Source organism: Chiloscyllium plagiosum, unplaced genomic scaffold (genome assembly GCF_037043375.1).
Source record: "Chiloscyllium plagiosum isolate Xiang-an unplaced genomic scaffold, Cpla_swu_hap1 HiC_scaffold_46, whole genome shotgun sequence".
Classification (NCBI taxonomy): Eukaryota; Metazoa; Chordata; class Chondrichthyes; order Orectolobiformes; family Hemiscylliidae; genus Chiloscyllium; species Chiloscyllium plagiosum.
In genome coordinates this window covers 51269597-51413775 of record NW_028270184.1, presented here as the reverse complement: position 1 = coordinate 51413775, position 144179 = coordinate 51269597, and positions in this window count along the sequence as shown.

The window sequence follows — 144179 nt, the reverse complement described above, 5'->3', positions numbered from 1 at the left end:
CGCCTCCTGCAAGTTTTGTTGTAATGAGACAGCATCGGGAGTTCCCAGTTATCAGTCCAGGCCTGTGCTTTCTTAGGGAGCATCAGAACAACTGAGGGGAAAGCAGGCCTCCCACGAGAGAGGGTGGTAATGCTGCCTGGGATCTTTCTGTTCCCTATTCCCTCTCCAACACTGTATCTATGGCTTGTATTGAGGACCAGTGTCTTCAATCATTCTAACTCCTATAACAGTTCCTATCTCTGTCATCTCCTCCCCTCTCACCAATTATTTCACATATTTGAAACCTCCAGTCCAGATGACCATCCTTATCACTGTACCTTGCTTCAGTCTCTACAACATGCCGAGTCTCGGTAGTCTCCTCCTCCAATAACTGGAGACAGAGGGTCTGTTTCTGTGCGGCATGACTCTTCGGGCAAGGTTCCCTAAATGGAATGAGTTGGGTTTGCCTGTGTTTGGCTCATATCCCTTCAAATCTTCTCCTCTCCATGTACCTGCCCAAGTGTCTTTTCCATGTTGTAATTGTACTTGGTTTTGCCATTTCCTCTGGCAGTACATTCCGTCTATGCACCATCCTCTGTGGATAAAGTTGCCTCTCAGCTCCCTCTTTAAATCCCTGCTCTCACACCTCACGTTTATGCCTCCTGCTATGGACTCACCTACCCTTGGTGATTCACCTTACTTCGGCCCTGCATGGTTTCATAAACCTTTATAAGGTCACCCCGTGGCCTCCTCTGCCCAGGAGAAATATAGACGACAATGTTACCAATATCTACAACTGATGTACTCAATGCTCTGACTAATGAAGACAAGTGTGCCAATTTCTGCTTTCAACACCCTGTCACCCTGTGATGCCAGTCCAAGGAACAATGTAACTGCACCCCTTGGTCTCTCCCTTTTCTACAATACTGTCCAGGGCCCAACCATTAACTGTGTTAGTCCTCCCTGGTTTGTCAGAACCAAATCCAACACCTGAATTAAACTCCAACTTTCATTCCTTGGCCCACTGGCCCAGTTGATTAACATCCCCTTCGATAACTATATTCTCTGCACACTCTTCCACTAATCTTGGCATCTACAAACATACTAACAGGGACTGCTATCTTTTCACTCAGATTGTTTATGTAAATGGTGCACAATAATGGTCCCAGCACCAATCCTTACAGCACACTGCTGGTCAAAGGCCCCAGTCTGAACAACAACCCTCTCCCACTACCTTCTGTCTCTCACTGTCATCCCATTTCGTAACCAGTTGGCAAACTAATCCCTGATCCTTTGTTATCTACCGTTACTAACCAATGTATCATGCTCCACCCTGAACAAGGGTTTGCGGAAGCCAGAAACAACGTCTGTTGCTCTGCCTTCGTCTATCGTTTTGGTCACATCTTGAGCAAACTCCAGTCAAGTTTGTGGGACATGTTTTCCCATGCACAAAGCCATGCTGGCTGTCCGTAATCAGGCCTTATCTTTCCAAATGCATGTAAGGCCTACCTCTCAGAATGACCTCCAACAACTGACCCACCCTGATGTCTCGCTCATCAGTCTGTAGTTCCCTGGCTTTCTCTTGCAGCCTTTCTTAATTAATGACACAACACTATAATCATAGTCAGAGAGTCAGACCACACTGTTCGGTTAATGCTAACCATGCTCTAAAACGGTTCTCATCCCACCTGCCTGTTCCTGGATCATATCCCTTAAAACCTTTCCTATTCCTGCACTAATCCAAAAGTGTTTTAAAAATTGTAATTGTCCCCATTTTCACCCCTTCCTTGGGAAGTTCATTCCACACACAACCCATCCTCTGTGCAACAATGTGCCTCTCATGTCTGTTTTTTTTACTACGTCTCTCCTCTAAACTTATAAATGTAGTGCCTTGTCTTGAAACTCCCCTGTCCATGGGAAAAGACAACTCCCATTAACTCTATCTATCCCCCTCATGATTTTATAAACTTCTATGAGGTCATCTGTTAACATTCAGGTTTCAGTGAAAAATACCAACCTATTCAGCCTTTCTTTAGACTGAAGCCTTTCGTACCCAGCCACATCCCAGTAAATCTCCTCCCAACCATTTCCAGCTTAATAATATCCTTCCTATAACTTGTTGAACAGAACTGGACACAGTATTCCAGAAGAGGACTCACCAATGGCCTGTATAATCTCAATGCAACTTCCCAACTCCTACATCCAAAGGACTGAGCAATGAAAGCAAGTGAGGAAAGCACCTTTTTATAAACTATTCTGTCTCTCCATGTTGCAAACTTCAAAGAATTATGTATCTGAACCCTGAGGTCCCTCTGTTCTACAACACTACCGAAGGTCTTGCCATTAATTGTATAAGCTCTGCCCGTGTTTGTTTTACCAAATGCATTCCCGCGCATTTATTCAGATTGAACTCCATCGACAGTTTTTTCAGCCAATCACACATTTCATCAGGATCCCTTTGTAATCTCAGAAAACCTTCTTCACTGTCCACAATGCCACCCTCCAGTCTAAGAGCCTTTCGTACATAGCTCTCTATGGTACAAATATCTCTGTTGGAGGCCCTACAATTTCTTCACCAGCTTCCCAAAAATGTCCTGACTTCCATTTGATCAGGCCCTGGGGATTTATCTACCTTTGTGTTTTAAAACCTCAAGCACCTCCTTTTCTATAATGTGGACTCATTTCAAAACATTGAGTCATAGAGATGGACAGCACGGAAACAGGCCCTTCGGAAACTCCTGCATGACGTTTCTAGTCACATTTGCCACAATTTTGCCAATATCTCTCCAAACCTTTGCTATTCATACGCCCATCCACATGCGTTTTAAATGTTTTTCTATCTGCCTCCACTATTTGCTCTGGCAGCTTATTCCATCCACTCTGCGGGAGCCAATTGTCCTTTAGACCCCTTTGAAAAGTTTCCCTCGCCTGAGGAAATGACCTTGTCTATTGACTCTGTCGATGACCATCATGACTTTAAACACCTTTTATCGGTTAACTCCTCAGCCTCCCATGTTCAACTGCAAACAGCCCCAGCCTATTCAGGCTTTTCCCTGAAGCGCAAACCCTCCAACCCTGGAAACATCTTTAGTCATTTCTTCTGAACCCTTTCATGTTCCACAACATCCGTCCGATGGCATTGAGACCAGAATTGCACACAGTATTCCAATAGTGGTCAGGCCAAACACTGTGTAGTTCCCTGAGCGCCCCAGTCTTTATTCACAGTAAGTTCCAAAGTGAAATATTTGTTTTGGATCTTGTAGTTTCACACATAGTTGGCTTCATTGATCATTAAGAATACCGGTTTTGTCCCGAGATCTTCTTTTGCTCTTAATACACTTGTAGAGTCTCTTTGGATTCTCCTTAACTTCTCCAAAGCTATCTCGTGTCCCATTTTTACATTCCTGATTTCCGTCGTAAGTATATTTCTACAGCCCCGATGCTCCTGAAGGGATTCCCTTGAGTCAGCCAATTGTGTCTGACATGTGACCCCTTTTTCCTTGACCACTGCCTCGAAACTCAGCCAGTGTTTCCTAATTCAGTCAGCATTGAGCTGCACACTAACAGGAACACGCTCCCGCTGAACGCTCCTTTTTATCTCAGTTTTAAAATATTCCTACTTGCCAGGCTTCCCTTTATCTGCAAATAGTCTCCCCAGATCTACTTTAGAAATTCATGTCTAATACTATCTTGCTCCATTGAATAACTTGAACTTGTGGACCAGGCCTGTCCTTTTCCATCGCTATTTTCAAACTAATACAATTGTGGTAACTTTCCAAAGTGCTCCCCCACTAACACCTCAGTCCCGTTCCCTACCTTGTTTCCCAAGGGGAGGTCAGGTTTAGCCCCATTCTCCAGTTGGGCTACTTACATAATGACTGGGAGTTTTCGGAACACACTTAACAAATTCCTTCCATCCAAATGCTTAACTTATTAGCAATCCCAGTCCAGATTTGGAAAGGTTAAGATCCCCTATCATTACAACCCTATTATTCTAAGAAATATCTGAAATCTCCTGACATATTTGCTCCTTCATCTCCCATTGCCTATCGCTGTAGTACGACCGTAGAAAACTAATGACCAATTTTTATATCTCAGTTCCACTAATATCGCTTAACTGGGCGATCCTGCATGAATACTCCCTCTAGGTACTGCTGGACGTTTCCCCCAATCAAAACCACCAGCTCTCCTCCTATTTCGCCTCCTGTTCTATCCTTCCTGTAGCATCTGTCTCCGGAACATTGAGCTGCTGGTCCTGTTGCTCCCTCAGCTGTGTTTCTGTAATACCTATGGTATCCCAATCCCATGTTCCCATCCATGCTCTGAGTTCATCTGCCTTATCTGTCTGGCCCTTTGCATTGAAATAACTGCAGTTTAATCCACCACTTTTCCCTAATTGTCTTCTATGTTCTTGCCTGCCTTGTCTACTTATATTGTTCTCTTGGACATTTGTACCAGCCTCAAATTTATTTCTGGCTGTACGACTCTTTGGGATCACACAGCCGCGCCAGACGAGTTTAAATCCTCTCGAGCAGCTCCAGCAACATTCCCCACCAGGATGTGGGTCCCCCTCCTGCTCCCAGTTCAGGTGTCTTCCCCACCCTGTCTACCTGTGCTGACACCTTCACAGATCTCAGGACTTGCCCACCAAGATCCCTGTGTTCCTCAGTACTCCAGGAGGACCTACCATTCATGATGTGTATCATTCATTTATGAGACTTCCCACTGTGCATTACCTCACAGTGATCAGAAGTAAACTCTGTCTGCCATTACTCTGCTCAGTTTATCATCTGATCGATATCAGACTGCAGCCTAAGTCCATCCCTCTCACTATGGACAACAGCCTCACCTTTCATGTTATCTGCAAACCTGCTAATGATTCCTTCTGCTTTGATATCCAAGTTATTAATGTACGTAACAGCCAGCAATGGCTCCTGCACAGATCCCTGTGGTACACACGCTGGACAATGGCTTTCAATCGCAAAACCAACCCTCCACCAATTGTGGAGCCTATTTACCAACTTGCCTTTGATCCCATGGGCTCTTCCCTTTTGGACCAGCCTTCCATGTGGGACCTTGTCAAAGACCTTAATGAACTCCATATAAACCACATCATCTGCACTGCCCTCATCAATATCAGAGGTCAGTCGTCTACCAAATCCATACAGACAATCCCTAATGAAATTGCGGGAGTATCCGTTTTTGGTGAATACATTGTACAGGTGTTCTTCTTCCTCTTTTTGCAGTTCTGGTGTACTGCAGTGTGTTGTGGCCCTATTGAACAGTGTCTTGCTGCAACTTCTTTTGGGTGTTTTGGGGTGGTTGCTTTCATAGCTGAGGACTTGGTCTGTGTGTGTGGCTTTCCTGTGTCCCTTTGTGGTGAATTCTAGGAATTGGAGTTGGTTGTCCTTTTCTTCCTCTCTCGTGAATCGGATTCCTGAGAGTGTGGCGTTGATGGTCCGGTGTGTGTTCTCTATTTCTGTGTTTTAATGATTACAAAGGTGTCATCTACATACCTGACCCAGAGTTTGGGTTGAATTTGCGGTAAGACTGTTTGTTCTAACCTTTGCATTACTGCTTCTGCTATGAGTCCAGAGATGGGTGAGCCCATGGGTGTGCCGTTGATTTGGTCATATATTTGGTTGTTGAATGTGAAGTGTGTTGTGAGGTACAGGTCCGGTAATTTGAGTATGCCGCCTTTGTTGATAGGTTCCCAGTCTTGTTGTCTGTTCTGTCTGTCCAGCAGGTTGGCTATTGTGTCTCTGGATAGGGTTTTATCCATAGAGGTGAACAGTGCCGTTACATCGAATGAGACCATAGTTACTTCCTTGTCTATGTGTATATTTCTGATGATGTCCAAGAATTCCTGTGTTGACTGTATCGAGTGTCTGGATCCGCTGATCAGGTGTTTCAGTTTCTGCTGTAGTTCTTTAGCCAGTTTGTGTGATGGTGTCCCTGGTAGTGATACGATGGGTCTGAGTGGGATGTCTGGTTTGTGCACTTTAGGTAGTCCAAATCCAGGTCGCTGCTGATTTATATTCTCCCGCTTTGTACTGCTTTCAGTTTTCATTCTCTGTAGGTCAAACCTGGTTATCTGTCCGTTCTTTCTTGTAGGTTTCTCAGTGTGTTGTTTATCCTATTGGTGAGCTGCGGAGTGAGGTCAAACTCCACGCAATTTCATCCACATATGCCTCAGGGAAAGACAACGGAATGAAGACATGCCACGACCCAAAGAACTAGCCATCCTACCATTCATCAATAACATTTCCGAACTGACAGCCAGACTACTGCGACCACTAGGACTCATAACAGCACACAAACCAACAGCCACTCTCAGACAACAACACACCAGGACGAAGGACCTGACACCCAGCATGAGCAAAACCAATGTCGTGTACAAAATGCCATGCAAGGACTGCACAAAACACTACATAGGACAAACAGGAAGACAGCTCACGATCCACATCCATGAACACCAACTAGCCACGAAACGACACGACCAGCTATCCTTAGTAGCCACACACGCAGATGACAAGCAACGTAAGTTCGACTGGGACAACATTACTATTATGGGACAAGCCAAACAGACAACAGCCAGGGAATTCCTAGAGGCATGGCACTCATCCACAGTTTCAATCAATAAGCACATCGACCTGGACCCAATATACCGACCACTGCAGCGGACAGCTGGAACTGACAACCAGAAGCGGCAGATAAAATTACTATAGTTGCCAGAGGAAACATCACAGAAGCGCTTCACAGGAGGTTCCCACACACTGAGGATGTCACCTAGACAGGGGACGAAACATCAGCGACACAAATTCCCAGCTCGGCGAACAGAACCACAAAAACGAGCACCCGAGCTACAAATCTTCTCACAAACTTTGAGGCCCTTTAGACTCTACAAAGCTCCGTCATGAACAAGCCACCATCTCTCTGTTTCCTTTGCCTTCTTCAGCGTCTGCAACTCTCACTGTATCTTCCAGTAACGTTCTTTAGTTACTGCAGTTCTGCCTAACTCCCCAGATATCCTGTTTCAACCCCTACACATCCCTCAATCACTGTAACACCCTCTGCTCTGTCTAATCCTCCTCTTTCCCACTGTCTTCCAGGCACAACGGCGATCCTGTAAGAGAGTAGTGCGGAATGGGATGTTATAAATTTCAGTTGAGGCTTGTTACCGACCATTACCTGGGAGTCACAAGGGGAGAGACCCTGAGCGAGTGCAGTACAAAGCGGGAGAATATAAATCAGCAGCGAGGGTCAAGGCCGACCGGGACCTGGATTTGGATAAGAAGCAGAGCAGGAGGCTCGCAATCAGCACCGAGTCACAGAGGGAGTGACCGTGTGAGGGAGCAGGTTGGACCAGGAGCATGAGGCTGACTCACACCTGGGAGAATACAAATCAGCACTGAGGATCGAGGCCTAGTTGTACCTGGGAGTCACAGAGACAGTGACCCTGTGAGGGAGCAGACTGGAGTGAGACCAGGACGATTACACGTCCGAGGAGACACATCGCTGCGTGTGCACGTGTCCCTCCATTATTCTGTGTTTGTGTGTGTGTGTATGCGTGTGTGTCCCCTTCCCTCGCTGTGTGTGTGTAACTCTCCTCACTGTGTGTGCTTGTCCCTCCCTCGCTATGTGCGTGCGTGCCCATCCCTCACTGTGTGTGTGTTTGTGTGTGCGTATGTCTGCGTGTCTCCCTCCCTCACTGTGTGTGTGTGTGTGTGTCCCCTCGCTGTGTGTGTGTGTGTGTCCCCTCTCGCTTTCTGAGCACATGTCCCACCCTCGCTGTCTGCGTGTCTCAACCTCGCTGTGTGTGTGCATGTCCCACCCTCACTGTGTGTGTGTCCCTCTTGCTGTGAGTGTATGTGACCCTCTTGCAGTGTGTGAGGGTGTCCTCCCCTCGCTCTGTATGTGTGTGTATGCGTATCACTCACTCACTGTGTGTGTGCATGTCCCTCCCTCGCTGTGTGTGTGTCCCTCCCTCGCTGTGTGTGTGTCCCTCCCTCGTTGTGTTTGTATGTGTCCCTCCCTCGTTGTGTTTGCGCGTGTCCCTCCCTCGTTGTGTTTTTGCGTGTCCCTCCCTCGTTATGTTTGTGCGTGTCATTCCCTCGCTGTGTGTGTGTGTCCCTCCCTCGCTGTGTGTGTGTGTCCCTCTCTCGGTGTGTGTGCGTGTCCTCCCTCGCTGTGTGTGTCCCTCCCTCGCTTTGTGCGTGTCTCTCCCTCACTGTGTGTGTGTGTGTCCCTCTCTAGCTGTGTATGTGTGTCCCTCCCTCGCTATGTGCGTGTCCCTTCCTCGCTGTGTGTGCGTGTCCCTCCCTCGCTGTGTGTGTGTGTGTGTCCCTCCCTCTGTGTGTGTGTGTGTCTCCCTCCCTCGCTGTGTGTGCGTGTCCTCCCTCGCTGTGCGTGTCCCTCCATCGCTATGTGCGTATCCCTCTCTCGCTGTGTGTGTGTGTGTGTGTGTGTCCCTCCCTAGCAGTGTGTGTGTCCCTCCCTCGCTATGTGCGTGTCCCTCCCTCGCTGTGTGTGTGTGTGTGTGTGTGTCCCTCCCTCGCTGTGTGCGTGTGTCCCTCCCTCGCTGTGTGTGTCCCTCCCTCGTTGTGTCTGTGTGTGTCCCTCCCTCCTTGTGTTTAACTGTGTCCCTCCCCCACTGTGTCAGTGCATGTTTCTCACTCTTGCAGTGTGTGCGTGTCCCCCTCACTGTGTGTGTGTGTTGCTGCCTCGCTGTGTGTGTGCGTGTTTCTCCCTCGCTGTGTGTGTGTCTGTGTGTGTGTGTGTCCCTCATCCTCTGTGTGTGTGTCCCTCCCACGCTGTGTGTGTGTGTGTGTGTGTCCCTCCCACGCTGTGTGTGTCTGTGTTCCTCCCTGGCTCTGTGGGTGTCCCTCCATCGCTCTGTGGGTGTCCCTCCCTCGCTGTGTGTGCGTGTCCCCCTCACTCTATGTGTGTGTGTGTGTGTGTGTGTTCCTCCCTCGCTGTGTGTGAGCCTGTCCCTCCCTCTCTGTGTGTGTGCGAGCGTGCCCCCCTCACTGTGTGTGTGAGCGTGTACCCCACTCGCGGTGTGCGTGCGTGTCCCTCCCTCGCTGTGTGTGAGCGTGTCCCTCCCTCGCTGTGTATTTGTGTGTCCCTCCCTCGTTGTGTTTGTGTGTCCCTCCTTCGCTGTGTTTGTGTGTGTCACTCCCTCACTGTGTGTGTGTCCGTGTCCCTCCCTCACTCTGTGTGTGTGTGTGTGTGTGTGTGTGTCCTTCCCTCGCTCTGTGTGTGTGTGTATGTGTATGTGTGTCCCTCCCTCGCTGTGTGTCCCTCCCTCGCTATGTGAGTGTGTGCGTGTGTGTCCCTCCCTCGCTGTGTGTGTGCGTGTCCCTCTCTCGTTGTGTTTGTGTGTGTCCCTCCCTCGCTGTGAGTGCATGTCTCTCACTCTTGCAGTGTGTGCGTGTGCCCCTACTGTGTGTGTGTGTGTGTGTCCCTCCCTCACTGTGTGTGTGTGTGTGTGTGTGTGTCCCACTCGCTGTGTGTGTGCCCTACTCGCTGTGTGTGCGCGTGGCCCTCCCTCGCTGTGTGTGCATATGTCTCCCCCTCATTGGGTGTGCGCATGAACCTCTCTTGCTCTGTGTGTGCGTTTGTGTGTGTGTGCCCCTCCCTCATTGTTTCTGCATGTCCCTTCCTGGCTGTGTGTTCGTGTCCCTCTCTCGCTGTGTGTGTCTGTAATTTTGTGCTTGCGCATGTGCATGTCCCTCCCTCGCTGTGTGTGCATGACCCCCTCTTGCTGTGAGTATGTGTGTCCCTGTTCTAGTGTATGTGAGTATCCTTCACTCGCTGTGTGTCTGCGTGTATCCCCTTAACTGTGTATATGTGTGCGTGTTGTCCCTCCCTTGTTCTTTGTGTATATCCCCTCACTGTGTGTGCTCGTCTCCCCTTGCTGAGTGAGTGCATGACCCCCTTGCTGTGTGTGCGTGTGTCCCTCCCTCGCCGTGAATGTGCGTGTCCCCTCTCGCTGTGTGTGTTTGTGCATGCGGCTCCCTCGCTGTGTGTGCGCATGTCCCTATTTTGCTGCATGTCTCAACAAGCCTTTCGCTCGCTGTGTGTGTCCCTCACTCGCTGTGTGTGTGCGTGTGCGTGTCCCTTCCTCATTGTGTGTGAGTATGTGTCACACCGTCACAGTATGTGTTTGTGTGTCGGCCCTTCACAGCGTGTCCCTCACTCGCTGTTTGTGTGTGTATGTCACTCCCTCGCGTTTTGTGCATGTATCTCTCTCTTGCTGTGTGTGTGCATGTCTCGCCCTCGCTCCGTGTGTGTGTGCGTGTCCCTCCCTCGCTATGTGCGTGTCCCCCTTGCTGTGTGTGTGTGTCCTTCCCTCGCTGTGTCTGTGTGTGTCCCTCCCTCGCTCTGTGTGTGTATGTGCCTCTCCCTCGCTGTGTGTGTGTGTGTGTGTGTGTGTGTGTGTGTGTGTGCGGTCCCACCCTCGCTGTCTGTGACTGTGCGTGTGCCTCCCTTGCTGTGTATGTGTGTGTCCCTCCCTCGCTGTGTATGTGGCAGTTCCCCCTGTGTGTATGTGTGTCCCTCTTGCTGTGCTTGTTTGAGTGCATGTACCCCCTTGCTGTGTGCATGTGTCCCTCCCTCGCTGTGTGTGCATGTCCTTCTCGTGTGCATGTCCTTCTCTTCCTTGCTCTGTGTGTGTGTGTGCGCGCGCGTGTCCCTCCCTCGCTGTGTGCGCGTGTCTGCCTCTTGCTGTGAGTATGTGTGTCCCTGTTGTTTAGATTAGATTAGATTAGATTACAGTGTGGAAACAGGCCCTTCGGCCCAACAAGTCCACACCGACCCGCCGAAGCGAAACCCACCCATACCCCTACATTTACCCCTTACCTAACACTACAGGGAATTTAGTATGGCCAACTCACCTGACCCTGCACATCTTTGGATGGTGGGAGGAAACCGGAGCACCCGGAGGAAACCCACGCAGACACGGGGAGAACGTGCAAACTCCACACAGTCAGTCGCCTGAGGCGGGAATTGAACCCGGGTCTCTGGCGCTGCGAGGCAGCAGTGCTAACCACTGTACCACCGTGCCGCCCACGAAGTGTTGTAGTGTATGTGAGTGTCCTTCCCTCGCTCTGTGTGTGTGTGTGTGAGTATGTGTGTCCCTCCCTCGCTGTTTGTCTGCGTGTATCCCCTTAACTGTGTTTATGTGTCTGTGTCCCTCTCTCGCTTTGTGTGTGTGTGTCCCTCCCTCGCTGTGTGTGTGTGTGTGTCTGTGTGTGTGTGTCCCTCCCTTGCTTTTTGTGTATATCCCCCTCACTGTGTGTGCTCATCTCCCCTTGCTGTGTGAGTGCATGACCCCCTTGCTGTGTGTGCGTGTCCCTCCCTCGCTGTGTGTGAGCGTGTCCCTCCCTCGCTGTGTGTGTGAGTGTGTCCCTTCCTCGCTGTGTGTGAGCGTGTCCCTCCCTCGCTGTGTGTGAGCGTGTCCCTCCCTCGCTGTGTGTGAGCGTGTCCCTCCCTCGCTGTGTGTGAGCGTGTCCCTCCCTCACAGTGTGTGAGCGTGTCCCTCCCTCGCTCTGTGTGTGAGCGTGTGTGTGTGTCCCTCCTTCGCTTTGTGTGTGTGTGTGTGTGTGCGCGCGCGCACGCACGCGTGTGTGGTCCCACCCTCGCTGTCTGTATGTGTGCGTGTCACTCCCTCACTGTGTATGTGTGAGTTTCCCCCCTTGCTCTGTATGTGCATGTCCCTCCCTCACTGTGTGTTTGTTTGTGTGTGCGTATATCTGCGTGTCTCCCTCCCTCACTCTGTGTGTGTGTGTGTCCCCTCTCACTTTCTGAGCACATGTCCCATCCTCGCTGTGTCTGCGTGTTTCAACCTCGCTGTGTGTGTATGTGTGTGTGTGTGTGCGCCCCTCTTGCTGTGAGTGTGTGTGCCCCTCTTGCAGTGTGTGAGGGCATCCTCCCCTCGCTCTGTATTTGTGGGCGGCACGGTGGCACAGTGGTTAGCACTGCTGCCTCACAGCGCCTGAGACCCGGGTTCAATTCCCGCCTCAGGCGACTGACTGTGTGGAGTTTGCACGTTCTCCCCGTGTCTGCGTGGGTTTCCTCCGGGTGCTCCGGTTTCCTCCCACAGTCCAAAAGATGTGCAGGGTCAGGTGAATTGGTCATGCTAAATTGCCTGTAGTGTTAGGTAAGGGGTAAATGTAGGGGTATGGGTGGGTTTCGCTTCGGCGGGTCGGTGTGGACTTGCTGGGCCGAAGGGCCTGTTTCCACACTGTAATCTAATCTAATCACTCACTCACTGTGTGTCTGTGTGTCCCTCTCTCGCTGTGTGTGTGTGTGTGTGTGTGTGGTCCCACCCTCGCCGTCTGTATGTGTACGTGTCCCTCCCTCGCTGTGTGTGTGTGTCCCTCCCTCGCTGTGTGTGCGCGTGGCCCTCCCTCACTGTGTGTGTGCATGTCCCTCTCTTGCTCCGTATGTGTGTTTGTGTTTGTTTGTGTCCCTCCCTCGCTGTGTGTGCATGTCCCTTCCTGGCTGTGTGTTCGTGTCCCTCTCTTGCTGTGTGTCCATAATTTTGTGCTTGCACGTGTCCCTCCCTCGCTGTGTGTGCGTGTCTGCCTCTTGCTGTGAGTATGTGTGCCCCTGTTGTAGTGTATGTGAGTGTCCTTCCCTCGCTCTGTGTGTGAATGTGTCCTTCCCTCGCTGTGTGTGTGTGTGTGTGTGTGTGTCCCTCCCTCCCTGTGTGTGTTTGTCCCTCCTTCACATTATGTGTATTTGTGTGAGTGTGTGTGTGGTCCCACCCTCGCTGTCTGTATGTGTGCGTGTCCCTCCCTCACTGTGTATGTGTGAGTTTCCCCCCTTGTTCTGTGTGTGCATGTCCCTGCCTCACTGTGTGTGTGTGCGTGTCCCTCCCTCACTGTGTGTGTGTGTGTGTGTCCCCTCGATGTGTGTGTGTGTGCCCCTCTTGCTGTGAGTGTATGTGCCCCTCTTGCAGTGTGTGAGGGCATCCTCCCCTCGCTCTGTATGTGTGTGTATGCGTATCACTCACTCACTGTGTGTCTGTGAGTCCCTCCCTCGCTGTCTGAGTATGTGTGTGTGCATGTCCCTCTCTCACTGTGTGCGCGTCGCTCTTGCTGTGTGTGTCCCTCATGCTGTGTGTGTGTGTGTGTGTGTGTGTGTGTGTGTGTCTCCCTCACTATGTGCGAGTCCCTTGCTGTGTGTGTGCATGTTCCTCCCTCGCTGTGTGAGTGTGACCCTCTCTCGCTGTGTGTGTGTGTCACTCTCTCGCTGTGTGTGTGTGTCCCTCCCTCGCTGTGTGTGTGCGTGTCCCTCCCTCGCTGTGTGTGCGTGTCCCTCCCTCGCTGTGTGTGCGTGTCCCTCCCTCGCTGTGTGTGTGTGTGTCCCTCCCTCGCTGTGTGTGCGTGTCCATCCTTCGCTGTGTGTGTGCGTGTCCCTCCCTTGCTGTGTGTGCGTGTCCCTCCCTCGCTGTGTGTGTGTGTGTCCCTCCCTCGCTGTGTGTGTGCGTGTCCCTCCCTCGCTGTGTGTGTGCGTGTCCCTCCCTCGCTGTGTGTGCGTGTCCCTCCCTTGCTGTGTGTGTGTGTCCCTCCCTCGCTGTGTGTGTGTGTCCCTCCCTTGCTGTGTGTGTGTGTGACCCTCCCCCGCTGTGTGTGTGCGTCCCTCCCTCGCTGTGTGTGTGCGTGTCCATCCCTCGCTGTTTGTGTGCGTGTCCCTCCCTCGCTGTGTGTGCGTGTCCCTCCCTCGCTGTGTGTGTGTGTGTCCCTCCCTCGCTGTGTGTGTGCGTGTCCCTCCCTCGCTGTGTGTGTGTGTGTCCCTCCCTCGCTGTGTGTGTGCGTGTCCCTCCCTCGCTGTGTTTGTGCGTGTCCCTCCCTCGCTGTGTGCGTGTCCCTCCCCCGCTGTGTGCGTGTGTCCCTCCCTCGCTGTGTATGTGTGTCTCTCCCTTGTTGTGTGTGTGTGTGTGTGTGTCCCTCCCTCGCTGTGTGTGCGTGTCCATCCCTCGCTGTGTGTGTGTCCCTCCCTTGCTGTGTGTGCGTGTCCATCCTTCGCTGTGTGTGTGCGTGTCCCTCCCTCGCTGTGTGTGCGTGTCCATCCTTCGCTGTGTGTGTGCGTGTCCCTCCCTTGCTGTGTGTGCGTGTCCCTCCCTCGCTGTGTGTGTGTGTGTCCCTCCCTCGCTGTGTGTGTGCGTGTCCCTCCCTCGCTGTGTGTGTGTGTGTCCCTCCCTCGCTGTGTGTGTGCGTGTCCCTCCCTCGCTGTGTTTGTGCGTGTCCCTCCCTCGCTGTGTGCGTGTCCCTCCCCCGCTGTGTGCGTGTGTCCCTCCCTCGCTGTGTATGTGTGTCTCTCCCTTGTTGTGTGTGTGTGTGTGTGTGTGTCCCTCCCTCGCTGTGTGTGCGTGTCCATCCCTCGCTGTGTGTGTGTCCCTCCCTTGCTGTGTGTCCCTCCCTCGCTGTGTGTGTGTGTGTCCCTCCCTCGCTGTGTGTGTGTGTCCCTCCCTTGTTGTGTTTGTGCGTGACCCTCCCTCGCTGTTTGTGCGTGCCCCTCCCTCGCTGTGTGTGTGTGTCCCTCCCTCGCTGTGTGTGCGTGTCCATCCCTCGCTGTGTGTGTGTGTCCCTCCCTTGCTGTGTGTCCCTCCCTCGCTGTGTGTGTGTGTGTCCCTCCCTCGCTGTGTGTGTGTGTCCCTCCCTTGTTGTGTTTGTGCGTGTCCCTCCCTCGCTGTGTGTGCGTGCCCCTCCCTCGCTGTGTGCGTGTCCCTCCCTCGCTGTTTGCGTGTGTCCCTCCCTCGCTGTGTATGTGTGTCCCTCCCTTGTTGTGTGTGTGTGTGTGTGTGTCCCTCCCTCGCTGTGTGTGCGTGTCCATCCCTCGCTGTGTGTGTGTGTCCCTCCATTGCTGTGTGTCCCTCCCTCGATGTGTGTGTGTGTGTCCCTCCCTCGTTGTGTTTGTGTGTCCCTCCCTTGCTGTGTGAGTGCATGTCTCTCATTCTTGCAGTGTGTGCGTGTCCCCCTCACTGTGTGTGGGCGTGTCCCTCCCTCGCTGTGTGTGTGTGTGTCCCTCCCTCGCTGTGTGTGTGCGTGTCCCTCCCTCGCTGTGTGTGTGTGTGTCCCTCCCTCGCTGTGTGTGCGTGTCCCTCCCTCGCTGTGTTTGTGCGTGTCCCTCCCTCGCTGTGTGCGTGTCCCTCCCTCGCTGTGTGCGTGTGTCCCTCCCTCGCTGTGTATGTGTGTCCCTCCCTTGTTGTGTGTGTGTGTGTGTGTGTCCCTCCCTCGCTGTGTGTGCGTGTCCATCCCTCGCTGTGTGTGTGTGTCCCTCCCTTGCTGTGTGTCCCTCCCTCGCTGTGTGTGCGTGTGTCCCTCCCTCGCTGTGTATGTGTGTCCCTCCCTTGTTGTGTGTGTGTGTGTGTGTGTCCCTCTCTCGCTGTGTGTGCGTGTCCATCCCTCGCTGTGTGTGTGTGTCCCTCCCTTGCTGTGTGTCCCTCCCTCGCTGTGTGTGTGTGTCCCTCCCTCGCTGTGTGTGTGTGTGTCCCTCCCTTGTTGTGTTTGTGCGTGTCCCTCCCTCGCTGTGTGTGAATGTGTCCTTCACTCGCTGTGTGTGTCCCTCCCTCGCTGTGTGTGAATGTGTCCTTCCCTCGCTGTGTGTGTCCTTCCCTCGCTGTGTGTGTCCCTCCCTCACTGTGTGTGAATGTGTCCCTCCCTCGCTGTGTTTGTGCGCGTCCTTCCCTCGTTGTGCTTGTGTGTGTCCCTCCCTCGCTGTGTTGAGCATGTCCCTCCCTCGCTGTGTGTGCGCGTGGCCCTCCCTCGCTAAGTGTGCATGTGTCCCCCCTCATTGGGTGTGCGCATGTCCCTCTCTTGCTCTGTATTTGTGTTTGTGTTTGTGTGTGTCCCTCCCTCACTATGTGTGCATGTCCCTTCCTGGCTGTGTGTTTGTGTCCCTCTCTCGCTATGTGTCTATAATTTTGTGCTTGCGCGTGTCCCTTCCTCGCTGTGTGTGCGTGTCTCCCTCTTGCTGTGAGTATATGTGTCCCTCTTGCAGTGTATGTGAGTGTCCTTCCCTCGCTGTGTGTGTGTGTGTGTGTGTGTGTGTGTGTGTGAGAGAGAGAGAGTGTACGTGTGTCCCTGCCTTGCCGTGTGTCTGCGTGTATCCCCTTAACTGTGTGTATGTGTGCGTGTCCCTCCCTCGCTTTGTGTGTGTATGTGTGTGTTCCTCCCTCGCTCTGTTGTGTGTGTGTGCCTCCCCCTCGCTGTGTGCGCGTGCGCGGTCCCATCCTCGCTGTCTGTGTACGTGCGTGTGCCTCCCTTGCTGTGTATGTGTGTGTCCCTCCCTCGCTGTGTGTGTGTGCGTGTCCCTCACTGTGTCTGTGTGTGTCCCTCCCTCGCTCTATGTGTGTATGTGTGTGTCTCTCCCTCGCTGTGTGCGGTCCCACCCTCGCTGTCTGTGTGTGTGTGTGTCCCTCCCCCGCTGTGTGTGTGTGCGTGTCCCTCGCTGTGTATGTGTCAGTTCCCCCCCCCACGTGTGTGTGTGTGTGTGTACCCGTCCCTCTTGCTGTGCGTGTGTGAGTGCATGTCCCCCCTTGCTGTGTGCGCGTGTCCCTCCCATGCTGTGTGTGCATGTCCTTCTCTCCCTTGCTCTGTGTGTGTGTGTGTGCATGTCCCTCCCTCGCTGTGTGCGCGAGTTCCCCTCTTGCTCTGAGTATGTGTCCCTTTTGATGTGTATGTGAGTGTCCCTCCCTCGCTGTGTGTGCATGTGTCACCCCCTCGCTATGTGTATGTGTGTGTCTCTCCCTCGCTCTCTCTGCGTGTGTGTGGTCCCACCCTCGCTGTCTGTGTGTGTGCATGTCCCTCCCTTGCCGTGTATTTGTGTGTCCCTCTCTCGCTGTGTGCCTGTGTTTGTGTACTTGCGCGTGCGCGTGTCTCTCCCTCGCTGTGTGTGCGTGTCCCCTCTTGCTCTGAGTATGTGTGTCCATTTTACAGTGTATGTGTATGTCCTTCCCTCGCTGTGTGTGTGTGTGTGTATGCGTGTCACTCCCACACTGTGTTTGTGTGTCCCTCCCTTGCTGTGTGTAGTGTCTATGTGTGCGTGTCCCTCCTTTGCTTTGTGCGTGTGTGTGTGTGCCTCTTGCTGTGTGTGCGCGTGTCACTCCCTCGCTCTGTGAGTGTGTGTCCGTTCCTTGTGTGTGTGTCCCTCCCTTGCTCTTTGTGCATATCCCCACCATTGTGTGTCCGCGTTGCCCCTCGCTATGTGAGTGCCTGTCCCCCCTTGCTGTGTGTGCGTGTGTCCCTCCCTCGCCATGTCTGTGCGTGCACCCTCTCAATTTCTGTGCACATGCCCTCCCACTCGCCGTGTGTCTGCTTGTCCAATCTTCCCTGTGTGTGTGTCGCTCCCTTGCTGTTTATATGCATGTCCCTCTCTCGCTCTGTGTGTTTGTGTATATCCCCCCCTCGCTGTGTGTGTGCATGTCCTTCCCTCCCTCTGTGTGTGTGTGTGTGTGTGTGTGTGTGTGTGTGTGTGTGTGTCTCCCTTGCTGTGTGTGCATGTCCCTCCCTGGCTCCCTGGCTGTGTGTGTGCGTGTCCCACTCTCACTGTGTGTGTCTGTGCTTGTGTGCTTGCGCATGCGCGTGTCCCTCCCTCGCTGTGTGTGTGAGTGTGTGTGTGTGTGTGTGTGTGTGTGTGTGTGTGTGTGTCACTTCCTCACTGTGCCTGTGTGTCCCTCCCACGCTGTGTGAGTGCGTGTGTCCCTCCCTCGCTGTGTGTCTGGGTGTATCCCCCTCACTGTGTGTGTGTGTGCATGGTTTAATGTACAGGTTGAGGAGTGGGTCTGAGTCAGATGCTCTTCAGAGGAATGGACTGGTTGGGCCGAATGGCCTGGTTACACACGATGGCGATTCTATTCAGGTTATTGTCCAGTCCTGTCAACCATCCCCGTCTCCTACACCTGGCCTGATCCCTAATATTCTCCTTAACACTGTCATCTCCTCCAGACTCTAAAACACTCCTTGGCGATGTAAGCTTCTCCACTCCCTACAAAGATCGATATGTCTGTCACTTCGTCTTGCTTTTAGAACCCTCCATATAACTATTACCATTTGGTACAGCACTCCCAATCATTGTTCCCTCTTGAAACTCCCATAAACATTTGTAAATCTGAAAACTCATCTGGACCGACTCAACTTCCCTTTGACAGTTACGTGCTGAGACCTGCTCTATATCAGTGATGTAATTAAATCTTGGCAACACTCACTGTTATAATCTCCCTCCAGCTTTACGGCACTGAGGATCTGTAGAAGCTCTTTTCAACCGGACAGCCATCTCTGTGTCTGTAATCTCCTCCACTCCCCATAATACATTCTCTCTGAGCTCCTCTGTAGTTCACTAAACACTCCCTAACACTGTCTGTATCAGTGTTAGCTTCTCCAAAAACACAACCTTCCCTATCTGTGTAAATCCCGACACCGGTCCCTATCCCTCTCAGCTCCGTCGAACAATACAACCCTCCATGTCTGTGTATTCACCTTCAGTCCCTACTCACCTCCCTCTCTGTGTAACCTTCTCCATGCATTTTTGCTTCAGTCTCTTCAACTGTCCCTGTCAGTGTCACCTCTTCCAGATGCGAAAACTCTTCTCTTTTTGACTTACTCAGACCACACAACCCTCACTATCTATAACCTACTCCTGTCTGAGAAACCTACCTCTGCAAATTGCTCCAACTCTTCAATTCTCCATAAGCTCCTGCAGCTCTTACATCCCTCCCGATCTACAAAACCTCTTCTCGTCCCTAAACAGCAACAGTCTGTGGAGACCCGACCACCATCCCTATCAGTGTAATCCTCTCAGGTTTCTGCAGTAATCCTGATCTGTCGAACTCACTCCATGCCTGTGCCTCTCCCAATCCAGTCCCTACAAAACCCACTATCTATTTAACACCCTCCTGTCACTATCACCCCCATGTCAATGTAAGCTCCTCCTGTGTCTCTACCATCTACCCATCTCCATAACCTTGTCCAGCTCTTACACCACTATCTGTTTAAACGTCACCTTCCTCTACAACTTCCTCCTGTTTGTGCTATGCTCCCTTATCTGTGAAACTGTCTCTGACCAAAATTGTTATCCCAGTCTCTGAAAAGAAATCCAGATTCCACAGCCTCCATAATCCCCAGAACAGCCTTCCTATGTCTATAAACATCTTCAGTTACGATTACCCTGCATATCTCTGTTTGTTCTTCCAGTCAATACAAACATCTTTATCTCTGTAATCTGCTCAGCTCCCTGAAACAGTCCCTGTCTGTGATCCAGCCCTGGCCTACAAACATCCTTATCCCTATAAACTTCTCTATCCCTCCCAACATTCCCAACTCCATGAACCCTTCAGCCCTACAGCTCACCACATTTCTGTAACCTCCTGTGGGTCTATGGTCCTCCCTCCCTGTGAAAGCACCTCCAGTCCCCACATCCCTCCCAATCTGGGTCCAGATCAGACCATTGCTGTCTCTGTAAACACCTCCACTCCTGACAACTCTTCCCATTTGTGTAACCTCGTTCAGACCCCATACTCTCCAGCTTCCTGAATCCTCTTCCTGCATTGCAACTAAAACCACATGTTTCTGTAATATCCACCAGTGCTTACACCCTTCCCAACTCAGTAACCACTTGCAGCCCTAACAAAACACCTAAACTGTGAAACCTCTCATTTCCAAACAATCCTCCCTCCCTCTCTCCCTCCTCAAATGCCTTCATCACCATGAAACCTCACTGAAGCCTCCTTTTGGCACTGCAACCCTCCTAATGTCTGCAAAACCCTCCTGTCCTGATAGCCCTCCCTATCTCTGTAATCCCCACCACCCTCCAGTGCCTTTCTGGGGAACATGGCAGAGGAGAGAAGATTTGTAGAGTCCGGGCCATATTACGAAGGTAGAATTCTGGGAATTACAGATTTGGTCGAATGTCTGTGGTGTACAGATTATTGGCGAGGACTCTAAAGACAGGATTTATGACTACTTGGAAAACCATAGTTACATTAGTGACAGTCAGCATGGGTTTGTGAGGGGTCAGGTCATGCCTATCAAACCTTCTTGAATTCTTTGAAGCTATGGCAGAATATGTTGATGGCTCATTCAGAAAAGAAAGATGATTGGGATACAGGGAAATCTGTCTGTCTGGATACAGGATCGGATGGCCCAGAGAAGACAGAGGGTGGCAGCAGATGGACAGTATTGAGCCTGGAGCTCAGTGACCAGTGGTGTTCTGTAACAATCGGCTCTGGGACTCTGCTTTGTGATTTTTATAAATGACTTGGATGTGGATGTTGGAGAGTGGGTTAGTAAGTTTGCCATTAACATGAAGGTTGGTGGAGTGGTGGATAATGTGGAGGGCTGTTGTAGGTTGCAATGGGACATTGACAGGACGCAGAGCTGGGCTGGAAGTGGCAGATGGAGTCCAATCTGGAAAAGTGTGAAGTGATTCATTCTGGAAGGTCGAATTTGAATACAGAATACAGGGTGAAAGGCAGAATACTCGGTAGTGTGGAAGAACAGAGATCATGGGGTCCGTGTCCATAGATCCCTCAAAATCGCCACGCACATTGGTAGGGTTGTTAAAAAGGCACATGTTGTGTTGGCTTTCCTTAGCAAGGGGATTGACTGTAAGAGCTGTGAGGTTTTACTGCATCTTTATAGCGTCCTGGTGAGACCACACTTGGAATATTGTGTTCAGTTCTGGTCCCCTGTTTACAGGAAGGATGTGCAAGTTTTAGAGAGTGTACACAGGAGATTTACCAAGATGCTGCCTGGAATGGAGGGCAGTTCTTACAAAGAAAGGTTGAGGGAGCTAAGGCGGGGCGACTTTGTGGAGGTGAACAAGATGATGAGAGGCACAGAGTGAGTGAATAGTCAGAGACTTTTCCTCTTTTCGCATAAATGGCTATTACAAGGCGGCATAATTTTAAGGTGATTTGAGGATGGATAAGAGGATAGTAGGTGGTTGGATGGACTGCCAATGGTGGTAGTAAAATTAGATACATCTGGGATATTTAATAGACTCTTGGATAGACACATGAATAGTGGTAAAATGAAGGGTATGTAGTATACTTTGATCTTAAGGTTGGATAAAAGGTTGGCATGAAATAATGGCCGAAGGGTCTTGGGCTGTACTGTTCTGCCTTCTGTGTTCTGTCTGATAAACTGGGTAATAAGCTCAGATCAGTGTAAATGGATGTGGCATTCAGGAGGAGCTAGTGAACTGGATACAAAATTGGCCTGATGGAAGGAGACAGAGGGTGATTGGAGACATGTTGTCTTTCTGACTGGAGGCATGTGACCAGCGGTGTAGTGGGTCCCCTGTTGTTTGTCATTTGGATAAATGGTTTGGATGGGAATATTGGTTTCCTGCTAAGTAATTGTTTTGGGTGACACTGAAATTGGTGGTGAAGTGGACAGTGAAGAAGGTTATCTGTGATACAACAGGATGAACAGTCCTGCTGGGATAGTGGGCTGAAGTATAGCAGATGGAGTTTAATTAGATGAATGTGAAGTGTTCCATTTTGGTGAAACAAACCAGGGTGGGACCTGTACAGTTAATGTTCGGGCCATGGGTAGTGTTGTCAGTCATAGACCCAGGGATGCAGGTACACAGTTCTTTGAAAGTGGTGTCACAGGTCGACAGGCTGGTGAAGCAGGCGTTTGGGATGGTTACCTTCATTGGGGAGAGCATTGAGAGTAAGAGTTGGGATGTCATGTTGTGGCTGTAAAAGACATTGGTGGGGCCACCATAAAAACATTGTTGATCAGTAGGAAGAACTCATCTAGTTCACTAACCTCCTTTAGGGAAGCACATCAAATATTCTAACCTGGTCTGGCTGACATGTGACTCCAGCCCCACAGCAATATGGCTGACTCTGAGCTGCCCTCTAGGTAATTAACAGTGGGGTCAAAGAACGTTGTTCCAGGCAGTGACACCCACATCCCATTAATGAATATATAAAAATACGTATGTCCCTCCCTACCTCTGCAAACCCCTCCAGCGGCAGCAATCCGTCCTGGCTTTGTAACACCCTGACCACTCTCTATAACACTCTCACCACCTCCAGCACCTTCACCCCGCCCTGTTCCTATCGTGTCAATGAACCCTGACCGTGGATCCCCTTCCCACAGCCCTCCTCCTGCGAGCAGACCCATTGCAATGCATTAACATTTACTCCTAAAACACTCTCACTTCAGGATTTTAAATATTCTTTGGTGATCTTCTCAGCCTCATGAGCTTGTATGATCCCTTTTGTCCTGAATAAGGGATCAGTGGGAATTTCTTGCTGAGGTTTTTACTGTTTCAATTGAATGTCCTTTTGTTGAGTATTTTGCATTGTCCCTTCAAATGTTTTCCATTGTTCATTTGCTGGCACATATTTCAGTCTGTTTAGCCTGTATACCTTGGTCAGTTCTCTCAAACTCATGTAATTGGCTATTTTTGTTTCTAATTGTAGTTTGTCCTTTCTGTGATTCACTTTAAAACTTTATATTTCTTTAAACTGCACTTTATCACAATTTCCCGAAGGATCTCTGCAGGTGACATTACTCATTCACTAAGTTTCATTACACGGTCGCTCTGCAATAGTTATGTCCCTTAACAGTTGCACAATGTGTTTTTCAAAGAAACACTGAAAAAAAATTGTCCGAAATCCTCTTCCAATATCAATGTTGCCCGTGTGATTGTCCCAGATTATACAAATATTGAAGTTTTCCAAAATTATCACAATGCCTTTGGGAAAAAATTCCAATGAGTTCCTGTGTAATGCAGTGATGAGCAACGGAATGCTGTTCGGTGGCTAAAACTGTTCTGCTGCTTGTGTCCTTGGCAAGTAGTCACCAGAATTTATATTCAGACTGACTGTACTTCATGATCTAAGACCAAATGCTTTCTCTGTGATGCCTGTCTTAGTGTTACCCATTTTGCCGGAGTTTCCGCAAGGTTGCGATCCATTGAATATTTATATCCACCTTTTGTTCATCCTGTAACCACATCTCTCTGGTGTCTAAACCTCTTTTATCTCAGTGTCACAAATCCATCTGCCTTATTGATAAGACTTCGTCCATTCAAAATAAAACATAATTTACTCTTTTCCACAATTTCCTGTCACAAACCTATTCACTGATGTACAGTTTTAGTTAATCGTTGTCCCATCCTGTTCCTTTCTGATTGCCTTCAGCCACATCCCCATACTGTTCCGATGCTTCACCTTTTCTCTTTGGATTTGGAAAGCTCCTTTCACCTGGACCCTGTCCCTGCATCCTCTCTGTCAGTTTATAGCCCTGTCCTTAAACCTACTGACATGATTGGCCAGGACACTGGTCCCAGCACGGTTCCAGTGGGACCATCCTATTGGATTTTTTTATAAATCAGGTAGGGGATGTGGGTGTCTCTGGCTGACCAGCCTTTCTTGCCCATCCCTAGCTGCCCATTAGCTGAGTAGCTTGCTTGGCCATTTCAGAGGGCAATTGAGAGGCAAACACTTTGCTGTGGGTATGTCGTGCAGACCACGTGGTGATCAGATCTCGTTGTTGAAAGGACAAGTGGGCACCACGGTGACTCAGTGATTAGCCTTCCTGCCTCACAGCACCAGCGTCCCAGGTTCGATTCCAGCCGCGGACGACTGTGTGAAGTTTGCACATTCTCCCCGTGTCTGCGTGAATTGCCTCTGGATGTTCCGGTTTCCTCCCACCGTCCAAAGACGTGCAGGTCAGGCGAATTGGCTATGCTAAATTGCCCAAAATGTTAGGTGTATTAGGTCGAGGGAGATGGGTCTGAGTGGGTTACTCTTTGGAGGGATGGCGTGGACTGGTTGGGTCGAAAGGCCTGTTTCCACACTGTATGGAATCTAATCTAAGGGATTGTGATTTTTGTAATCAGCAATGGTTTCATATTTGTTTATGGATTGTTAATTGCTATTTTTAAAATTATTGATTTTAAATTACACCATATCTTATGATGGAAATCAAACCTGCCTCCCTGAACATTAGCTGAGGTTTTGGACAAATGCCCTAACAATAATGTTACTAGGCCATCACTTCACCTGCTCACTGGTTGCTTATCCCTGAGCACTGATACATGAAGCTAAACCCATTCTTCCAACATGACTGTGTGATCCTGAAGTCTTCCAGCACTCTGGTGATATCACTCAGTCGCTCTCCATGTGGTATCCCTCACTGTGTGGGTCTAATTGCTGCTTCTGTCAGCGTCTCTCACTCTTGCAGCTACTCCAGATCCTGAGCTAACAGAATTCTCCACTCCAGAGAGACGCAACAGCACAGGCCAGGGATGGAGTTTGGGATTTTCCAGATCTCTGTGGGGCTCATTTCCATTCTCCTTGTGTAACCCTCACTGCATCAGTCTAATTTCCCATTCTGTCTATCTCTCTGTCTCCTGTAGATACTCAGATTCAATAGACTTCCCAACTGCTGTGTGTCTCATCCATCACCTAATTGAAGATGGTTGGTCAGCCAGAGAGACAAAGGGAAGGGAGATCTGGAGCCTTCAATATGTCCTGCAGTGAGGTAAGATCACTCACAGTGCACAGAGCAGGGAGCAATGAGAGGGCTCCAAACATTGGCCATCAAGACATGACATAGATACAGTACTGGATGGGGAGCACGGTATAGACATACCCCATGCTCAATCAACACGTCTACTTTAACTTATGTTGCACTGAGACAGCATCGGGAGATCATAGTTATCAATCCAGTCCTGTGCTGTCTTAGTGAGCATCAGTACAACAGAGGGGAGAGTAGGCCTCTGACGAGAGGTTGGGAATGCTGCCTGGGATCTTTATGTTCTGTGTTCTCCCTCCAACACTGTACTAAGACTCACTACTCTGCAACACTGTATCTGTGGCATGGCTTGTGCACCAGTGTCTTCAGTCATTTTTAACTCCTATAACAGTAGTTGTCCCTGTAACCTGCTCCATTCTCGATAGTCCCTCCACATATTTGGAATGTACTGCATTCCAGACAACCATCCCTATTGCTGTAACTTGCTTCAGTGTCTACAACATGCCTTATTTCGGTACTGTAATCCTCTTTAACTGGATACAGAGTGATACAGAATGGAAACAGAACCTGCCCATGTGACTTAAACTGAATGAGTCTCATTTGCCTGCGTTTGGCCCTTATCTCTTCAAACCTTCTCCTCTCAATATACCTCCCCAAATGTCTTTTCCATGCTGTAATTGTTCTTGTTTCTCCCATGTGCCTGAGGCAGTCTGTTCTGTCTATGCACCGTCCTCTGTGGATAATGTTCCCCCTCAGCTCCCTCTTTAAATCCTTGCTCTCTCACATCCTGTTGATACCCTCTAGTTTTGGACTCACCTACCCTTGGTTATTCACCATTCTTAGGGTCACCCCGTTGCCTCCTCTGCCCAAGGGAAATATTTAGGACAATGTTACAAATATCTCCAACGTATGTAACAAAGTGCTGGCCAATGTCGGCAAATGTGCCAAATGTCGCTTTCCCCACCCTGTCCACCCGTGATACCACTTCCAAGGAGCAATGTAACTTGCACCCCCTGGTCAAAACCCTTCAATTTATTTCTCAGTCTTTTTGTTGTTTCAAACTGATAATTGCTTTCATTGGAATTGCTTCTCCACATCATATGACTACTGGAAAAGTAGAATGTTTTTGATCTTAAATTTTACTCAAGATTTGTTAGAACATATATATGTATGCTGTCTAGATCTCTGATTCTCCTATTGCAAACTTATTAGAAACTAGTACTTTTTTTGTTTTAAAGTAAAAAAAATTGGTAATCCCAGTTATTTGCTGAAATAAAAAGCCACAAGCTTTCACAGTTTAGAACGTAAGAGTCAACCAGGCAAAGTCAAAATAGTATCAGTCCTAAACTCCAGTTACGTATCGGAGTTAGGATGTTACGTGGAGGTTGTACAGGACATTGCTGAGGCTTTTTCTGGAAAACTGTATTCAGTTCTGGTCGCCCATTTATAGGAAGGGTTATTGAGCTGGAGAGGGTTCAGAAGTGATTTATCAGGAAGGTGTGAATTATAAAGAAAAGTTGGATAGGCTGGGACTTATTTCGCTGGAACAGAGGAGGTTGAGAAGTGACCTGATGGAAGTTTGTAAAATAATGAGAGGTATAGATAGAGTTGATGGTGGTTGTCTTTCCATAAAATGGAGAATTTTAAGACACAGGGGCGTATTTTTAAGGTGAGAAGAGGGAAAGTTTGAAAAGACATGAACCAATGTTCACTTGTGGAATGAACTTCCTGAGAAAGTTGTGGATGAGGGCATAACTATGACGTTTAAAAGACATTTGGATAAATACATGAATAGGAAATGTTTGGAGGGACTTAGACCAGGATCAGGCAGTGGGACTAGTTTAGTTCAGGATTCTGTTCGGCATCGACTGGTTGGACCGAAGGGTCTGTTTCCGTGCTGTATGACTCTATGACTCTATTTAGGATTACCTTGAGTTAAACAGGAAGTAACAAGCAAATTATGGATGAATACGATTTTAAAAAAAGCTTTGCAAATTGGCTGTTTATTATAGTGTGCCACACATCTTTCAACTGTCTTTCCCACAGGAATTTGAACTCATCTCTTTCTGGGAGGTAGTCTAATCCACAGTCAACTGCAACTTTACTCCATATAGCATGGTCTTCATCCAGCAAATGACAGATGTCTTTAGAACCTGCTCAACTTGATTTGCATGGTGGGGATCCATCACTGTTATCTTTAAGAATGAGAAGCAGCTGTGATTACTTATTATTTTTGCTTATAGTCAATTTGTGGATTTCTCTCTCTCTCCCTCTCTGTTCGACAACCCTGCCCAGAGCCCTTCCATTAAATGTGTTAGTCCTCCATGGTTTGTCTTAACAAAATCCAACACCTAACTTAAACTCCATCTTTCATTCCTTGGCCCACTGGCCCAGTTGGTCACCATCCCCTTTGATAACTGTATTTACTGCCCACGACACCATTAATTTGATCATCAACAAACTTTCGCACAATCACTCCTATATTTTCAAACAAATCGTTTATGTAGATGATGGACATCAGTGGGCCCAGCCCTGATCCTTTCTTCAATAATGGAATAAAACCATATTCTTGTCATAGAGCCATACAGCATGGAAACTGACCCTTCAGTTGATACCCACCATAATCTAAAACTAAACTCTTCCCAGCTGTCTGTTGCTGGCCCATATCACTCCAACCCTTCCCTATTCACCTGTTTATCCAAATATCTTTTAAATGTTGTAATTGTACCCACATCAACCCCTTTCTCAGGAAGTACATTCCACACTCAAACCACCCTCTGTGTAGCAAATTGCCCCATATCTTTTTTTTGAACATTTCTCTCCTCTCACCTTAAAAATGTGGCCCCTCCTCTTGAGACTCCCCAATCCTGAGGAAAAGGCAACTACCATTAAATCGATCTATATACCTTATTTTTTCCCATAAATCTTTATAGCATCATGTCTCAACCTCTAGGCTCCAGTGAAAAAAGACTCAGCCTATCCAGCCATTTTTCAGAACTCAAGCCTTCCATTCCCAGTAACATCCTGGTAAATCTCTTCTGAACCCCCTGCAGCTTAATAATATCCTCCCTATAACTGGGCGACCAGAACTGGACAGAGTATTGCAGAACAGGCCTCACAAATGTCTGTGCAACCTCAACATGACGTCCCAAAACCTCCACTCAATGGACTGAGCAATAGTCAGGCATGCCAAGCACTGTCTTATCCATCCTGTGATGCAAGCTTCAAGAATTATGTACCTGAACCCGGAGGTCCCTCTGCTCTAAAACACTAACCGAATCCTTAACATTAATTGTATAAGCTCTACCCTTGTTTGTTTTACCAAGTGCATTACCTCCTATTTACTCCGATTGAATTCCATCTCTAGTTTTTCAGCCCATTCACTCCATTCATCAAGATCCCTTTGTAATCTCAGAAAACATCCTTCACTGTCCATGATGCCACCCTCCAGCCTGCCAGCCCATCACACTTGGCTGTCAGTAGTACACATACCTTTGCTAGGGGTTCCACAATTTCTTTGAGGAGAAAGTGAGGTCTGCAGATGCTGGAGATCAGAGATGGAAATGTGTTGCTGGAAAAGCGCAGCAGGTCAGGCAGCATCTAGGGAACAGGAGAATCGACGTTTCGGGCTGTCCTGTGATACACTTAATCAGGTTCTGGGACTTGCCATAGCTTTGTGTTTTAAAACCTCCAGCACCACCTCTTTTATAACATGCGCTGTTTTCAAGTCATAGAGATATACAGCATAGAAACAGACCCTTTGGTCCCAACTCGTCCAGGCTTACCAGAAGATCTAATTAAATCCATTCCCTTTTCCAGCATTTGGCCCATATACGTCGACACCCTTTTAGATTAGATTATTTACAGATTAGATTAGATTACGTACAGTGTGGAAACAGGCCCTTCGGCCCAACAAGTCCACACCGACCCGCCGAAGCGTAACCCACCCATTCCCGTACATTTACCCCTTTACCTAACACTAGGGGCAATTTAGCATGGCCAATTCACCTGACCTGCACATCTTTGGACTGTGGGAGGAAACCGGAGCACCCGGAGGAAACCCACGCAGACACTGGGAGAACGTGCAAACTCCACACAGTCAGTCGCTTGAGGTGGGAATTGAACCCGGATTTCTGGCGCTGAGGCAGCAGTGCTAACCACTGTGCCACCGTGCCGCCCACCCTTACTATTCAGATGCCCATCCAGATACCTTTTAAATGTTGTAATTGTATCAGTCTCCATTACTTTCTCTCTCAGCTCATTCCATACACACATCACCATGTGTGTGAAGAAGCTCTCCCTTCAGTCCCTCTGTAAACCATTCACCTCTAACCTTAAACTTATGCCCTCTAGTTTTGGACTCCCCATCTTCTGGTAAAAGACCTTGAATGCTTATCCTATCCATGTCCCTCATGTTCATATAAACCTCTGTAAGGTCATCCCTCAGTCTCCGATTCTCCAGTGACAGTAACCCCAACATATTCAGCAACAACCCGTGCAATATCTTGTTAATCTTTTCTGAGCCCTTTCAAGTTTCACAACATCCTTCCTGTAGCAGAGAGACTGGAATTGCAGAGAACTCCAATTGTGGTCTAATGTATTACTCTTGTTCCCTGAGTTCCCCAGTCTTTCTCCACAGTAAGTTCTGGAGTGAAAAAATTGTTTAGGATCTTTGCAAATATCCTGCAGTTCCACACATCGATGGCCTCATTGATCATTAATGGACACTATTTTGTCCTGAGTTACTTATGCACTCTTAATATACTGATACAATCACTTTTGGATTCCCCTTTCCTTCTCCTTTCCTGTTTTCTACTCAAAGTGTATTCCTACAGCCCCTGTATATCCTCAGGGATTCCCTTGATCCAGCTGGCTATACCTGACATGTGGCCCCTTTTCCTTGACCAGGCCCTCAATAGACAGGCAATGTTTCTGAATGCTGTCAGCATTTAGCTGCACACAAACAGGAAAATGCCGACGCTGATCGATCAGTTTATCTCACTTTTAAAATATTCTCACTTGCCAAACTTCCCTTTCCCTGTAAATAATTCCCTTCCCCAATCACATTTTGAAAGTTCCTGGCAAATACGATCAAGATTGTTCAGGCCCCATTTTATAACTTGCACTTGTGGACCAGGCCTGTCCTTTTCCAAAGCTATTTTCAAACTACTAGAACTGTGGTCACTTTGGCAAAATGCTTTCCCACTCACATCTCAGTCCCTTTCCATACCTTGATTCCCAAGGGAAGGTCAGGTTTTGCCCCTTTCTCTTTTCAGGCCATTTACATATTGATTGGGAGTTTTCTGGAACACAATTACCAAATTCCTCCCTTGCAAACACTGAACACTGGCAATCCCAGTCTAGGTTTGGAAAGTTCACAAACCCTACCATAACAGCCTTATTATTATGGTTGATATTTAAGATGTCCCGACATATTTGTTCCTCAGTCTGTCACAGATTATTCGGGGTCAGCAGTCCGATCGTATCAAAGTGATGACCCATTCTTATTTCTCAGTTCCACTAACATAGCTTCAGTGGGCGATACCACAGGAATATCCTCTCGAAGTACTGCTGTGATGATTCATGCAATCAAAACCCACCACCACACGTCCTCTCTTGCCTCCCCTTCCTGCAGCATCTCTACCTTGAAACAATGAACTGCCAGTCCTGCCCCTCCCTCAGCTGTGTTTCTGTAATAGCTATAATATCCCAGTCCCATGTTCTAATCCATGCCTTGAGTTCATCTTCCTTAGCTGTCAGGCCCCATGCATTGAAATAAATGTAGTTTAATCATCGGTTTTCCCCCATTCCCTGCTATGTTCTTGCCTGCCTTGTCTGCTGAAATTGCTGTCTTTAACTCGTGTACCAGCCTACGTTTATTTAAGATCCAACACCCTGCCAGACTAGGTTATATCCTCTCAAGCAGTTCGAGCAATTCACCCCACCAGGATATGGGTCCCCTCCCGCTCCCAGTTGAAGTGCCTTTCCCACCCTGTCTTCCTGTGCTGACACCTTCAGGGATCTATGGCCTTGTCCATCAAGGTCCCTGTATTCCTCAGTACTCCGCAAGGACCTACCATTCATTATGTCTGTCTTTCGTTTATCGTACCTCCCCCAGAGTATTACCTCACTTTGATCAGAACTAAGCTCTGCTTAGATTATCATCCGATCGACATCGGATTGCAGACGGAGACTATCCTCCTCACTGTGAACAACACCCTCACCTTTCATGTCATCTGCAAACCGACTAGTGATACCTTCTGCTTTCACATCCGTGTTACTAATGTTCAATGGTTTCTGCACAGATCCCTGTGGTACACCCACTGGTGAAAGTATTCTACCCACCAATTTTGCATCCAATTTACCAACTTGCCTTGGAACCCAGTCCTTTGGACCAGCCTTCCATGTTGGATCTTGTTTAAGGACTTAGTCAAGTCCATGTAAACTACATCATCTGCACTGCCTTCATCAATATACTTAAGCACCATTTCAAAAAAACTGAACTGAATTCCTCAGACAGTATCTTCCTCTGCCAAATCCGTGATAAACTGATTTGATCCTTACCTTTGCAAGTGTTGATTCATCCTCACAACTGTTTACAATAATTTCCCTCCCCCTGCTCTCAGACTATCTGCTCTGTAATTACCTGTGGGCGGCATGGTGGCACAGTGGTTAGCACTGCTGCCTCACAGCGCCAGAGACCCGGTTCAATTCCCACCTCAGACGACTGACTGTGTGGAGTTTGCACGTTCTCCCCGTGTCTGCGTGGGTTTCCTCCGGGTGCTCCGGTTTCCTCCCACAATCCAAAAGATGTGCAGGTCAGGTGAATTGGCCATGCTAAATTGCCCGTAGTGTTAGGTAAGGGGTAAATGTAGGGGTATGGGTGGGTTGCGCTTCGGCGGGGCGGTGTGGACTTGTTGGGCCGAAGGGCCTGTTTCCACACTGTAAGTAATCTAATCTAATCTACCTGGCCTATCCCTGCTGTCCTTCTTGAACAAAGGAACCACATTAGTGATCCTCCAGTCATTCAGCACTTCACCTGTGTCCAGCAAAGTATTAAATATATCCACCAGGGCCCAGCAATCTCTGGGTAATTAGCATGGAGTGAAAGAACGCTGGTTCAGGCAGTGACACCCACATCCCATGAATGAATAAATAAAAATACATATGTCCCTCCCGATCTCTGTAAACCCCTCCAGCTGCAGCAATCCGTACAGGCTTTGTAACACCGTTCAGGCCCTGACCACTGTCTGTAACACTCTCACCACCTCCAGCACCTTCACCTCTCCATGTTCGTATCGTGTCAATAAACTTTGACAACGATTCCCCTTCCCATTGCCCTCCTCCTGCAAGCAGACGCATTGCAATCCCTTTAAAACTTACTCTAAAACTCTCTCTCACTTCAGGATTTTAAGTACTTTGTGGTGATCTTCTCAGCCTCATAATCTAATATGATCCATTTTGTCCTGAGTGAGGGACCGGTGGGGATTTCTTGCTGAGGTTTTGTCTGTTTCAGTGGAATGTCCTTTTGTTGAGTGTTTTACACTGTTCCTTCAAATGTTTTCACTGTTCATTTACAGGCACATATTTCAGTCTGTTTCGCCTCTTTACTTTGGTCACTTCTCCTCTCCAACTCATGTAATTGGCTATTTTTGTTTCTAGTTGTAGCTTGTCCTTTCTGTGTTTCACTTTAAAACTTTATATTTCTTTAAACTGCACTTTATCACAATTTCCCAGAGGATCTCTCCAGGTGACATTACTCATTCGCTAAGTTTTATCACACAACAGTCGCTCAGAGACAGTTACGTCCCTAGCCAGTTGCACAATTTGTTATTCTAAGAAACACTGAAAACTAGTTCTCTGAAATCCTCTTCCAATATCACTGTTGTCAGTGTGATTGTCCCAGACTTTGTGAATATTGACGTTTCACTAAATGTTCACAGTGCCTGTATTAAAAAATTCCAATTTATTGCAGTGACGAGCCATGAAATTAGATTAGATTAGATTACTTTACAGTGTGGAAACAGCCCTTCGGCCCAACAAGTCCACACCGACCCGCCGAAGAGTAACCCACCCAGACCCATTCCCCTACATTTACCCCTGCACCTAATACTACGGGCAATTTAGCTTGGCCAATTCACCTGACCTGCACATTTTTGGACTGTGGGAGGAAACCGGAGCACCCGGAGGAAACCCACGCAGACACGGGGAGAATGTGCAAACTCCAGACAGTCAATCGCCTGAGGCGGGAATGGAACCCGGGTCTCTGGCGCTGTCAGGCAGCAGTGCTAACCACTGTGCCACCGTACCGCCCACTGTTAGGTGTTCTAAAACTGTTCTGTTGCTTGTGTCCTTGGCAAGTAGTAGCCAGAATTTACATTCAGACTGACTCTACTTCATGATCTGATGCCAAATGCTTTCTCTGTAATGCCTTTCTTACCCATTATTGTTAGCGTTGCCCATTTTGCCTGAGTTTTCACAAGGTTGTGAACCATTGAATATTTATGTCCCACATTTTGTTCGCCCTGTAACCATGTCTCTCTGGTGTCTAAATCCCTTTTATCTCTGTGTCACAAATCCATCTACCTTGTTGCAGAGACTTTGTCCATTAATAAAAAAACATAATTTACTCGTTCCCACAATTTCCTGTCACAAATGGATTTGCTGATCTACAGTTTTAGTTAAACTTTGTCCCATCCTGTTCCTTTCTGTTGTCTTCAGTCACATTCCCACGCTGCTCTGATGCTTCACGTTTTCTCTTTGGATTTGGAAAGCTCCTTTCACCTTAAGCCTGTCCCTGCATCCTCTCTGTCAGTTTAAAGCCCTGTCCATAAATCTACCAACGTGATTGGCCAGGACATTGTTCCACTGTAACTGTGCTGGGACCAATCTGAATGGATTTTTAAAAAATCAGGTATGGGATGTGGGTGTCTCTGGCTGATCAGCCTTTATTGACCATCCCTTGCTGCCTTGAACTGAGCAGCTGGCTCGCCCATTTCACAGGGCAATTGAGAGGCAAACACTTTGCTGTGGGGATGTCCTGCAGACCACATGAGAGTGAACTGTTGTCCTCTGAAGGTCAAGTGTTTGGATCTTTATCAATACTTATTTATGGATTGTTAATTCCAATTTTTAAAACATGCATTCATTTAAAATTCCACATGGTTAGAAGTTAGAAAGAAGAAGTGGGGTGGTCACTTTGTTGGGACTGTATTGTAGACTGTTGTAGACCCAACAGATATCAGAGGAGCAGATGTGTAGAGAGATTGCAGATAACTATAGGAATAATAGAGGAGTGCAGGCTGGAGATTTTAATATTCCCTGTACTGACTGGGGCCACCTAGAGTATAAGAAGACCTGGACGGAGGGCAATTTTTCAAATGTGTCCAAGGAAGGTTCCTAAATCAATATGCAGAGGGCCCTACTCTCCTCAGGCAGGTGCAACACTGGACCTCCTCTCAGAAAACGAGGTCAGGCAAGTGAGTGAAGTGTCATTCAGAGAGCACTTTGGGTCCAGTGCCCACAACTGTCTTCGTTTTAACATAGTTATGGAAAAAGATCAGCAGGTCCACAGATTGAAGAGGAAAACTGAAACAGGGCCAGGTTTGGGGCCATTCTGCAGGATCTGGCCAGCGTCAATGCCGTGAATTTAAAATTGCACAACACCCAGCTATAATCCAACTCGCTTTGGAAGCGCTGGTGATCTCTGTAACAGATGAAAGGCTTAAACTAAATTTGTTTGATATTATATTCCATGACACTGCCATCCTGTTGCTATAAATTCTGTACCTTCGGATTGTGCTCCACAACCACTTGATGAAGAAGCAGTGCTCTGACAGCTAGTGCTTTCAAATAAACCTGTTGGACTGGAACCGAATGTCGGGTGATTTTTAACTTTGTCCACCCCCCCGTCCAACACCAGCACCTTCATATTATGGTTCCAATCGAGGGTGAGTCTGTTTGAAGGAAAAGGAACAACTGGCAAATGGGAGACTTTTCAAAGTGTGATCTCAAGAATCCAGGACCAGTATGCCCCATTGGGATAAAGGAAAAAGCTGGCAGGGTTAGGGATCGTTGGTTGATGTGGGATAATAAGGCTCTGGTCTTGAAATGAAGACTGCATGCATTGGGTTTAAGATTTCCGTATCTACATAAACTCTTCTATTCTTAAAGACACGCTCAATCTGTGGAGACCCTACAATCCTCTCAGTCCCTGTAACACTCCCAATCTGCAGAGGTTATTCCAATGCCTGTGACTCTTCCAATCCAGTTCCTACAAGACCCTCTATCTGTGTGATATCTTCCCATTGCCAGCACCCACCCTGTCAACGTAAGGTCCTCCAGTGTCTCCATCCATCTACTCATTTCCATAATATTCTCCAGCTCTTACATGTGTAATCATCACCCTCCCCTACAACCCTTCCTACTTTGACCAAACTGGAGGAGGTTACTAATGCTCCCTAATCTGTGAAACTGTCTCCAACCAAAATTGCTGTCATTATCACTTGGAAAATCTGTATGAATCCACACCCTCCATGTCTAAATAACCTGCAGAACCTAAGCCTTCCTGTATTTATAAACATCTTCAGTCACGACTGCCCTCCATATGTCTGTTTGTTTTTCCAATCAGTACAACCCACTTTATCTCTGTACTCAGCTCCATTCACCTGAAACATTCCTGTCTGTGTAAAACACCCCATCCTACCAACATCCTAACCAAACTGATCCATCCCTCCCAACCTCCCTAACTCCATGAAACCCCTGTAGGTCCTACAGCTTTCCACATTTCTGTAACCTCTTGTGACTCGATGCTCCTCCCTCCCTGTGAAACCACCACCAGTCCCCACAACCCTCTGCCTCTGTTACCTCTTACAACCTTAGCAACGCCTCCTCTTTGTGTCTCTTCATTCAGACCCCATCCTCTTCAGCTTTCCGAAACCTCTTCCTGCCTTCATAACCCTCGCTATTTAGAACATAGAATAGGACAGCCCAGTACAAGCCCTTCAGCCCTCGATATTGTGCTGACCCTTTATCCTACTCTTAAGACTAAACCAACCTACATACCCTATATTTTGCTATAATCGCTGTGCCTATGGAAGAGTTGCTTAGATGTCCATAATGTGTCTGAATCTACTACCACAGCTGGCAGTCTATTCCACGCACCCACCACACTTTGTGTAAATAACGTACCTCTGATATCTAAGCTAAATCTTCCGCCAATTACCTTAAAAATAATCCCCATGTGCTAGCCATTTTGCCATGGGAAGTTGTCTCTGGTTATCCACGCGATCGATGTCTCTCATTGCCTTGTACACCTCTATCATGTCACCATTCTTCCTTCTTCACTCCGATCAGAAAAGCCCTAGCTTCCACAACCTAACTTCAATTGGCAGGCCCTCCAGTGCAGACAGCATCTTGCTAAGTATCCTCTGCACTGTCTTTAAAGCTTCTACATCCTTCCTATATTGAGGTGAACAGAACTGTTCACAGTATTCCAAGTGTGGTGTAACCGGGGCTCTATAGATCTGCAGCAAAATCCTGGATCTCTTAAACTCAATCCCCCGCTAATGAAAGCCAATGCACCATATGCCTTCTTAATACCCTCTCAACTTGGGTGGTAACTTCAGGGACGCAAGAACCCTCTGTTCGTGCACACTGCTAAGTATCTTGCCTTTAACCATGTAAACTTTTGTTTTCCTTCAGAATCCTCCAATGTGAAACCATCCCTACCTTTGTAACTTCCTCCAGTCCCTGCAACACTCATAAACTGTGAAACCTCCTCAAGTCCCTATATTCCTAATGCCTGCAAAATCCTCCAGTCCCAATATCCCTCCCTAACTCTGTAAATGCCCTTCTGGGGAACACTGCAGAGGAAGGAAGAATTGTTGAGTCCGGGCCATGTTACAGAGGGAGGAAGGGCTGCAGAACCTGGAGGATGGTGCAAACATGCGAAGAGACGTGGGTCCTGTCGGAGTGTAGAGGGACCGGGATTCATAGAGCCTGCAAGATGGAACCAAGAATGGATTACAGAAACTGAAGGATGTTATGATTTGAACCACAGATCATTTTTGATTGGACCATTCAGCCCCTCTTCGAGTCATAGAGATGTACAGCATGGAAACAGACCCTTCGGTCCAACCGTCCATGCCGACCAGATATTCCAACCCAATCTAGTCCCACCAACAGCACCTGGCCCATATTCTTGCAAACCCTTCCTATTCATATACCCATCAGATGCCTTTGTTTCAGCCTCCACCACTTCCCCTGACAGCTCATTCCATACACGTAGCACCCTCTGCGGGGGAAAAATGTTCCTTAAGTCTTTTTTATATCTTTCCCCTCTAAACATAAACCTATGCCCTCCAGTTCTGGACTACCACACCAAAGGATAAAGACTTTGTCTCTTTACCCTATCCATGCCCCTCATGATTTTATAAACCACAATAAGGTCACCCCTCAGCCTCTGACACTCCAGGGAAAAACAGCCCCAGCGTATTCAGCCTCTCCCTCTAGCTCAACCCCTCCAATCCTGGCAACATCCTTTTAAATATATTTTGAACCCTTTCAAGTTTCACAACATCGTTCCGATAGGAAGGTCACCAAAATTGCACACAATATTCCAAAAGTGACCTAACCAATGTCCTGTACAGCCACAACATGACCTCCCAACTCCTGTACTCAATACTCTGACCAATAAAAGAAAGCATACCAAATGCATTCTTCACTATCCTACCTACCTGTGACTCTGCTTTCAAGGAGCTATGAACCTGCACTCCAACTTTTACTATATTCAGCAACACTTTGTCAGACCTTACCATTAAGTGTATAAGTCCAGCAAAGATTTGCTTTTGCAAAATACAGCACCTCGCATTTATCTGAATTAATCTCCATCTGCTACTTCTCAGGCCATTGGCTCATCTGGTCCAGATCCTGTTGGAATCGGAAGTAACCTCTTTCGCTGATGACTACACCTCCAATTTTGTTGCCAACTGGACACTTACAAACTATACCTCTCATGCTCACATTCAAATCATTTATGTAAACAATACAAAGTATTGAACCCAGCACCGATCCTTGTGGCATCCACTGTTCACAGGCCTCCAGTTTGAAAACCAACCCTCCCCCACCAGCCTCTGTCTTCTACCTTTGAGCCAGTTCTGCATCAGTTGGCTAGTTCTCCCTGTATTCCGTGAGATCTAACCTTGCTAACCAGTCTCCCATGGGGAACCTTGATGAACACCTTACTGAAGTCCATATAGATCACATCCACCACTCTGCTCTCATCAATCCTCTTTGTTACTTCTTCAAAAATCTCAATCGAGTTTGAGAGACATGATTTCTCACTCACAAAGCAATGCTGACTATCCCTAATCAGTCCTTGTCTTTCCAAATACATGTACATCCTGTCCCTTACGATTCCCTCCAACAACTTGCCCACCGATGTCAGGCTCAACAGTCTATAGTTTTCTGGCTTTTCTTTACTGCCTTCCTTAAATAATAGCAACACGATAGCCAACCTCCAGTCTTCTGGTTCTGATGACCTGTTTCTGTAGATCTTTCCCGGAATGGGTGAGCACAGCTTCAAATTGCCAGGCTGTGATATGTGAATTCCGTTATGAATCCATTTGCCCGTTCTGTCTGTGTGCCTGATACTGACCTGGTGCTACTCTGGTAGAAAGCACTCTCCGTAACATCCAGATCTATGTTACTGACCAGAGCTCACCTCATCAAAACCTTCAATTGGAATGTTCTTTATTTTAACATTTAAAAATGGCAGTTTTGTGAGATGCAGGAATTGAGGAGTTGTCATTTTTGAAAGAATGAAATTTTGTCATTGACCCTGACCCATGCAACGGGGATTCGTAGATTCTATTGTTTTCTGCAGATTATCACTCAGAGGATTGTATCACCAGGGAATCTGAGTGCAGATGGTCTTTGCCTGGAAGAGTGTGAATTTACCAGTTTATGTCGGCTCGGACACAATGTTTCTGGAAATGTATAACTATGTAAATACTTCACCGACTGGTTCAGGGGTGAGTGCACTGGGCTCTGAGCACCAGGAACTGGGAAACATCATGCTGTTTGCATGTGGAGCTTGGCACCAGACTGGGTGAGAGCAGCTCCCTGAGTAAACGACAGTTACGAAGCTTGGGATCCTCCTGCTGTGTTTGACCTTGTGCCATATCGTTATCTCCCTCTCACGAGAGAGCGTGTCACGTTCTTCAGTCCTGACAATGTCCTCTCCCTGTAAACCCTTCCAGCTGTTGAACATCTCCCTTCTCTCTCACTCCCTCCAGCCCTTCCAACCTCGCCTTTGTCTCATATCTCCTGCAGTCCCAACTGACCTTGCTCTTTGTTATCGCATTGCTTTTCTTTGAACTGTGTGGGAACAATCCTGAAGTAGGTTTGGGCCATTGGGAGGAAAAGACAACTCCCTCTTCTCCACCTTTGTCAAACAGAGTCTCCTTGTCTGTCTCTCTCCAGGGAAAACTGCCCTAGCCCATTCAGCCTCTCCCTGCAGCTCAAATACTTCAATCCTGGCAACATTCTTGTAAATCTTTTCTGAACCCTTTCAAGTTTCATAACATCCTTCTGATAGGAAGGAGACCAGAATTGCACACGGTATTCCAAAAGTGGCCTAACAATGTCCTATGCAGCCGTAACATGACCTCCCAACTCCTGTGCTCAATACTCTGACCAATAAAGGAATGCATACCAAGTGCCTTCTTTGCTATCTTATCTACCTGTGACTGTACATTCAAGGACCTGTGTACTTCATGTGAAAAATTGGATAGACAGATGGAGTGGCCTGAGGTCTTGTGGGTAAAGCTAGTTCAGTCTAAGCTGTTAGGCAGAACCAGTGAGGTATTTGCAGCGCTGCCTCATGAGTGGCCAGGAGATTATGCACATATTGAACAGGGTATTTTAAGTGCTTATGGATTAGTAGCAGAAGCGTAGCAACAGCGGTTCAGAAACATAAAGAAAGAACCAGGACAGACTTATGTGGAGTTCTATACAATTAAACAGAGTAATCTTTCTGCAACATCGCCAGTCTCCATGCGTCTCTCTGTCATGGTGAGCTGCTCCAACCCCCATAACATTTCCTGCCTGTGTCCATCATCAAGTTGATACAACCCTTCTGATTTCTGTCGTGTCCTGCAGACCCATTTTTGTGAATTCTGCCGACCACTAATACACTCTCTATCTGTGTAAATGCCCCCAGCCACGACAATTCCTTGTACTGTGCAGCCCCCACCAGACCCGAAAGCCATCGCTCTCTGTGAAAGCTCCTTCAGGTCTGTATCCTCCACCGTGCTGAAACCCACTCTCAGCATTGCAACCCCCATTATTTCCGAACGTTGTTGAGTCTCTAAAACCATCCCTATCAGTTTAATCTACTCCACTGCATATAACACTCCTAGCCTGTGTAATCTCTTCAATTCCTTCAGTTCGTGCCATTGTATCCACGTTTATGTCTGCAAAACGCTCCGCTTACTGTAGCACATCCTATGCTCATAAGTGAATCTGTTCCATCATAAGCCTCTCTGACATACCTTTCAGTGCATAAAATCATCTCTCCTTCTAACTTTATCCCTCCCTATCCGTACAACATGCTCCAGTCTATATCATCTTCCATGTGCTTGCAACATTCTCCAGTCAATACCACCCTCCCTTTCCCTGTATTATTCTCCAGTCCATACCATCCTTCCTATCACTGTGATATTCTCCAGATCCCACAACTATTGTTAAATGTACGACGTCCTGGAATCATGTGAATGTTTCTACACCCTGATCAACATAGACCATGTAACGATCCACAACCCGACACACATCCCTATCTCTGGAATCTAATCAAAGACGCTTTATCTCTCTAACGTCCTCCAAACAATAAAATGTTTTCTCCTGCGAAAATTCTGTAGCAACTCTATCTATGTTTAACCCTGCAACATTGTTGCGCCCCAAACATCTCTCCCACTCTGTGACCTCTATCCATCCCTCAAAGGCCCTCTCTGAGTGACACGCGCCATGCATTTGCAACAAGGCAGATGGAATGACAGCATTAACTGAAGAGAACAGATATGATCGAACTGTTATTGTGGAGGGGTGACTGCAGAATGATCATGACAGCAATGTGATTATTGAGGGGTTGTAGGGATTTAGGTAGGATCAGCAAACAACCAAATAAAGTCCCGTTTAGTTGTGAAGAAAGGATGCAGTCAGTGCATTAGTGAGACAGCCAATTTAATCTGGGAATCAAAATATAGAGTCATTTTTAATGGACAGCTTCCAAATAGCAAGGGGGATCTGGACGATCAAATCACAATCCATGCTCGTTGTTAAGTTGGATACAATATTTTCTTCGTGATAGTAGATAGAGGCATGTGGAGTGGTGAATTCTGATTGGACGTCTGTGGTCAATGGTGTTTCACAAGGATCAGTACTGCGGTGTCTGTGTGTAATTTATATCTGTGATTCAGATGAAAAGGTCAGCAGTTTGATTAGTATTTTGCAGATGACATTTGGAAAGCATGTAATGATCAGGGATAATTAGGGGAATTGTGGATAGTGAGGAAGAGTGTTAAAGGTTGCAGCAGTGTGTAGATCAGCTGGAACGCTGTGCAGAGAAATCGCAAATCGAACTTCATCGGGACAAATGTGAAGTGATGCATTTATGAAGTCAAATAGAAGGGAGAAGTGCACTAATTGACTATATGGAAACATTGATAAACAGATAACCTTGGATGCAAATCTATAGCTCCCTCAAATTAACATCACAATGGGATGTGGTGGTAAAGGAGGAGTATGGTATGCTTACCTTCATTGGTCACAGTATTGAGTACAGGCGTTTGCATGTCATGTTGTGACTGAATGAAACTTCATTCGGCCGTGTTTAGAAGGTTGCACGTTTATTCTCATCGCCACACGACAGGAAGGAGGTTGCAACAGAGGGTTGGCAGAATGTTGCCTGGTCGAGAAAGTGTTTACTGTAAGGAGGTTGGACGCAGTTGGATTGTTTTGCGAGAATATCGGAGACTGAGGGGTGACCGGGTACAGGTATAGCATTAGGAGAGGCGTGAATAGTGTGGATAGTTGGAATCCTTCCTCCAATGTAGAAATATCCAATACTAGTGCACCTCGGTTTAAGGTGAGTGTGAGAAGTTTTAAGTGAGATGAATGAGGCCAGTTTTCTTTACCGAGAGGGTGGAAGCTGCTCAGGAAGAGGGAGAGGTGGCAACGAGAGCAAAGTTTTGAAGTGGCATTTAGACAGAAACATGAACAGGCAGAGAATAGAGGGACATCGCCCATGTGCAGGCAGATCGGATTAGTTTAGAATAGCATCATGGTCAGCACAGCCATGGTGGGCAAAAGGGCCTATTACTGTGCTGTACTGTTCTAGCTTCTAACTTAACGACATCTAACCTGTCAAAGCCCCTCAGAATCCTGGATGTTTCATTCAATTTCTCTCCCATTGTTCAAAACCCCAATGGGTTCAAGGTCAATCTACTCCACCTTCTCTCATTGGAATATCCCGCCATCTCTAGGATCAGCCGAGTGAAGCTTCCCTGGTCTGCCTCCAATAAAATAATGTCTTTCCTTAGGGCACGCATACTGTTCATTATAATCTAGATGTGGTCTGACTTGTACCTTGCATCGTTTTAGCAAGACCTCCGTATTTTTAAACTCCATTCCTTTTGTAATAAATGTCAGCGTTTGCTTTGCCTTCTCTATTACCTGCCGACCCTATTAGCTACCTTTTTCAGAATGGTAAACAAGAACTCCCTCAACCCTTTCTGCTGTCAGTCTGAAACCAAATAGTGTTAGCCTGACAGTAAGTCGGGAACGTGCTGGCATGTGTTATAAAGGATATGACAATAAATGATAACTGGATGCTTAGAAACAATGGGAGACGCTTGATTTTATAAAAGAGGAATATTTTTCAATCTGTTGGATTCTATATTTTGGTGTGACCATAAATGCAGAATAGATAAGGGTGGGTGGAGGCTAGTTGCGGTAGAGGGATATTTGAAATTTCAGAAGCATTTTGACAAGTTTCAACAAGGGCTAAAATTAGCTCGGGAGAGAATAGGGCCCCTGAAAGGTCAATGACGCTGTCTATGTGGAATCACTGCTGATGGATGAGATACTGAACAAATATTTTGTGTTAGGATTTACTGTGGAGAAAGATATGGAAGCTCAGGAACTTGGGAAAATACATAGTGATGTCTTGAAAAGAATGCACATTGGAGAACAGGTGGAGCTGGATGTCTTAAAATGCAAAAGGTTAGATAAAACCTTGGGACATGATCAGATGTAACCCAGCGCCTTGTGTGAAGTGAGGGAGGAAATTACAGGGCCCCTCCCAGAGATATTTGTATCATCAACAGCCACTACAGCCCAGTGAGACTGATGGCAGCGGTGGTAAGTTGTTGGAGGAGATTCTGAGAGAAACGATCATCATGCATTTGGAAAAGCAAGGACAGATCAATGACAGTCAGCATGGTTTTGTGCACGGGAAACCATGTCTCAAATCTCACTGTGGAGGTAGACAAGTGAGAGATCAAAGCAGAGCAGGACACGATGTCTCCATGGACCTTAGCAAGGCCTTTGACAAGGTTCTGCATGGCAGACAGGTTAGTAAGTTGAGATCACACATAACCAGTGAGCGCTCACCAACGGGATACAAAACAGGATTGACGGTAAGAGACCGAGCGTGTTCATAGAGGGTTGCCGCTCAAACTGCAGGCCTGTGACCAACGGTGTGCCATGGGGTTCGGTGCTGCGTCACTGTTGTGCATCATTTACATAAACAGTTTGGATGACAACACAGGAGTCATGGTTAGCAAGTTTGTGAGTGAGACTGAAATTGGTGATAAAGTGGACTGTGAAGAGGGTTATCGAAGAGTACAATGGGATCAACAGTACTGCTGGACCAGTGAGGTTAGGAACAACAAGTGGAGAAATGCGAGATGTTGTATTGTGGTAAAGCAGACCAGGCTGGACTTGTACAGTTAATGTTCGGGTCCTGGGTAGTGTTGTCAATCAGTGACCCAGGGATTCAGGTACACAGTTCTTTGAAATTGGTGTCACAGGTAGACAGGGTGGTGAAGCAGGCATTTGGGATGGTTACCTTCATTGGGCAGAGCATTGAGAGTAGGAGTTGGGATGTCTTGGTGTATCTGTACAGGATATTAGTGAGGCCATTGTATAAGCATTGTTGATTATCTGGTAAAAATCAACTTGTTCACGTATATCTTTTAGAGAGGGACACCTGGCATTCTTACATGGTCTGGCTCACATGTGACTCCAATCCCACAGCAATATGGCTGACTCTGAGTTGCCTCTAGGCAATTAGCAGTGGGGTAATGTATGCTGGTCCATCCGCTGACGTCCTCAGGCCATGAATGAATCAACCAAAAAAACAGATGTCCATTCCTACCTCTGCAAACAGCTCCAGTTGCAGCAAATCGTACTGGCTTTCTAACATTGTTCAGGCCTTTGCCCCTCTCTGTGACACCCTCACCACCTCCAGCACCTTCACCTCTCCCTGTTCTGATCATCTAATTAAACGCTGACAACGTTTCCTCTTCCTACTGCACTCCTCCTGCTCGGAGACTCCCTAGCGATCTCTTTAACAAATGTGTCCATATTTCTAAACGTTGGCTTCTTCAGAATTGATAGGTTTTTTTTTCATCTCTTAATCAAATCCGTTAAGTCCTGGGCCAAGACCCGTCCAAGGTCGGGGAGGAGTATTGGGAAGGTGTCGACCACCTCGAGACTTTCTGTGGGGAAAATGGGAATCCAGGGTAAAACAGCATAAGGAGCACGTGACCACACCAACGCCCCACCCACCCCCTTCCCATGGCCACCTTCCGCAACAGAGTGTAACAGCGTCTGTAGAAAGCCACATCGGTCTGTACAGCCAGCTCCAGAACCCGCCCACCCGAGAGTGGGAGAGAGTCAGCCTCCTCTGTGACCCACCACCAAAGAGATGATGAGATAGGAGGGTTGAATCCCCTCACATTTATCCCAGTGCTTTTGTTACAAATTCAAACAATTCCCTGTTAATGCAGTGTCTAATAATGTGATATCTGTACAGGATATTAGTGAGGCCATTGTATAAGCATTGTTGATTATCTGGTAAAAAATCAACTTGTTCACGTATATCTTTTAGAGAGGGACACCTGGCATTCTTACATGGTCTGGCTCACAAGTGACTCCAGTCCCACAGCAACATGGCTGACTCTGAGTTGCCTCTAGGCAATTAGCAGTGGGGTAATGTATGTTGGTCTCCATGTATCTCTCCATGTGGTATCCCTCGCTGTGTCAGACTATTTGCTGCCTCTGTCAGCATTTCTCCCTCTTAGATCCTGAGTCAACAGAATTGTCCACTCCAGATAGATGCAACAGCACAGGCAAGGGATGGAGACTGGGATTTTCGAGATCTCTGCTGGACTCAGTGCCACTCTGCATGAATTATCCTCATTGCATCAGTCTAATTTCCCATTCTGTCTATTTCTGTCTCGTGCAGGTAATCCGGATGATTCTAACTCCTGTCTCATCCATCACCTCATTGAGTCTGGTTAGTCAGCCAGAGAGAGATGGAGAGGGAGATCTGGAGCCTTCAGTAAATCTGCAGCCGGTAAGATCACTCACAGTAAACAGCACAGGGTGGAGGAGTAGATTTTTACATTCAGACCTGGAAGACGGGACATAGATACAGATCTGGGCAAGGAACAACAACATTCTAGTCTTCATTCCAACCATCTTGTGAGGGTCCTGCTTTCACCTCTGCTGTACTGGCCATCAATGCGACAGCACAGGGGATCGCAGGCATCAATCCTGGCCCATGCTGTATTCATGAACTCTGTAATATCCACCAGTCTCGATAATCCTACCTCTGTTTGTAATCTTCTCTCGTCCACACCACACCTCTGTCTTTGTCTCTGTCAGGTTCTCCAGTCCCTAACACACTAATTCCTAAACTTCTCCAGTAGATGCTAAATTCCTTCATCCCAGTAAACCCTGACGGTCCTGTCTATCCCTGTAAACTCCTCCCACCAATATCATCCTACATGTCAATGTATTTGTCTTTAACCTCTCTATCGGTCCCGACCTAGGTAATCTTCTCCAGCTCCTACAACCCTTCCTTAGCTGTGAAAAAATTGTAATCTCCTTATCCTTCTCCAATTCTTTGATCTTTATCTTGTTAAATTTCATCCTCATTCCCGACACCATACCCCTCGCAACCACAGGAACCTCTTTCAGTTTGTTTAACCCTCCCCATTTGTGTCACCGTCTCCAACTCGCCAACCTGGCATTCTCCATTGCCTTCCGATCTCTGTAACCTTCAGAGCCAAGAAGCCTTCTTCTATCTGTAAACATCTTCAGTCACGACAACCTTCCATATCTCTGTTAGTATGCACAATAATCTCCTAGATGAAACAGCCCCGTCTGTGCCTCTCAGACTGCCTCCCTCTCCCTACAGCCATCCCATCCCTATTTCCAGAATCTAATCCAGCTCCTTCTATCTCTGTAAATTCCTTCAATCCCCAAACCCCTTTGTCCCACGACATTCTTGACCAGATGTAACTCTGTTTAACTCTAACATCCTCGAGTCCCTGTAAGCCTCCCTATCTCTGTAACCTCTACCCATCCGTTCAACGCCCCACTACTGAGGAATGACTCCCTGTATTCACCAAAAGGCAGATGGAATGACAGTGAACAGATATGATGGAATTGTCATTCCGGAGATGTAGCTGCAGAATCACCATCGCTGGGAAGAGAATATTGAAGGGTTGTTGCGTGAGAGTCATACAGTCATAGAGATGTACAGCATGGAAACAGACCCTTCAGTCCAACCCATCCATGCCGACCAGATATCCCCACCCAATCTAGTCCCAAGAGGCAGACGAGGCAAAACATCAACAAGGTGTGAAGAAAGGATGAGGTTAATGCATTAATGAGACAGTTACGTGGATCTGAAGATCAAAAGTTGGAGTCCAGTTGAGTGGAGCTGAGAATAAGCAAACAGCAGCAATCATTAGCAGGAATTCTTTTATATGCACCAACCAGCGATGGTAATGTAAATGTGATTACAGTCAGCACACTGAATGTATTGTAGCAAAGGCAGTACAGTGACTGTGTGTGATAGTGGTTTCCATCCCAACTGGATACCTAATGAGTATCAGGGCTGTAATGGATGGATTCCTGAATTGTATACAAGGTGCTTTTCTATAACATCATATCAAGGAACCATCAACAAATTTGTCTTGTGTAGATCAAATGCTGTGTAATAATAAATATCCAATAATGCCATTATAAAGAAGTTTTGTGAGCAGAGACCCACAATGTTATGCAAGACATACTGAGTTTGAGTTCAGACCACGAGATGTAGGAGCGGAATTAGGCCATTTGGCCCATTGCGTATGCTCTGCCCTTCAGTCAGATCATGGTTGATCTGATGATCCTCTACTCTATTTACCTGCCTTTTCCACAAAACTCTTGTTTCTCTGTTTAATTAAAATCTGACCATCTCTGCTGTAAATATCCTTAATAACCCAGCCTCGACAGCCCCCTGCAGTCAGGATTTGACTGAGACAAGATAGAGGGAGGGGAAATGAAGAAACTGGAGAAATCTGAGTTCATCCCTTGTGGTTGTAGGGCTCCTCGGTGGAAGATGAGGCGCTCTTCCTCCAACCGTCGTGTTGCTAAGGTCTGGCGATGGAGGAGTCCAAGCACCTGCATGTCCTTGGTGGAGTGGGAGGGGGAGTTGAAGTGTTGAGCCACGGGGTGGTTGTTTTGGTTGGTCCGGGTGTCCCAGAGGTGTTCTCTGAAACGTTCCGCAAGTAGGCAGCCTGTCTCCCCAATATAGAGGAGGCCACATCGGGTGCAGCGGATGCAATAAATGATGTGTGTGGAGGTGCAGGTGAATTTGTGGCGGATATGGAAGAATCCTTTGGGGCCTTGGAGGGAAGTAAGGGGGGAGGTGTGGGCGCAAGTTTTGCATTGCTTGCTGTTGCAGGGGAAGGTGGGGTCCGTTTGGAGGTGGCGGAAATGACGACGGATGATACGATGTATATGGAGGCTGGTGGGGTGGTAGGTGAGGACCACTGGGATTCTGTCCTGGTGGCGATTGGAGGGATGGGGCTCAAGGGCGGAGGAGCGGGAAGTGGAGGAGATGCGGTGGAGGGCATTGTCGATCACGTCTGGAGGAAATTGCGGTCTTTGAATAAGGATGCGATCTGGGTTGTACGGTATTGGAACTGGTTCTCCTGGGAGCAGATGCGGCGGAGACAAAGGAATTGGGAATATGGGATGGCGTTTTTACAGGGGGCAGGGTGGGAGGAGGTGTCGTCTAGGTAGCTGTGGGAGTCAGTCGGTTTATAGTAAATGTCCGTGTTGATTCGGTCGCCCGAGATAGAAATGGAAAGGTCTAGGAAGGGGAGGGAGTAGTCTGAGACGGTCCAGGTGAATTTGAGGTCGGGATGGAAGGTGTTGGTAAAGTGAATGAACTGTTCAACCTCCTCGTGGGAGCACGAAACAGCGCCGATACAGTCATCGATGTAGCGGAGGAAAAGATGGGGGATGGTGCCAGTGTAGCTGCGGAAGATGGACTGTTCCACATGTCCTACGAAGAGGCAGGCATAGCTGGGGTCCATGCGGGTGCCCATGGCTACTCCTTTGGTTTGGAGGAAGTGGGAGGATTGGAAAGACAAGTTGTTCAGGGTGAGGACCAGTTCAGTCAGTCGAAAGAGGGTGTCAGTGGAAGGGTACTGGTTGGTACGGCGGGAAAGGAAGAAGGGCTTTGTGTCCTTCGTGATGGGGGATGGATGTGTACAGGGATTGGATGTCCATGGTGAAGATAAGGCCTTTGAGCCAGTTTTGTACTAATTGGCTAGTTCTCCCTATATTCCATGAGATCTAACCTTGCTAACCATTCCCCCATGGGGAACCTTGTTGAAGTCCATATAGATCACATCCACCCCTCTGCCCTCATCAATCCTCTATGTTACTTCTTCAAAAATCTCAATCAAGTTTGTGAGACATGATTTCCCACTCACAAAGCAATGTTGACTGTCCCCAATCAGTCCTTGTCTTTCCAAATACATGTACATCCTGTCCCTTACGATTCCCTCCAGCAACTTGCCCACTGATATCAGGCTCAACAGTCTATAGTTTCCCGGCTTTTCTTTACTGCCTTCCTAAAATAGTAGCAACACAATAGCCAACCTCCAGTCTTCTGGCTCTGATGTCCTGTTTCTAGAGATCTTTACTGGAATGGGTGAGCACAGCTTCAGATTGCCAGGATGGGAGATGTGAATTCAGATGTGAATCTATTTGCTCATTCTGTCTGTGTGCCTGACACTGACCTGATAGAAAGCACTGTCTGTACATTGTGGTAACCTCCAGATCTACATGACTGACCACAGCTCACTTAATCAAAGCCTTCATTTAGAATGTTCTTTCTTTTAATATTTTTAAATGGCAGTTATGTGAAATGCAGGAATTGAGGAGTTGTGATTTTTAAAAGAATGAAACTTTTGTCATTGACCCTGACCCATGCAATGGGGATTCGTAGATTCTGTAGTTCTCTGCAGACAATCACTCAGAGGGTTGTATCACCAGGGAATCTGAGTGCAGATAATCTTTGCTTGGTTGAGTGTCAATTTACCATTTATGTCGGCTAGGACACAGTGTTTCTGGAGAATGTATAACTGTGTAAATACCTCACTGACAGGTTCAGAGGTGAGTGCACTGGGCCCTGAGCACCAGCAGCTGGGAAACCTCATGCTGTTTGTATGTTGCAAAAGTGAGAATTGCAGATGCTGGAGATCATAGTCTCGATTAAGTGGTGCTGGAAAAGCACAGCAGATCAGGCAGCATCTGAGGAGCGGGAAAATCGACATTTTGTCCAATGTCAATTTTCCCGCTCCTCAGATGCTGCCTGACCTGCTGTGCTTTTCCAGCACCACTCTAATCTTAACTCTGTTTGTGGGGCTTGGCACAGACTGGGTGAGAGCAACTCCATAAATAAATGACAGGTATGGAGCTTGGGATCCTCCTGTTGTGTTTGACCTTGTGCCATATCGTCATCTCCCTCTCATGAGTGAGCGTGTTATGTTTCCCAGTCCTGACAGTGTTCACTCCCTGGAAACCCTTCCAGCTGTTGAACATCTCCCTTCTGTCTCACTTCCTCCAGTCCCTCCAAGCTGGCCTTGGTCTCGTATCTCCTGCAGTCCCAAATGACCTTGCTCTTTGTTATCGCATTGCATTCCTTTGAGCTGTGTGGGAACAAACCTAAAGGAGGTTTGGGCCATTGGAAGAAAAAGACAACTCCCCCTTCTCCACCTTTGTCAAACAGAGTTTGCTTGTTTGTCTCTCTCCCATAAGGGGAAGTGGGCATCCTTTCAGCATCCACCCTGTCCATTCCCCTGAGGATCTGGACATTTTAATGAGGACAACTGTCCTCCTGATGACCCGCAGTGGCACAGCACCGAAGTGACAGGTATATGTTCCTATAATTTTTACGACCACTTCCTTTTGCTCGACCCCTTCATCATTCTGAAAACTCCCCCAGTCTGGACAGTGTTCCAAACCAATCATTACTGAGAATGCTCCACCCTCCCTACCTCTTTAAACTCCTCACTCTGCGACAATCCTCCTTGTCTGCGTGAACCCCTCCAAGTTTCTACAGTCCATCCAACTTATTCCATCTCCTACAGCCCTCACCATCTCCGTATGCTTCAGTCGCTACATTTCTCCATGCTTCTGTAAACCTCCTCCAGCCCCTCCAAATCTACCTATCTCTTCAAGGTCCAACAGTTCCAAAAAGCATCCCTCTACCTGGAACTTCCACCAGAGACCACTAGCCTCCATATCTCTCTAATCCCCTGCACTTCTCTCTATCTCTGTTCATAGCTTTAGTCTTAACAACCCTACTTCCATGTACAACATCATCAAGTCCATGCAATCCTCCCGAACTGTGGGACCTCCAAAAGACCTTACAATTCTATCTCGGTGTCTGACTGCCTGCAGTGATTTGAAACTTCGGCAATTAGCGTCAGAGAATCATAGAGGTGTACAGCATGGAAACAAACCCTTCGGTTCAACACGTCCATGCCAGTCCAGTCGCATCAACCTGCATCCGACCCATATCCCTCCAAACACTTCCTATTCATGTACCCTTCCAGATGCCTTTTAAATGTTGAATTGTGCTAGTCTCCACCATTTCTTCTAGCAGCTCATTCCAAACATGTACCACCCTCTGTGTGAAAACGTTGCCCCTTAGGTCTCTTTTATATCTTTCCCCTCTCACCATAAACATATACCTTCTAGTTCTGGACTCCCCAAATTCAGTGAAAAGACTTTGCTTATTTATCCTGTCCATGCCCCTCATAATTTTGTAAACCTCTATAAGGTCACCCCTCAGCCTCTGAAAATGCAGGGAAAACAGCCCCAGCCTGTTCAGCCTCTCCCTATAGCTCAAATCCTCCAACCCTGGCAACATCCTTGTAAATCTTTTCTGAACCCTTTCAAGTTTCATAACATCCTTCCGATAGGAAGGAGACCAGAATTATACACGGTATTCCAAAGTTGGCCTAACCAATGTCCTGTACAGCCGCAACATGACCTCCCAACTTCTGTGCTCAATACTCTGATTAATAAAGGAATGCATACCAAGTGCCGCCTTTGCTATCCTATCTACCTGTGACTCTACTTTCAAGGAGCTCTGTACTTCATTTGAAAAATTGGAGAGACAGATGGAGTGGCCTGAGGTCTTGTGGGTAAAGCTAGTTCAGTCTAAACTGTTAGGCAGAGCCAGTGAGGTATTTGCAGTGCTGTTTCATGAGTGGTCAGGAGATTATGCGCATGTCAAACAGGCTATTTTAAGTGCTTTTGGATTAGTACCAGAAGTACTATTAGTGCCATTACAAAAGAGAAAGTGCTAGAAAAGCTAAAATGTCTTAAAATTGATAAATCTCCTGGCCCCGATGGGCTACATCCTAGAGTTCAGAGGGAAGTGGCTGAGGAAATAGCGGAGGCGTTGGTTGAGATCTTTCAAAAGTCACTGGAGTCAGGGAAAGTCCCAGGTGATTGGAAAATCGCTGTTGTAACCCACTTGTTCAAGAAAGGATCAAGACAAAAGATGGGAAATTATAGGACAATTAGCCTAACCTCGGTTGTTGGTAAAATTCTAGAATCCATCATTAAGAATGAGGTTTTTAAATTCTTGGAAGAGCAAGGTCTGATTATAACAAGTCAATATGGATTTAGTAAGGGGAGGTTGTGTCTGACAAACCTGTTGGAGTTCTTTGAAGAGGTGACAAGTAGGTTAGACCAGGGAAACCCAGTGGATGTGGTCTATCTAGACTTCCAAAAGGCCTTTGATAAGGTGCTACATTGGAGGCTGCTGAGTAAGGTGAGGGCCTATGGTATTCGAGGTGAGCTACTGGTATGGATTGAGGATTGGCTGTCTGACAGAAGGCAGAGAGTTGGGATAAAAAGTTTCTTTTTCGGAATGACAGCTGGTGTTGGGGCCACAACTGTTCACATTATATATTAATGATCTGGATGAAGAGACTATGGACATTCTAGCGAAGTTTGCCGATGATACAAAGTTAGGTGGACAGGCAGGTAGTACTGAGGAAGTGGGGAGGCTGCAGAAGGATTTAGACGGTTTGGAAGAGTGGTCCAGGAAATGGCTGATGGAATTCAATGTGAGCAAATACGAGGTCTTGCACTTTGGAAAAAAGAATACAAGCATGGACTACTTTCTAAACGGTGAGAAAATTCATAAAGCCAAAGTACAAAGGGATCTGGGAGTGCTAGTCGAGGATTCGCTAAAGGTAAACATGTAGGTTGAGTCCGTGATTAAGAAAGCGAATGCAATGTTGTCATTTATCTCAAGAATATAAAAGCACCGATGTGCTACTTTAAAAAGCTCCAGTTAGGCCTCATTTGGAGTACTGTGTCCAGTTTTGGTCCCCACACCTCAGGAAGGACATACTGGCACAGGAGCGTGTCCAGAGGAGATTCACACGGATGATCCCTGGAATGGTAGGTCGAACATATGAGGAACGGCTGAGGATCCTGGGATTGTATTCATTGGAGTTTAGAAGATTAAGGGGAGATCTAATAGAAACTTACAAGATAATACATGGCTTGGAGAGGATGGATGCTAGGAAATTGTTTCTGTTAGTCGAGGAGACTAGGACCCGTGGACACAGCCTTAGAATTAGAGGGGGTAAATTCAGAACAGAAACGAGGAGATATTTCTTCAGCCAGAGTGGTGGGCCTATGGAATTCATTGCCGCAGAATGCAGTGGAGGCTGGGATGCTAAATGTCTTCAAGGCAGAGATTGATAAATTCTTGATGTCACAAGGAATTAAGGGCTACGGGGAGAATGCGGGCAAGTGGAGTTGAAATGCCCATCAGCCATGATTGAACATAGAACATAGAAGAATACAGCGTAGTACTTGCCCTTCGGCCCTCGATGTTGCACCGATCCAAGCCCACCTAACCTACACTAGCCCACTATCCTCCATATGTCTATCCAATGCCCGCTTAAATGCCCATAATGAGGGAGAGTCCACCACTGCTACTGGCAGGGCATTCCATGAACTCACGACTCGCTGAGTAAAGAACCTACCCCTAACATCTGTCCTATACCTACCCCCCCTTAATTTAAAGCTATGCCCCCTTGTAATAGCTGACTCCATACGTGGAAAAAGATTCTCACTGTCGACCCTATCTAAACCCCTAATCATCTTGTACACCTCTATCAAGTCACCCCTAAACCTTCTTTTCTCCAATGAAAACAACTCCAAGTGCCTCAGCCTTTCCTCATACGATCTTTCTACCATACCAGGCAACATCCTGGTAAACCTCCTCTGCACCCGTTCCAGTGCCTCCACATCCTTCCTATAGTATGGCGACCAAAACTGCACACAATACTCCAGATGCGGCCGCACCAGAGTCTTATACAACTGCAACATGACCTCAGTACTCCGGAGCTCAATTCCTCTACCAATAAACGACAGTACGCCATATGCCTTCTTCACCCACTATTTACCTGGGTGGCAACTTTCAAAGATCTGTTTACATGGACACCAAGATCCCTCTGCTCATCCACATTACCAAGTATCCGACCCTTAGCCCAGTACCCCATCTTTTTATTACTTTTACCAAAGTGAATCACCTCACACTTAGCTACATTTGCCACCTTTCTGCCCAGTTCTGCAGCTTATCTATATCCCGCTGTAACCTGCCATATTCTTCCTCACTGTCTACAACTCCTCCGACTTTCGTATCATCCGCAAACTTGCTCACCCAACCTTCTAACCCCTCCTCCAGGTCATTTATAAAAATGACAAACAGCAATGGTCCCAAAACAGATCCTTGCGTAACACCGCTAGTGACGGCACTCCAAGATGAACCTTTTCCATCAATTACTACCCTCTGTCTTCTTCCAGCCAGCCAACTCCTAATCCAAACCTCCAACTCACCCTGAATGCCATACCTCCGTATTGTTTGCAGTAGTCTACCATGGGGAACCTTATCAAACGCCTCACTAAAATCCATATACACCACATTTACCGCTTTCCCCCGTCCACCTTCTTAGGCACCTTCTCAAAGAATTCAATAAGGTTTGTGAGGCACGACCTGCTCTTCACAAAACCATGCTGACTATCCTTCATCACATTATTCCTATCCAGATGTTCATAAATCCTATCCCTTACAATTCTCTCTAAGATTTTGCCCACAACAGAAGTGAGACTCACCAGCCTATACTTACTCGGGTTATCCCTACTCTCCTTCTTGAACAAGGGAACCACATTTGCTAGCCTCCAATCTTCTGGCACTACTCCTGTAGACAACGAGGGCATAAAAATCAAGGCCAATGGCTCTGCAATCTCCTCCCTTGCTTCCCAGAGAATCCTAGGATAAATGCCATCAGGCCCAGGGGACTTATCTATTTTCACCCTTTCCAGAATTTCCAACACCTCTTCTCTATATACCTCAAAGCCATTCATTCTACTTAATTGTGACTCAGTACTCACATTGACAACAATGTCCTGTTCCTGATTGAATACTGACGAAAAGTAGTCATTCAGTGTCTCCCCAATCTCTTCAGCCTCCACACGCAACTTCCCACTACTATCCTTGACTGGACCTATTCCTACCCTAGTCATCTTTTATTCCTGACATACCTATAGAAAGCCTTAGGGTTTTCCCTAATCCTACCAACTAAGGACCTTGCATGTCCCCTCCTTGCTGCTCTTAGCTCTTAATTGAATTCGGAGTGGACTCGATGGGCCGAATAGCCTTACTTCCACTCCTGGGTCTTATGGTCTTATGGTCTAAGCGTATCGACAGCGGTTCAAAAACATAAAGAATGAACCAGGACAGATTTATGTAGAGTTCTAAAGCATTAAATATAGTAATCTTTCTGCAACATCTTCAGTCTCCATGCCCCTCCCTATCATGTTGAGCTGCTCCAACCCCCACAAGCTTTCCTGCCTGTGTACACGATCAAGTTGATACAACTCTTCAGATATCTGTCATGTCCTGCAGACCCGTTTTTTGTGAATTCTGCCGATCACTAATACTCTCTCCATCTGTGTAAATGTTTCCAGCCATTACAATTCACCTTACTGTGCAGCCCCCAACAGACCTGACAGCCATCACTATCTGTTAAAGCTACTTCTGGTCTATATCATCCGAATTGTTGAAACCTGCCCTCACCATTGCACCCCCCATTATTTCCTAACGTTGTTGTCTCTAAAGCCATCCCTATCAGTTTAATCTCCTCCACTGCATACAACACTCCCAGTCTGTGTAATCTCTTCAATTCCTTCAGTTCATATATACCTATGTATAGGTGTGACTGCTTTGTGGCCATTGTATCCTTGTTTATATCTGCAAAAGGCTCTGCTCACTGTAACACATCCTATGTTCATAAGTGAACCTGGACTCTCACAAGCCTCTCCATGACTCTCTCCTCCAGTCTCTACAAGCTTCCCTATCCCTGTCGTATCTTGCAGCATGCACAGCACTCACTCTCTCTGACACTCCTTCCAGAACATAAAATCATCTCTCCTTCTACCTTTATCCATTCTACAACTTCCTCCCTCTCCCTGCAACATTCCCCAGTGTATATCATCGTCCATGTGGTTGCAACATTCTCCAGTCCATACCAGCCTCCTTTTCCCTGTAATATTCTCCAGTCCATACCATCCTCCCTATCGCTGTGATATTCTCCAGATCCCACGACTGTTGTTAAATGTACGACATTCTGGAATCATGCGAATGTTTCTACACCCTGATCAACATAGTCCATGTAACGATCCACAACCCTACACACGTCCCTCTTTCTGAAGTCTAATCAAAGACGCTTTATCTCTCTAAAGGTTATCTCCTGCGAAACTTCTGTAGCAACTGTAACTATGTTTAACCCTGCAACATTGTCACGCCCCCAAACATCTCTCCCACTCTGTGACCTCTAACCATCCCTCCAAGGCCCTCTCTTGGTGACACGCGCCATGCATTTGCAACAAGGCAGATGGAATGACAGCATTAACTGAAGAGAACAGATATGTTCGAACTGTTATTGTGGAGGGGTGGCTGCAACCTGACCATAGCTGGGATGTGATTATTGAGGGGTTGTAGGGATTTAGGCAGGATCAGCAAAAAACCAAACAAGGTCCCGTTTTGTTGTGAAGAAAGGACGCAGTCAGTGCGTTAGTGAGACAGCCAATTTAATCTGGGAATCAAAATATAGAGTCATTTTGAATGGACAGCTTCCAAATAGCAAGGGGGATCTGGAAGATCAAATCACAGTCCATGCTCGTTGGTAAGTTGGATACAATATTTTCTTGGTGATAGTAAACAGAGGCATGTGGAGTGGTGAATTCTGATTGGACGTCTGTGGCCAATGATGTTTCACAAGGATCAGTGCTGCGATGTCTGCGTGTAATTTATATCTGTGATTCAGATGGAAAGGTCAGCAGTTTGAGTGGTAATTTTGCAGACGACATTTGGAAAGGCATGTAATGATTAGGGATAGTTAGGAGAATTGTGGACAGCGAGGAAGAGTGTTCAAGGTTGCAGCAGTGTGTCGATCAGTTGGAACGTTGGGCAGAGATGTGGCAAATTGAATTTCATCAGGACAGGTATGAAGTGATGCATTTATGAAGTCAAATGGAAGAGAGAAGTACACTAATTGACTAGTTGGAAACATTGATAAACAGAGAGACATTGGAAGCAAATCCATAGCACCCTAAAAATAACAACCCAACAGGATGTGGTGGTAGAGGGGGAGTATGGTATGCTTACCTTTATTGGGCACAGTATTGTGTACAGACGTTTGCATGTCATGTTGTGACTGAATGAGACTTCATTCGGCCATGTTTGGAAGGTTGCGTGTCGTTCTCATCGACACACCACAGGAAAGATGTGGAGGTTTTGGGGAGGTTGCAACAGAGGGTTGGCAGAATATGGCCTGGATGTGATTGTGTTTACTGTAAGGAGGTTGGATGCAGTTGGATTGTTTTGCGTGAGTGTCGGAGACTGAGGGGAGACCAGATACTGGTATACAGCATTATGAGAGGCGTGAATAGTGTGGATAGTTGGAATCCTCCTTCCAATGTAGAAATGTCAAATACTAGGGCGCATCTGTTTAAGGTGAGAGTGAGAAGTTTTAAATGAGATGAATGAGGCCAGTTGTCTTTACTGAGAGGGTAGAAGCTGCTTAGGAGGTGGGAGAGGTAGCAACGAGAGCAAACATTTGAAGGGCATTTAGACAGAAACATCAACTGGCAGAGAATAGAGGGATATCACCCACGTGCAGGCAGATGGGATAAGTTTAGAATTGCATCATGGTCAGCACAGCCATGGTGGGCCGAAGGGCCTATTACTCTGCTGTACTGTTCGATTTTCTAACTTAACGACATCTAACCTGTCAAAGACCCTCCGAATCCTGGATGTTTCATTCAATTTCTCTCCCATTCTTCAAAACCCAACAGGTTCAAGGGCAATCTACTCCACCTCTTCTCATTGGAATATCCCGCCATCTCCAGGATCAGCTGAGTGAACCTTCCCTGGCCTGCCTCCAATACAAGAATATCTTTCCTTAGGGCACGCATACTGTTCATTATCATCTAGGTGTGGTCTGACTTGTACCTTGCATCGTTTTAGCAAGACCTCCCCATCACTTCGTTTTGCTCACTGGTTGCTCATCCCTGAGTACTGATACCTGAGCAATATGAGGCTAAACCCATTCTTCCAACCTGACTGTATGATCCTGAAGTCTTGCAGCACTCTGGTGATATCACTCAGTCTCTCTCCATGTGGTATCCCTCACTGTGTGGGTCTAATTGCTGCCTCTGTCAGCGCCTCCCGCTCTTCACGTTACTCCAGATCCTGAGCCAACAGAATTCTTCACTCCAGAGAGACGCAACAGCACAGGCCAGGGATGGAGTTTGGGATTTTCCAGATCTCTGTGGGGGTCATTTCCATTCTCCATGTGTAAACCTCACTGCATCAGTCTAATTTTCTATTCTGTCTATTTCTCTGTGTCCTGTAGGTATTTAGAAAGTTCCTGACTCAATAGACCTCCCAATTTCTGGGGGTCTCGTCCAACACCCCATTGAAGATGGTTGGTCAGCCAGACAGACAAAGGGCAGGGAGATGTGGAGTCTTCAATAAATCCTGCAGTGAGGTAAGATCACTCAGAGTGCACAGGGCAGAGAGCAATGAGAGGGCTCCAAACATCGCTAACAGGACATGACATAGATACAGTGGGAAGCACAGTACAATACAGACACACCCCAGACTCAATCACCACCTCGACTTTAATTTATGTTGCACTGAAACAGCATGGGGAGTTCATAATTATCAATCCAGACCTGTGCTGTCTTAGTGAGCATCAGGATAACAGAGGGGAGAGTAGGCCTCCAACGAGAGTTTGGGAATGCTGCCTGGGATCTTTCTGTTCTGTGTTCTCCCTCCATCACTGTGCTAAGACTCACTACTCTGCATCTCTGTGCCTATGGCATGGCTTGTGCACCAGCGTCTTCAGTAATTTTTAACTCCTATAATAGTTCCTGTCCCTGTAACTACTTCCCTTCCCGACTGTCCTCCACATATTTGAAATGTACTGCATTCCAGACTACCATCCCTATCGCTGTAACTTGCTTCAGTGTCTACAACATGCTTTATTTCGGTACTGTAATCCTCTTTAACTGGATACAGAGTGATACAGCACGGAAACAGAACCTGTGGTACAACTCCTCAATGCTCTCCATGTTTCCTATAATGAATGAGTCTCATTTGCCTGCGTTCGGCCCTTAGCTCTTCAAACCTTCTCCTCTCCATGTATCTGCCCAAATGTCTTTTCCATGTTGTCATTGTTCTTGTTTCTCCCATGTGCCCCTGGCAGTCTGTTCTGTCTGTGCGCCATCCTCTGTGGATAATGTTGCCCTTCAGCTCCCTCTTTAAATCTTTGCTCTCTCGCGTCCCGTTTGTACTCTCGAGTTTTGGACTCCCTTACCCTTGGCTATTCACCATTCTTAGGCCCAATCCTTGTGTCACTCCACTGGTCACAGACCTCCAGTCTGATAAGCAAACCTCCACCACCACCCTCTGTCTTCTACCTTTGAGCCACTTCTGTATCCAAATAGCTAGTTCTCCCTGTATTCCATGAGATAGAATCTTGCTAATCAGTCTCCCATGGGGAACCTTGTCGAATGCCTTACTGAAGTCCATATAGATCACATCTACCGCTCAGCCCTCTTCAATCCTCTTTGATACTTCTTCAAAAACTCAATCAAGTTTGTGAGACATGATTTACCACACACAAATCTCTATCTCTAATTAGTTCTTGTTTTTCCAAATATATGTACATCCTGTCCCTCAGGATTCCCTTCAATAACTTGCCCACCACCGACGTCAGGCTCACTGCTCTATAATTCCCTGGCTTGTCCTTACCACTCTTCTTAAACAGTGGCACCACGTTAGCCGAACTCCAGTCTTCCGGCACCTCACCTGTGACTATCGACGATACACATATCTCAACAAAAGGCCCAGTAATCACTTCTCTAGCTTCCACAGAGTTCGAGTGTACACCTGATCAGGTCCTGGGAATTTATCCACCTTTATGCATTTCAAGACATCCAGCACTTGCTCCTCTGTAATATGGACATTTTGCAAGGTTTCACCATCTATTTCCCTACATTCTATATCTTCCATATCATTTTCCCCAGCAAAAACTGATGCAAAATAATCGTTTACTATCTCTGTCTTTTAAACGTTGTAATTGTAACCACGTCCACCCTTCCTCAGGAGGATCATTCCACAATCAAAACACCCTCTCTGTAACAATTTGCCCCCATGTCTTTTTTTTTTGAACATCTCTCTCTTCTAACCTTAAAAATGTGGTCCCTCCTCTTGAGACTCCCCCATCCTACGGAAAAGGCAACTACCATTAAATCGATCTATATCTCATTTTTAAAAATAAACTTATAACATCACATCTCAAACTCCAGGCTCCAGTGGAAAAAGACTCAGCCTATCCAGCCATTTTTCAGAACTCAAGCCTTCCATATCCAACAATATCCTGGTAAATCTCTGCTGAACACCCTGCAGCTTAATAACATCCTCCCTATAACTGGGCGACCAGAACTCGACAGAGTATTGCAGAACAGGCCTCAGAAATGTCTGCACAATCTCAACATGACGTCCCAAAACCTCCACTCAATGGACTGAGCAATAGTCAGGCATGCCAAGCAGTGTCTTATCTATCCTGTGATGCAAGCTTCAAGATTTATGTACCTGAACCCGGAGGTCCCTCTGCTCTAAAACATTAACCGAAGCCCGAACATTAATTGTATAAACTCTACCGTTGTTTGTTTTACCAAGTGCACTACCTCGCATTTATTCAGATTGAATGTCATCCACAGTTTTTCAGCCCATTCACCCATTTCATCAAGATCGCTTTGTAATCTCAAAAACCCTCCTTCACTGCCCACTATGCCACCCTCCAGTCTGTGCAGCCCATCACACATGGCTGTCAATGGTACAAATATCTTTGCTCGCGACTCCACAATTTCTTCCCTCGCGTCGCACAATGTCCTGTGATACACTTCATCAGGTCCTGGGTCTTTCCATTCCTTTGTGTTGTAAAATCTCCAGGACCACCTCTTCTATAACATGCACTCTTTTTAGAGATGGACAGCATGGAAACAGACCCTTTGGTCCAACACATCTATGCTGACCAGAAGATCTAAATAAATCCATCCCATTTACCAGCATTTGGCCCATGTACCTCTAAACCCTTATTATTCATATACCCATCCAGATACCTTTTGAATGTTGTCATAGTATCAGTATCTGCTACCTTCTCTCTCAGCTCATTCCATACACACATCACCGTGTGCATAAAAAAGCTGTCCCTTCAGTGCCGTTTAAACCTTTCCCCTTCAACCTTAAACCTATGCCCTCTAGATTTAGACTCTCCCACTCTTGGGAAAAGACCTTGACTGTTTACCCAATCCATACTCCTCATGTTTATATAAACCTCTGTCAGACCACCACTCAGTCTCCGGTGCTCCAGGGAAAATAACCCCAGCTTATTCAGCAACAATCCTGGCAACATCTTGTTAATCTTTTCTGAACATTTTCAACTTTCACAACATCTTTCCTATAGCGGGGAGACTGGAATTGCAGAGAACTCCAAATGTGGTCTAACGTATTACTCTTGTTTCCTGAGTTCCCCAGTCTTTGTCCACAATAGGTTCTGGAGTAAAAAATGTGTTTAAGGTCTTAGCCATATCCTGCGGTTCCACACACCAATGGTCTCATTGATCTTTAAGGGACACTATTTTGTCTCGAGTTACTCTTTTACTCTTAATATATTTATACAATCACTTTTGGATTCTCCTTATCATTCTCTGCTGAGGCTATTTCATGTACCCTTTCTGCATTCCTGATTTCTACCCAAAGTGTATTCCTGAAGTCCCTGTGATCCTCAGGGATTCCCTTGATCCAGCTGGCTATACCTGACATGTGCCCCCTTTTCCTTGACCAGACCTTCAATAGACAGGCAATGTTTTCTAATGCTGTCAGCATTGGCCTGCACTTAAACAGGAAAATGCTGGTGGTGATCGCTCAATTTATCTCACTTTTAAAATATTCTCACTTGCCAGACTTCCCTTTCCCTGCAAATAGACTCCCCAATCACCTTTTGAGAGTTCCGGGCTAATATTATCAAGATTAGTCTGGGCCCATTTTATAACTTGAACCTGTGGACCAGCCCTGTCCTTTTCCATCGCTATTTTCAAACTAATAGACTTGAGTCACTTTGGCAAAATGCTTTCCCACTCACACCTCAGTCCCTTTCCCGACCTTGTTTCCCAAGAGGAGGTCAGGTTTTGCCCCTTTCTCTTTTCAGGCCATTTACATATTGATTGGGAGTTTTCTGGAACACAACTACCAAATTCCTCCCTTGCAAACACTGAACACTGGCTAGGTTTGGAAAGTTTAAAAACCCCAACCATAACAGGCCTATTATTATGATTGATATTTGAGATCTCCTGATATGTTTGTTCCTCTCTCTGCCACGGATTATTCGGGGTCAGTAGGACAATCGTGTCAGAGTGATGACCCATTCTTATTTCTCAGTTCCTCTAACATAGCGTCACCGGGTGATCCTACAGGAATATCCTCTCTAGGTACTGATATAATGATTCATGCAATGAAAACCCACCACCATGCGTCCTCTCTTGCCTCCCCTTCGATCCTTCCTGTAGCATCTCCACCTTGAAACACTATCACCCACCCTGTCAATGTAAGCTCCTCCTGGATCTCCATCCATTTACCCATCTCCATAACCTTCTCCAGCTCTTACCCCTATCTGTTTAAACATCACTCTCCACTCGAACCCTCCCGACCGCAGAAACTTCCTCCATGTCTAAATAACCTCCAGAACCTAAGCCTTCCTATATCTATAAACATCTTCAGTCACGATGACCCTCCATACCTCTGTTTGTTCCGCCAGATTATACAAACCTCTTTATCTCTGTAATCTGGTCAGTTGCCTAAAACAGTCACTGTCTGTGTAATCCAGCCCTGTCCTACAAACATCCTTATCCCTGTAAACTTCTCTATCCCTCCCAACATTCCCAACTCCATGAACCCGTCAGCCCTACAGCTCTCCACATTTCTGTAACCTCCTGTGGGTCTATGGTCCTCCCTCCCTGTGAAAGCACCTCCAGTCCCCACAACCCTCCCAATCTGGGTGCTCTGCTCCAGATCAGGCCATTGCTGTCTCTGTAAACACCTGCACTCCTGACAACTCTTCCCATTTGTGTAACCTCGTTCAGACCCCATACTCTCCAGTTTCCTGCATCCTCTTCATGCATTGCAACTAAAACCACATGTTTATGTAATATCCACCAGTGCTTACACCCTCCCCAACTCAGGAACCTCTTACAGTCCTAACAAAGCAACTAAACTGTGAAACCTCTCATTTCCCTACAATCCTCCCTCCCTCCCTCCTCAAATGCCTTCATCACCATGAAACCTCACAACTACTGAAGCTTCCTTTTGGTACTGTAACCCTCCTAATGTCTGCAAAACCCTCCTGTCCTGATAGCCCTCCCTATCTCTGTAACGCCTACCACCCTCCAGTGCCTTTCTGGGGAACATGGCAGAGGAGAGAAGATTTGTAGAGTCCAGGCCATATTGAGGTAGAATTCTGGGGATTACAGATTTGGTCTAATGTCTGTGGTGTGTAGATTATTGACGAGGACCCTAAAGACAGGATGTATGACTACTTGGAAAACCATAGTTAAATTAGTGACAGTCAGCATGGGTTTGTGAGGGGTCAGGTCATGCCTCAGAAATCTTATTGAATTCTTTGAGGATATGACAGAATACGTTGATGGATCATTCAGAAAAGAAGGATGATTGGGATACAGGGAAATCTGTCTGTCTGGGTACACGATCGGATGGCCCAGAGAAGACAGAGGGTGGCAGCAGATGGACAGTATTGAGCCTGGAGCTCAGTGACCAGTGGTGTTCTGTAACAATCGGCTCTGGGACTCTGCTCTTTGTGATTTTTATAAATGACTTGGATGTGTATGTTGGATTGTGGGTTAGTAAGTTTGCCAATCACATGAAGGTTGGTGGAGTGGTGGGGAATGTGGAGTGCTGCTGTAGGTTGCAATGGGACATTGACAGGACCCAGAGCTGGGCTGGAAGTGGCAGATGGAGTCCAATCTGGAAAAGTGTGAAGTGATTCATTCTGGAAGGTCGAATTTGTATACAGAATACAGGGTGAAAGGCAGAATACTTGGCAGTGCGGAGGAACAGAGAGATCATGGGGTCCGTGTCCATAGATCCCTCAAAATCGCCACGCACGTTGGTAGGGCTGTTAAAAAAGCATATGTTGTGTTGGCTTTCCTAAGAAGGGGGATTGATTTTAAGAGCCGTAAGGTTTTACTGCATCTTTATAGCATCCTGGTGAGACCACAATTGGAATATTGTGTTCAGTTCTGGTCCCCTGATTACAGGGGGGATGTGCAAGTTTTAGAGAGCGTACACAGGAGATTTACCAAGATGCTGCCTGGAATGGAGGGCATTTCTTACTAAGAAAGTTTGAGGGAGCTAAGGCTTTTCTCATGGGAGTGAAGAAGGGGGTAAGGTGAACTGGTAGAGGTGAACAAGGTGATGGAGAAAGTGAGGTCTGCAGATGCTGGAGATCAGAGCTGAAAATGTGTTGCTGGAACAGCGCAGCAGGTCAGGCAGCATCCAGGGAACAGGAGAATCGATGTTTCGGGCAGAAGCCCTTCTTCAGGAATCCTGAAGAAGGGCTTATGCCCGAAACGTCGATTCTCCTGTTCCGTGAACAAGGTGGTGCGAGGCACAGAGTGAGTGAATAGTCAGAGACTTTTCCTCCTATGGAATAAATGGCTATTACAAGGCGGCATAATTTTAAGGTGATTGGAGGATGGATAAGAGCATAGAGAATGGTAGGTGGTTGGAATGCACGCCAATGGTGGTAGTAAAATTAGATACTTTCGAAACATTTAATAGACTCTTGGATAGACACATGGATAATAGTAAAATGAGGGTATGTCGGTTAGTTTGATCTTACAGTTGGAGAAAAGGTTAGCATGAAATCATGGTGGAAGGGTCTTGGGCTGAACTGTTCTGTGTTCTATGTTCTGTCTGATAAACTGGGTAATAAGCTCAGATTATTGCAAAAAGGATATGGCATTCAGGAGGAGCTAGTGAACTGGATACAAAATTGGCCTGATGGAAGGAGACAGAGGGTGATGGGAGACATGTTGTTTTTCTGACTGGAGGCATGTGACCAGCGGTGTAGTGGGTCCCCTGTTGTTTGTCATTTGGATAAATGGTTTGGATGGGAATATTGGTTTCCTGGTAAGTAATTGTTTTGGGTGTCACTGACATTGGTGGTAAAGTGGACAGTGAAGAAGGTTATCTGTGATACAACAGGATGAACAGTACTGCTGGGAGAGTGGGCTGAAGAATAGCAGATGAAGTTTAATTAGATGAATGTGAAGTGTTCCATTTTGGTGAAACAAACCAGGGTGGTACCTGTACAGTTAATGATCGGACCCTGGGTAGTGTTGTCAGTCAGAGACCCATGGATGCAGGTAGACATTTCTTTGAATGTGGTGTCACAGGTAGACAGGCAGGTGAAGCAGGTGTTTTGGATGGTTACCTTCATTCGGGAGAGCATTAAGGGTAAGAGTTGGGATGTCATGTTGTGGCTGTAAAAGACATTGGTGGGGCCACCATAAAAACATTGTTGATCAGTAGGAAGAACTCATCTAGTTCACTAACCTCCTTTAGGGAAGGACATCAAATATTCTAACCTGGTCTGGCTAACATGTGACTCCAGACCCACAGCAATATGGCTGACTCTGAGCTGCCTTCTGGGTAATTAACAGTGGGGTCAAAGAACGTTGTTCCAGGCAGTGACACCCACATCCCATGAATGAATAAATAAAAATACATATGTCCCTCCCTACCTCTGCAAACTCCTCCAGCGGCAGCAATCCGTCCTGGCTTTGTAACACCCTGACCACTCTCTATAACACTCTCACCACCTCCAGCACCTTCACCTCTCCCTGTTCCTATCGTGTCAATGAACCTTGACCGTGGCTCCCCTTCCCACAGCCCTCCTCCTGCGAGCAGACCCATTGCAATGTATTAACATTTACTCCTAAAACACACTCTCATTTCAGGATTTTAAGTACTTTTTGGTGATCTTCTCAGCCTCATGACCTTGTATGATCCCTTTTGTCCTGAGTAAGGGATCAGTGGGAATTTCTTGCTGAGGTTTTTACTGTTTCAATCGAATGACCTTCTGTTGTGTTTTACACTGTTCCTTCAAATGTTTTCCACTGTTCATTTCCAGCCACATATTTCAGTCTGTTTCGCCTGTTTACCTTGGTCAGTTCTTCTCTCAAACTCATGTAATTGGCTATTATTTGTTTCTAGTTGTAGCTTGTCCTTTCTGTGATTCACTTTAAAACTTTATATTTCTTTAAACTGCACTTTATCACAATTTCCCGAAGGATCTCTGCAGGTGACATTACTCATTCACTAAGTTTCATTACACGGCCGCTCTGCGATAGTTATGTCCCTTAACAGTTGCACAATGTGTTTTTCAAAGAAACACTGAAAAAAAATTGTCCGAAATCCTCTTCCAATATCAATGTTGTCCGTGTGATTGTCCCAGCTTATACAAGTATTGAAGTTTTGCAAAATTATCACAATGCCCTTGTTAAAAAATGTAAATGAGTTCCTGTGTAATGCAGTGATGAGCAATGGAATGCTGTTCGGTTGCTAAAACTGTTCTGCTACTTGTGTCCTTGGCAAGTAGTAGCCAGAATTTACATTCAGACTGAATCTACTTCATTTCTCTGTAATGCCTTTGTTATCCATTATTGTTTGCGTTGTCCGTTTTGCCTGAGTTTGCACAAGATTGTGAATCACTGAGTATTTTTGTTCATCCTGTATTCATGTCTCCCAGCTGTCTAAATCTTTTTAATCTCTGTGTCTCAAATCCATCTTCCTTATTACAGCGACGTTGTCTATTCAAAATAAAACACAACTTACTCTTTCCCACAATTTTCTGTCACAAATCTATTCGCTGATGTACAATTTTAGTTAAACTCTGTCCTATCCTGTTCCGTTCTGTTTGTCTTCAGCCACATTCCCATACTGTTCCGCTGCTCCACGTTTTCTATCTGGATTTAGAAAGCTCCTTTCACCTGAAGCCTGTCCCTGCATCCTCTCTGTCAGTTGAAAGCCCTGTCCATAAGGAGAAAGTGAGGTCTGCAGATGCTGGAGATCAGAACTGAAAATGTGTTGCTGGATAAGCGCAGCAGGTCAGGTAGCATCCAGGGAACAGGAGAATCGACGTTTCGGGCATAAGATTCCTGAAGAAGGGCTTATGCCTGAAACGTCGATTCTCCTGTTCCCTGGATGCTGCCTGACCTGCTGCGCTTCTCCAGCAACACATTTTCAGCCCTGTCCATAAACCTACCGACATGATCGGCCAGGACACTGATCCCAGCACATTTCCAGTAGGACCATCCTAATGGATTATTTATTAAATCAGGTACTGGATGTGGGTGTCTCTGGCTGACCAGCCTTTCTTGCCCAGCCCTAGCTGCCCTTGATCTGAGTTGCTTGATCGGCCATTTCAGAGGGTCTTTGAGAGGCACACACATTGCTGTGGGGATGTCGTGCAGACCACGTCAGGATGGGCAGATGTCTTTCTCGAAAGGACAAGTGTTTGGGGTTTTTGTACATCAGCAATGGTCTCATACTTATTTGTGGTTTGTTAATTACTATTTTTAAAATTATTGATTTCAAATTCCACCATTTCAGATGGTGGGATTCCAACCTGCCTCCTTGAACATTAGCTGAGGTTTGGGATAAATGCTCTAGCAATAATACCACTCGGCCATCACTTCGCCTGCTCACAGGTTGCTCATTCCTGACCGGTTCTACCAGTGCATGATGAAGTGAAACCTGTTCTTCCAACACAATTATGTGATCCTGATATCTTCCAGTACTCTGGTGATATCACTTAGTATTTCGCTCTTGCTCTCTCTCTCTCTCTCTCTTTCTCTCTCTCTCTCTCTCTCTCTCTCTCTCTCTTTCTTTCTCTCTCTCTCTCTCTCTCTCTCTCTCACTTTCTCTCTCTCACTTTCTCTCTCTCACTTTCTCTCTCTCACTTTCTCTCTCTCTCTCTCTCTCTCTCTCTCTCTCTCTCTCTCTCTCTCTCTCTCTCTCTCTCTCTCTCTCTCACTCACTCTCTCTCTCTCTCTCTCTCTCTATTGAAGCTACACCAGATCCTGAGCCAACAGAATTCTCCACTCCAGAGCCAGGCCAGGGATGGAGACTGGGATTCTCCAGGTCTCTGTGGTGGTACACAGTGCCATTATTAATCGTCAATGTATCACTGTAATTTCCCATTCTGTCTATTTCTCTGTCTCCTGTCGGTACTCAGGAAGGTCCTGACTCAGTAGACTTCCCAACTGCTGGGTGTCTCGTCCATCACCTAATTGAAGATGGTTGGTCAGCCAGAGAGACAAAGGGCAGGGTGATCTGGAACCTTCAATAAGTCCTGCAGTGAGGAAAGATCACTCACAGTGCACAGAGCAGAGAGCAATGAGAGCGCTGCAAATATCGGCTCACAGGACATGACACAGATACAGTGCTGGATGGGGAGCACAGTTCACACATACCACACGCTCAATCACCACTCCTGCTGTAAGTTCTGTTGTACTAAGACTCACTACTCTGTAACACTGTATCTATGGCATGGCTTATGCACCAGTGTCTTCAATAATTTGTAAATCCTATAACAGTTCCTATCTCTGTAACCTCCTCCTGGCCCGATTGTCCCTCCACATATTTGAAATGTACTGAATTCCAGACTACCATCACTATAGCTGTAAATTGCTTCAGTGTCCACAACATTCCTTTTCTCGGTAGTCTCCTCCTCCAATAACTGGAGACCGAGCCATGCAGCACGGAAACCTTTCCTTCAACCAAACTAGTCCATGCTGACCAGAGTCCATGAACGAGTCACATTTCCCTGCATTTGACCCGTATCCCTTCAAACTTCTCCTCCCCCCAAATTGAACACTTCTCTTCCACTTCTCCTGAACATTTATTCCATAACTGCACCATCCTCTGTGTGGAAACTTTTCTCCTAAAATCGTTTTTATGTCTTTCGTCTCCCATCTCATATTTTTGACCACTGGAACACAGAACATGACAGCGCAATATAGGCCCTTCGGCCTTCGATTTTGCACCAATGTGTGGAACCAATCTGAATCCTAAGTAACCAACACCATTCCAACTCTTGTCCATATGTCTATCCAATGACTGTTTAAATGCCCTTAAAGTTGGCGAGTCTACCACTGTTGCAGGCAACGCATTCCATGCCCCGACTAATCTGAGTAAAAAACCTACCTCTGACATCTGTCCCATATCTATTTATTCATGTTAATATCTACCTCAATGTAAAGGTATCTCCCCTTGTGGTAGGCATCGCCATCCAAGAGAAAAGTCTCTCACTGTCCAACCCATCTCACCTGATGATTACCTTATATGTCTCCATTAATTGACCTCAAACACATTCTTTTGAACAAAAACAGCTTAAAGTCCCTCAGCCTTTCCACATAAGACCTTCCCTCCATACCGGGTAACTTCCTAGTAACTCTCCTCTGAATCATTTCTAAACTTACACATCCATCCGGTAATGCAGTGACCTGAACAAATGTGGCCACACTCAGAAGTTTGTATAGGTGCAGCATGATCTAATGGTTCAGAAACTCAATCCCTCTACCAAGACAAGCTCACACACTGAATGCCTTCTTAAAAAACCCATAAACACAGGTGGAAACTTTTAATGATCTCTGTACATGGACATAGAGATCTCTCTGTTCATCTACACTACCAACAATCTCACCATTATCCTAGTACCCTTTTTTCCTGTTACTCCCTCCAGAGTGAATCGCCTCACACCTTTCCACATTAAACTCCATTTGCGAACTTTCAGTCCAGCTGTGCAGCATATCTAAACCTTTCTGTATCCTACAACATCCTTCGTCACTATCCACAACTCTACCGACCTTAGTGTCTTCTGCAAATTTACTAACCCATCCTTCAATGCCCTCATTCAGGCCATTTATATAATTGACAGCAACAGTGAATCCAAAACACATTCTGGAAGTACCCACCAGTAACAGAACTCCAGGATCGATATTTCCCATCAACCATTACCCTCTGCCTTCTTTCATTGCGCCAATTTCTGATCCAAACTGCTAAATCACGCACAATCCCGTGCCTCCGTATTATTGGCAATAGCCTACCATGGGGAACCTTAACAAACGCCTTACTGAAATACATATACACCACATCAACTGCTTTACACTCATCTATCTCTTTGTTCACCTTCTTGAAGAACTCAATAAGGTTTGTGAGGGCACGACCTGCCCCTCACAAAACAGTTTTGACTATCCCTAATCAACTAACTCATCTCCAGATGATTATAAATCCTATCCCCTACAAGCCTTTTCAACAGTTTACCCAGAATCAAAGTAAGGCTCACGGGTCTATAACTACAATGATTGTCTCCACTTCCCTGCTTGGGGTGGCACGATGGCACAGTGGTTAGCACTACTGCCTCAGAGTACCAGTAGACCTGGCTTCAATTCTTGCCTCAGCCAACTGTCTGTGTGGAGTTTGCACATTCTCTCCGTGTCTGTGTGGGTTTCCTCCGGGTGTTCCAGTTTCCTCCCACAGTCCAAAATGTGCAGATTAGGTGAATTGGCCATGCTAAATTGCCCATAGTGTTAGGTGAAGGGGTAAATGTATATAAACATGTTTATATAAATGTCTGTAAGTTCACCCCTCAGTCTCCGATGCTCCAGGGAAAATAGCCCCAACCTATTCAGCAACAACCCTGGAGACATCTTATTAATCTTTTCTAAACCATTTCAAGTTCACAACATCCTTCTGACAGCAGGGAGACTAGAATTGCACAGAGTACTCCAATTGTGATGTAACGTAGTAATCTGTGTTCCCCAGTCTTGGTGCACAGTAAGTCCTGGAATGAACAAATTGTTTAGGATCTTAGCCATATCCAGAAGTCATGCACATCGACGGCTTCATTGACCTTTAAGGGCCCCTATTTTGTCCCGAGTTAATCATTTACTCTTATTGTATCTATATTATCTAAAACCAGTTTTGGATTGTACTCATCTTTCTTTGCCGAGGCGATTTCATGTCCTCTTTTTGCATTCCTGATTTCCATCCTACAGTCCCTGTGATCCTCAGGGATTCCCTTGATCCAGCTGGCTATAGCTGACATGTTCCCCCTTTTCCTTGACCAGACCCTCAATAGACAGCCAGTGTTTACAAATGCTGTCAGCATTGACCTGCACACAAACAGGAACATGCTGGCGCTGATCGCTCAATTTAACTCACTTTTAAAATATTCTCACTTGCCAGACTTCCCTTTCCCTGTAAATAGACTCTGCAATCACATTTTGAAAGGTCCTGGTTAATACGATCAAGATTGGGCTAGCCCCATTTTATAACTTGAACTTGTGGACCAGGCCTGTACTTTTCCATAGCTGCTTCCAAACTAATAGAACTATGGTTACTTTGGCAAAATGCTTTCCCACTAACGCCTCAGTCACTTTCCCGACCTTGTTTCCCAATGGGAGGTCAGACTTTGCCCAATTCTGTTTTCAGGCCATTTATATATTGATTGCAAGTTTACTGGAAATCAATTACCAAATTCCTCCCTTGCAAACGCTGAACACTGGCAGTCCTGGTCTAAGGTGGAAAGTTAAAAAACCCTTACCATAACAGCCCTATTATTATGATTGACATTTGAGATCTCCCGACATATTTGTTCCTCAGTTTTCCACTTGTTATTAGGGATTAGTAGGACAATCAAATCGAAGTGATGACCCATTCTTGTTTCTCAGTTCCACTAACATAGCTTCACTGGGTGATCCCACAGGAATATCCTCTCGAAGTACTGCTGGAATGAGTCATGCAATCAAAACCCACCACCACACGTCATCTCTCGCCTCCCCTTCGATGCTTCCTGCCGTCCCTCTTCCTTGAAACAATGAGCTGCCAGTCCTGCCCCTCCCTCTGCTGTGTTTCTGTAATAACTATCATCTCCCAGTCCCATGTTCCAATCCATGTCCTGAGTTCATCTTCCTTAGCTGTCAGGCCCCTTGCATTGAAATAAATGCAGTTAACTCATCAGTTTTCCCCCATTCCCTGCTATGTTCTTGCCTGCCTTATCACTTGAAATGGCTCTCTTTAACTTGTGTACCAGCCTCAACCTTCTTTCTGGCTTTACGACTGTTTAAGATGCAACACCCTGCCAGATTAGATTATATCCTCTCAAGCAGCTCCAGCAATTCGCCCCACCAGGATATGGGTCCCCCTCCCGCTCCTAATTCAGGTGCCTTCCCCACCAGGTCCACCTGTGCTGACACCTTCATGGATCTTAGGGTTGTCCACTCAGGTCCCTGTGTTCCTCACCACTCCACAAGTACCAACCATTCATTATGTTTGTCCTTCGCTTTTCGTACCTCCCACAGGGTATGACCTCACATTGATCAGAACTAAACTCTGCTCAGATTATCATCTGATCGTCATCAGACTGTAGCCTGAGACCATCCCCCTCACTGTGAACAACACCCTCACCTTCCATGTCCTCTGCAAACCGACTAATGATACCTTCTGCTTTCACATCGAAGTTATTATTCGACAGAATAACCAGCGATCGTTTCTGCACAGATCCCTGTGGTACTCCCGTTGGTGAAACAATTTCAAACACGAAAAAGATTATCCACCAATTTTGTATCCAATTACCAACTTGTCTTGGATCCCATGGGCTCTTTCCTTTTGGACCAGCCTTCCATGTGGGAACTTGTCAAAGGCCTGAATGACTCCATGTAACCCACATCATTTGCACTGCCCCCTTCGGGATTTTTAGACAACATTTCAAAAAACTAAACTGAATTCCTCCTACAGTATCTTCCTCTACCAAACCCGTGATGACTAATCAGAGTTGATCCTTGCATTTGCAAGTGTTGATTCATCCTCAGGGTGGTTTCCAATAATTTCCCTCCTTCCTGCTGTCAGACTATCTGCCTGGCCTATCCCTGCTGCTCTTCCTGAACAAATGAACCACATTACCGATCCTCCAGTCATTCGGCACTTCACCTGTTGCCAGCAAAGCATTAAAGATATCCACCAGGGCCCAGCAATCTCCTCTCTTACCTCCCATAGCAGCCTGGATACATTTCATTGGGCACTGGGGATTTCTCCACCTTTTTATGCCTGTGAAAGTATTTAGTACCTCCTCCTTATTGATCTTAACATGTTATAGAACCTCACCATCCCATCTGAAATTCCTGGCTACAATGTCTTTCTCCTGCATGAATACAGATGGGAAGTATTCATTGAAGACCTCACCCACTTCCTCTGGCTCCATGCACAGATTGTTTCTTTGGTTTCTAATAGGCCTCACCCTTCCTCAGTTACCCTTTTATTCTAACTATACTGACAAAGTACCTTGTGGCTTTTCCTTCATAGTATCTGACAAGATTATTTCACAGCCATTTCTCAGGACCCCGTTGCACTCCCTGTACTTGTGAATGGCTTCACCTGGTTTTATTGCACTGTGTTTTCTTCATCAAACTCACGATATCGCTTGATCTGTATTCGCTGGACTTGCTGCCTTCACTACTCCCTCTTCATGAACACAATGGGATGGGGTCCTGTGAAATGAGTATCAGGCGTTAGGTAAGAAGTTAAAAAGCAGCACCTCAAGGGCAGTGATCTCTAGATTACTCCTAGTGCCACATGCCCCAGTGAGGATAGACATAGAAAGATAGGCCGGGGGGTGGATGTATGCCTGAGGAGCTGTTGGAGGGACAGTGTTTTCAGTTCTTGGATCATTGGGATTTCTTCTGGGGTAGAGGTGACCTGTATGGGGGGGGGGAGGGGTGGGGGGGAGGGAGTTGGGGTGGATGGGTTAGACTTGAACCAGAGGGGCATCAGTATCACTGCGGGAAGATTTGCTCGTGTTACCCTGGAAGGTTTAAAGTAGTTTAGCAGGAGGTTGGGACTCTGACTAAGAGAGGGAACATCAAAAAGTCAGGGGAAAATACATTAGCCATCGAGAGCAAGTTTCCTATTCAGGATGTCCAGAGGCACAGACGAGGGAGGGAAAAGACTTCAGGTTTAAAGTTCATTTAGTTCAATAAATAGTGATGTTCACATTGGATAACAGGATGGTTTAAAATGAAAAAAGGTTGATAAAACCTTGGGTCATGATCAGATGTATCCCATCGCTCCGTGAAAAGCTCGGGAGGAATTTACAGGGCACCTCACAGAAATATTTGTATCATCAACAGCCACTACAGACCAGTGAGACTGATGGAAGAGGTGGGTAAGTTGTTGGAGGAGATTCTGAGAGAAAGGATCATCATGCATTTGGAAAGGCAAGGCTGGATCAGCGATGGTCAGCATGACCTTGTGCACGGGAAATCATGTCTCTCAAACTGGATTGAGTGCTTGTGGAGGTAGAAAAGTGATAGAGCAAGGCAGAGCAGTGGACGATGTCCACATTAACTTTAACAAGGCCTTTGACAAGGTTCTGCATGGCAGACTGGTTAATAAGTTTAGATCACACAACCAGGGATCACTCACCAACTGGAAACAAAATTGGATTGATGGTAAGAGATAGACCATGCTCACAGAGAGTTGCTGCTCAAACTGAAGGCCTGTGACCAACAGTGTGTCATGGGGTTCGGTGCTGGGTAACTGTTGTGCATCTTTTATATGAACGGTTTGGATGATAATACAGGAGTCATGGTTAGCAAGTTTGTGAGTGAGACTGGAAGTGGTGGTAAAGTGGACAGTGAAGAGGATTATCTGAGAGTGGGCCAGTGAGCTTAGGAATAGCAAGTGGAGAAATACACAGTGTTGCACCAGAGCTGGACTTGTACAGTCAGAGACCCAGGGCTGCAGGTAAAAGGTTCTTTGAAAGTGTTGTCACAGGTAGACAGGTTGGTGAAGCAGATGTTTGGGATGCTTACCTTCATTGGTCAGTGCATTGAGATTAGGAGTTGAGATACCATGTCATGTTATATCTGTACAGGACATTCGTAGGCCACCATAAAAATAATATTGATTACCTGAAAAAACTTAACTGATTCACGTCTGTCCTTTAGGGAAGGACATCTGACATTGTTACCTGACATCCGACACCATGACTCACATGTGACTCAGACCCGTAGCAATATGGCTGATTCTGAGCTGCCTTCTGGGAAATTAGCTGTGGGGCAAAGAATGCTGACTCAATCAGTGACATCCTTATCGAATGAATGAATACATAAAAAATACGTGTCCCTCCCTACCACTGCAATCCCCTCCAGTGCAGCAATCCGTACTGGCTTTGTAACACCGTTCAGGCCCTTGCCCCTCTCTGTAACACTCTCACCACCTCCAGCACCTTCACCTCTCCCTCTTCCTATCATCTGATTCCCCTTCCGATTGCCCTCCTCCTGCTAGTAGACCCATAGCGATCCCTTTAACAAATACTTCCATATTTCTAAAGCATCGGCTTCTTCAGAATTGTTAAGTTTTTTTGTCGTCTGCGCATCGCTTAATGAAGTCTGGTAAATCCTGGGAATTACTGAGCCAAGACCGTCCAAAGTGGGGGAGGAGCATTGGGACGGCATCGAGCAGCTGGACACTTGATGTGGGGAAAAAGGGGAATCCAGGAGAAAACAGCACAAGGAGCGCGCTGTCACACCAACGTCCCACCCATCCCCATCCCACGGCCACCTTCTGCCCCAAGTGTGGAAGGCCACATCGGTCTGTACAGCAACACACAGACTCCCCTGAGAGTGGGAGAGAGTCAGCCTGGTTTGTGACCCACCGGCAATGAGATGGTGAGCTAGGGAAGTTGAATCCCCTTTCAGTTGTCCTACTGTCTTTGTTACAAATTATAATAATTCCCTGTCCAATGCCATGCCTCACAATGTAATGCTGTAATGGGGCCTTAACAGTGCCCTTCACCTTCTGTGTTCTGACTCTTATTACCCAGAATTTGGTTTCCTAATGTTTGATAGTGTGAGGCCACATATAATCCCATTGTTATCCCTAACGATGAGAGTTCCCCATTCTCCTTCCCACTCTGCCTGACTTTCCACAATGTTGTGTAGCCATGAATATTAATGCCCCACCTTTTGTTCACCCTGTGACCACGTCTCCCGATGGTGATTAGATAGAAATCACAGTCACACGAGCATATCCCTTATTACAAATGCTTCGTGCATTCAAATTACGAAATAGTAATTTACTTTTGAAATCACAAATTCCTGTCACAAACCTATCTGTTGATGTATAGTTTTAGTTAAACTTAGTCTCTTCCTGTTTTTCCTCAGCCTCAGCCCCATGTTTCAATATTTGAACATTTCTCTATGGAATTGGGAATTTCCTTTCAGCTGAGCCCTGTCCCTCCTTGTCTGTGTCAGTTTAAAGCAGTCTACATTGTCCTGGTCATATGATTGCCCAGGACACACACTGATCCCAGCCCTGAACCATCTCAATAAAATAGCTGACTCCTCCCTGAGTACTGGTAGCAGTGCCCACTGCATCAGACCCACTTCTTCTGACACTATGGTTTGATCCTGAAATCTCTGGTGATATCACTCAGTCTCTCTCCATTTGGTACCCCTCACTGTGTGGGTCTAATTGCTGCTCCTGTCAGCGTCTCTCACTCTTACAGCTACTCCGGATCCGGAGCCAAAAGAATCCTCCAATCCGCAACAGTACGGACCAGGGATGGAGACTGGGATTTTTGTGATCTCTGCTGGACTGAGTGCTACTCGACATGAGTTATCCTCACTGCATCAGTCTAATTTCCCATTCTGTCTATTTCTCTCTCATGCAGGTAATCAGGATGTTTCTAACTCCTGTCTCATCCATCATTACATTGAAGATGCTTGGTCAGCCAGAGAGAGATGGCGATGGAGATCTGGAGCCTTCAGTAAATCCTGCAGCCGGTAAGATCAATCATAGTAAACAGCACAGCGTGGAGTTAGTGGCCTTCCTTATTCAGACCTGGAACACAGAACATATTTATAATGCTGGGCAAGGAACAGCAACATTCTAGGCTTCATTCCCACCATCTTGTGAGGGCCCTGCTGTCACCTCTGCTGTACTGGAACTCCCTGAGACTGTACAGGAGGTCTCAGGCATCAGTCTTGCCACATACTGTATTAGTGATCTCTGTAATATACTACAGCCCCGATAATCCTTCCTCTATTTGGAATCTCCTCTAGTACACACAATGCTGTCTGTCTCTGTCAGGTTCTCCAATCCCTGTCACCCTAATCCCTAAACTTCTCCAGTAGATTCTAAATTCCTTCATCCCTGTAATTGCCGATCCCTGTCTATCCCTGTAAGCTCCTCCTACCAATGCCACCCTCCATGTAAATGTGTTTTGTGTCTAACCTCTCCATCCATCCCTATCTGGGTAAACTTCTCCAGCTCTTACAACTCTTCCTTACCTGTGAAAAAAATCGTAACCTCCTTATTGTTCTACTAATCTTCGATCTTAATCTATTTAAACTTCACCCTCTCCCCACCAACCCTCCCGACCACAGGAACCTCTTTCATTTTGTGCAACCCTCCCCATTTGTGTAACTGTCTCCAGCCCAGTAACCTGGCATTCTCCACTGCCTTCCTATCTATGCAGCCTCCAGAACCTAGAAGCCTTCTTATATCTGTAAACATCTGCAGTCACTACAACCTTCCATCTCTCTGTCAATATACACAATAATCTCCTACTGAAACACTCCCTGTCTGTGCCTCTCAGTCTGCCTGCCTCTCTCTATATCCATCCCTATCCCTATCTCCAGAATCTAACCCAGCTCCCTCTCCCTCTGTAAATTCCTCCAATCCCCAAACCCCTTTGTCCCATGAACATTATTGCCCAGATTTAGCTCGAAAATCCTCGAGTCCCTGTCAGCCTCCCTATCTCTGTAACCTCTATCCATCTGTTCAACCCCCCACTACTGAGGAATGACCCCCTGCATTCGCCATAAGGCAGATGGAATGACAGTGAACAGATATGCTGGAATCGTCATGGAGCTGCAGAATGACCATCGCTGGGAAAGGAATATTGAAGGGTTGTTGGGATCTAGGCAGGATAGGCAAAAATCCAACAAGTTGTGAAGAAAGGATGAGGTTAATGCATTAATGAGATAGCCACGTGGAACTGAAGATCAAAATTTGGAGTCTATTTGGATGGAGCTGGGAATGAACAAGCAGCTGCAGCAATCATTGGCTGGAATTCTTTTAAAGGAATCAACCAGTGATGGGAATGTCAATATGGTTACAGTCAGGAGACTGAATGTACTTGTAGCAAGGGCAGTACAGTAACTGTGTGTGACAGTGGTCTTCATCCCGACTGGATAACTAATGAGTATCAGGGCTGGAATGGATGGAATCCTGATTGTACACGAGATGGTTTTCTATAACATCATATCAAGGAGCCAGCAACAAAATTGTCCATTGGACTTCAAATGCTGTGTAATAATAAATATCCAATCGTCCCATTTTAGAGGAGTTTTGTGAGGAAAGACCCATAGTGTTATAATGCAGATATTGAGTTTGAGTTAAGTTATGAGCAGAATGAGGCCATTTGGCCCATTGAGGATGCTCTGCCCTTCAATCTGATCATGGCTGACCTGATATTCTCCAACTCTACATTCCTGCCTTTTCCACAAAACCCTTGTTTCCCTGATCCATCAACATCTGACTATCTCTGCTGTCAATATTCTTAATGACCCAGCCTCGACAGCCCCCTGCAGTCAGGAATTCCCACAGATTCCCTACCCTCTGAGTGAAGACATTCCTCCTCATCTCCATCTTAAATGGGTGATCACTTGCTGGGATTTTCTGCCATCTGGTTACACATTCTCACACAATTGAAACGAAAGGAAGTCACAAAGATAATTATTGCAGATGATATGAAAATTGGTGGAGTTGGGGTGAATGAGCATGGAGATCCAAGGTTGCAGGGGGTTACTGATCAGTTGGAAAGATGTGCAAAGAAATGGCAAATTAAGTGTAATCTGTACAAGTGTGAGGTCATGTCAAATTCAAGAAGAAAGTTAGGATACTGAGAGACATTGATATACAGAAGGATCTTGGTGCACTGAGTGGTAAGGTCCTCGGGAGTGTTACTGAACAAAGAGACCTTGGAGTCCAGGTTCATAGTTCCTTGAAACTATAATCCCAGGTAAATAGGATAGTGAAGAAGGTGTTTATTCTGCTTGCGTTTACTGATCAGAGCACTGAGTAGAGGAGTTAGGAGGTCATGTTGTGGCTGTACAGGACATTGGATAAGCCACTTTTGGAATATTGCATGCAGTTCTTGTCTCCTCCCTATCGGAACGATGTTGTATAAATTGCAAGGTTTCAGAAAGGATTTACAAGGATGTTGCCAGGATTGGAAGATTTGAGCTAAAGGGAGAAGTTGAATGGGCTGGGGCTACTTGAGGCTGAGGGGTGACCATATAGAGATTTATACAATCATGAGAGGCATGGATAGGTTTAACAGACAAGGTCTTTTCCCTGAGGTAGTGGAGTCCAGAACCGGACGGCCTAGGTTCAGGGTGAGAAGGGAAATATATGAAAGGAATCGAAGGGGCAACTTTTTCAGGCAGAGGGTGATGCGTGAATGCAATGAACTGCTAGAGGAAGTGGTGGAGGCTGGTACAATTACTGCATCTAAAAGGCATCTGGATGGGTATACGAGCAGGAAAGGTTGAGGGGAATTTGGGCCAAGTGCTGGCAAATGAGACAAAATTATGTTAGCGTATGTGGGCAGCGTGAACGAGATGGACTGAAGAGTCTGTTTCTGTGCTGTACATCTCTATGACAAAATGTTTTGCACTGTACATTTCCAGCCACACACTTCACTGTTTCCCCTGTTTACCTTGGTCAATTCTCCTCTCAAACACATGTAAATTGTGTTGTAAATTTGGTTGTGATTGTAGGGTGTGCTTTATGGTCACTTTAAAAATCCATCATCTCACAGAATTCCACTACAATACAATTTCCCAGAGGATATCTCAGTGTGACATTACTCCTTCACTCAGCTTCTTCACCCAATGGTCTATCTGAGATAGTCACGTCCCTGGCCATTTACACAATGTGTTATTCAAAGAAACACTGGCACAAACATTTGAAGAGGAGTTCAGAGAATATCATTTTTGACAAAGATTGAAGTCCCCCAAAATGATCACATTGCCTTTACATTACACAGGAATTCATTGGAAAGTGTAACAGTGTTGAGCAATGAAATGCTGTCAGGCAGCCTAAAAACTGTTCTCCTTGTGTTTTTGACACGTATTACCCAGAATCTGCATTCAGGCTGATTCAGCTGCATAATCAGATGCCAAATGCTTTCTCTGTAATGCCTTTGTTACCCATTACTGTCAGGGTTACCCATCCTGCACTCCCTGAGACCCCTCAAGGATGGGTACAATTGAATCTTTCTGTTCTGCCTTTTGTTTCTCCCCTAACCACATCTTCCTGGTGACTAAATATTATTTATCTCTGTTTCACAAGTCTATTACCTTATTGCAGATATTTTGTCCATTCCAAAGAAAGAACATTGTAATTGACTTTTTCCCAGAATTTCCTGTCACAGCCTAATTCCCTGATGTACAATTTTAATTAAACTCTGTCCCATCCAGTTCCCTCCTGCTTGTCTTCAGCCACATTCCCATGCTGTTCCAATGTGTCCCCTTTTCTCTTTGGATATGGAAAGCTCCTTTCACCTGAACCCTGTCCCTGCATCTTCTCTGTCAATTAAAGCACTGTCCATAAACCCACCGACATAATTTGCAAGGACACTGGTCCCAACGATGTTGTTTTTAATTCACTCCATGGGATGTTGCTGTTTCAGGCTGGCCAACATTTCATGCCCACCCTCGAGCTGCCATTGAGCCGAGAGCCTTGTGAGACTATTAGAGAAGGCAGTTTAGAGTCAACTCCATTGCTGTGGGTCTGGATTCATATGTAGGTCAGACCAGCTGCCTATCGCAGATTTCGTTCCTGAAAGGATATTGAGCATTCAGATGGGTATCCCTGCCACTGGCATTATATTCTGGATGAACAGTCTAGTGAGAGTAATACTCTCTCTCTCGGTCTCTCTCCATGTGGTATCAGTCACTGTGAGAGTCTAATTGCTGCCAGTGACTGCAGCTTTTGTAGTTACTACAGATCCTGAGCCAACAGAACTCTCCACTCCAGAGAGACGCAGCAGCACAGGCCAGGGATGGAGACTGGGATATTCCAGATCTCTGTGGTACTCAGCGCCATTCTCGCTGCGCAACTCTCACTGTATCAGTCTAATTTCCCATTCTATCTATTTCTCTGTCTCCTGCAGGTACTCAGGATATTCCTGACTCAACAAACCTCCCAATTGCTGGGTGTTTCATTCATCATCTCATTGAGCGCAATTGGTCAGCCAGAGGGCAGACCAGCTGCCCTCAAAAAATCCTGCAGTGAGGTAAGATCACTCACAGTGAACAGAGCAGAGCGAATTTAAGGGATCGAAGTTTAGTCCGGAAGACATGACACAGATATAGTGTTGAAGGGTGAATAAAGAGCATGATGGGCCCAGAATCAATCCACACTCTCTTGTTTACTTTCATCTCTGCTGTACTGAGCCTTCCTATATCAATATAGGAAGTTGACAGTTATCAATCCAGGCCTGAGCTGTCTTAGTGAGGATCAGGACAACAGAGGGGAAAGCAGGCCTCCCTTAAGAAGGTGGTATTGTAGGGGGTAGTGTAATTTTTAAACGGTTAGCTGCATTTTCGTCTTTTCTATCTTATAGTAAACATAAGCAGACACTGGAAACCGGTGCCGGACCTCCCCCATGTTTTTATGAATGAAACAATTGTAACAGCTTTCCTCGATAGCTGAGAGATCGCCCTTAACCACAGTTGTACAACATCATCCATATAAGGAAAGAACGGGGAACTCGAACACTGATTGGCCAAGTGAGTAACAAAATAATCGCAGGCCCCAGAACCCAAATAAGGAAAACAGTGGGGAACCCTAGCACTCATTGGTCAAGACAGCAGTAGGAGACCCAGCCCACATATACGTGTATATAATGTGTGGAGATTATTATTAATGTGTGTACCCACAAGGCATTGCACCCGACTTTGCAAAGTTGAATGAAAAGTTTTGGACAGACTCCTCCGTGTCTTTGTTCCTGGGAAGGGAAATAAAAGTGCCGGAGATGGGGCTGGACAGCCGCATATCTCGCTCAATTGGGGGCTCCTCCGGGATGAAATAATTATTGCCGGGGGGTGGGGGGAAGTCTCTTCGGCTCACGGATCAAGCCTGATCATAACAAAGACGCGTCTAGTATATATTTATACTTCTCACTGATCAGCTTGGTCTGTCGGCCGTCGGCCAAGAGAGGATGTGACCCGGCTCATTTAAAAATAATTTTGAATCCTGGAAAAGGAACACACGGACGAGTGTTGGGACGACCGGTTAGTGACTATACACGGGGGTACACACATTTAAAAAGGCCAGACAACTCCGTGCACGGATCAAGGTAAGAGTTTTTTTTTTGTTCTTCTTTGTTGGCCACGTGGTTTTGACGGTCATCTGTGAAAACGCTTTAGGCGTTTAAGACCAGGACCGAAGATAGACCATGGGAAATCAGACTTCTAGATTTACTAAGGAGAAGTCAGGGAAGACTGCAAATGGGAAAGAAATACCCCCCGATAGTCCATTAGGTCGGAAGTTAAGTCTATGGACGGACAGTAGTAGAACAAAGGACTTAAAGAAAGAGACCATGATAAAATATTGTTGTTTTATATGGACCAAAGAACCTATCCGCGCCCCCTCGGTAGTTTGGCCCGAGTATGGGTCTGATGAAGACTGGGTGTGTCAAATCCTAAATGTATATGTTAACAGAAAACAACCGTTTGACCCAGAAGAGAGCAAATATGCCGCTGCCTGGTTGGCGGGCGAGAGCGAGAGTCCCACGCGTCTCGATCCTCTGATTCCCCAAACAGACCCGAGGAAGCCCCAGAAGTCTTGGGACATCCTCACCGACGATTTGCCACCGTCTGCCCCGCCCCCGTATATACCACCCGCGCACGACCAGGCGCCCGACCAGGCGCACGACCAGGCATCCAGCGCGGACCTCCCTCCTGCGACGGATAAATCCAATTCCCAGCAGGCTATGACCAGTGAGGCAGGGACTGCTGGGGGGGGTGGGGCACAGGAGGGGGCGCAGAACCCACCCCAGGCACTAGGACATCAGTCCGACTCGAGATGCGGAAAGGTCGAGAAGAGGAATTGAGAGCTAGGAGGAGTGACAATATTGAACAGCTGAACCCCTTACGAGAGTTGCCGTTTGGGAACGAACGGACCGGGTTCGTAGTACAACCTTTAAATTCTGGGGATATCCGGCAACTCCGTAAGGAACTACCCCGTCTACTGGACGACCCCATCAGTGTGGGAATACAACTGGATCAATTTCTGGGGCCCAGTATATACACATGGGCTGAACTGCAGGCCATGATGAGAATACTATTTAATTACGATGAAATTGTTATGATCCGGAATAGTGCAATGGCCATTTGGGATAGGGAGCATCAGGACGGCCCTCAGCGTGAAGAGCAGAAGTACCCCTTAGAGGACCCCCGGTGGGATCATAACGATGCGGGGGGACGGGCCAATATGACAGATCTCAGAAGCCTTATAATCAGGGTGATCCAAACCTGCGTGCCCAAACAGCGGAATTTAGCGAAAGCATTCGAAGTTGGACAGAAAAAGGATGAATCCCCGAGTGAGTTTTTAGACCGTTTGCGGGAGTCCATGCGAAAGTATTCAGGTTTAGACCCCGATGGGGAAATAGGCAAGGGCATGCTTAAGGTGCACTTTGTGACTAAGTCATGGCCTGACATTCAGAAGAAATTACAGAAAGTGGAGGATTGGGCTGAAAAAGATGTTGCAGAATTATTACAGGAAGCACAGAAGGTGTACGTTCAGAGGGATGTAATAAGAGAGAAACAGAAGACAAAAATGATGGTGGCAGCTGTACGGGAAGCTTGTAAATCCACCGGAATGGGGGAGGGAGGTTATGGGGTGGAAAGAGGAATGTCGAAGAAAAGTTGGAGAGGGAGAGAAGCGAGACGGGGCAGAAGTGAGAGAGGAGGATTTTATGGATTTGAGCGGCCTCCAATGGCCGGATGTTACCATTGCGGGAAACTGGGACACTTCAAAAGGGATTGTCCCGAGTTTAAAAGCGAAAGAGAAGCGATGTATGAAATGGAGCGTGAACAAATGGATTAGGGAAGTCAGGGGAGGATCGGAACACGGGCCTACCAAGAACCCCTGGTAAATTTACGGGTGGGCCAATTTAGACAAGATGTTACCTTCTTAGTTGACACAGGCGCCGGCAGGTCCTCAATCCCCCTCCATCCTAGGGGGGTTGGCTTCCAAGCTAAAACATTAAACATTTCAGGAATTAAGGGTGGGGTTTTTAGTGCGAAAATATTCGAACCACAACCCTTGCGGCTGGAGGAGGAGGAGCTCCAGGTGGAACTCCTTCACCTCCCCAATCTTCCCTATGGGTTGTTGGGACGGGATTTGATAGTCCGTTTCGGATTACGAATAGAAGTGGGAGAAGAGGATGAATTAGCCGTTACCATGTCATACCTTAGTGAGTCCCGATTGACAGAGATAGACCCTCGGGTTTGGGTCGCCAAAGGGAACCGGGGGGGACTCGCAATTCGACCTGTGGAGGTAAAATTAAAGCCCCAGAGCCCCGACGTCAGAGTACGCCAATACCCCATCTCTTGGGAAGGGAGGCAGGGCCTGAAGACAGTTATGGAAGACCTAATAAAAGATGGTTTGGTAGAGCACTGTATGTCACGATACAATTCCCCCATCCTGCCGGTCCGGAAGTCGGACGGGAGCTACAGAATGGTCCAAGACCTAAGGGAAGTAAATAAAATTGTCCAAGTACGGCACCCTGTGGTCCCGAACCCATACACTATTATGGGGCGAATACCCCCGGACCACGGCTGGTTTAGTGTTATAGACTTAAAGGATGCCTTCTGGGCGTGTCCCCTGGACAAGGACAGTAGGGATCTTTTTGCTTTTGAATGGGAGGATCCTGATACTGGTAGAAAACAGCAGTACAGGTGGACCGTGCTCCCCCAAGGATTCACTGAGTCCCCGACTCTGATCGGGCAGATTCTGGAACAATTATTGGAGGGACTAACCTTGTCCCCGGCCCTTAAGCTTATACAATACGTGGACGATCTCCTTTTATCCGGGCCCACGGAGGAGGACGTCCTACTTGGGACTAATGCCCTGTTAAATTACCTAGCTGAGAAGGGGTTAAGAGTGCGTCAGAAGAAGCTCCAATATGTCGAGAAAGAGGTTAAGTACCTGGGACACTTGATAAGCCAGGGACAGAAACGAATAAGTCCAGAAAGAGTGCGGGCAATAATCGAACTAGGCCTCCCAACGACCAAGAGGGAGTTGCGGAAGTTCTTGGGACTCTTAGGCTATTGTCGGTTATGGATAGATGACTATGCCCCCCTTACTAAAGACTTGTACCTAAAACTCATTGAGGAGGCACCCAATAGAATAAAATGGGAGGAGGAGGAGAAAATGTTAATTGGAATTCTAAAAGAAAAATTGATGACCGCACCTGTTTTAAGCTTGCCGGATTTTAGTAAGACATTTCGTCTCTTTGTGAACTCCAGAAAGGGAACCGCTCTTGGAGTATTGACCCAGGATTGGGGGGGAGAAAGAAAGCCCGTGACTTTCCTGTCAAAAATTCTGGATCCAGTCTCCCGAGGGTGGCCGGAGTGTGTCCAAGCGGTGGCAGCCACGGCAAAGCTGGTAGAGGAAAGCAGGAAGTTGACTTTCGGGGCTACTCCCCACCAGGTTAGAGCCATCCTGAATCAGAAGGCCGCGAGGTGGCTGACTGACTCGAGAATTCTGAAATATGAAGCCATATTGTTAGACCGAGAAGACCTCCGAATAGAAGTCGGGGGCTGCCAGAACCCGGCGGACTTTCTTTGGAAAGGGGAAGGGGAGGAAGAACTGGAACACTGCTGTTCAGACATAATAGAGTACCAGAGTAAAGTGAGGGAAGATCTGAGGGTCACCCCCTTACATGCAGGAAGGTGGTGGTACATTGACGGGTCCTCTCGAGTGATAGATGGGAAAAGACACAACGGTTATGCAGTCATTAGTGAGACTGGTTGGGAATTAGTGGAAAGTGGACGGCTACCGAATGCCTGGTCCGCACAAACGTGCGAATTGTACGCCTTGCACCGGGCTTTGAGGAATTTAAAGGGAATAGCCGGGACAATCTACACTGACTCTAAGTATGCCTTTGGGGTAGTACACACCTTTGGGAAGATCTGGAAGGAAAGGGGAATGATAAATAGCAGAGGAAAGGAGTTGGTCCACGAGGAACTAGTAGCCATGATCTTGGAGGATTTGTTGCTGCCACAAGAGATTGCTGTAGTACATGTGAAAGGGCACCAGAAAGACGATAAAATAGAGACCCTGGGGAATCAAATGGCAGATGAACAGGCAAAATTGGCCGGGATGGGGAAGGAAGTAATAAACTGCCTGGTAAGGATTCCCCAGATATCCGAAATTACCGAAGTGCCCACGTTTACTGACAAAGAAGAAACTCTTCTTGTGTCTCTGGGGGGTACAAAGGATAGGGAAGGGAAGTGGACCTTACCCGATGGCCGCCAGCTACTAAATCGACCGTTGACGCGGGACATTATTGCACGTCTACGCCAAAGGGGTCACTGGGGCGTCCAGGCACTGTGTGATGCCTTCCTGCGCCGATATGCTCACCCTGGTCTGTATACGGTAGCCAAGCAGGTCACAGGAGATTGCATAACATGTCGAAAGATTAACAAAAGGGGGCTGCGGCAGCATGCAAGACAAGGGGGTAGGAGTCCGGCCTATAGGCCATTTGAGTATGTTCAGGTAGATTACACTGGGCTCCCCCCCATAGGTCGCCTGAAGTATCTATTAGTAGTAGTAGATCACCTGACAGGATGGGTGGAAGCTTTCCCCACTGCCACGGCAACAGCAACTCAGGTTAGCAAAATTCTACTCGAACAATTCATCCCACGATTTGGGCTACCCCGCGCTATTGACTCTGACCAGGGGAGCCACTTCACCTCGACCGTCCTCCAGAATGTAGTGCAAGCAAAGGGGATTGACTGGGATATGCGCACCCCCTGGCATCCCCCCTCCTCGGGCAAGGTCGAAAGAATGAACCAGACCATCAAAAAGCAGCTAACCAAACTCACTAGTGAAATCGGCCTGCCTTGGACCAAATGCCTATCCCTTGCCCTATTGCAAATTCGCACCCAGCCAAGCCGGATTTGGGCGTCTCACCTTTCGAAATGCTGTTTGGCCTCCCGTTCCATGGGCCGAAGGGGGAACCTCCTGTATTCGTGTCTCGGGATATGTTTGTGCAAAAATATGTGGTGGGTCTGGGGTCTGCTCTATCTCGTTTACGCCAACAGGGACTTTTGGCACAGACGCCGCCCATCGAGTTTGCGGTGCACACCGTCAAGCCGGGTTAGTGGGTCCTAATTAAAAACTGGAAGCAACGTACACTCGAACCAACTTGGGACGGTCACTTCCTGGTACTTTTGACGACTGAAACGGCTGTCCGTACGGCCGAAAAGGGCTGGACACATTACACTCGAGTCAAGGGACCAGTGCCACAACCGACGGAGGATGAACGAACCTCTCTGGCAAAGGCAGCTCAGGAACAGAGACCCTGAGAACAAACTATTCGGACTTTGGCGAATCTGAAGGAACTGTGCCCTCTGGTTACAGGTGTCGCGACAAAATGCGGTCAATCGTATTGTTAACTTGCTTTGCCATTATCCTTGGGCTGGATCATAGTGTGCGTGTTACCCAATTTGGCCTCCGGAAAAAAACAAGTAGAGGACCGTCAGTGGTTCTCCATCTCCGTGCTTGCCAACAAGCCAACACAGACATTTAGCTTAGACCTATGTGGGTTGGTGCCCTGCAGGACTAAAAGTGAACTGAATCAAACTAAACGGAACCTAGAGAGAGAAAGGGGATTCCAGGTTCAGGCGTTAGTATTACAATTGCATGGTAGGGAAGGCATACATAGGCCTCCGGCCCCCGGGGTCCAGGCTATGGTGTCAGTTATCCGTGATCCCATCACCCCTGGACAGGATTGTGGGCAGAATCAGTGCAATCCGCTCTATCTGACCATAAAGAACTTGGGAAACAACGGGGCGAGCCTTAATGGAACGATACTGGGTATTAGAGTTGGGGGCCAGGCAGGACAGGAGGGGGTGCAGCTGTGCTGCACGTATATCACGGTCATTGAAGCTGAGTCTGGGGGCTCATCCGCCACCGATGAGCAGGGAAAGTTTCGAATAATTGAGGTGACGGATTTGGAAAAGACCTTTGAAATAGAAACGGGATACGGGGAGGCGAATGCCTGGATGGAATGGGTCGAATATACTGCGAGGAGCATGAAAAAGAGTGATTGCTACGCATGCACGGGTGCCCGCCCTAACCCTCAGGTGGTCCCATTCCCGCTGGGATGGGAGAAACACCCACCAGCCTTGGACTGCATGATAAGGCTGTAGCAGGACCGAGAGGCCTGGGGGCGGGAATTACTCCCACATTCATGTGCCTAGGGCAGACCTCTGGTGGTACTGTGGTGGGAGGGTTCTGCGACAGACCCTGCCCCGAAAATGGACGGGCGCTTGTGCAATCGTTCAATTGGCCATTCCATTCACCCTGGCATTCGAAAAACAAGAGCAACCCCGTTCCAGTGGAAGAACTGAGAGAGCTTTGGAGACCTCTTTCGATGATAACATATATTTAATTGCCATAGGGGTCCGCAGGGGTGTTCCTGACGAATACAAGGCTAGGAACCAGATAGCGGCGGGTTTTGAGTCGTCACTGTTCTGGTGGGTGACCATCAATAAGAACGTGGAATGGATTAATTATATTTACTACAATCAGCAGAGGTTCATTAATTATATCCGGGATGCAGTGAAAGGAATAGCAGAACAACTGGACGCCACTAGTAGGATGGCGTGGGAAAATAGGTTGGCCTTAGACATGATGTTGGCAGAGAAGGGGGTGTTTGTGTCATGATAGGCACTCAGTGCTGCACTTTCATCCCCAACAACACAGCCCCAGATGGGTCCATCACCCGCGCCCTGGATGGACTCACCACATTGGCGGACGAACTGGCCGAAAACTCGGGTATCGACTCTGGCCTCACGGACTGGTTGGAAGCTTGGTTCGGTAAATGGACGGGGGTGGTCGTTCCCTTTCTTGTCTCATGTATAGTGGTGGCAGGGGTACTCACTGCCCTTGGGTGTTGCGTTATTCCCTGCGTCCGGGGATTAACTCAACGACTGATCGAAACCGCCCTTACTAAGAGGGATGTTCCCTATGGGCAGGTTGAACGAATGAATCTCGAGATGGAACAACGTGAATCCCTCTTGGGTGGTGGTAGTATTAGAGACGGGCAGTTTGATGAACAAGCTCGGGAGTTATTAAACGCCCTGGAGAAGAAACTTACGGTTTAAAAATTACAGACCGTAAGAAAAGACACGGGGGATTTGTAGGGGGTAGTGTAATTTTTAAACGGTTAGCTGCATTTTAGTCTTTTGTACCTTATAGTAAACACAAGCGCCTTATAGTAAACACAAGCAGACACTCGAAACCGATGCCGGACCTCCCCCATGTTTTTATGAATGAAACAATTGTAACAGCTTTCCTCGATAGCTGAGAGACCGCCCTTAACCACAGTTGTACAAATCATCCATATAAGGAAAGAACGGGGAACTCGAACACTGATTGGCCAAGTGAGTAACAAAATAATCGCAGGCACCAGAACCCAAATAAGGAAAACAGTGGGGAACCCTAGCACTCATTGGTCAAGACAGCAGTAGGAGACCCAGCCCACATATACGTGTATATAATGTGTGGAGATTATTATTAATGTGTGTACCCACGAGGCATTGCACCCGACTTTGCAAAGTTGAATGAAAAGTTTTGGACAGACTCCTCCGTGTCTTTGTTCCTGGGAAGGGAAATAAAAGTGCCGGAGATGGGGCTGGACAGCCGCATATCTCGCACAGTATTGAAACCTGGGGTCTTTCTGTTCTATATTCCCCCTGTCACACTGTCTCTTGTCGTGTGGTAGAGTCATACAGCAAGGAGACATACCTTTTGGGCCAACGCATCTGTGCCAGTGTCTTGAATGCTTGTAATTCCCAGAAAAGTTCCAATTTCTGTAACCTCCACCCCTCCCATAATTTATTTGAAACCTACTCCAATGCTGACGACGCTCCCTATGTATAATTTGCTCCAAACTCGGTAACGTGCCCAATCTCAGTAACCTCATCCTGCACTTAATACAATAATCTCTATTTCTGTAGTTTTCCGCAATAACTACAGTCCACCCTGTCTCTTTAAATCCTCCAGCCTGGACCACAATACCCACCTTACAGAATACTGAGGGGCCAAGATGGAGTGGATGGGGGTGGGGAGATGTTTTCACTGCTGGAGAGACCAGGGCTCAAGAGCACGACTTCAGAGTGAAGGAACAACCCTTTAGAATGGAGATCTGGGGGAATTTATTCAGCCAGAGGGTGCTGAATCTATGGAACGGTTCCTACCGTACGGTTCCTACCGTACTTTCCCCAAGCCCCAAGAGAACATGATCTCACTGTAACCTTCTGCAGGCCAGATCACATTCCTGCCTCCTGACCTATAGCACCACATGACCTCTGTAACCATCTCCCATCCTGACCGGACTCCTTATCTGTGTAAACATCTCCAGACCCTTTTCCAGCTGCAACAACACTTCCCATCTCTGTGTGCTCCTCCCTGCCCCTCAAATACTCTCTCTTTGTGTAGCTCTGCAGTTTGGGGTGGTTCAGTGGTGAGCACTGCTGCCTCACAGCGCCAGAGACGCAGGATCAATTCCAGCCCCGGGTGACTGTCTGTATGGAGTTGGCACATTGTCTCTGTGTCTTCATGGGTTTCCTCCCACAGTCCAAAGATGTGCAGGTCAGATAAATTGGCGATTCTAAACTGACCGAGCGTTAGGTGCATCATTCAGAGGGAAGTGTGTCTGGGTGGATTACTCTTTGGAGAGTTGGTGTGGACGTGTTGGGCCGAAGTGCCATTTCTATATTGTAGGGAATCTAATAAAATCTCTGCCTCTGCATTCCATATTAATGACCCTAAAAATATCCCTCTAACAATTAAACAACTCCAAACATCCCAAACACTGTAAATTACGACAGCTCCAACATCCCTCCTTATCGGTGTAATCTCTTCCTGAAAACCTCTCAACATGTGGAGACCCCACAATCCACCCTATCTGTGTAATCCAACAGGTCCCTGCATTACTCCAGACCTGTAGAACCCAATCCAATGCCTGTACTCTCTCAATCCAGTTCCTGCAAGACTCACTATCTGTGCAACAGTCTCCCGTCACTATCACCCACCCTGTCAATGTAAGCTCCTCTAGTATCTCCATCCATCTGATCATCTCCATAACCTTCTCCAGCTCTTGTACTCTATCTAGTAAATGTCACCCTCATCTATAACCCTCCCTACGGTAGGAACCGTTCCATAGATTCAGCACCCTCTGGCTGAATAAATTCCCCCAGATCTCCATTCTAAAGGGTTGTTCCTTCACTCTGAAGTCGTGCTCTTGAGCCCTGGTCTCTCCAGCAGTGAAAACATCTCCCCACCCCCATCCACTCCATCTTGGCCACTCAGTATTCTGTAAGTTTGAATGAGATCCTGCCACCGCCGCCTCTAAAAATTCATCAAGTACAGACTCAGAGACTTCACCAGCTTCTCATATGACAAACATTTGATCGTGGCCTCTTTCTTGTAAAACTCGTTCTTGTACCCACTCACATCCTTTGTCCAGACTGTTAATGTATAACATGTACAGCGTGGTCCCAACACTGACCCCTGCAGAGTTCCCCTCGTCACCAGTTCCCATCGTAAAAACGACCCCTTTTTTCCCTACTCTGTCTTCTGCTAATCAGCCAATCCTCTACCCATGCCAAACATATTGTTCTGAAACTGAAATTTCATTTCACAAACCCTGCTGGGTTTGTTTTCCTGTCTGGCTGTGAATAAGCAGAGTAGATAAAAGAGAGGAATGGTTTGTCGGGGTTTTCAGAAACCTTTCAACAAGGTCCCACTGAAGATGTGGATAAGCAAAATTAGCAAATGCGGGATTGAAGGGAATGTACTGGCATGGATTGGGATTTCTTTAACCGAAAACTAAGTGGGAATAAATGGATTATTCACAAAGGGATTTGATGCATTTGATGAATGGACAAAATCTCTTGCTTCCATGTTTGTTGCTGACACAGAACGAGATGGGAATGTGGGTTGTGTGGAGAAAGCAAAGGTGACATGAACAGTCCATGAGTTTCCATTGTACAAATTCATTGATGTGATGTGGCCATCACTTGCTTGGCCATCATTACCTTCCCATTTGTAATTCCCTGGAGAAGGCGGTGGGGAGCTGCCTTCCTCACCCACTGCAATCTTTTAGGTGTAGGGACAGACACAGTGCTAGGAGGATGGAGCGTGGTTTGTAGGGCACCTTGGAAATGCTGGTGTTGTCGTGCACCTGGAGCTCCTGTTCTTCCAGGGAATAGTGGTTCCGGGTTTGTGAAGTGCTGCTGAAAGGGCCTGCCTGAGTGATCTCAGTGCTGCTTGTAGATACTTTATTTATTCACTCGTGGTTATGAGCATTGCTGGATGTATTGTTGATTTGGAGTTGTCCCTGAGAAGGTGGTGATGAGCTGCCTTCCTGAACCACTGCACCAGCTGTTGGAACTGTTGTTATCTGTGTCCCCTCCAGCAGGCGCTACAATACTCCTCACATCTGTAACTGCATACAGCCAATGCAGCTCTTCCTGTATATGTGACATCCTCCTCTGCTCTCATTGTTCACCAGAATGTCTCACCACCTCCATTGCCATCTGTGCTAGTGATCTCTCAAATTTCGTTATTTTGTTTAAACTTCTGATCACCTATAACCTCTTCCTTTCTAAATTTGTAACTCCTCAGTATCTGTAACTCTCCATATAAGTGTATTCAATGACAGCACAGGTTCCCTTCCTTAAATCTCTGTGAATTACAGCGGCTGGTTGTGCTGCATTGATACTTTTCATCCTCCTCATCCATCCTAGTTCTCCCAGCCCCTGCAATCTCACTATTTAGAATGCTCCCATTCTCTGTACCTCCTTACGTCCTGAGGGTCTTTGAACACCATGAGTGCTTCAAACATCTGTAACCCTCCCCCCAACCCCCCACCCCCCCAGTTACTGCGAGTCTTCTAACTCTGTAACATCCAACAGTCTCCAGTACCACATAACACTCCCTGGCTGTCAATTTGAATTTGTTGAAGTCATCACATCTCAGTAAGCAGCTCACAAAAATCCCTTTAGACTCTACAAGGCTCCATCACCAACAAGCCGCCATCTCTCTATTTCTTTTGCTTCCCTCAGTGCCTAAAACCCTCCCTGTATCTTCCAGTAACCTGCGTTAGACACTGCAGGTCTGCCTGGAAGATAACCTGTTCCATCCCCAACAGCTCCCTCAATCACTGTAACACCCTCTGCTCTGTCTAATGCTTCTCTTTTCCACTATCTTCCACACACAGCGGCGATCCTGTGAGGGACCAGTGTGCTATCGGATGTTAAACATCTCAGCTGAGGCTTGAGGCCTACCATTACCTGGAAGTCACAAAGAGAGAAAACCTGAGAGAGAGCACCACAGAGCGGGAGAATATTAATCAGCAGCGAGGATCGAGGCCGACTAGGACTTGGAGTTGGAGAAGCAGCAGAGCAGGAGGCGCGAAATCAGCACCGAGTCACAGAGGGAGTGACCATGTGAGGGAGAAACTTGAATCAGGAACATGAGGTTCACTCACACCTGGGAGTTACAGAAGCACCAAAGTGAGAGGATATAAATTAGCACTGAGGATCAAGGCCTTATCGTGCCTGGGAGTCACAGAGACAGTGACCCTGTGAGGGAGCCGAGTGGAGTGGGAGCTGGAGGATTACATGTCCCTGGGAGTCACAGAGACGGTGACCCTGTGAAGGAGCAGAGTGGAGTGGGAGCTGAAGGATTACATGTCTCTGGGAGTCACAGAGACGGTGACCCTGTGAGGGAGCAGAGTGGACTGGGAGCTGGAGGATTGCACGTACCTGGGAGTCACAGAGACGGTGACCCTGTGAGCGAGCAGAGTGGAGTGGGAGCAGGAGGATTACATGTCTCTGGGAGTCACAGAGACGGTGACCCTGTGAGGGAGCAGAGTGGAATGGGAGCTGGAGGATTGCACGTACCTGGGAGTCACAGAGATGGTGACCCTGTGAGGGAGCAGAGTGGAGTGGGAGCTGGAGGATTACACGCCCCTGGGAGTCACAGAGACGGTGACCCTGTGAGGGAGCAGAGTGGAGTGGGAGCTGGAGGATTGCACGAACCTGGGAGTCACAGAGATGGTGACCCTGTGAGGGAGCAGAGTGGAGTGGGAGCTGGAGGATTACATGTCTCTGGGAGTCACAGAGATGGTGACCCTGTGAGGGAGCAGAGTGGAGTGGGAGCTGGAGGACTACACGTACCTGGGAGTCACAGAGATAACTTTCTGCTGCTGGGACGGGCCTGCACTGAGTTTGAAACAAGTTCAAGAGCCATCACAGAAAGTGCTGTAAGTTCATTGGCTGATAAATTCGCTGTTATTAGCGACTGTCAGTTAATTGCTATAAGTTAGCAATTTTTTTCAACTTCTGAAATAAGGGTTGAACACAGAAATAAGAGGGAGATGTAGAATTGTGAGCCAATATAATAAATTACCCTCAGTAAGCCACAGTTGAATAAGGGATTTAAGCATATTGTTATTTCCTGGATGTTAACTTCATTCTAAGTAATTAATTAAGTAACTCGAGACAAAATGCATTTTAGGACATGTTTGTCAGATGGAAAATGTGTTCTGTTAATTGGGAAGTCATAGCACACTGGGTCATGGAGCTCAGACAGTGGCTAGAGACACTATGGGACATCTGTGATGCTGAGATTAAGTGGAAAGCACACACACACAGAGGAGATCACCCTGCAGACATGACGGCCTGGAAGAAGGAAGGGTCTGGGGTCTAGGCAATCGGAGAGAAACAGTCAGGGAATACAAACATATCCTGGTGTTTCCCTCCCAATTCACTTTTCCAGTTTGGAAGCTGATGAAGGTGCTGGCTGCTCAAGAGAGGGCAGTCAGAGCCATGTCTGTGGCCCCACAAGCAGCCTGACTGTACAGGAGGGGAGGGAGAAGGAAGGAGGGGCAATAGTCACAGGGGAGTCAGGGAAGTGAAGAAGGTGTCAGCGTGTCTGTAATTCCAGGATAGTGGGGTTAAGAATGTCACCGTGTCTGCAGGACATTCGTCTGGGGGACAGTGAGCAGTCAAAGATCATGCCCATGTTGGTAGGAATGACCTGGGTAGGAAAGGTGAAGTGATCTGGGAATCAGAATTTAGGGAGCTAAGTTCATGTTTAGCAAGCCGGTCCACAAATGTAGCAATCCCTGGAATACTCCCAGTGCCGTGTCCAAGTGAGAACAGGCCTCAGAGTTTTAGGTCGATGAGAGTGTGACGGGAACGATGGTGCAGCACGAAGGGCTTCAGATTCCTGGGACATTGGAACTGGTTCTGGGAAGACAGCAACTGTACAAGCCGGGTGGGCTAACGTGACAGAGCTGGGACTGAATTTCTTACGGGGTTTTTTTGGGAGGGATTGTAAATAACTTGGTGTGTGCTTAAGAACCAAAAAAGAAATAGTAGAGGAGAGTACCAGGATTCTCAAAATAATGGGAGACACAGTTGGTACTAATTTACAACAACACGATTAACAGTGGAAGACGGAGTGAGAAAGAAAGCCTTAATCAGAGGTCCTCTGCATGGACCGGAATACTGGGAGTGTGCGGAGTTTGGTGTGTGGAAATCTGATGCACTGATCACCGAGAGCTGGCTCAGGGAATGGCAGTACGGGATGTTAAATATTGCTGGGTATAAAATATCCAAAATGATAGAAGGTAGAAGTATTGGTTTAGATTAGCATTAGTTAAGGAGTCCAAGAGAAAGAGGATCCGTCCAAGGACAGAATGAATTTGGCTGGAGCTACAGAACAAAAAGTATACAATTACACTGTGAGGTACAGTCTGTGAGCTAGCAACCAAAGAAACGATGGAGAGAATAAATATGCAGGGTGATTTGAGAGCGAAGACAGTATTACAGATTAGTTATAATGAGAAACTTAATTTATTCAGATATTGACTGGGTTACTGGTGGTGCAGCTTCCTGAGGGGCGAGTGTTCCTGGATTACATGGAGGAGAGATCACTGCAGGAATATGTGTCCAGCCCAAGAGAGCATGTACTGTTGGCCCTGGTCCTTGGGGAAGAGGTGGGGCAAGTGGATCCAGTGTCAGTAGGGGAACGTTTTGGGGGGCAGCGATCATTTTATTGTAACGTTCAGGATGATGATAGAGAATGCTATGCAGTAATTGAGAGTGAGAAACATTAGTTGACTGAGAGCAGCCTTCAATGGGGCAAGAATAAAGCTGGGAACTTTTCAACGAGGCCAGTAAAATGTTAACTTTAAACAGGGTGAACCAGCTCAGATGTAGCTGGGATTATGGAGATGGGGCTGCAGTGTGACCATGACTGGGAACTGGATAATTAAAGGTTTTCCCCATTTCTGTAGGAAGGGTAAATAGGCAAACGCAGTGAAGTAGCATTGTGTATAAAGGATGGGATCAGTATTATTGTGATGCTAATCAATTCACATACTGCTCCTCCTTGCCCTCACCATCATCTCTGCGTATTGATTCTATCAGATATTGGTAACCTTTGAAAACTTCAGAAAATAGCAGTTTCGACAACATCAATCTGTCCACTGTCTGCATTGGACAAGAGGTAATGATGTTTTCTTAAAGCCCTAGTTCTGTCTCCTCGGATACTGTAGGATTTCAGCTGCAGATCCCGGCACCTTTTTAAAATGGTTTGAGAGTTTCTGCCTCTACTTCACTTCCATGTGTTCCTCCCAGATCCCGACCATACTCTGGGTAAAATAACAACTTTCCTCACCACTTTTCTGATATTTCAGCCAATTACATTAAATATTCACCACTGGTAAAGCAGTTTACCAACAGGAACAAGATGTTATTTCCCTCTCTACCCAGGCCCCTGACAGCATGAGCACCCCAATCAAATCTCCTCTCAGCATCTTCCATTCCTATCTTTCCTCAGAACTGCACTTCCACTGTCACAGGGTAACGGATCTTTTATGTACCCTCTCCAGTCCAATTCAATCCTTCCATGTGATGGGGTGACCAGAACTGCACACCATCCCCAAGCTGTGACTGAACTCATTATTTATGCAGTTCCAGCATAGGTTTCGTGCTGTGAAATTCTGCATTTCGGCTGATAGAGGAAATTGTGCCATTTGCTACATTAACGAGATTATTGATGTTTCCAGCTACCTTCATTTATCTGCCCACACTGACCAGACTCTCATTTATTGTACATTCCTCTCTATTGCTGAAGTCCCCAAATGCCTTGCCTTGCACTCCTCTGGGTTGTTTGCTCCATTCCCCTGCACCCCATAGTTTCTGTTTTTAAACAGTCTGCCATGGGATCTCTCGTCAAATCCAAAGAAGTCACATGCAGTTCCAAGTTACTGCCTCGGACCAATACAGTCAGATTAATTACACACGATCTTCCTTGCACAAATCCAGACCGACTGTCCTGGAGTCCCTGGGACTTCCTCAGTGACCGTTTATCCACTGTCTCAGAATTCCAGCCGCGACCTATAAATCAGTCCCTTGCTCCACATTAAACAAAGCTGCGGTGTTAGCCGTTCTCCAGGCCTCCAGCACCATCCCTGCATCAAGGGAGGATTGGATAATGTAGGTAACTATAAGGCAGGGATTTTCCCCCTGCTCCTTTTAACAGTCTGGAACATTGTGTTACCCCTTTTTAAGGATTTGAATATCCTTTGTAATTCTCCGCTCCAAGTTTGTTGCTCCCAATATTTCGCACTGCATCCCTACTTTGATTCAGACAGACAGAGGCATAATCCATCTTATGATTTGGTCAAGTCTCATTTTAGTCAGGATTTATGGAGGGTTTCTCTCCACAAGGTGAAGTGCATTTTCTCATGATACCATCCCCAATCTGCCTCATTAACTACACTCCCTGCACACGTGGTTATCTTCTCAACTGAAACGAACACGATGATTTTCCCCTTCGTCATAACAACTGCCCACTGCCTGGATATCCCAGAATGCACCAGCCTCCCTGCTCCAGTGGCCATTAGTAAAAATCATTACACTCTTAGATTGTCAATCCGAAACTGCCCAAGACATGGCAGAGGGGGTAAAACTGGGGCTTCACTTTGAGACCAAGCCGCTGAGGTTCTGGTGGATGGCATGGTGCACGAGAGGGACATTATCTTCCTCCAGGACTGGCAGGGGAGTCCATGATACTATACCCTGCCAGCTTGGTTGGTGGTTGACCCCTGTGTCAGTGAGGTGCCAGCCTGCTGGGTGAATGCCCAGCAGTGTTGGAAGGAGGTCAGTGACTTTCTCCACTCCACCATGGCAAGTACCACCATCTGCACTTTGTGAGCTCGCCCTCACTGTCTCTCTGTTACTGCACCCACCTCCCACAAAGGCTCATGTTATCCCACTCTCACTGAATGCAGCACCTTCTCTCGGTCTGTACCAGCTGTTACAAACAATTCCACACCCTACACGAGAGCAGAGGGATAGGGGGCTCCAAACATTCTGCTTCTCGCCCCCTCACAGGGGACGGATCCTGACCCTAACAACGACAAGAGGCTGACTGATTGTGTCCAAACTCCCAGATGGGGATCTGAGACTCCCCCTGACTCACTGTGCTGGGCACCGTGACTGACTGTGGACAATGATATCAAGCTTCCTGGGTTTGTGTCTGTGCTAAACACCAAGACAATACAGCAGGCGGGTGAGCCTGGTAGCTCTGGCTGAGGGGAAACACTGCTGAGGGCAGGGTAAGGCATTCTGTGAGCATTCAAGTCAGCTCAAAGTGAATGTGTACAAACATGGAGTGAGCAGCCCAGAGGGACAGCCCATGAGCTGGGTGGGTGTCCCTGAGCACAGAGTCCTTGTAGCAGCATTGCAATGAGAGTTGTCAGTGCACCCTGAGCTGCAGCATTGAAGTACAGAAGCGTATTGTTAGGGGGTCGGAGATGTGCTGGGAATGCACGGTGAAGCTGGCATGTGTCAGATGTCAGCATTGGTGGGTGTAGAGTACATGCAGCTTCTGTTCATGCATTTTCCCCCAAGACGTTGGTGTTCAGGATAGAAGTCTGCAGGAGCGAGCGGTGAGTTGGAGTCACCAGGTACCAGGTCTGACTTTCATGTCAAATTCTCTATATTGACTTTCCCCACAGTGAGGGAGGAAATGAAGCTGTAAGTTGATGGTGGTTGGCGGTGGGGGGGGGTGGGGGGGGCGAGGGGAATCCACAATAATGTGGCCGTTGATCATCACTAATCATTCAGTGCGCATCTCGCCACTCCCGCGCTCAAATCTTGTCTTAAAGTACAGTCCAGTACAGGAACAGGCCCTTCAGCCCAGCAAACCCGCACTGACACATGATGCCTTTCTAAAGTTAAAACAAAAGTTTTTGCTCCGACACCCTCTATGTCATTCTGTTCCCTCCTTGCTATCTTGGCTTCTTCCCCTCTATCAGTGCGTTTCAGGCACCTTCACATTCTGTCCAAAACCAAAAAAAAGCTTACCTAACACATCTCCTGAACTTGCTCTCTTTTTTACCTAAAACCTACGGTCCTGAGAAATTGATATTTCTACTCTTGGGGGGTGGGGGGAAGCCTCTAACTGTCCTTCTATCTATGCTTCTGATAATTTTGTAAATATCTATCAGGTAGCCCCATAGTCAATGATGCCCAGGTGCACACAAACCATGTGTATTCAATTTCTCCTTCTGGCTAATACCCTCCAAACCAGACAACATCCTTGGTAAAACTTTTTCATACCCTCTCCAACACTTCAACACCGTGTGGCTACCAGTACTGTACACAATATTCTAAATGTACCTCGAACTAAGTTTCTCTACAGCTGCAATATGGCCTGCTAATTTTCATACTGCATGCTCCGATGCATGTCTGCAAGTTTGCCATCAGTCTTCTTGATCACCCTATCAACCTGTGTTGCCACTTTCAGGGAACTGCGTGGTGTACACCTTGATCCCCTCGGATGGTGATGCAATCAGTATTTTTCCATCCACTTTATACTTCTCTCCTGCCTTAGACCTTGCAAAATGCACCACGTCACAATTGTCCATATAAAGTTACATTTGTGTTTTCTCTGTCCAAATCTGCAGCTGACCTATATCCTACTGTATTCTCTGGCAATCATCCTTACAATCTGCAACTCCGCCAATCAATTTACAGATCTCCAGTCACAAAAACACTGTTCCACCACTACTCTGTCTTCAGTGGCCAAGCAGTTCTCTATCCATCTTACCGCTGATCCCAATTCCTTTCACCTTCTGTATGAGCCTGCCATAAGAAACCATATCAAAAGCCTTACTAAGGTCCAAACGGCCAACATCCAGCCCCACGCTCTCATCAATCAATTTTGTCACTTCCTCAAAATATTCAATCAAGTTTGTGAGACATGATTTTCCCCATGCAACTGTGTTGCCTGTTGCTAATAAGTGCATACGAGAACACTGTTGGAGCTGCACTCATTCAGTCAAATGATTATTCCATCATATTCCTGACTTGAACCTTGGAGAGTAGATTAGATTCCTTACAGTGCGGAAACAGGCCCTTCGGCCTAACCAGTCCACGTCAACACTCCGGAGACTAACCCACCCACACCCATTTCCTTATGACTAAAACAATTCGCAATTTAATGTGGCCAATTCACCTGAACTGCACATCTTTGGACTGTCGTAGGATACCCATGTAGACACAGGGGGAATGTGCACACTCCACACAGTTAGGTACCCAAGGCCAGAATTGAACTGAGGACCTTGGCGCTGTGAGGGAGCAGTGCTAAACATTTGATGGCTCCCATAGACTGTGAGGTATGTTGGGTCATGACGGTTACTGTACAGTGGGAGGTATGTCAGGCAGTGACGGTTACTGTACAGTGGGAGGTATGCCGGACCGTGATGGTTACTGTACAGTGGGAGGTATGTCGGGCCGTGATGGTTACTGTACAGTGGGAGATATGTCGGGCCGTGCTGGTTATTGTACAGTGGGAGGTATGTCGGGCCGTGACGGTTACTGTACAGTGGGAGGTATGTCTGGCCGTGATGGTTACAGTACAGTGGGAGGTATGTCGAGCCGTGATGGTTACAGTACAGTGGGAGGTATGTCGAGCCGTGATGGTTACAGTACAGTGGGAGGTATGTCGGGCCGTAATGGTTACAGTACAGTGGGAGGTATGTCGAGCCGTGATGGTTACATACAGTGGGAGGTATGTCGAGCCGTGATGGTTACAGTACAGTGGGAGGTATGTCGAGCCGTGATGGTTACAGTACAGTGGGAGGTATGTCGGGCCGTGATGGTTACAGTATAGTGGGAGGTATGTCGAACCCTGATAGTTACTGTACAGTGGGAGGTATGTCGAGCAGTGATGGTTACAGTACAGTGGGAGGTATGTCGAGCCGTGATGGTTACAGTACAGTGGGAGGTATGTCGGGCCGTGATGGTTACTGTACAGTGGGAGGTATGTCGAGCCGTGATGGTTACAGTACAGTGGGAGGTATGTCGGGCCGTGATGGTTACTGTACAGTGGGAGGTATGTCGAGCCGTGATGGTTACAGTACAGTGGGAGGTATGTCGGGCCGTGATGGTTACAGTACAGTGGGAGGTATGTCGGGCCGTGATGGTTACTGTACAGTGGGAGGTATGTCGGGCCGTGATGGTTACTGTACAGTGGGAGGTATGTCTGGCCGTGATAGTTGCTGTACAGTGGGAGGTATGTCTGGCCGTGATAGTTGCTGTACAGTGGGAGGTATGTCTGGCCGTGATAGTTGCTGTACAGTGGGAGGTATGTCTGGCCGTGATAGTTGCTGTACAGTGGGAGGTATGTCTGGCCATGATAGTTGCTGTACAGTGGGAGGTATGTCGGACCGTGATGGTTACTGTACAGTGGGGGGTATGTCTGGCCGTGATAGTTGCTGTACAGTGGGAGGTATGTCTGGCCGTGATAGTTGCTGTACAGTGGGAGGGATGTCGGGCCGTGATGGTTACTGTACAGTGGGAGGTATGTCGAGCCGTGATGGTTACAGTACAGTGGGAGGTATGTCGAGCCGTGGTGGTTACTGTACAGTGGGAGGTATGTCGAGCCGTGATGGTTACAGTACAGTGGGAGGTATGTCTGGCCGTGATGGTTACAGTACAGTGGGAGGTATGTTGAGCCGTGATGGTTACAGTACAGTGGGAGGTATGTCGAGCCGTGATGGTTACAGTACAGTGGGAGGTATGTCGAGCCGTGATGGTTACAGTACAGTGGGAGGTATGTCGGGCCGTGATGGTTACAGTACAGTGGGAGGTATGTCGGGCCGTGATGGTTACAGTACAGTGGGAGGTATGTCGAGCCGTGATGGTTACAGTACAGTGGGAGGTATGTCGGGCCGTGATGGTTACAGTACAGTGGGAGGTATGTCGGGCCGTGATGGTTACTGTACAGTGGGAGGTATGTCTGCCCGTGATAGTTGCTGTACAGTGGGAGTTATGTCTGGCCGTGATAGTTGCTGTACAGTGGGAGGTATGTCTGGCCGTGATAGTTGCTGTACAGTGGGAGGTATGTCTGGCCGTGATAGTTGCTGTACAGTGGGAGGTATGTCGGGCCGTGATGGTTACTGTACAGTGGGGGGTATGTCTGGCCGTGATAGTTGCTGTACAGTGGCAGGTATGTCTGGCCGTGATAGTTGCTGTACAGTATGAGGTATGTCGGGCCGTGATGGTTACTGTACAGTGGGGGGGGTATGTCTGGCCGTGATAGTTGCTGTACAGTGGGGGGTATGTCGGGCCGTGATAGTTGCTGTACAGTGGGAGGTATGTCTGGCCGTGATAGTTGCTGTACAGTGGGAGGTATGTCTGGCCGTGATAGTTGCTGTACAGTATGAGGTATGTCGGGCCGTGATGGTTACTGTACAGTGGGGGGGGGTATGTCTGGCCGTGATAGTTGCTGTACAGTGGGGGGTATGTCTGGCCGTGATAGTTGCTGTACAGTGGGAGGTATGTCTGGCCGTGATAGTTGCTGTACAGTGGGAGGTATGTCTGGCCGTGATAGTTGCTGTGCAGTGGGAGGTATGTCTGGCCGTGATAGTTGCTGTACAGTGGGAGGTATGTCGGGCCGTGACGGTTACTGTACAGTGGGAGGTATGTGGGTCCAGGAAGTTGCAGACTGTATGAGTTGTACAGAATATGATGTTGCTGCCGCCGCCGATGGGCCATTGTACCTCATGGATGCCTTAGGGAAATCTGAGGGCCTGGTGTCCCCACTCTGGACAAGGTTTTGGCACTGCAGTTTGCAGAGAGTCTGGGTTTACAGAGACTGCATAGGAAGGAGCAGGACACTATACTATCCTTTCTGAGATTTCCACAAATATTTCCCAATGTTGAATGGTTTCCATGTGCAAAGTGTGAATCCAGTTAATTTCAACAATGAGGAGGTCACAGAGCTGTGAAACCTCCTCCAGCATAACCTGTAGTCTCACACCAGGGAGAGGACTGTACTCAAAATGCCCATCAACTGTTTTGATTCTGAAACCTTCCATGCAGGAGTGGGTGAAGCATCCATTTGGCCAGAGTGCGATTCTCTCATGTACTCACAAGGTGACAGAGGCCATCTCCGTCCGGTGAGGTGAATATGTTGGTTCTGTCTCCACAGAGGAAGGAAGAGAAAATCTTCCCAAAATGCCTTATCCTTTCCAGTAAATGCACAAAGTTAGGCTTGTATAACTGAACAAATACTGGGATAATAAAAATGCCTAAACATAAGAAACCCTCTAGGGACCACCGAAAGGGAAAATGGGATCCGTCCACTAAGTGGGGTATCATAGCAAGGCCACCCATTGGCATAGCCTCCGATTTTGAGAAATTAATTTTCCAGCCTGAGAATGCATAAATGTAATAATAACTTGGATTAGGCAAGGTACGGACATCAGAGGATTACTGAGGAACAGAAGAACATCATCTGCATAAAAGGTAACTTTATGTTTACCTGTACCAATCCTCGGGGCTGTTATATTAGGGTCAGCACGTATAGCTTCTGCTAGTGGCTCAATTATTAGCGTAAATAACAATGGCAAGAGAGGACATCACTGACTGCAGCCCCTACCCACACTGAAGCTATCCGGACCTAGTGCATTGGTAACCACAACTGGTTTGGGATCACTGTACAATGTTGAGACCCATTTGGTTATCACCTTTCCAAAGCCAAACCTCTCCAATGTGTAAAACAAATATGACCATTCAACCCTATTGAATGTCTTTTCCGCGTCTAATGAGACTACTACTCCTGGTATCTTTCCCTGATGGCAGGCTTGAATAATATTCAAAGCCCTTCTAATATTATTAGATGGTCTACAGCCCTTAATAAATCCCGTCTGATCCTCCTTTATGATATGTGGTAATACCCTTTATAGCCACAATGCTAACGTTTTAGAAAGGATTTCAAAATCTATATTTAGCAAGGATATTGGTCTGTATGACGCGCAATCTTCTGGGTCCTTTCCTTATTTAAGGATAAGAGGGATATTTGCCTCTTTCAATGAAGGCGGTAGAAAGCCCTGACTGTATGCGTAGTTATACATGTCCATAAGTGGACCAGCCAATATTCCTGTAAATTCTTTATAGAATTCAGCTTGAAAGCCATCTGGGCCAGGTGCCTTACCGCTCTGAAGTTGCCTGATTGTGTCAAGTATTTCTTGGATTGTTAGGGGAGCATTCAAGACCGATACCTGTTCTGGAGTTAGTTCCGGAGTTAGTTCCGGAATGGTCAATTTTTTAAAAAAATGATTGCATCCTCCTAGTCCTATCCTCACAATCCTGCGATTTATACAAATCAGAATAAAATTTTCTAAAGATTGCGTTCATCCTTTTAGGATCATGAGTCAAATTACCCGTACTTTCCTTCATAGACGTGATAGTTTGAGGGCCCTTCTTTTTCTTTGCAAGAAATGTTAAATATCTACCCGGTTTAAAGCCAAATTCATATCACCTTTGTTTTGCAAATACTTTTTCCCTCTTAGCCGTTTGGATAAGCGTGGTGTTTAGAGCTGTCCGAAGGGCCGTAATGCTTTGCAATTTGATAATAGATGGTTTATCAAGGTATGCTGTTTCAGCCACTTTTAAGCGAACTTCGAGCAGACGCTGTTGTTCTCGATTAATTTCTTCTGTGTCGCTGAGTATGAGATGATCAAACCTCGCACGTAAGCTTTGATGGTCTCCCACATCATTGATGGGTTGCAAGCCGTACCTAAATTAATTTCTAAAAAAGTTTTAAATTCTTCAGACAAGTACCTTACAAATTTACTATCTTTCATCCAGAAGTGGTCCATGCGCCAATACGGAGGGAATGTCTCATTGTTCCTCGCCATGAAGAGCCATCAATTTTGAGAAGGCTTCCGTTATAAATTTAAAAGGATGTGCTGGGGGGCAATACAAATTTAAAATCCCATATTCCTCACCATTTAAAAGGGCTTTAATCAGAATATATCGTCCAGATTCGTCTTTTGTCTGATTTAGGAGTTTGAAAGGGAAATTCTTCCGAATAACAATAACAACTCCCCTACTTTTTGAGTTAAAGAAGAAAAAAAGGCCTGATCAAATCCAAAACTGTTGCAATTTCAGGTGTTCTTTACCCAGTAAGTCTGTCTCCTGTAGGAGAGCTATGTCAACCCTTTCTTCCTTGAGATTTGATAACATTTTCTTCCTTTTGACTGGCGAATTACACACCTTGACATTCCAGGTGCACCACTTAACCGACTTCTCAACCATAATCGTTTGGGTAAATCCGAGACCCCTCGGGAGGGGAAACCCTTTCCAGAACATCCCGAGCATAGAGCATATAAAATTCACAAAATAAAGGTTCTTTAATACACTCACAACAGTATAATAAAAAACTATTTCGAGATAAAAAAAATATAAAACGTATTTAAATGGAGATTCTCCCCCTTGTTCCCAGGGGGTATCACTTCCTTTCCAAAAGTCCATTGTATCCTCTCCCAACCAGTGCCCCACCCTTGACCCAGGTGCTCCTCAATAGGATGAAGAAAAATTCAAATATACTACAAAGCTAGAGTTAATAGTGAGCACCCTACCCCCATGCCCCCACCCACACCAACACTTGGATATATTTGGTAATGTTAATACCATATATAAACATATATAAATATAAAAGTGCTAACGCAACAAGTAATAATTAAATATAATAATACAAAATAACAAGGGAAAACAACCCATGTCCTAGAGACAGAGGTAAAATAGAATAAGGTAACCACCTCCCCCTACCAACATTAACTAGACCGTCCGGCCTATATAATATATACATATATATATATATATATATATATATATAAAATTTAAAAAAAACAAGGGGGGGGGGAGAAAATCGTTAAGTAGAGAACAAATAAATAAATCCCTCTCCCCACCCCCCAAGATAATATGAAACAGTAAGGTAAACAAGGGGTATGAATATATTAAAAAAGGGGGATATAAACCGGAATGCAGGGAAGGCAAATCAACATCAATTATCTCTTACAATTTATCTAAGAGAGTCCAAAAATTCCTTGGCCTTTTCCGGTGATCCGAAGTTATACACCGATCCTTCATGGTTAAAGCATAGCGTCACTGGGTAGCATAAGGAGTACTGAATATTTAAGTCCCTTAAACACTTCTTTGCCTCATCGAATGCCTCCCACTTTCGTACCAGAGCTGGGGAAAAGTCCTGGAATAACATGATCTTGGATCCTTTATAGATCATGGTTTGGGGATATTTTCCATGATTTCTAGAGGCTTGTCGGAGTATCTGTCTCTCCTTCTAGCTCTGCAGCCGGAACAGGACCGGGCGGGGGCGCTGGTTCGAGCCAGGCCCGCGTATTGCGACCCGGTCGGCCCATTCTACCCTTATCCAGTGTCCAGATTTAAAAGCTGTGGCAGCCACTGTTCGAGAAACACTGTAGGCTGGCCTTTCTCTTCCCGTTCGGGAAGGCCCAGCAAACAAATATTTTTTCGACGACCTCCATTCCGGACCTGATCCACGGCCGATTGCGCTGTAGTTTCTGAGGTCGCGGATGTAATGTCTGGGTCGTGCCTTTGCAGCGCGGCCGAGAGTGAGTCCCATCGACTTCGGGACTCTTCAATAAAAGCGTCGATCTTCGCATCCAGTTTGAAGATGATTTCCACAAGGCTCGCCACCGTAGGTAAATCCCCCGGGGCGACTGCGGATGTCTCTGCTGCAGCTGGAGAGGGAGGGGGAGGGGTTCCTGCTTGCTGAGAGCTGCGGGCTCCCTTCCGTCTAGTTATTTTTACTGAAGATTAAATAATTTAAATTCAATACTAAACAACAAAATACATTAAGTAAAAGCAATTTTGAATAAATTGGTGAGTGCGGTGGTGGGGTGGTGGGGGGGTGGTGGGGGGGGGGGCTTGGGAGGAGCACTGTAGACTCAGACTTGCTGGGTCGCCGCCATCTTGGATCCCCGGAAATCGTTTTTGATAAGCCACTTGGAGTTTGTGGAGGATGATGATTGTGACATCGACAAATGAGAACCGATGGGAATAGTGTATTTGAATTTTCAGGAGGCTTTTGACAGGTAAGTGAAGAACGTTAACGTCCTTGTGTAAGGGGTGAATATGCTACAGGGATTGAGAATTGGATAATGGGGAGAATGCAGAGAGTAAGATTCTGCTCTGGACTAAAGGTCATTGCTCATCGGGTAGCCCATGTATCAGTGCTTGGAGCACAGCTGCTCACAAGGCAAAGAAATGAATTGAATGTGAGCAACAAATACAGTCCTTTTCATTTTGAATTTATTAGAAAATGAGAGATTGGGAACTGCAGTTATCACTTACACAATTCACATGAGCCAGCAAGTAATCAGGACAGTAAATGGTATGTTGTCCTTCATTACAAAATGATTCAAGTGTTGAAGTAAATTCATCTTCCTGCAGTTGTAGCGTGTTGCTTGGACAGTATTTAGACCACTGAGTACAGATTCTCTCTCCTTTATAAGGAATGATTTCATTGCGACTGAGACAGTGCAAAATAGTTTCACCAGACTTATTCCTGGGATGATGGTACCGTGAGGAAAATGTGAGGAAAATGAGTGTTTAATCCGTGGCGCTGAGACCGAATAACACGCTTTAACATTTAAACTTGAAGATTAGGCACGAACACTCATATTGTCAAGACAAAGACAGTGGTCAGGTGAAATATTACATCTTTCCATGATATTTGATTCCCAATAGTTCACATACCTGCCCGGAGCCCCCATGTTGGTTGAGAGGTAGCTCCAGGCTCTGAATGAACTCTCACTGTCTCAATATGCAGTTTGTGTATGAACCTGCACTGTTCACAAATCTGTCAGCAGCCACAATACCTTACTCCTGAAAGAGTAAGCCATTCCCACCAGTTTCTAATGTTCATCGAAACACCAGTCTGTCTTCTCAGAGACAGAAGCTGTTTCGTTGAGACGTGGCACGAACCATCCACTTTCCCTTCTCACCTTCTGTAAACCAAGTTAAAGTAACACGTGTACCGCTCACAATGGACCCAGGGGGAACAACATAGAGCAGTTTATCTGTGTAGTCTCTGCTTCACTGTTTGCCATGTTGGGGCATCAATGACATCCTACTATTTCTACATAATTGACTTGACAGGCTGAGTGACCTCTTCCTGGTCACATGGAAGAGACTCAAAGACTTGACTTGGCAACTCCTGGCTCTTGTTTAACACCTCGATGTGCTGTCTACACCCCTTCCCTCCTTGTGTAATAGGTAGGAGGGACTGAATGGGCTATCCCTATTCTTGACCAATAGTTTCACTGGGTTGAATACATTCCGTTGCAACCAGCTTGAGGTGCTGAATGAGCTCCTCTTATTTAACTGTGGGAAAGAGAATTTTCTAGTAGGACTGTTACATGAATGTTACTTCACTTTAGCAACACAGTTTAGATGCTATCCAGGTCTTGCTGCACACGGATGCAGATCGCTTCAGCATTGGACAGGTGACAAATTATTCTTAACAGTCTTCAGTGAACATCTCCCACCTCTGACCGTATGATGTGGGAAAGACGTTGAAGCAAGCTGAAGAAAGCTACCTTGAGGATGCGCCCTGAGATATCCTGTGACAGTGATGATTGATCCTCACCAACCACAAATATCTTCCCTTGTCCTCTGAATGCATCCAACCAGTTGGGAGTTTACGACTCATTCCTATTGCATTCAATTCTATTCGGGTTCCTTGAAATCCTGCCTTGATATCGGGGCCAGTTACTCTTACCGTGTGTTCATATCTTTTATTCATGTTGTTAGCGCGGATGAAATAATATCAGTCCGAGCCCAGAGTGCGGTTCAACAATCGGTAACGTTTATTGCTACAGTAACGCCGGTGGAGACCAACCGAGGTCCGAATCTCGGCTGCTCTGCTCTTCCCGCGCGCAGCTACATATTATATACTTTTAGTTGTCAGGATGTGTGGAATTTGAGGATGAATGGGATGATAGTTCCCCATCATCACTGGAGCAGGTGCAAACAGTATGTTTCCTGCCGTCCCAGGAGAGTTGCAGGGCACACACAATAGGGTGCTAATTGGTATATGTAAAACGGGTCCGGGTACTATCTGCTTGTCTCTCTCTGTGAGGGCAGGGGCTAGCACACCCCTTTGTTCCCTTGGGGTGTTGGTGTGTATTGGTCTGTCCGTTCCTGTCTGATCCGTCCTGTCCTTTGTGTCAGGGTGGCTCTGTATCGATGGGTATGGGTGTGTTTCAGTCAGTCTCTTGATGTGATTAGGAGATGGGTTTCCATATTAATTAATTCCGGAGTTTGGTCCATGAGTCATGGGTAGTGTTGGTCTAGTGTGGATTTGATCTGTCCTCTGTCTCCTATCTCCCGGTCACGTGGGCGGACCGGCAGCTGCTGAGTTCTGTGGGTTTAAAGCTGCGACTGCTGTTTAAAACACAAAATGAATTCTTATCGTTTCCTGATGTAGGCATAGTGCCGTGGCAAAAGCAGGGCGGCTCTGTTTCCCGCTTGCAATGTGAATAGCTCACGGTGTCTTTGTGAGCAGCGTTTCCTTCTCACAGAGGGTAGTGACTGTTGTGACTTCTGTATTCCAGAGAGGTAGGGGAGGTAGATCACTAAGATGTTTAGAAGGGGGCACAATGGATATATGAGGAATCAGGATGTTGAGGGCTGCAGGGATGGAGCATAAAAGAAGATTTGAGGCTTTTGCAGATTAGCTCTGATCACATTGAAGGGAAAGACAGGCCAGAAGGACTGAATGACCTATTCGTGTATCTGACGTTCTCTCATTCTGTTATTGGTAAGTTATTTTCCTGGAAGTTCTGTTATTGGATGTTGCAGTCAGAGAGACCAGATGATTTTGTGGGCTATCTCTGGGTGAGGTATGGGCGCTGTATTTACAGTGAATCTGGATCGGCAACATGACCAACAAATGAAGACAGTTCTGCAAAGACAGAGGAGTGAGATGTTTCACACCGTTGCCTACCCTTTCTTTTCCCAAGAATATTTTACAATGCCATGTCAAAATGTGTGTGACAGTCTTCATCTGCTGAATGATTTCTGCTGTTACTGTGCACCAGGTTATTGGGGTAAATGACCTCCAACTGTTCCTGTCCAGCAGGTTTGAGAGGTTCATTTGAACATAGGAACTAGGGACTGAGGAGAAAGGTTGATCATTAGACACTTGGAGCCTTCTCCACCAGGCACTAAGATTGTGGCTAATCAGATTGTGGCTTCTGCCTCACTTTCCTTTCTGTAGTTCATTGTCCTTTAGCATCCAATATCGAAGTAGCATGGCTTTCAATAAATGCAAACACACAAGCACCACAAACTTCTGGGGAAGACCATTCCCACTCAAACAGCCCTTTGTTAATTTCTCCTCATCCCTGTTCGGACTGGGGCTGGAAAGGTCTCTGTTTCATTTTATAATCCCCCTCCTCCATTGGTCATGACACATTTTAAATAGAACTAGGTTAGTGATATAATCAATGATGTCGTTCTCAGACTAGGTCAGGTTCTTTGTTAGGGACAAGTCAGGTAAATAGCTTAAATTTGGAAAAGTAATTTACCAAAGTAAACTTACTCAACCTAATGGAAAGCTACATGACAAGCAGTGTGGACAAATATGTACATTAATATTTATCTTTCAATGTATACTGAGACACAGTTTGTGTATACAGAAACACACACATACACAGACGCATACACTGAGACACTCACAGTGTCACACACACAAGTGCACACAGACACACACATACACATGCATAAAGACAAACAGAAAAAATCTCTGCAGAATATCAGCTTGAAAGCGATTTTCGTAGCAAAAGTTAAAATTCAAGACAAAAGGAAATATTAAATTTATTCTGCATCTGAGGTCATTCTGTTCACGCAAGCTGCTGTCAATCGGATTACTTACTGGAACACTTGGATTTGGCTGAATTCCCTTTGCTTCTGGCAGTGTGGAGATTACAATGAATTTTCAATAAAAATCCTTCACGAGTGCTAAAGATGCCTGATGAGTTTTCACCACTCATACGTGTCTGTGAGAAGGAACAAGGAAACAAAGGAAACAATAGGCCGTGATTTCTCTAGCAGGTTGCATCTTCTCCAACTTTTAAATGAAATATACAATAATGTTATCTGACCACCTAATTGGACCAAATGAAGCCTCCTTGAATATGCTCGGGATTGTATGACTCCCTCCCTGTTCCCTGATCCATGTAGGAGCAATTTCTAAGGTATAATTTGAAGATTCGTTTGTATGTGTCCTCATAATTTTGTCTAATAAATCCATGTCTTTGGACTATCTGTGTTAAAATGAATACATTGTTCTCTTAAATTTGAATCCTTAGTTCTAGTTTCCCACACCAGAGGAAATGTCCATCAGCCAAGCACCTGATGCACTCTCCTCAAGATCTTATATGGTTCAGTATGAAAATCTCTCATTCTCAAACCTGAAGTGCTCTGGCCTTGTAGAGGTTTATAAAATTATGAGGTGCATGGAAATCGTGAACATCCAAGGACATTTTCAGAGGTTGAGGGAGTCCAAAGCTAGGGCACATAGATTGAACGTGAGCAGGAAAGATTTAAAAGAAATAAAAGTGGTAATCTTTTCTCGGAGTGTATGGAATGAACTGGCAAAGGAAGTGTTGGTGGCTGGGAAAATTACAACATGAAAAAGCCAGTTGAATGGGTACTTGAATAGGAGGGTTATGGGCCAAGTGCTGGCAAATGGGACGAGATTAATTGAGGACATCAGGTCGTCATGGACAAGGTGAATCGAAAGGTCTGTTTCTGTGCTGTATGACAGAATAAGGCCTTCTTTCCAGGAACACGTACATCTTTACTAGGCTTCAAAATCAATTTAGTATATTTATTTTTCAGTTTAGGGAATCATCACTACACGCAATACATCAGATGTGGCCTCAGGCAGCCCCTGTACAGATGCAGTAGAAAAGGCTATTCTGATAGCCTTTGCATGGAATAGAATAATTCTATATACTTTCCTAACCAATTAGCAATTTGTATAACTTTGTGTGATGTATGTACTAGAATGCACAAATCCAATTGTACCACTGAGTTGTGTGATCTCTCTCCTTTTAAGTTGTTTACTGTTGTTTTACCCTTTTGTGACAGCATAAACTTCATTAGTCCAGGTTATACTGTTTCTGCTAAAGGTTTACATAATAACCTCCCCTCTCTCTACCCCATTACAGACTCTCTACCTCCACTTGACATCTTATTGAATGAATATCTTGGTGTCTGAGCTATTTGAGCTCCAATCCAATCAGTCGCCGTATCCAAATCATTAACAGGTTCGAGATAGTTGTTGAATTGCACTGATCTCTAAGGAACTCCACTACGTTAAAGTTTTCCAAACTGAAACAAACATCAATCCCTACTATCGATTTCCTGATAGTTACCAATGGTTCCCTGTTCCTGTGTCGCAGCTCAGAAAAGTTGGATGGCCTCCTCGTGTGCTGCGTAATGTACTCAAATGGCTGAATGACTTTATCATCTTCTTTTGTAAATCCTTAGAGGGCAAAAAGGTCTCCTCGTGTCTCATTGCTGACAGGCTGAATTGGACCATCCTCTTCCTCTGTGATAGAATCGAGGGTTTCAGTGAGAGAACAAGACATGGGTTAGGAACAGCCTGTTGCTCCATTTAGAATGTGCATTGTTGATGTGATTGTAACTAAACTTCACTTTCCAGTCTGTTATCAATAAACATGGGTTCTTTTGTTCATCAATGATCTATGGAACTCAATTTCGAATGTTTTTAGTAACCCAGTCTTCACTGCTGCATGGGCGTGGGAACACTACAGATCACACAACACTAAAGAAAAAGGAACATCCCTGTCTCAGTCAGAAATGGGAATGCCCTTATTCTTAAAATGTGTTCCCCTCAAGCCAATCACCATTGTTTTGACAAAGGGACACAACAATTAGAAACAGATATATGCCATTCAAAACTCAAACCTATCCACATTTCCTTTAACAACCGACAATCAAATACTTACCAAATTTAGCCTCAACTGAGGTTAGATGAACTCCAGATACCATAAGCTCACAAGAGTGTAGGAAATTGGAACATAGAACAGTGCAGCACAGCACAACCCTTTAGCCTTCGATGTTGTGCCAACCTTTTATCCTCGTCTAAGACTAAACTAAACTTCAAACCCTTCATTTTATTATTATCCATGTGTCTATCCAAGAGTTGCTTGAATGTCCCGAATGTATCTGATTCTACTCCTACCGCTGGCTGTGCATGCCTACCACTATCTGTAAAAAAACAACACTGTCTCTGACATCTCCCCTCAGCCTTCCTCCAATCACTTTAAAATTATGCTCCCTGCGTGATAGCCATTTGCATCCCGGTAAAAAGTCTCCAGTTGTCCACTCTATCTATGCCTCATCATCTTGCACCTATGTTATATATCCCTCATCCTTCTTCACTCCAATGAGAAAGGTCTAGCTCCCTTAGAAATTCTCCATAAGACATGCCCTCCTGCACAGGCAACATCCTGGTAAATCCTGTCTGCACCCTCTGGATAGCTTCCAATTTCTTCCCATAATGGGGCAACCAGAACACAACACAATACTTTATGTGTGGTCTAACCAGGGCTTTACAGAGCTACAGCATAATCTCACGGCACTTAAACACAATCTCCCTGTTAATGAAAACCAACTCACCATATTCTTCTTAACACCCCTATCAACATGAATGACAACTTGGAGGTACCTAAGGACGTGGACCCTAAGATCCGTCTGTTCCTCCACACGGCCAAGAATGCTACGTTTGACCCTGTAATCTGCATTTGAATTCGATCTTCCAAAATGAATCACTTCAGAAAATAGGAAATTGGAGCATAATTAAGCCATTTAGCCAATCGGATCTGCTGTACCGTTTGATCACGGGTGAAATGTTTCTCAGCCGCATTCTTTTGCCTTCGCCAACTGATCAAATCGTTCCCTTATTAATGAAAAACGTATTTATCTCTATCTTAAATAAACTACTTTTTCTGTGGGCAGGAGTGTGCATGTGTTAGTGTGTAAGTGTTCATACCTGTATCTATATGTGTTGTGTGTTTAATGTGTCTATGTATATTTGTGTGTATCCCTGTCTGCATCTCTGTTCAACGTGGTCTTTGTAGTTTTTGGGGTAAATCCACTGAAATTGACACCAACACTCTCCCCCTTCCTCCATCTCTACTGTCTGTCAATGTTAAGTGTAGAGCCATACAATGCCACTCTCTGCTGGCCTCCCCTGCACAAACGTCAGATTTTTTTCTCTCTTAGAGGACATCAAATTCTGTGAATCTCTCAGATTGCATGGCTGCTTGGGTTTTCAAATAACGCCTTTTTTAAGCACAGAGCAGTTTCGTCTGATACCTAATGATATTATTCTTGAGATATTACCAACATCACTGGGTCAGTTTCAGGACTTTTCAATCCTTTCTCACTTATAATTTGTAAAAGTGCGTTACAGAAGATTTCAAGTTTAAGAACGCGCAATAAATGCATTGCATCAGTTTACAAATGTTTCAGTCGACTTTCATTGGATGCAGTTGCAATGGAAATACTCTTTATTGTGTACAGTTGTAGAAGGAGCGCAGACATTTCTCTACACGAGCATTCTGCACTCTTCGGGTCCTCAGTACAAATACGATACTCCCTATATCTGCCTATATGTGTGTGTGCGTGTGTGTGTGGTGACGGTGCTGTCAGTTTGGATGGTGCTGTGTGCTGGCTCGCTCCCAGACTGAAACTCTGATGTGAGAAAGTGAGGTCTGCAGATGCTGGAGATCAGAGTCCAGAGTGTGGTGCTGGAAAAACACAGCAGGTCAGGCAGCTTGCGAGGAATAGAAAAATTAACGTTTTGGGCCGGAGCACTTCACCAGGAATGCCGTTGATGTAGTCGAGTGTAAAGGCCAACCGAGGAGACATTGCTTCACTTTAAACACCACAGAGGCTGACATATCCGCTATGCACATGGATACACACAGAGACAGGCAGGTACACACAGAGACGAATACAGACACGCAAAGACACACATTATTGATTATAGACACACACACACACACACACACAGAAACTGATGCAGTAACACAGATACTAATACAGACATACAGAGACACATACTGATACACTGATGCACATGCACACATAGATACACTGTCATCAGTACAGACATACTATACACACACCGACACACTGATGTTTATACAGACATCGAGAATCTGCCAGTATTTACTTTTTCGCGTGGTGACATTCCCAATATTTCACTTTCTCTGTGTGGTGTGTGTCAAATTTTCCGTTGCACTGCAGGAAATCCTCTGCACCCTCTCTATAGCTTCCACATTTTTCTACGACAAGGCGATAAAAACAGAACACAATGTGTAGTGTTACATCATGACGATGAACCCTTCCGCTAATTAAACCAAACAGCCAGAAAAGCTCAACTCGCAACGTAAGCTGTTAAAGTACGAGTGACAAATCTCAAAATTCACTCTTTAAGTATAAATAATATCAATTTATTCCTTAACTCTAAAAGTCAACATTGAACAACAACTATTCACAACTCGAAGCCACTTTTTGTCTGAAATGGTTGGTAATTGCCTCCAAATTTATAACAACATAATGTTCCAATACGGAAAACCCATATTAACATTGCATCAACTTAATTTCAAAACCACACAGCATCTGTCATCTCCAGTGTCATCTTTCTTTCAGATGAAGATCTTCCTGGGTTGTCTTCTGAATTTTTGTGCAAGGATGTTTCATACAAAAACGGTATCTTTGTCAGAGAGAGTTTTGCATGGCAGTTTCTCGCAAGATGGCAGTTACTCTCAGCCTAACTCGCGAACTGCCTGCTTCTTTTATGCCACTCAATATTTGATCATATCATTGGTTGGATGTTGGCAAAACAATAAATTAAAAATCGATTGACTTTTGTATCCTGGGGCCTAATTTAAACTGAATGGTCAAATTCGAATTGTTGTCAAACAGGAACCAAAACTCAAGGTATCTGTTTCACAGCCAAACGTTACATGCTTTATATTTTCCAGTATACGTTGGGGTCTGCTAGCTAGTCATATGACAGGTGCTTGCAAGCTCTCAGTGCAGAACAACATTCACTCTCTCTTAAAAGATACTATACACACCTTCAACTTCATAACAGTGGTTTATTCCGAGCTTTATACAGCTGTAGCATAATCTCATAACTCTGAAACTCACTTCCGTAGCTTGTGAAAGCCAACACAATATACACTTTCTTAACAACCACTCAACTTGGGTCATGATTAGGGTGGTGTTGGAAAAGCACAGCAGGTCAGACAGCATCCAAGGAGCGGGGAAATTGATGTTTCGGGCAGAATCCCTTCATCAGAGCTCCTGCTTGAAACGCCGATTTTCCTGCTCCTCGGATGCTGCGTGACCTGCTATGCTTTCCAGCACCACTCTAACCTTGACTCTGATCTCCAGCATCTACAGTCCTCGCTTTTGCCGATTTGACATCAACCTGGGTGGCAACTGTGAGGGATCTCTGGACATGGACCCCAAGTCCCTCTGTTCCTCCGCTCTGCCAAGAATACTGCCTTTAGCCCAATATTCTACATTCAAATTCGACCTTCCAAAGTGACTGACTTCACAGTTTTCCAGGTTTAACTTGATCTGCTTCTCATCATCTCAGTTCTGAATCTTGTCAATGTTTCATTGCAACCTACAACATACCTCAACGTTATCCAGAACCCCACCAACATTTGTGTTTTCGGCAAACGTATTAATCCACACTTCCACTTCCTCATCCAAGCCATGAATAAAAATCGCAAAGGGCAGAAGTCCTAAAACTGATTCTGCGGGACTGAATGCTTTCCATCGACTGCCAACTTCTGTCTTCTATGGGCCAGGAATTGTGTATCCAGACAACCAGATTTCCCTGCATCCCATGCCTCCTTACATTCTGAATGAGCCTACTGTGGGTAACGTTATCAAACGTCTTGCTAAAATATACACCACATCCATTGATTTACCTTCATAAATGCGTGTTGTCACATCCTCAAATGATTTAAAAAGATTCGTGAGGCATGACCTGCCCCTCACAAAGGCATACTGACTATCTCTATCATACGATGGTTTTCCACGTAATCATAAATCATGTCTCTCAGAATCCTCTCCAATACTTTGCCCACCACTGTCGTAAAACCGATTAGTCTATAATTCCCAAGATTATCCGTATTCCATTGCTTGAACAAGGGAATAACATTTGCCAACCTCTTTTCATCTGGCCTGTCTGAAGTGGGCAGTTAGGGTGCAAAGATCATTGCCAAACGCGCAGCAATCTCTTCTTTCATTTACTGTAGAATACTTGCTTATATGCTGTTTGGCCAAGGAGAATTATCTATCCTGGTGTTCCTCAAATTTTTCGTCACACCCTCTAGCATATCAGCCTATTCCATGCTCTCCACAAAAACGTCAATGCCCCTCTCAGTAGTGAATACTGAAGCAACGCATTCATTAAGGACCTCCGCTACCTCTTCCAACTCATGGAGCAAATTCCCTCCACAATCTGTGATGAGCCCTACCCTCACTCTAGCCGTCCTCTTGTTCCTGACATACGTGCAGAACACCTTCGCTTTTACCCACCAAGACTTTTTCATGCCCACTTCTTGCTCTCCTGAGTTCATTCGTTAGTCCCTTCCTGGCTAACTTGTAACCCTCTAGAGCCCTGTCTGATCCTTGCCTCCTCAACCTTAAGTAAACTTCCTCCTTCCTTTTGACTAGATGTTCTACATCCCTTGGCACAATGGAAGTATGAAGCTGTAAATGGAGGGGAGCTGCATATCCTGTCACTTCCAGCATGGGCTGCAAGTTTACCCACACTGGGAAGTGATCTAACACAATGTTACTGAACAATGTACTAGGGTGATGCACACAGCTCTACATGCTGGGAGGGTAACTGCTCCTGGTTTACAGTTCAATGCACTGGGTTGGTGTACACAGCACTACATGCTGGGAGGGTAACTGCTCCTGGTTTACAGATCAATTCACTGGGGGGTGTACACAGCTCTACATGCTGGGAGGGCAATATCTCCAACTTGACAGAACAATTCACTGTTATACACTGCACAGCTCCCCACTGGTGTGGTCCGCACTGTCTGTACAGTGTACTGGGTTGTATTGAGCAGTACACTAACCTGGTCTGCACTGTGCTCCATGCTAAATGGATATCTTCTCTGGATTATGATGTCTGATTCTGTGTGGCGGATTGGGCATCTGATGTAATTGACCATTTGAGCTCATGTCTCAGCATATTTATTTTATGTTCTTATTCTTGTTATTGGACGCTGCCCCCAAAGTCTGATATCTCCAGCTAGTCCTATTTGTCTGAGAAGAGCCACGTTTATTCAATTTGTCAGTCAAGTAATCATCCAATTATAGCATGAATATCCATCCTTCTGTACCTTAACCTAGCAGTTGGTGCTCATATCCCTGGATTCCCTGGACATCATTATCAAGCTTAGAAACAATGTGCAAGATGTATTGTTTGAGCCCTCCTGTATGTTCCGGTTGTGGGTCCCAATTGGCTCCTTAGTGTATCGAGAGCTGCCACTGTGAAGCCGTGTTTGATCAGAATTCTTCCTTCTATGGGGCATCTGGGACACCGGACACAATGCTTATGGTTACACAAAGGCCTGAACAAAATAGCCAAAATGTCCGCGCCTACATGGTTCAAAAAGGGCTGCCACGTCCTATCAAAAAATTCTATTTTCTGGTGCACAATAATTGTAAGGATGTCCAGGGGGATGCGCTCCATAACTAACCTACACAACCCCGAGAATCCTGGGGGATTTACCGACACCCACTTCATCAGAATGTTCTTTCTCGCACAAAATGAAAATATATTAAACAATTTATTCACTAAGATGGGTGATTTGGCAAACCCAAGACGCCGGACATCAGATCTACCTTGACCTCAGTTCCCAAGACCCCTTCCAAAACACTCGCTACAGGGCCCCAATAACTACGAAGTTTGTGGCATGACCATAAGCAATGAGTATGCATACCAACATCTGTTTTACATTTGGACACATTGGGGACGCTCCTTTCTTAAATTTGGCAAGCCACTCCAACGCCAATTAAACCCTGTGGAGTACCTTCAGTTGCATAGCTTGCGTCCGATTGCAAAACGAAATCTTCCAGACATTCTTCCAAATATCTGCCCACTCCTCTGTTGGACATCTCCACCCCCAATTGCTGAACCCAAACTCCAAACAGCTGCTCGATGTCCTTTGAGACACTACCTCCTATTAAATGCTAGAGAGTGCTGACCGAGAGAGTGCACGTGGACTGAAGCACTCTCACCTCCATATTCGACTTATGGTGACTAATCATTAATGTAGTTTTTTTTCTGTATAAAATCCCTCATCTCCTAGATAGCTCATATGTCTGACTCAGCTGCTCGAAAGACGTCACGCCCACCCCGTCAATTAAGTCTCCCAAACAGGAAACACCTCTGGACTCCCAGAGCCAAAAGCCAGAATTCATCAATCCTACAGTGGGAGTAAAAGGGGAAGTGCTTTTTTTGTAAATTGCCCTCACATTAATGCATCATTCTCCATGCTTTAACAGTGTTAAGGACAATTGGATTTCTGCAATGGTCCATAACAGTCCGTATCTTGTCCATGAACAACAGATTAATGAGGGGACATTTTGCCTGGGAGACATCGATGTCCAACCACATTGACCGCAGGACTTAGCAAATCAAATCAGCCAAATAGGCTAGAAGGGAAATCAATTGGTATTTGTTAAAGTATGTAAAATCCACATCACTCAACTGCAATTGGGTGAGCTCCATAAGAGGCCGCCTGTGATGTTAAATAAAACATCCAAGCCGACTGTAAAGCTCCGGAAAGGCTGACTGGGCAGTATCAAAAGGTGCATTTGCCTGGGATATAATAAACGGAGGAACACGTTCATTTTGACCGGAGATATTCTACCCAACCAGGATATAGAAGGTGCTGAAAGTCCTGCCTTATGTTCTCGAGCAACTGCAGGAAGATAGCTTTATCTAATTGATTGAAGGCTGGGGTGATGTAAATGCCTAAATACAAGAAACCTCCCTCTGACCATGTGAAAGGGAATCGGATTCCACCTCCAAGATCAGGTACTCTAATAAAACCCAGACAGGCATGGTGTCCGATTTCATAAAGTTGGTTTTATACCCCAAGAAAGATCCAAATATATTAATCACTTGGGGCACATATATCATCGAGTTAGTTAGAAAGAGAAGAACGTCATCTACATAAAGTGTGAACTTTTGCCATCCTGATCCTACCTCCAGGGCAGTAATATTGTGGTCCCTCCGGATGGGTTCTGCCAACGGCTCAATCACCAATGTAAATAGTAACGGTGAAAGAGGACACCCTTGACGGCTGACTCTGCCATTGCTAAAATTGTCAGACCTTATACCATGAGTGACTAGATAATACTGTCACCCACCTGGCAAAAGCCTCTCCAAGGTCAAACTATTCCAGGACATAATAGAGGTACGGCCACTCCACCTGGTCAAATGTTTTCTCTGCATCCACTACCAAGCCTGGAATCGACCCTTGCTGGCACATCTGAACCATGTTAGCACTTTCCTATTATTATTAGATGACCTGTGACTCCTAATAAAACCTGTCTGGTCCTATTTCACAATGAAGGGCAAGACCTTCTCCAGTTTCAACGCCAGCATTTTCACCAAAATATGAAAGTCCACATTTAATAAGGATAAAGGCCTTTATGAAGTGCAATCTTCGGGAGAATAAGACAAATATTTCCTTCTCTCGGAGAGGATGGGAGGCAGGCCTGACTGTATGAAGAATTGTACATATCCAACATTTGCCCAGTCAGCATGTCTACGAACTCCTTTTAAATCTCACTCTAAAATCCATCTAGGCCCGGTGCTTTACCACTCTCGAGCCGCCTCACCGCCTCCTGTATCTTTTGGTTTGTCAGAGGGGAATTCGAAAGAGACGCCTGCTCTGAAGTTACACCTGGGAGGTCCAGGGTACTAAAAAAGGGCTTCATTGTCGCCAATCTGTCCTTACAGCCCTCTTACTGGAAGAGCCCAGAAAAGAGCTTCATGAATGCTGCATTAATCTTTCTGGGATCGGAGGTGATTTTAACAGCACACGCGCTAATGGATGTGATTGACTGGGGGCAAGTATGCCAGATATCTACCCGGGTTATTACATTACTCGAATACCCTCTGTTTCAGAAATGAGATCGCTCTTTTTGCTGTCTGGGTGACAGCAGCGTTCAGAGCAGCCCGGAGCATTGTAATCTGCTGCAACTTCGTTACAGACGGTCTGTCAAAATACGCTCTGTCAACTGCTGCTCTCCCTTCTACCGCTTCCGAGTCGCCGAGTAAGAAATAATCAAACCCCTTGCGTAGGCCTTGGCAGTCTCCCAAAGCACCGTCGGATTTCTGGCCGTCCAAATTGATGTACAAAAATTTTTAAATCCCATGAAAAATATTCAATAAGAAAGCAAATCTTAGCAGGACTTATACACTTAATGGCAAGGTGCTAGGGAGTGTTGCTGGACAAAGAGACCTTGGAGTGCAGGTTCATAGCTCCTTGAAAGTGGAGCCGCAGGTAGATACGATAGTGAGAAAGGCGTTTGGTATACTTTCCTTTATTGGTCTGAGTATTGAGTACAGTAGTTGGGAGGTCATGTTGCGGCTGTACAGGACATTGGTTAGGCCACTGGTGGCATATTACGTGTAATTCTGGTCTCCTTCCTATCGGAAAGATGTAGTGAAACTTGAAAGGGTTCAGAAAAGATTTACAAGGATTTTGAAAAGGTTAGAGGATTTCAGCTACAGGGAGAGACTGAACAGGCTGGGGCTGTTTTCCCTGCAGCGTCATAGCCAGAGGGTGACCTTATAGAGATTTACAAAATTATGAGGGGCATGGATAGGAGAAATAGATAAAGTCTTTTCCCTGGGGTTGGGGAGTCCAACACGAGAGAGCATAGGTTTATAGTGAGAGTGGAAAGATATAAACGAGACCCAAGGATCAACTGTTTCACGCAGAGGGTGGTACACATATGGAATGATCTGCCAGAGGATGTGGTGGAAGCTGGTACAATTGCAACATTTAAGAGGCATTTGGATGGATAAATGAATAGGAAGCGTTTGGAGGGGTATGTGCTGTATGCTGGGAGGTGGGACTAGATTGGGTTGGGATATCTGATTGGCATTTATGGGTTTGACTGAAGGGTCTGTTTCCATGCTGTACATCTCTACAACTCTATGACTAGCTATCCTTCAGGAGAAAGGTATCCATGCACCACTACTGCGAGCCTGTACCATCGCCACCATCCTAAACATCCATGTACACTGTTGCATGATCAGAAATGACTATGTTCCCAATTCTACAGGACAGCACAGAATTCAAAAAGGCCAATGGGGCAAAAACATGTCAATCCTAGTTTGGCACTTATGTGGGTTAGGTAAAAAGGTGAAGTCCCTACCCGAAGGGTGAACAATCTCCACACATACCCCAAGCCCAGATCCCTGTTTAGATCCACCAGCTGCCTAGTTTGCAGGGAAATACCGTCGAGAACCCGTAAGACCCTATCCACCTTGGGATCCATATATCGGTTAAAGTCTCCCCCTAAAATTGTATGACACCCGCCAAGGGCCATCAACCTGGAGAGTGCATCCGTTAACTTGAAGGGTGTACCAAGGGCAAAATGGAGGACGGGACAACTTTCTGGCTGTAAGAGCTGCTCCTTTTTTGAGGTATTTTAGATGCTGGAGGTGATTTCCTCGAATTCCAGGAGCAGCAATTACTGTTTTATATGCTGTTGTATTGTTTTAGAAGTTTGGGGGAAAAAAAAACAATGTCAAAACACCAGCAGTTTCAAAGCGGGAAGAACAGACAAAAGAAGCACATGGTGAGGACAGTGCAGGGGGGCGGGAGAGAGAGAGAGACAGAGAGAACCTGCACAATTACTGCCTTTGCTGTTTTCGAATTCATGTATCGCTGGACATCGGAGTGCGTCTGCAAAAACTAACAAACAGTGAATTTCACGACTAATCTTGGAGAAACATGTTTGTGCGAAGTTCACAACACAGAATCAGATCAGTTAATCGTTGTTTTAATTCTGTCCAATAGAAAGGCTGCAGTAGTGAGTATAGTGGATTCTTTCTTGATTATACGTTTTTGGAGATACGTCTCTTGATTAAACTTAAAATAAAAGCCATAGCAATGAATTTAACCTGGTGCAGTGTTTTGTAGAGGAATAAGACAGTGTTATTTTCTGGGTCTGTAAATTGTGAAGGAGCAAAAATGGCCTTTGCAGTGATATGTACTTCTTGTCAGATGTGGGAGTTTAAAGAGAGTTTAAGGATTATTGCGGATTATATCTGCCATAAATGCTGTTGGATGCGAACCTTATCAGATTAAATGGATCGGTTGGATAGACAATTAGAAGCGATGAAGAATTTGCAACAGCAACAGTATGTGATGGATGGCAGTTACAGGAAGGGGGAAAGTCTCAGATACAGTCACATAGATGGGTTAGCTCCAAGAAGGGTAAGAGAGGTAGGCACCTAGGGCAGGAGTCTTTTGTGGATGTACCCATTTCAAACAGGTATGCTGTTTTGGAAAATGTAGGGGGTCATGGATTCTCAGGGGAACGTAGAACGAACAGCCAAGTTTATGGTATTGAGACTGGCTCTAATGCAACGAGGGGTACATCGGCTTCCAAGAGATCAATTGTGTTAGGGGATTCTGTAGTCCGAGATACAGACAGGCATTTCTGTGGCCAGCAGAGGAAAAACAGAATGGAGTGTTGTTTCCCTGGTGCCAGAATCAAGGATGTCTCAGAGAGGGTGCAGAATGTTCTCACGGGGGAGAGGGTTCAGCAAGAGGTCATTGTCCGCATTGGAACCAACGATATAGGAAGGGAAAAGGCTGAGATTCTGAGGGGGGATTTCAGAGAGTTGGGCATAAATTTAAAAATAAGTCCTCAAGGGTAGTAATATCTGGATTACTCCCAGTGCTACAAGCTATTGAGGGTAGGAACAGAAGGGTAGAGAAGATGAATGCATGGCTGAGGAGCTGGTGCATGGGAGAAGGACTCACATTTTTGGATCATTGGACTGTCCTTTGGGGTAGAAGTGACCTCTACAAGAAGGACGGATAGCACTTAAATTGGAACGGGTCTCATATACAGACAGGGAAATTTGCTCAAACTGCTCGGGAGGATTTAAACTAGTAAGGTGGGGGTGGGGTACCCACGGAGATAGTGAGGAAAGGGATAAATCTGAGACTGGTACAGTTGAGAACAGAAGTCAGTCAAACAGTCAGGGCAGGCAGGGACAAGGTAGGACTGATAAATTAAACTGCATGTATTCAATGCAAGGAGCCTAACAGGGAAGGCAGATGAACTCAGGGCATGGTTAGGAATATGGGACTGGGATATCATAGCAATTCCAGAAACATGGCTCAGGGATGGACCAGGACTGGCAGATTGATGTTCCCGGAAGGATAGAAAGAGAGGCAAGAGAGAAGGGGGAGTGTCATTTTTGAGAAGGGATAGCATTATAGCTGTGCCAAGGGATGATATTCCCGGAAATACATCCAGGGACATTATTTGTGTGGAACTGAGAAATAAGAAAGAGATTATCAGCTTATTAGAATTGTATTATAGACCCCCCCCCCTCCGCCCCCACCAATAGTCGGAGGGAAATTGAGAAACAAATTTGTAAGGAGATCTCAGCTATCTGTAAGAATAATAGGGGAGGTACGGTAGGGGATTTTTAACTTACCAAACATAGACTGGGACTTCCAATGTGTTAAAGGTTTAAATGGAGAGGAATTTCTTAAGTGCGTACGAGACAATTTTCAGATTCAATATGTGGATGTACCTACTAGATAAGGTGCAAAGCTTGACCTACTCTTTGGAAATAAGGCAGAGCAGGTGACTGAGGTGTCAGTGGGAGAGAACTTTGGGGCCAGCGACCATAATTGTATTCGTTATAAAATAGTGATGGAAAAGGATAGACCAGATCTACAAGTTGAAGTTCTAAATTGGAGAAAGGCCAATTTTGACGGTATTACGCAAGAACTTTCGAAAGCTGTTTACAGGCAGATTTTCGCAGGTAAAGGGATGGCTGGAAAATGGAAAGCCTTCAGAAATGAGACAACAAGGATCCAGAGAAAGTATATTCCTGTCAATGTGAAAGGAATGGCTGGTAGATATAGGGAATGCTGGATAACTAAAGAAATTGGTGGTTTAGTTAAAAAGAAGGAAGCATATGTCAGGTGTCGACAGGATAGATCGGGCGAATCCTTAGAAAAGTATAAAGGGAGTAGGAGCATAATTAAGAGGGAAATCAGGAGGACAAAAAGGGGACATGAGATAGCTTTTGCAAATATAATTAAGGAGAATGCAAAGGGGTTTTACAAATATATTAAGGACAAAAGGATAACTAGGGAGAGAATAGGGCCCCTCAAAATCAGCAAGCGGCCTTTGTGTGGAGCTGAAGAAAATGGGGGTGATATTAAATGCATCAGTATTGACTGTGGAAAAGGATATGGAAGATATAGACTGTAGGGAGATAGATGGTGATATCTTGCAAAATGTCCAGATTACAGAGGAGGAATGCTGGACGTCTTGAAACGGGTAAAGTTGGATAAATCCCCAGGACCTGATTAGGTGTACCCGAGAACTCTGTGGGAAGCTAGAAAAGTGATTGCTGGGCTTCTTGCTGAGATATATGTATCATCAATAGTCGCACGTGAGGTGCTGAAAGACTGGAGGTTGGCAAGCGTGGTGCCACTGTGTAAGAAGGGTGGTAAACACAAACCAGGGAACTATGGACTTGTGAGCAAGACCTCGGCAGTGGGAATCCTGAGGGACAGATGTACATGTATTTGGAAAGGCAAGGACTGATTCGGGATAGTCAACATGGCTTTGTGCGTGGGAAAACATGTCTCACAAACTTGATTGAGTTTTTAGAAGAAGTAACAAAGAAGATAGATGAGGGCAGAGCAGTAGATATGATCGATATGGACTTCAGTAAGGCGCTCGACAAGGTTTCCCATGCGAGACTGATTAGCAAGGTTAGATCTCATGGAATACAGAGGGAACTAGCCATTTGGATACAGAACTGGCTCAAAGGTAGAAGAGAGAGTGTGGTGGTGGAGGGTTGTTTTTCAGAATGGAGGCCTCTGACCAGTGGAGTGCCACAAAGACCAAAGCTGGGCTGTCTACTTTTTGGCATTTTCATAAATGATTTGGATGCGAGCATAAAATTAACAGTTAGTGAGTTTACAGATGACACCAAAATTGGAGGTTTAATGGACAGCAAAGAGGGTTTCCTCAGTTTCCAACAGGATCTGGACCAGTTGGGCCAATGGGCTGAGAAGTGGCAGATGGAGTTTAATTCTGATATATGCGAGGTGTTGCATTTTGGGAAAGCAAATCTTAGCAGCACTTGTACACTTAATGGTAAAGTCCTAGGAAGTGTTGCTGAACAAAGATACGTTGGAGTGCAGGTTCATAGCTCCTTGAAAGTGGAGTCGCAGGTAGATAAAATAGTGAATAAGGCGTTTGGTATGCTTTCCTTTATGGGTTAGAGTACCGAGTACAGGAGTTGGGATGTCATATTGCGGCTGTACAGGCCATTGGTTGCATCACTCTTGGAATATTGCGTGTATTTCTGGTCTCCTTCCTATCGGAAAGATGTTGTGAAACCTGAAAGGGTTCAGAAAATATTTACAAGGATGTTGCCAGGGTTGGAGGGTTTCAGCTATAGGGAGAGTCTGAACAGGCCGGGGCTGTTTTCTCCGGAGCATCGGAGGCTGAGGGGAGACCTTAGAGAGTTACACAAAATTATGAGGGTCATGGATCGGGTAAACAGGCAAAGTCTTTTCCCTGGGGTCGGGGAGTCCAGAACTAGAGGGCATAGGTTTAGTGTGAGAGGGGAAAGATATAAAAGAGACCTGAGAAGCAACTTTTCAAGGGTGGTACGTGTATGGAATGAGCTACCAGACGAAGTGATGGAGGCTGGTACAATTGCAACATTTAAGAGACATTTGGATGGGCATATGAAAAGGAAGAGTTTGCAGGGATAAGGGCTGGGTGCTGGCAGGTGGGACTAGATTGGGTTGGGATATTTGGTCGACATGGATAGGTTGGACCGAAGAGTCTGTTTCCATGCTGAACATCTCTATGACTCTATGACTCTCTCCCATATTCCTCTCTGTATTAAAGCTTTATGGATCAGAAACATGTGACATTCGTCATTAATGTGGCCAAAAAACTGATATAGAAGGTTCTTATGAATGAGAAAAGTTACTCCTCTACATTTTGAATTAATGGATGAAAATAACACCCAGTCAAACACTCTCTTCTGTAACTTTAAATGTTCGTTATTGGTTAGGTGTCTTTTTTTCTGGCACCAAGGCTACATCGACCCTTTCCTTTCTAAGGCCTGAAAGCACCAATTGGTGAATGACTCCCGTTTAATGTTCCAGGTGCACGATTTAAACGAGTGGTTAGCCATAGCCATCCGAAACAGTCCGTGATCCCCCTGTGAGGAAGGACTCATTTTATTGCGCACTCCGAGAAAGTGGCAAACAGTTCATATAAACTTGAAAATACAACTGCAAAAACTACCAACTCAAAACTCCTAACAACTCCTTGTACAATGAACCAACATATAACACAAATAAGAGGTGATACTCCCTCCTTCCCCACAAGGAGTGCTCATACTACCCACTAATCCCCCTTGGCTCCTACGAGCTGAAGCTGCTCGCCAACCCAGACCAAACAAACTTTTAAAAGTTACATGTGTCTTACAACAAGAAAATTAAAAGTGGGCACTCAACCCGTCCCATCCATATCCAAGGCAGTCCTGGTGAAAAAAATGTAACCCTCCCCAATCTCCCCATCCCCCGAACACTACCCCTATTCCGTACTAAGAGAGAGAAACGAAAAGGAAATTGTAGAAAAAAAGGTTAATGGGAGGGAAGGAAGAAAGGAGAAAAGAGAGAAAAAGAAATGAATGGGACCCCCACAAATTAAAAAAACAAAACCACGTAAACGAGGAAACCACAGAGGAAACAAAGAGAACATGATTGTTCATATTATTTGAGCTAGCCAATCTATCTTAAGGTGTACAGGAAATCCTTTGCATTTTCTCGTGAGTCAAAATTAAACACGGACCCTCTGTGGTTGAAACGTAATACTGTAGGGTATCTTACAGTATACTGAATATTCAATTCCCTCAGCCTCCTTTTTACCTTATTAAAGGCCTGCCTCTTGTGGATCATGGCCGTAGAAAGGTCTTGGAAAAACATAATTCGTGATCATTTGGATATTAAAGCCTGTGGATCTTTCCCAAATGCTGGGGAACCATTTGTTTCTCTCCATAGTGCTGGAGTTGCACAAGGGCTGGGCGGGGGTGCTGGTCTCACCCGGGTTTGTGCACTGCGATCTGGTGGGCCTGCTCGACCTGCACCCGGCCCGCCTCGAATTCCAGCTTCAAAAAACTACCGAAGCCATTACTCCAAACACTGACGGGCTGACTTTTTCTTCCCGTCCCGCCAGCCCGACAAGGCAGATATTCTTATGATGGCCTCGATTTTCGAAGTTGATCTCCTCCTCCACGCCTGGTACCCGCCATCCCAAGGTCTGGACCCGACCTGCTGAAGATTCCACTGCAGTTTCAGAGGACACAGTCCACTACTCCACCTCCATGACACGTGTCTGAGACGCCGGATCTCCTAGTCATGCTTCTGCAGCATGGCCGAGGTCGGTTCCAGCATGGTCTGGGTCTCCTCCATCTCTGAATCAACCTTATCTCGGAGGTTTACTTACTCCATGACCAAGCTCTGCTCTAATAGTAAGTCCCCTGGTGGGTTCGCAGAGGCCGACGCCTCGGCCGCAGGCGTATCCGTTGCTGCATGGCAGTGCCTGCTAGTTGCGATCCACGTGGTCCTTTACCCTTAGTCATTTTCCTTACTCACTTCAACTGACATACAGCAATACAGGGGATCAGTATTTTTACCACAATGGGAGAAAGAGGTGAATGCACCACTTTATCTGGGTTCTGCCGTAAAGATGAGCAGGGCAAACCTACTGGGTCGCTAATATCTTGGATCTCCCCCGAAAAGAAATAATTTTTAATGACTTTATTTTAAATAGTTTGAAGCTGTTTCTTATAGACAGAGACAATGGAAAACCAGTAGGTGTGATATAGTTAGATATTCAGGTTTAAGAGCTCAGACAGTGAGTAGTAAATAATATAAAACCAAAGTGGTTCTGGACGGACATTTGGAAATGGAAAGGTAAACGTGAAGTTGGCCTTAATTTAAAGGGAATGGGAACATAGAAGTAAAGGCGTTCTGCACAAGCTACATGGAGTGCAGATGAGATAATACCTGTGTTCTGTACTGTTTCAAAGAATGAGAGGTGATCTCAGGGAAACTTAGAAAATTCACACACAGGAGACTCAATAATACAGGTGCTTGAAGAAGTGCAGCAGGCAAGGTTAAAGAGAATTACTATACACTCTACAAAAAACAGCAAGTAGAACAGAATAAACAGGGAACAATTAGAGCCAATTAGAAACCAAGGGTGCAATCAGTTTGTGAAGCTGGGGAACATTGATGGATTATTACATGAGTGTTTCCTATCTGTTTTACCTGGGAGATGGAGGATGCAGGTATAGAATTCGAGAAGGTGCATTGAGAGCTCTCAACTAAGATGCAAGTTAGGATGATGTAAATCCACATAAATTGCATCACTGGATAATGTTTCAGAAAAGATAGGAAATGACCTGACCAAATGTTTAAGTCAAATCTGACCACAAGGGAGGTTCCAGAGGACTGGAGAGCAGCTAATGTGGTCCCACATTACAGAAAATGTGATGGAGATAGACCAGTGTTTTTTGGTGTACCACTGGGAGCAGTGCAGTCTATTTTATTATTTGTGGTATTCATAAATGTTGTAGATGTGACTGTGGAGGGATCGTGTGAGGGGGGGAATTGAGGCGTGTGATAGGTAAGTTTGTTTATGACACAACTATTAGCCAGGTGGTGACAGTTTGGAGGAAGGCCTTATTTTACAGGAAGATACAGATGGAATGGTCAGATGGGCAGATCAATGGCCGATGGAATATAGCCCTGATAAATATGAGATGATGCACTTTGGAAGAAGGAGCCATACAGGGGAATATTCAATGAATGGCAGCACACTAGGAAGCTCAGAGGGTATTTCTCCACACATCTCTGACTATGATTGGACAGGGTAATAAGCTAGTTAAGAAAGCACATGGGACTGTAGGCATTTTGTTTATTCATCGTGGCGAACATAATATGATCTAAACACGCCATTGGTTAGGCCATAGATAGAATGCTGCGTGCAGTTCTGGGAGCTACATTACAGTAAGAATGTGATTGCACTGGAGGGGGTAAAGCGGAGATTCGCCAAGATGTTTCATGGGGTGGAGCTTATCAGGGATGAAGAGAGATTGGATAAGCTCGGTTGTTTACTTTGGAATAGATAGGGCCGAAGAGGACGTGATTCAGAAGGATAAGATTACAAGAGACATGGACAAGGTGGACAGACAGCAGCTGTTCCTTTTAGTCAAAAGGCCAAGAACAAGGGATAAGATGTTTAAAGTGAAGGCTTTGAGGTTTAGAGATAATTTGACAATTGTTTTTCACTCAGAGAGTGTTGTTGTCTGTAATGCACTCCCAGAGAGGGGTGTTGTCGTGGGTCACCTCACAACTGTTAAGAAGTACATGGGCCAGCATCAGAGTCTAATAATATTCCCCCTACAGGCTGCATGTAGGAATGTGGGAATAATGTATATCGTGCTGTATTTCTGATGGTGCAGAATATCTCCTTCTCTGATTGTATATTGTGGAAGGGTAGTCATTGAGCAGCCTAAGGCAGAAATTGCTGGGTTCTGAAAACACGTATTAATAAAGGTTGTACAACTCAACTGCAATAGCTTCCAAAAGTATGTTATTGTGAAAGTAATCGAAAAATACCAGCTTATTGCAATTTGAAACCAGAGAATGGAGAATGGAAAACGGTGAAATGGTGGAACTGTGAAGCAAGTACTTCAATTCTGTCTTCACAGAAAAAAAAATCAACAAAACAAAAAAAAAACTCCCAGCACGGCTAGGAAACCCAAGTCGGGTGAAAAAAAAAGAATGAAATTCGTAAATATATGGTTTTGTAGAAAATATTGGGATTGAAAGTAATGAACATAGACAACGTCAGCATACATTTATGAAATGGGAATCATATTTGAGATACTGGCTGGTTAGTTAATTATGGTGAAGCAATGGATGGAATGTATTTGAGGTTTTGGAAAGTTTTTCAGTAAAGTCCCAAAACTAGTGTGCACATCACATCTTATGGAACTGGTGCTAATGTATGGACATGGCCTTAGCACGGCATAGCTGGCTGGAAACAATGAGTGGAATATTTTGATATCGATTTTGAGTTTTCTCTCAGGTGTATTTTACGGGGTAAATACAAGACATTTCTGCATCAAACTGGCACTCTTATAAATAATTTTAATACTGAAAAAAAGAAAGGTATAGCTGGAAGAAAATCCATGGGTCCTGAGTCAGCTCCTTACTATCGGTGACACCTTCATCCCCCATCACCGGACACCAGCTTCATTACCATCTACACCAGAGACCACCAACATTGAAATTGCTGATCCTCAGGTGCCATCTTTGCCGCTGGGCCAATACTCTTCCATCACTGCCTCGTTGCTCCCAGCTGGAACCGATCTCGGCCATCCCAGCGTCGAGGTGAGCCTCCCGAATGTCTTATCCATGACTATCATTAATAACGACACAGACCATGTCACTCAGCTTTCACAGAATCATTTTAGGTAGAGCTTACAAATATATCGAAACCAAAATAGTAGCAGAAAATCTGAACATCACGTGCTCTGGAAATTACACATGCAAGTATTGTGAATACTGCAGTCTTATTGGATGGTCTCAAGTTGTTTCTAAACTGTGTTAACTAAGTGACTGCACATGCTGTGAAAAATAAATTCTGTAAGTGTATATGAGGTGGGTTGAAATGTATGTTGTGAACCAAACTAGAGAGCAGGTTATTTCGGAGTTGGTGTTGTGTGTTAAGAAAGACTAATTACTAACCTTACTCTGAAGCAGCTTTTGAGGAATAGTGACGTTAATAAGGTGCATTTTATATGGCGTCCGCATACAATATCAAATGTGTGAACATTCGGCCAAGCATCATGGAAGCCTAGAGGGTAGAGAGTCAAGCTCGCTCCAGTAAATTGGGAAAATACAACATAACATTCAGTGGGAGACAAGCAATGGTTATTCGACTCATAGATTCCTAAAGCACGGACACAGGTCCTTCAGCTCAAAGTGGTCCATTCTGAACAAAATGTCCATTCACACAAACCCATTTCCCTGCCATTGCCCTGTATCCTCTATATTGGGGAGACAGGCCGCCTACTTGCGGAGCGATTCAGAGAGCACCTCTGGGCCACCCGGACGATCCAACCCAACCAACCTGTAGCACAGCATTTCAACTCCCCCTCCCACTCCACCGAGGATATGCAGGTCATTGGACTCATCCACCGCCAAACCACAACAACCCGACGGTCGGAGGAGGAGCGTCTTATCTTCCGACTGGGAACCCTCCAACCGCAGGGGATGAACTTGGACTTCACCAGTTTCTTCATCCCCCCCCCCCCCCACCTTGTCTCAGCCGGATCCCTCCAGCCCGGCACCGCCTTCCTGACCTGCAGTCTTCTTCTTGACCTCTCCGCCTCCATCCTACTCCGACCTATCACCCTCAGCTTGACCTCTTTCCACCTATCACATTTCCAACGCCCCTCCTCCAAGTCCCTCCTCCCTACCTTTTATCTTCTCCTGCTGAACACTCTCTGCTCATTCCTGAAGAAGGGCCTGTGCCCGAAACGTCGAATCTCCTGTTCCCTGGATGCTGCCTGACCTGCTGTGCTGTTCCAGCAATAAAGTTTCAACTGTATCCTTCTAATCCTTTCCTATCCGTGTATTTGTCCAAATGCCATTTAAATGTTGTTAATGTATCCACCTCAACCACTTCCCCCAGCAGCTCATTCCATATGCATACCAAGATGAGTGCAAAAATCATTGCTCGTCAGTTTCCCTTTTATTCTTACCTCCTGACCATAAGATGATGCCCTCTAGTCCGTCATTGCTGTCCAACACTGGGAAGAAAAGATTGGGTGCATTCACTCTATTCATGCCTCCTGTGATCTTTTAAGTGTCTATAAGATCCCTATCAGTCTCATATACTCTAAAGTAAAACGTCCTAGCTCGTCCAACCTCTCCCTAAAACTCAGACCATTAAGACCTTAGCAACGTCCTTGTAAATTTCTTCTGCAGTCTTTCCAGTTTAATAACATCCTTCCTATAGCAAAATGAACAAAACTGATCATGACGCTTCAAATAATGCCTCACCAGCGTCCTGTGCAACTGCGATGTAACTCCTTAACCTCGATACTCAGTGCTCTGACTGATGAAGGCCAGTGTGCCAAAAGCCTTCTTCACTGCCCTGCCTACCTGTGAATCAGCTTTCAGAGCACCGTGCACCTGAACTCAAAGGACCCTCTGCTCCACTAAACTCCTTAAGGCCCAATCATTCACCATGAAACTCCAACCTTGACTCAACTTTCTAAAATGCAAGAACTTACACTGATCTGTATTAAACCGAATTTTCCATTTCTCAGTCCACTTCTCCAGCTGATCAAGGTACTGCTGAAATTTCTGAAATTCCTAATAACCTTCCTCACTCTCCATGATGCTGCCTATTTTAGTGTCGTCATATATATATAACATATTACATGCATCTATGATGTGGATGAGAGCGTACACACACACACACACACACACAAACACACACACACACACACACACACACACACACACACACACACACACACACATATATATATATATATACACACACACATACATATATATTTATTTATATATATACACACACACACATGTGTGTATATATATATATATATATATATGTATATATAGAAAGAAAGAAACAATGTTCCCAGCACCAACCCTTGAGGTATTTCACTATTCACAGGTCTCCAGTCCGACAAGCATTCTTCCTACATTACCCTCTGCTTCCTACCACCAAGCCAATTGTGTATCTAATTTACCAGCTCCCCCTGGATTCCAGGCGATCAAACATTCCAGAGTAGCTGATCTTCTGTAACCTTCTCAAAGGCCTTACTGAAAGCCATATGAAATCCATAGGCTATGTTTACCATTCTGCCCTCATCACTGTTCCTCATCACTTCATCAAAGTACTGTAACAAGGTTGAGAGCCATGATCTCTCTTGCAAAAAATCATGCTGACTGCTGCTAATCAAACCCTGCCTTTTAAGTGCATGTATAGAGGAACCACGATTATCCAAATATCAATTATCCGAAATTTGGATTATCCGAAGGGGACCTCAAGGTCCCGATAGAAACATTATGCCTTTCAACCCTGATTGCGTCTTTTGTTTGTAGGTACAATGATTAAAAAAAACTTGTCCTACTAAAATGCTGCCAAGAACCGTCCAGGTACCGTCTCCAAAAGACTGAGCTCCCACCTTTTCTCTCTGTCTCTCACCCCACACTTTCCCTGGAGTTCTACACAGGGGTTTACCCTAAACCCCCCTCCCCAGATAATTGCGCCAACATTGTCCTGTACACAGCAAAGGTGGAACTTGTCAAAACGTGTGTGTGTGTGTGTGCTTTTTGAAGACTTACCCCACAAAGACAGCAGCAGCTGTCCTGTTGGTGTACAGTCTGGCTGCCCCGGGGAAGCTGGTTGGGGATACCAGTTTGGGGGTACAGGGCTAGGGGCGGATGGAGGCAAGGGCGGGAGTCCGAAGATGGGTGGGGATGGTTGGGGATGTGGGGTTGGGGGCGCAGGGTTAGAGGCATGCGGGTGTGTGGATGGGATTTGGACGATGGGTGGGGATGGTTGGGCGTGCAGGGTTAGGTGACCGATGTTAGTGTTGCAGGGTTAAGAACGGGCAGAGGCAGACGGGTGGGGTTGAACAGGGTTGTGGGCTGGTGGGGGCGGGGTTCGGGTGGGAGCGGAAAGGGTTGGGGCGGGCGGGGGCAGGCAGTGGCAAGAGGTGGGAGCGGATGAGCATTTGGCCGGGCGGCTGGGGACGTGGGAGCAGGCGGTTTGGGGTTGCGTGGGGGCACACAGGGACGTCCGCTGGGAGTGGATGGGGTTGTGGGCGGGCTGGGAGCGGGGTGGGAGTGGACTGGGTTCGGGTTGGGCGGAGCATAGATGGGGCAGGGTGGGAGTGGGCAAGGCGGGGTGCAAGCGGACGCGGGGTGGGGTCTCGCACGCAGTGTGCTTTTGCCTTGTCTCCTGAATGGAGAGCAGACTTCACATATACATCCAAGCTCCAGAGTAGATCAATTAACTGAATAATCAATTATTTGAATGAATTAGTGCTCCGTCCATCTCAATCAGATAATCGAGTTTCCTCTGTATAACTTATCTCGCAGAATCTTCTCAAGTAACTATCTATTACAGATGTTAGTTCTACTGGTCGAAAGCTCCCACGTTTAACTTTGTAGCCCTCCTTGAATAAGGGCACAGCATTCACTATCCTCCAGTCCTCCGGGACCTCACCCGTTGGCTAATGATGATACAAAAGTACCAACCAGGGCTCCCGTAATTTCTTCTCTATCCACCTGCAGAGTTCCTGAATAGATCTGGTCCGGATCAGGAGATTTATAGAAGTACTGCAAAGTCGCAAACATACCTCTCTTTCTTGAATTTAAAAACACCACAGAGTGAGCAAGTGACTTAATGATGGTTAACGTAACAAATTAAAGATAATATTAATCATAGGAAGTGACTTCAGAAGAATTCCAGAAATTGTGGAAACTTGAGAATTCTCAGAAATTGATTATCCAGAAAAGGAGAGCCATGAAGCTGATAAGGAAATCACAATGCGAACATACATGCTAACAAACAGGAACACAAAGACTGCATCAATCTACTATCTATAATTCAAAGGGAACCAAAGAAAAGCAATGTCAAATGTGGAAATTTGTAATCGGGAGAGGAGAGTTTATTGTGGAGACCAAGGAAATGGCCAAGAAAATAACCAGTAACTTTGTATCTGTCTTCATGTAGGAAGATCCAGAAAATCACCTCGAAAACCAAGTTAGCAGATGGAGCTTATGGAACTAAAGACATAAAGCCAATTGATATCAGTAACAGGGTAGTGCTTGAAAATGTAGCTAGATTGAGCATCGCTAAGTCTGACAAAACAGATTTACTTCGTATCAAAATGTCAGAAATAAGTCACCAATAGACGTGTTATTTGCACAGTCGATGACAATGTTTTAATTTCTTGTACACCCTGCAGAGACTGGAAGCCATTGTAGATAAATGGAAGGTAGTAAATGTGTTCCAAGCATTTTAGCTGAATGGAAGGGATCCAAGCAAATATTTGTGATTCGGAGGAGCTGGTGTTGGATTGGTGTCGACAACGTTAAAAATTACACAACACGAGGGTTATAGTTCAATAGGTTTAATTGGAGGCACAAGCTTTCAAAGTGCACAACCACCTGATGAAGAAGCAGTGCTTCGATTGCGAGGACTAGCGAATCAACCTTTTGGACTGTAAGCTGGTTTTGTGTGATTTTTAACCTTATCATTTATGGTTATCATAAATTTTGGAGATGAGAATGTGGAGGGGAGAGTAGGGGATAGTGTGATAAATCAGTTTGAGTTGGACACAAAGATTGGCCGGGTGGTTGGCAGCGACGAGGAAAGCCGTATGTTGCAGGAAGATACAGACGGAATGGTCAGAAGTGCAGATCGATGGCAGATGGAATATAACGCTGATAAATATGAGTTGATGCACTTCGGGGGAAGGAACCAGGCAGGGGAGGACTCAATGAATGGCAGCACACGAGGAATCTCAGAGGGTGCTTTTCCACACATCCCTGAATGTGGGTGAACAGGTTAATAGTCGAGCTATAAAGGCTTAGGTGTCGTAGACATCGATTATAAGAGTTATACAGGAGTTTGTTTAGGGCAAGATGGTATGCAGTGTGCAGTTCAGGATACCACATTATGAAAGGATTTCATTACAATGAGGGGGATGGGGTTTGGTGGGGATTCACCAGTATGTTCCCTGGGATGGAGCGAATCAGCTATGGAGAGAGGCTGGATAAGCTCGGTTGTTTACTTTGGAGCAGAGGAGGCTGAGGGGACGTGATTCAGAAGGACAAGATTACGAGGGGCATGGACAGAGTGGATAGACAGCAGCTGTTCCTTTTAGTCAAGAACAAGGGAACAAGTGAAGTGCTTGAGGTTTAGAGAGAACTTAAAGATATTTTGTCACCCAGAAAATGTTGGGGTCCGGAAGAGAGAGAATGGTTGTCACGGGTAACTCCACAACAATGCAAAGTCCTTGGACGAGTTTTTGCAGTGTCATAACATGCCTGGTTCTGGGCCTTATGTCAGAAAGTGGGACTAATTAGATCGTGCTGCATTTCGAACGATATGGAGTCTGTGTTTCTGTGATTGTATGATTATGGAATGCTCATCATTTATCTGTTTAAGACAGAAATTGATGCTTTTCTGAAGAGTATATCAATGAGAGTTATACGAGTGAACTGTAATAGCTTCTAAAGATATGTGAAAGGTAAGATCAAGCAATTGCAGCTCAGTACAGCCTGAAACCAGAGAATGGAGAATGGAGAACAGGGGAATGGCAGAACTATGAAGCAACTACTTCATTCTGGCTTCGCAGAAGATACCAAAGCAAAAAAAAAGCTTCCCAGAAATACCATGAAAATTTAGTCTGGTGAGAAAAAGAGAATAGAATGAAATTAGCAACTAAACAGTTCGAGAGAAAGAATTGTAACAGAACATAATGGGCATAGACAAAGTCAACATAGATTATGAAATGGGAATATTTGAGAAAGTGAATTTTAGCAAAATTATGGAGAAGCTATCAATGCATTACGATTGGATTCCCAGAAAGAGTTTTGATAAAGCCCCAAGCCTGCTGTGCAAATTTGAATCCTATGGGACTGGGGCTAATATATGGTCATGGTTTTAGAATGGGAGAGCTGGCAGGAAACAGTGAGTTTGAATAAAACTTTTTTTTAGAATGGAAGGCTTGGAGGATATAGAAGGGATCGGGGTTTGGGAACAGCTATTCCCAATACACGTCATATCTTTGGTTGAGCGGCTCAAATGCAATATTCCCAAGTCTGCTGATGGCATTAAACGATGTTGGATTGTGAGTGGGTGAGCAGGATGTCAAAAAGCTCCAAGGTGATTGAGACAACTGAAGTGACTGAGCAACTACGTGGCATATGGAGAGCAATGGGGGGAGATGTGACGTAGTGCACTTTGTTGGGAACAATAGAATGCCAGCCGATCAATTGAAAATGGATTGATTGAAAAATATTGATCTATAAAGGAAATAAAGCTGCATTTTTGTTTCCTTCTGCGCCGACCTGTGAAGGCCATGCAGGGCTGTGAGTTCTGAAACCAGAAGTCAATACTGGGAATGGCACTGACACACTGACCAGTGTGCATAGACCCACCAAGTGGGTGGATGTAACATTGAAAAGGATTTGGAACTCTTTGTACACCAGTCACTGAAAGCAATATTGCAGGAACAGAAAGCAGTTTGGAACATAAATAGCTCATTGACCTTCATTTCAGGAGTATTTGAGTTTAGGAGTAAGGGTGTCTTACTGCAGCTGTACAGGCCCTTGGTGAGACCCCATCTCAAACATTGTGCAGTATTTTGTGCGGTTTTGCTCTCCTTATCAATAAAGGACAAATCTGACATTGAGGGAGAGCAGTGAAGGATGACCAGACTGATCTCTGGGAAGACAGGCTTATTGTGCGAACAGAGTTTGAGGCGACTGGGCCTGTATTCCATGGAGTTTAGGAAAGTGAGTGGTGATCTCAGTGAAATATCTAAAATTCTGACAGGGTGAGACAGATTGGAAGCAGGGATGGTAATTCCCCTGACTGGGTCGTCAAAGAACAAGGGGGCACATTAGGTACAGACAGGTCACTCTGCATTTAGATGAGAATAAATATCTTCACTCAGAGACTGCTGAACTTGTTCAATTTTCTGACACATAAGGCTGTAGAAGCCAAGACACTGAATGTAAATGAGGATTTCTGGAAATTAAAGGGATAGACAGAGAGCAGGAATATCGTGTGAAGATAGAGGATCAGATATCATTCCATGTTTTTCTCCAATAACACGGTAGTTGTATTCCTGTGGAACACCGTGTTGTAGAAAATCATGCAATATTAATAATGCGGTCTATGGGAAAAAGTGGAGAACGGGCAAACCACCCCTCCCCCCCAAAAAAATATAAATCAGTAAAAACCAAACATTTAAGTTAATCTAACACACACGAGCATAGTCTAAGAAAATCTTTAAATCATATATTGTAATGAAACAATGCTGTAAATGTTGCACTTTCACCCTAATGCCACTGACTACAGCACTGTACCTTTCACCAAGCTCTTCGCCAGAAAGGACGTGAGCTGACTGACCACATGATGCTGACATGGAATTCCGGTTTGAAAAAAAGATCCGTTTAAATGTAGACTAAAATTCCTAGTTTCAGTCTCAGTTTCAAGGCTTGCAGAGCAGATTACATTCCTGCTTTAGTGAACACACTGAGGATGCATTTTGCAGACAAAGGATCCTGAGGCTGGGTTTTGCTCTTCAACTGGTGCCGGGGACGGAATTGCGTGACAGTGAATGGGAGCTCGCTTTATAAAGAGGATGCGCAATTCACGAATTGTGATGCAGACAAGTTGTGTTTAATAAACATGCGCTATTGGAGAACTGCCTGTATATTGAAGGGAGGATCAAAATTGATGGACCAAAGCAACGACTGCAGTTCCAATTTTATATATCCCGACGTTTAAACATGTTAAATGATATAAACACTGTATGGGGCAAATCGCACTGAGGAGATTTTCTCCACTGTCTAGAATGGGGAATGCTCAATGGATTGAATGACCTCCTCCCTTCCCGATGCTTCTGTGCAGTCTGTGGGATAGCTCTACAAGTCGTGTCACAAGCTCTCAGACGTTCGAAAGGAGGACTCTGCGGGGACGTCAGGACTGTGTTTCCCATTCCCATTTCCAACAACAAGGCTGAGACCAGGTGTTCTGACCCGGTTTATCATTTAAGAATGATGAGCAGTTTGATACAATTGAGTGCCTTGCTTGGAAGTTTCAGAGACCATTGAAGAGTTTATCACATGTCTGTGTATCTGGAGTCACTTTTAGGCAGACCAGGAAAATACGGGAGACTCACTTCCTGAAACTACACTTGGGAAGGAAAATGGTAATCACAATTGACATTGGCTTCAAAGTCACTATTCCTGACACTAGATTTTAGATCTCGATATTTTATTAATTGTTTTTAACTTCCACCAGCTGCCAGAGCATTAACCTGGTCTGGATTAGTAATCCAGTGACATTTCCACAACAGCATCATCGCCACATGGGGACCTATCAGAAACCACACTGAGCTGGTTATTCCTGTGCTGCTTGACAACTCTGTCAAAAAGTACTCCCACTAATGTGACGATCGTGATCGGACTGAAGGGATGGTAATTGGACAGATTGTAGTTATTCCCTCTTAGCGGACTGGATATAGTTGAGTAATTTTTCACATTGCCAGGGAGATGTCAGAGTTGGAGCTGGAATGAAACAGCTTCCCCAGGGACACGGCTTGTTGTGCAGCCCAAGTCTTCAGTCCTATTGCAGGAATGGTGTCAGGGCCCATTGCTATTGGATCATCAACTCAACACTCCTGGCTGAGGGCGGTGCAGACACTATATCCTTATCTTTTACACTGATGTATAGAGCAGTCCATTATTTAGGATGGAGATACTTGTGGTGTACTCTCCTCCAGTGAGTTGTTTAGTAGTCTATTGACATTTATAATTGGATGTGGCAGGACTGCAAAGCTTAGATCTGATCTGTTGGTCTTTAGATAATTTTGTCCTCTCTATCAGATGTTAATCTGCTATTTGGAATGTAACTGGTCAAGTACCATAGTGTTAATGGTTTGTCATCAGGGTTAGTACACATGGTTCTGACTCTGGTATGTTGAACCATGGATCAGTCTGATGTTAATGGTAGATTCAGAGATTATCCCAGGGAAAAAAATTACGGATTGTGATTGAACACAATTCTGCTGCTGCTGCTGTGATCTACATCATCACATGAATGGCCAGTTTGACCTGCAATATCTGTAATTCAATTCTACTGACTATCCCCCAATTCACACCGAGACCCATTCACCCATCAGCACTGTACTCAGTGATCTAACCTGGTTTCTGATGTGGTGGCATTTCCATTTTCATATTCTCATTCTGTTAGGATCTCTCCATGGTGTCACGCTTCCAATTTGTCACATTACTTAAATTCTTTAACATATTCATGTGAATCTTTTCCATTCCCGAAATGACATCTTCTATAATAAAGTGAATGTGTGTTTCCCTCTGTTTCTCTCCCTGACCATGATTAAGAGCTCTGCAGTGCCCGTGATGCAGCCTTATGCACGTTCAGAGCCAATAACTCTGTGTACCTGGTGTTACTGTTCACTTCCCTGGTACTCAGCGCTCAGTATTGGACAGAGCTTTTGAGCAACTTTGACAGACATCTGTGGAAGTAGTTCAAAAACAGACATACCTGAAGAAACTAAGCAGGTCTGGCAGCATCTTGTGGAATGAAAGCAGAGTTGATCTTCCAGGTCCAGTTTCTCCAGAAATATTTGTGTTTTTATTTCCAGTATCCATAATTATTTGTTTATTTGAAAATTTGTCTGTGCCTATTCAACCCTGGAGAAACTCAGCATGTTGGCAGAATCTGCAGAGACAGAGAAACCGAGTTAGCGTTTCAAGTCCAGTATGACACTTCGTCAGAACTGAAATTTATTGGAAAATGGGATTTTTAATCCCTTGACAGAGGTGGGGGAATGGGTGATGCTTAAAAGAGAGTGTGGCAAAAGATAAATAGGCTTTTAACAGTGGTGAACGAGAGGGTGATGTGAAAGATGCGAATTGAAGGAAAGGGGTTTTCTCTATTGAGTGCAAGGTAAAGAAGATACAAGCACACAACGTCATAGCCAGACTAGGAGAGAGAATGTATGAAGATGGAGAACAGTCATAATGGGGTAAGGCTGTGAAGTTATCGAATTGAATATTAACTCATACAGGCTGTAACGTACCAAAGTGTAAAGTGAGGTGTTATTCGAGCTTGGGTTGTGCTTCACTGGAATATTGCAGCAGCTCAGGACCGAAATGTTAGCATGAGAGCAAGGTAGGTTATTGAAATGGGAAGCAATGAGAGGGTCAGGGTTATTCCTACAGACACAGTGGGAGTATTCCTCAAAGCAGTTTCTGTTTTGTCTCCCCGGTGTGAAGGATACTGCATTGTGAGCAGCAATGACAGGATTTTTTAGATTATATTAGATTCAGCCCAACAAGTCCATACCGATCCTCTGAAGAGTAACCCACCCAGACGCATTTCGCTCTAATGGATCTAACACTATGGGCAATTTAGTGTGGCCAATTCACCTGCCGTGCACATCTTTGGACTGTGTGAGGAAAACGGAGCACTCGGAGGAAACCCTCGCAGACACAGGGAGAACGTGCAAACTCCACACAGTCGCCCGAGGCTCTAAATGAATCCAGGTACCTGGTGCTTTGAGGCAGCAGTGCTAACTACTGAGCCACCGGCCTCCAACTGTGTGGAGACTGATTTGAAACAGTACAAATGAATGAGAGTGCAGTGGGGGCGGCAATGTGGGAAATAGGTCAGTCACAGCATAAGGCCCTGTCCACTGTAGGTAGGGGATTCCTGGTTTGAAGGAAAAGCGCTCACATCAGAGGCAGCTCACTGGAATGTGGCACCATCAATCAGAATCGTCAGAGACGGAGAAACTGGGAGAAAGGAGTCACCCTCCGCTGATCATGTGTTCAGCCACATGCAGAAGTTCCCTCTGAATGATTGAAAAGAACCAGACATTAAATGGAGGAGTTCTGACTCACATCTGGTCAGAAGCGTGATGTGGATAGAAACCCAAAGGAAAGTCAGTGGGTATACATGGGTAGACGTTCAAGTAGATATCCCATAATGCTCAGCAATTATTTATTTCTGCTCAAAAAGAAGGACTTGATGAGGAGATGAACCACCCATGGTTGACTAAAGCACTCAGCGATACTATTCAATCACAAATTGATGAGCATTGATATCTGGCCAGATTTAGGATGTTTATTTCAGGGACTACTGGCAGATGCTAGGCATAAGTTTCAGCTGTGCTTCCTGAATTATCCCAGAAATCCCTGCCATTGCTGTTCCATCCTCTTCCCTGCTCGTCTCCCCTTCCTGATTCCAGGTTCTCCCTCTCCAATTACAAAGCATATTCTCTCACATTATTGTCCCTACCTACATCACCTTAAGCTCTTTGATCCAGTCTACCTTCCCTGCACTAGCATCAGGCTG